Genomic DNA, 139,515 nt, shown 5'->3' on the forward strand with positions numbered 1-139,515 from the left:
AACTGCTGTTCATCAAAGGAAGTTTCTGCGTTTCAGTTTCCAAAATCAAGCCTACCAGTTCAAGGTTCTACCTTTCGGCCTTTCCCTTGCTCTCTGCATCTTCATAAGGTGTCTCTGGATGAAAGGCATGCGTGTCCTGCCATATCTGGATGACTGGCTGCTTTGTGCACGCACAAGACAGCAGACCATGCAAGACTCCAAACTGCTTTTGAGGCACGTGCAGAAGTTGGGTTTCCTGTGAACGAGAAAAAGAGCTGTCTGATTCCAGCACAGACCACTACGTTCATAGGAATGACTCTGAACTCCCGTCTGACGTCTGCCTCCCTGTCTCAGGGATGTGTGACAAACATTCTGCAACTCTTGGCTGTGTGTGTTTGTTCCCCAGAATGAAGAAATAAAGTGACTTGATTCTGGTGTACACAAATTTGTGTGTTAAGACAAAGCATATTCATTTTATGTATTGTAAGTATATTTTGTGAATGTTAATTAGAATTAAAATTTGTTTTTGTTTTTTTTGATTCAGTCAACTATAACAACATATATATATAGTTCACAGTTGCATCTCATTGCATAAATTGTTAATACTTTTCATTTTTATGACTTTTTGTTCTTACCCCCTTCTTGTTTGTACCCCCCCCTCGGTTTGCAGGATAGGTGGCGAGTTAGATCTAAGACAAAAACGACTTCTCTACAGGAAAACCTGCTTCAGTTCATTTTAGCACGTAAATAAAAGGACGGAACAGGAAAAGTGCTTTGAACTTGCAATTATAAGTGAATATTTTATCGACACATCAGGCTTCCTTTGAATTCACGACAAACACCGCTTGATTAAGACAAGACATTTAGTAAATGCTACGTGTTTTACAGTAAATAATACGCATTTATTGTGCTTTTATAAGATCAAAAAGTCAGAGTCGGATGTTCATTACAGAGAGAAACCATGATCTAATGGTGTAAAAGCACATGTTAGTTTAAGAGCAGAGTAACTTCTACAGACACACTGACCCTACATAAACACCGTTATAAACCTCTTCTCTGTGGTGAACTGTGAATATAAGGAGATCACAAACAGCTCGGATACAGAGCTCCACAAATAAACCACAGAGAGAGCACCAACATACACCTGGTTTACATTATAACTAAACAAACAGAAACAGTCTATCTTTAACAGTAGAGAGAGGGGTGCACCGTTCCCGGAGGTACTGCAATACCGGGTCGATGCGTGGAGTGGACGGAGCAAGCCCCTATTCCATCTCCCTGCTCCAAAAATCAATTTAATATATGGTCCCCGGGTAGGGGACGTATCAGATATTAAACTGATAAGAACAGATACTACACTTGATCTTAGCCAAAAGGCCGAGAAGCGATACCGAGAACAGCCAACAACAAACGGTGCCATTCTACAGAACTGTAAACCCGAGGACGGTTAATATTCTCGCTTAATATTCTATAATAAACCAGTAGAAATCATGCTGAACATATTCATACTAAAATTAGCGGAGAAAATAGTGATTTAAGCGGCATTTAACAATGAACCAAAAGGGAAACGATAAAGAACGCGCGCGCGCACACACACACAGTCCTATCAGATGCGAGCACACACAATCCTCCACACTACAAACTCACAATTTAGTCAGAAAGTAAGTTTCCAAGACAACCATTTAAACTGGATTAAAATCCTTCGATTGCAGCAACCAACACATTACAAATAATATGTAGGGATTTTAAAAAGATTTAAGAAAATTTACATGAGTTTAACAATACTGCCTCTCAGCGGTCAAATTTGGTATTGCAGGGGAGAAAATGTATACCTACAACTTGACCCTCAAATTGCCTACAACTTTGTACAACATTTTTAAAAAGTATTTCTTTGCTAGAAGAAGATAAATTACTGGCAAACTTTTTAATACATGCAATATAAATATACAGTAAGAGGTCAGAATCACCAAACATGTACTAAATACAATTTTAAGCAGAAATACTGATTTATAGTTATTACCTAAAAACACGTTTTATCGTGGTACTGAGGAGGAATATTTTTTTCCAGATAAACTCTCTCAACTATTCTAAGACATGGACAACATTTTCATCAGTCCTAAATTGACTAAAACTGAAAAGAAGCTCGTCTTTATAACTGCGCCACTCATCCGCCATTTTCACTCAGCCCTTCAGAGAGGCCTAATTATATACAAAGCTCTGCTTACCTTAATGTCATTTACTCTGGACACACAATATTTCCCAACAAAATGCATTCAAGTGACACTTTGTGTTTTTAAATAAATAAATAAAACCTTTTTGTTCTTGTTTATCTTACACACACTGTCACGGGTATCTAACGGACAGTCTTGAGCCAGCAATCCAAACTCATGTGACGGTATAAAATTTCCAAACAAACTAATTTTAAACGCGTTTCAAATCATGAAAACAATTATAACACATTAAAGAAATGAGCTTTAATTACTCCAAGTACTTGTCCGGTTAGGTGAAATGTAGGAAAATGTAATCTTTTACCGAAAATTGCAATCACCTGCAGCTGCAAAATCAGCAGTCAGATCTGCAGCAGCGCCACCTAGAGGTCTGATTCAAAAGAGCGGGGCAAAAATAAAGCGTCATCACATGGCCATACTGTGTTATTATTGACGATATAAGATTGTTTTGAATCGTTATTACAAATTAATACACATACTTACAACCCCTGACGGTCCTAGAATACCCCTGTCCCGAACACTTTAACGTTTTCCATTGCTGTAATTTACTCAGATAGTTGTTAACTAGCTGATTAAGTGAATCAGGTGAAGTGGGAGCAGAGAAAACACTAAACTGGGTATAGTTCTGGACCTGTGTTGGGATCCTAGAAGATAATGAATTTGTTCCTATAGTCTGTCTCTCTGTCTGTTCTCTGCAAATGAATGTGTTAAATAGTTTCCTGCAGCAAATATATCTTTTAAAACAATATACTGATAACATATCACGGTGTGTATGAAGAGACCGACACATCATGTACCTGCTAATGCTTGAGCTAATATTGCCAATAAAGCAATAACAATGCTAAACAATTAACTTATTTTTGCAATACTGTGTAACTGTAGCATTTGTAACTAAATACACATCTTTTATTGCCAAAGACACACATTACTCACACTTACAAAATGTAAATTGAACCAGAATCACAGTTCATATTTCTCATAATTAGACAGTAAGTAACTGACAAATATTACAATAGAAAAATGAAATCCATAAAGAGTCGGATCAGCATTAATTCCCAAAACAGGAATGAAACTACAGTGAAACGAACAGAATCAAAGAGCCTTTTCTAACGGCATGTGCAGCACAACAGAACATAACTTATCGCCTTTTACAAGTCTCAAAAGAAGCCATCATTTTCAGGTCAAGAGGTGAAAAACTTCTGCACTAAAGAAATATCGTCAACAGATCATCAATTTGTTATATTCCCAAAGGGCCTATGGGATAATTTGGTAAAACTAAATTTAGTGTGCTCATCATTCAGAAGTATTTTTAAGATTTAAGATTTAAGTAAGATTTTGTTCAGTTAGGGAGAATTATATTTTACTGCTCACCATTTTATAGGTTTGGTTTATGAGTTTCTGCAAACCGATTTTCATTTAGCAATCTCATTATGTTGGCTTGAAAAAGCCGTTCAGTTTTGCTTTATCAGATTATTACTATTATAAATAAACAGGTGGGACCTTGGACACTACTTTATTTGTTTGCTTGTTACATTTACCACTTAACCATTCGACTGCCTGCTAAACCGGGTTTCTTCAGGCACCACCATGCTGTACATAATGAATTTCCAACATAGAATTACTTATCGGTTTTTCAGTAAACAGACACTTCTTAAAGAGGCTTCTTCCCCCATCATAGTCTTTATATCTTGGCTCAACTGTTTGGTGTTGGCCCTGCTTTTTTTAGTTTCTGGACACCATGTAATAAGAAAACAGTCAGCATTAAAGCTCATCATCATCAGGCTGCTGCTGTTGTTTTAAAAGTGTATTTCAGTAGGCTATAGCTTTGTTTATTGATTTAATATTTTCAACTATCTAACTGAGTATCAAACGTTGTGCTTTTTTGTGAAATGTCCGACACGTCTTTCTTTAGCTGTGTGCTTTCACGGTCACGTGACCTGAATACATAAACAGTCATAATGGTGATCAGACAGGATATTCAAATAATGAGCTTGTTTCTTTTTAGGTGTACGTGTTTGTTATTGTTTTATATTGAAACTACACATCTACAAGAACACAGTTGCATCTCATTGTGTAAACTGTCAATACTTTCAATTTTATGACTTTTTATTCTTAATTACTTTCAATAGTTGAATTAAGTTTAATTAAGGTTGATGGCAGACAATGAAATAAATTTATTATTAAAATATAAATCCCAATCTATCTTTCTATATATTATAGAGTTTACACATTTATTTATATATTATTTTATTTTTATATATAGAATATATTATATTACATTTTTTTAATTTTTATTTTATACTTTTATATTATATTTACTGTTTATATTTATATTATATATACATGTATATACACACACACACGCATATGCATAGCCGATAACTATTGGTTTTTCACAATTATTTTGTCTTTGATTTCTACGTTTAATTTTACCTATTTTTCTCTCTATATTTTTAACTATATCCCTTTATTTTTCATTTCCACACACTAATTTTTACTCTTTTCTTTCTTTAATGTAGGACAGTCGTAAAAAGCATTTCACTACATGTCATACTGTGTATGATTTCGTATGTGATGAATAAAATTTCAATTTGAATTTGATCATGATACAAGATCCCAGACTTAGACAAAGGAGACTAAGCATTCCGCTTAGTATTGCAGCTTTCAAACCAGCTTAAAACAAACCTGCTTGTTTGCAACAGCTACCACACACAACCACTGGGAAACCACTAGCATCGCATTTTACATTAATGAATTAGTAATTTCTATGTAGTAAATTCAGGATGTTTTCAAAATCTGGTAAGCATCATTGTCCTTTCGCAGCATGACCGGCTGTATCTTATTCATAATGAAATCAAATGTGCTTCTTCTGCATGTGGCAGTGCAATGTTACAACATTAAGAAACTCAGCAGAACCTGCACAGGTTCAGCAAACACAACAAAATTGTATCTAACTTTAGTACAGTGGATATCAGGGGAGAGCGCGAACGCAGTCCCCCACTACCAGAAATTATGCAGTCGAGATTCCCACGTTTGGGGAATTCGCACGGGTCAGCACAACCGGAGTGCAAAGGCTGAGCCTCGCCCTGGGTGAACCACCGTCTTGATCATGGTATCTCCCCTGCCAGGTAAGTATGAATTGCAGAGCCCTCGGCTAGAGACTGCACCACCAAACACACCCTTCACCATCATGGTGAGGAACCTAACACTAATCATTACACAATAATCTGAGACTAAAACACTGCAGTTTACACGTGCTGCAAAAAAATAAAGTCAGTAGAGAAGAAAGAGTGCACTTTTACAGTCAGCAATAAGAGGGAGCAGAAACACTGAATTTTAAGAAGACTGTTTTAAAGAGTGTTTTAAAGCCTGCCTACCATTAACCCCGCCCCTTCGCTTTGCACTCCCACAGCTTGCTAATCAGTTTTAGCCAAAACAAAACAACTCTACAAGAAATCTTGATTCCGTTCGTTGATCTATAACTAGTACTGTAAAAGGTTGTTTTCTATTAAAGAAACTTAAAACATTTATTACTCATAGGTCAATGGAAGACAAGAAATTTCTTCACCTTCTTGATCATGGTATCTCCCCTGCCAGGTAAGTATGAATTGCAGATCCCTCGGCTAGCGACTGCACTACCCTTTACCATCATGGTGAGGAACCTAACACTAATCATTACACAAACATCTGAGACTAAAACACTGCAGTCTACACGTGCTGCTAAAAATAAAACTACATTTATTACATATAAAACAGTGTGATCGACCATTTTCTAAGCAACTAAACAGTACAATAACCCCACCCCCACGGCTTGCAGCTCAGAGACAATGTTTCTCCAGGACCCTGGTGTTACATAAGAGAACGTAACATATAGCTACAGAACCGAAACACCACCACAGAGCTAAGAACAAAGTCTGTCTGAACTACAGAGCTACATGTTAAATGTTAAGCCACTGTTGAAAACTTTGATTTGAGATTGTTCAGTTAGGGAGAATTATATTTTACTGCTCACCATTTTATAGGTTTGGTTTATGAGTTTGTCGTTTCTGCAAACCGATTTGCATTTAGCAATCTCATTATGTTGGCTTGAAAAAGCCGTTCAGTTTTGCTTTATCAGATTATTACTATTATAAATAAACAGGTGGGACCTTGTACACTACTTTGTTTGCTTGTTACATTTAACACTTAACCATTCGACTGCCTGCTAAACCGAGTTTCTTCAGGCACTACCATGCTGTACATAATGAATTCCCAATGTAGAATTACTTATCGGTTTTTCAGTAAACAGACACAGTTCTTATTGCATATTGCAGTGCTCCAGTCTTCCCAGTATTGTAGCTTTCAAACTAGCTGAAAGCAGCCCACAAACATGCTTGATTGCACCAGTTAATAGCCCACTGTGTCTTATTCCACATAAAACCAGGTGTGGTTCTTCTGCACGCTTTAACGCCATGTCAGAATAGAAACATACTCAGCAGAACCTGTACAGCTTCAGCAAATGCAATAACATTGTATCTAACTTTAGTACGCTGAATATCAGGGGAGAGCGCGAACGCAGTCCCCCACTACCAGAAATTATGCAGTCGAGATTCCCACATTTGGGGAATTCGCACGGGTCAGCACAGCCGGAGTGCAATGGCTGAGCCTCGCCCTGGGTGAACCACCTTCTTGATCATGGTATCTCCCCTGCCAGGTAAGTATGAATTGCAGAGCCCTCGGCTAGCGACTGCACCAACAAACACACCCTTTACCATCATGGCGAAGAACACAGAGCTAATCATTACACAAACATCTGAATCTAAAATGCTGCAGTCTATAAATGCTGCTAAAAATAAGGCTACATTTATTACATATAAAACAATGTGATGATTATTTTCTAAGCCACTAAACAGTACAATACTTCCCATGATGCATTGCTGCTGAATATGTAATGAGATCCACAGTGTTCAGGAAAATGCTTTTGTAACCAAAACACTTTACACTAAAAAGTAGTCAGTCCAGAAGAAAGGGCACAAAGCTATACTGCTACATATCACAAAGCTATATCAGCAGCAGGAAACAACTAAACTATTTTCAACAATTTTATTAAGGTTGTTTTACAGTTAGCCCCAACCCCCCCCCCTCCCCTCCCTCCCTCGGTTTGCAGGATAGTTGGCGAGTTAGATCTAAGACAAAAACGACTTCTCTACAGGAAAACCTGCTTCAGTTCATTTTAGCACGTAAATGAAAGGACAGAACAGGAAAAGTGCTTTGAACTTGCAATTATAAGTGACTCTAAAATCACAATATTTAAACAAAAGCAAGCAAGAAGTTTGTGTCCGACCGGTAATGTGATCCGGACACAACATTCCCGATAGATAGTTCCGGATGGATAGTTCCGTATGCCGTAAATGATCCGTTTGTTGTACCCAGGCTTACAAATGGAGTTTTAGATTACTAACTATAAATACTATAATTGATACTTTAGAATATTTTATCGACACATCAGGCATCCTTTGAATTCACGAGAAACACCGCTTGATGATTAAGACAAGACATTTAGTAAACGCTACGTGTTTTACAGAAAATAATACGCATTTATGGTGCTTTTATAAGATCAAAAAGTCAGAGTCGGATGTTCATTACAGAGAGAAACCATGATCTAATGGTGTAAAAGCACATGTTAGTTTAAGAGCAGAGTAACTTCTACAGACACACTGACCCTACATAAACACCGTTATAAACCTCTTCTCTGTGGTGAACTGTGAATATAAGGAGATCACAAACAGCTCGGATACAGAGCTCCACAAATAAACCACAGAGAGAGCACCAACATACACCTGGTTTACATTATAACTAAACAAACAGAAACAGTCTATCTTTAACAGTAGAGAGAGGGGTACACCGTTCCCGGAGGTACTGCAATACCGGGTCGATGCGTGGAGTGGACGGAGCAAGCCCCTATTCCATCTCCCTGCTCCAAAAATCAATTTAATATATGGTCCCCGGATAGGGGACGTATCAGATATTAAACTGATAAGAACAGATACTACACTTGATCTTAGCCAAAAGGCCGAGAAGCGATACCGAGAACAGCCAACAACAAACGGTGCCATTCTACAGAACTGTAAACCCGAGGACGGAAAATACCGTTCTCGCTTAATATTCTATAATAAACCAGTAGAAATCATGCTGAACATATTCATACTAAAATTAGCGGAGAAAATAGTGATTTAAGCGGCATTTAACAATGAAACAAAAGGGAAACGATAAAGAACGCGCGCGCACACACACACACACACAGTCCTATCAGATGCGAGCACACACAATCCTCCACACTACAAACTCACAATTTAGTCAGAAAGTAAGTTTCCAAGACAAACATTTAAACTGGATTAAAATCCTTCGATTGCAGCAACCAACACATTACAAATAATATGTAGGGATTTTAAAAAGATGTTCAAATTTACACGAGTTTAACAATACTGCCTCCCAGCGGTCAAATTTGGTATTGCAGGGGAAAAATGTATACCTACAACTTGACCCTCAAATTGCCTACAACTTTGTACAACTTTTTTAAAAAGTATTTCTTTGCTAGAAGAAGATAAATTACTGGCAAACTTTTTAATACATGCAATATAAATATACAGTAAGAGGTCAGAATCACCAAACATGTACTAAATACAATTTTAAGCAGAAATACTGATTTATATTTATTACCTAAAAACACGTTGTATCGTGGTACTGAGGAGGAATATTTTTTTCCAGATAAACTCTCTCAACTATTCTAAGACATGGACAACATTTTCATCAGTCCTAAATTGACTAAAACTGAAAAGAAGCTCGTCTTTATAACTGCGCCACTCATCCGCGATTTTCACTCAGCCCTTCAGAGAGGCCTAATTATATATAAAGCTCTGCTTACCTTAATGTCATTTACTCTGGACACACAATATTTCCCAACAAAATGCATTCAAGTGACACTTTGTGTTTTTAAATAAATAAATAAAACCTTTTTGTTCTTGTTTATCTTACACACACTGTCACGGGTATCTAACGGACAGTCTTGAGCCAGCAATCCAAACTCATGTGACGGTATAAAATTTCCAAACAAACTAATTTTAAACGCGTTTCAAATCATGAAAACAATTATAACACATTAAAGAAATGAGCTTTGATTACTCCAAGTACTTGTCCGGTTAGGTGAAATGTAGGAAAATGTAATCTTTTACCGAAAATTGCAATCACCTGCAGCTGCAAAATCAGCAGTCGGATCTGCAGCAGCGCCACCTAGAGGTCTGATTCAAAAGAGCGGGGCAAAAATAAAGCGTCATCACATGGCCATACTGTGTTATTATTGACGATATAAGATTGTTTTAAATCGTTATTACAAATTAATACACATACTTACAACCCCTGACGGTCCTAGAATACCCCTGTCCTGAACACTTTAACGTTTTCCATTGCTGTAATTTACTCAGATAGTTGTTAACTAGCTGATTAAGTGAATCAGGTGAAGTGGGAGCAGAGAAAACACTAAACTGGGTATAGATCTGGACCTGTGTTGGGATCCTAGAAGATAATGAATTTGTTCCTATAGTCTGTCTCTCTGTCTGTTCTCTGCAAATGAATGTGTTAAATAGTTTCCTGCAGCAAATATATCTTTTAAAACAATATACTTTTAACATATCACGGCGTGCATGAAGAGACCGACACATCATGTACCTGCTAATGCTTGAGCTAATATTGCCAATAAAGCAATAACAATGCTAAACAATTAACTTATTTTTGCAATACTGTGTCAACTGTAGCATTTGTAACTAAATACACATCTTTTATTGCCAAAGACACACATTACTCACACTTACAAAATGTAAATTGAACCACAATCACAGTTTATATTTCTCATAATTAGACAGTAAGTAACTGACAAATATTACAATAGAAAAAAGAAATCCATAAAGAGTCGGATCAGCATTAATTCCCAAAACAGGAATGAAACTACAGTGAAACGAACAGAATCAAAGAGCCTTTTCTAACGGCATGTGCAGCACAACAGAACATAACCTATCGCCTTTTACAAGTCTCAAAAGAAGCCATCATTTTCAGGTCAAGAGGTGAAAAACTTCTGCACTAAAGAAATATCATCAACAGATCATCAATTTGTTATATTCCCAAAGGGCCTATGGGATAATTTGGCAAAACTAAATTTAGTGTGCTCATCATTCAGAAGTATAGAATATCTCAGTGTAACAATAGAAAAAAAAAAGTCTAAACTGCATTAAATATTGCTTGAATATCCTAAATTTAAAACTCTCATAACTTCAAGTTCATGTGTAGTGCAGCTACTGTAATTTGGCAGCATTGTGTCGAATGTGTGTATAACCAAGGGCTGCTGAGACAACTCAACCAACATAAGCCTGAGACAAAGATCGATGCAATGATCAAAAGGCAGGTGGTAACGTGTTAGTGTACAAACACTTTCAATCACTTGAATATAACAGTTGATTATCAGCCTATAGTTTACAAAACTGTAATTCATTTTACAGTTTTTGTGCTTGAATTGCATATCGTGTGACAACTCTTTCCTCTCATTTATTCCAGACACCACTAAACTAAACAGCAGCTACTATGTAGAAACCTTATATGTATCCTGATTTCATGCTAGGTGAGATTCTCCAAAAGCATGTAAACAGACCATTTTAATTACAATATAAACAACAAATTTATAACATATCAAAATGTGTCAAAAAAAAAGCAGGGGAAATAAGCAATTTGGGTCAAACTCTGAATCCAGTGTCCATCACTATACTGTATAATAATCTGAAGGAAAATGCATAAACCATAAATCTTTTATTTTCATAGATCTTCTGGGATGGAAATATTTACAAAGTGATCAGAAATTAACTACATTGTCAAACCAAATACCCCCACAGACAAAATCTCCTTTAAACTACAAGAACACCCAGTTGCCACCTCTGTGAACACGATTTCTTCATATATTTTGTTTAGCAACATCACCTTGTTGTTTTTAGAAAATTTCTTTTACCCAATCACATTAAACTTGTGCCCATCCTCTGAATATTTGAATAGACATTGGTCAGTTTCCAGATAAGAACATTACTGTCTAACCCTGCACTGAAATCAAATGTTCGAGTGACGAGTAAAAGGCACGTCCTTATTACGTCAGGAAGTGATTGGTTAAAATAAATTATTTTAGCAACAACAAAGGGAAAAAAACAGGAAATATCCTAGCTGAAGAAATCACATTCACCTGACCTCTGGGTTGTGCTCTTTTTGACATGGTCATAGCATTATTGGTATTGATGTGCTCTTAGTGGGGTTTTTAGCATGTGTGTAATCACAGCGATGTCTCCAGACTGTGCATGGGACTACCAGGAGTTTGAGGGCTGGCAGTCTTTGTTAAGTCCTTGTAGTGATGAAATGTTCTGCTGTTGGCAGAATTGTTGTTCTGGTTCGGTGAAGATATGCCAGAAGGAATGGCTGATGGTACAAAACTGCGTTTTGTTGGTCTGTCTTCTTCAGACTCAGTTTCATCAATTAGGGGGATGGCCAGATCGGAGTCTTCGATGCGGAACTCTGGGTGGCTCATGAAGTTGTGGATGGAGCTTCGCGATTCTGGAGTCTCCAAGCCTTCATAAGGGGACAATGCTTCCCGGAAGGCATTTACCACACGGATCTGTTTAAAAAAAAAAAAAAAGGTAAAAAAAATACAAGGATTTGGAAAGAAAGTCAAAGAAAGTAAAATTGGGAAAGAAAATCAAGCAATATGTCCCAATATGTTATTTTGTTTTATATGACACAGCTGTCACTTACTTGTGTCTGGATTCTGTTTAGGCCCCTGCACCAGAGGACCTGCCCTCTTCTTAGTTCCATCTCAGCGTGGTCGATCTCATCCAGGTCCTCCATCTCTTCCAGTTCCTCCTCTGGGATCTCCTCCTTCTGGGTACCATGGCCAGCAGTCTTCAGGAATTTCAGCCGACTTGTGGGAATGGTGGTTATCAGCTGTGAATTGTTAATACAAAGAATGAGGACCATAAAATCCACAAAAGAAACAAAGATACAGAGACAAGGTGTCTTTAGGCTCACCTGACCCCAGATAAGGCATCCAAAGCCAAGAAAGACACACCAAAGCCACTGTTCAATACTAAGTCCAACGCAGCTGAAGGGCTTTCCACCAAATTGTACAATCACAATCTGCAAAAGAGAGCGCTTGTGTATAAATTATTAGTGGAAGAATGAATTATGATGATAACACAACCCTATTATCACCTAATAGGGGACAGAAATGAGAAGGAAACATAAAGCCTAATCCCTACCCTAGCTGTGATCCAAAAAAATGATATTACTAGAATTCTGCTGTCTTACTTTACCTGGATAACAAATGTGCCAAAAACAATGAAACAGAAGATCAGGTTGTTGAAAATGCCATCAAACACATTCCTCTCGCCATGGATCTTGCGAGCATTGAACTCGTTGAAGAGTTGCATCATGACAAAGGTGTTAAAGACAATTGTGTAGTGTTCTGAAGGAGGGGCGTGTAAAGGAGCATTCCTGCCGCTGTCAATATCAAAGATCTTCTCACCTGTTTGGGGATAAATCATAAGCCAAACAATTATTTAGATTTACCAAAAGGAAGATTCACATTTTTGGCTTCAATTTTTTACTTCATGTTGCGGTTTTTGCACAAAGAGTTTACTTATTAATATACACTTTTCACACATGTAAAACGGCTGCTAACCGTTCAAAAATGCACTTCTTACCAGCAAACAACAGAATAAAGATGATAGTGAGTTGGTATACAGCATGACCCAAAATGTTTTTCATCATGGTTCTGGAGATGAGGGGCTTGTTGCGACCGTAGGGTTTCCTCAGCAGTAAAGCCTCAGTAGGTGGCTCAGTGGCTAGAGCCAGTGATGCAAATGTGTCCATGATCAGGTTCACCCACAACATCTGGACTGCTTTTAGTGGAGAGTCCTGTGGAGGGGGGAACTCTGTGAACTCTGCCATGTACATAAAATATCTCCAGTAGAGGAGGACTATTTTGAGGAAACACTGACCTGTGTGATACAGGCGCCAGTGAATGCCACGACTACAGCCACTACATTGACTGTCAGTTGAAATTGCAGGAACTTTGAGATGCTGTCATAGACATTTCGCCCCCACATGACAGCTTTCACAATGCTGGTGAAGTTGTCATCTGTCAAGATAATGTCTGAGGCCTCTTTGGCCACATCTGTTCCTGCAATGCCCTAAAGAAACATGACAAATCAACATGACAAATATCTAAGTTTTCATTGTGTCAAAATCCATCACAGAGTGTATTTTCTTTCTTTAATTATATATCGTGTTAATTCACATCCTATAAATAAAAAAAAATCATATGCATCATTTCTTTTTTTCCACTTTTTGCATTGTTTCACAAATAAAATTAACGTACATACCATTGCAAAGCCAACATCAGCTTTCTTCAAGGCAGGGCCGTCATTTGTCCCATCTCCTGTTACAGCTACTACTTGTCTTCGCTCTACAGCAGTACTATCAATTATACCTGAAATGGTAAAAATTACACAAGGATTAATACTGCTGGCTTGGGTATCCAGATCTATAAATAGGATACAACTTGCTAGTTCCAAAATCTTACCTTTTACTAGCGTATGCTTATCAGTCGGAGAGGATCTTGCTAGCACGCGTAGTTTAGGCCAAATTTTGTCAATACGCTCTTGTTCAATCTGAAATCACGACATATTTTATTAATCACTGCAGCATTTATTGGATAAATATCCAAAGTTCTTAGTGAAGCAGTAGCAGCTTATATTTTTTTCTTCTAATTTTACACATTGTTTATTTATACAAATTCATAAAAAATTATAGAATGTGGTGTAATCTTTTAATACATCTTGATTATAGATGCATCTACATTGTTGGTAACTTGCCTCTCCTAGTTCATTGCGTATTCGCCTGTTGAATTCTTTGCCCTCAAGGCACAGAAAATCATCTCCAGGATGAAGGATGCCACACTTATTGGCAATAGCGCGGGCAGTGTTAATGTTGTCCCCGGTGACCATACGCACTGTGATTCCTGCTCGCTGACATTTCTTAATGGCCTCAGGGACCTAAGACAGTACAAGCACCCACAAGTTAGAAGCTAACAATACAATATACATATAAATAGTAATAAGGAGTCATGTGGGTAAGACAGTTGGTTATTTTCAGTGTTTGAAATAAGATCATTTTCATCAGGTCCATTTAAAATTGTAGGACACCAACCTCAGGTCGAACAGGATCTTCAATGCCCACAACACAGATGCAGGTGAGGCTAGTGAGGATGTCAGCCTCATTGTCCCAGTCTGGTTCCCCCTCTGAGACAGGAAAGTCCCTGTAGGCCAGGCAGATTGTCCTCAAACCCTCTAAAGCCATGGGCTCAATCACATTATTCAGCATGTCGTCTCGATCTCTGGCCTTGAAGACCTTGGGCTCACCGCTAGCTGTTAAGATTTTACAACACCTGCAAACACAGAACAAATGCTAGGTGATGTGCTCATTATCCATACAGTATAAATTGGTTAGTTTACCATATCCCAATAGGTCAAAAGAGAGGTTAGGTTTCTAACAGAATCTTGAGTCAACAGTTTCAGAGCATCATAGAAACATTTCAAGTTGCCGTTTAAAAACATTTGTGGACTTATACAAGTCAATAAATAATGACATGTATAGAGCTACACTATATGTCCAAAGGTTTGTACTAATATGGAAAACATAGACTTCTGCAGATGCTATCACACCCAGATGTTGTATAAACTGCAACACTGAATGTTTAGTTCAAATGGTCCATAGTACTGGCAAAACAATTACACTTGTTCTGAGTCCAAAATATCTCAAATGCAGACCTACTTCTTCAGAAGTATTTCAGAGGCTCCTTTGCTGAACATCCGGTAACTTCCATCAAAATTTTTCAGCACTGTGCTCATGGATTTTCTCACAGAGTTGAAGGTGTATACTTTGAAAAGCCTCTCTTCTGGATATTCTTTGCGGATGATTTGGTAGTCTCTACCCAAGTCAAGCGTAAACCCCAGCAAGGCACATTCAGTTTTGTTCCCCACCTGACGAGGCAGTCCACCTTCCTTCTCAGGTGGCTACAAATAAACAAATAAAGCAGAAATATAACCCATTACATACAGTAACCAATGTAACACTGAAGTTAAATACATTTGTATTAAGAGTAGATTTTATTCATCAGTACACAAAACAACAATATATCTTTTTACATTAAGCATTAATACTTTTCAAGATAACAAATGGAAAATAAGTCAGGTTACTGTACTAGTCATGATTTCTTACCATGATCTTAGTAGTGTATGCACAGTTAACGCTAATGCCAATGACCAGCAGATCCAAGATCTTGTCTTCAATGAGATCAGGTTCAGGCACCCTCCTATAGTGTCTGTCTCCCACATACATCTGCACCACAGTCATTCTGTTCATGGTTAATGTGCCCGTTTTATCTGAGCAGATGGCAGTGGCATTGCCCATTGTCTCACACGCATCCAAGTGTCTGACCAAGTTGTTATCTTTCATCATTTTCTGAAAGACCAAAATGAAGAGAATAGTTGCAGAGCACCGCAGCCAAATAAAGAGACAAGCATAGTAAATCATTTCAAGTTGGCATTCAAAAAGAATTAATTGGTGGACTTATATAAGTAAATGCATAACGGCATTGATAAAGCTACACTATCTAGTCAAAGGTTTGTGGACACCTGACCATCACACCCATATGTGAGATAACTGTTGCCACAAAATTTAAATCACACAATTGTATTGGATGTCTATGTGTGCTGTAGCATTAAAATTTCCCATTGGGATGAATTAGAACTGCACCAAAGGCCTTTTTTCCCCAAGATATCAGTGCATGAGGTCTAATGGAAATGCTTCCCAGTGGAGTGGAGGAACTACATCTGGAATGACATTTTCAGTAGCATGCGATTATTATAGGCAGATGTCCACAAACCTGTAGCTATATCTTAAGTGGAGGTGCTCCTTTAGATATATTGTTAACCCTTCTATACATTGTATGAACAAAGTTTATGTACATGCTCGTAGACTCATACTTTGACAGAATACGCTAATGAGATGGTAACAGCGAGAGGAAGTCCCTCAGGCACAGCAACGACCAATACAGTAACTCCAATGATGAAGAACTTGACAAAGAACTGGATGTAGACAGGGGTGCAGTCTTTAAGCCATGGAAGCCCTTGGATGCAGAAAGTGTCCACCAAAAAGAGCACCACCAAGATAATTACTGTGATGGCCGACATGAAAAGGCCTGGTGAGTAAAATACAACGTAAATTATTTTCATGCAGCTGTTCAGAAGCGAATGTAAAATACAATGATCTTCCAATATCAGCAAATAAACATATAACTTAAATATTAACACACCACTTTACATCAATTCTGACCTGCTTTTCCAATTTGCACGGCTAGTTTGGTAAGCTTCCCTTGAAGTACAGATTTTTCTTTCTTTGGCAGACTGGATTTCTTTTTCTCCTCAACCATTCTCCCATCCTCACTGCTGAAAAGCTGGCCTTCAGCACTTACTCCATCTTTATCTGCACAGCCAATACCAGCAGCAGTGAGAACATCAGTACACGTACCAAGTGCGTCAAACATTGGATTATTTTTGTCAGTCAAAGCCTGAGGAGATGCCATCTTCGCCTTGATTGCACCTAGTGCTACATACTGCACATAACTGAAGTCAGTTCACATGTCACCTTCAATAGGGTTATTTCATCATCAAGCTTATATCTGTAACATGACATATTTACATACATTACATGCATATTTTGCATTGTATGTAGTATTTTAATAACCCTTATATATTATGCTTATGAAAAATCACACCAGACCATCACATCAGATATACTGTATATAATGTAATGCTTAACACTCTTTAATCCTTCACAAGGGATTACTCTAACCTGGCCAAGGTATATGACAATAATTCAGTTCAGTAGTTCTGAGTACATGCAACTACATTTGACAAATTCACACCTTACCAGTTATGCAGTTATTGCAAACAATCAATTACAATGCAAAATGATAACAAGATCAACACATATTTTCTAACATATTTACTCTGTATGTGTGTGCCTGTGCACTATATGTAGGATGAAAAAGCAGTGTTGTAGCATCAGTAAGCTCTTTGTTACTATCACTATAAAAAAGGTAAATTACATGTGGTCAGTGGAGCACTATATGTCTAGGGCAAACAGTACTAACAATCAGAGTAACATAATGACATCAGATGATTCGTGAAGCCATAAAGTCTTACCGTTGTATTTTTCCGATACATCTTGCTGTTTGTCTGTTGGGAAAATGCACATTTACGTGAGATATTAAATGCGACACCAGATTTTGTCAAATGATTTGTGTAGGTTTTGTGCATTGTGTGGTATCATAGTTATAAATTATTTTAGGCCACACTCAAGAACAGCAAATGGACATAAGCTGCTTAGTGCCATTTGTGTGTGGACACATACAGGGAAAAACTGTTCCCTCTGATCATCTTGTGTGACTTCTGTTGTGGGTGAAAGCTGTCATTAAGGATCACACAAAAACATTTTGAAGACCACTGTGAGTGAGTTACACTAGCTCACAAAGTTTGTGGACACCTTACCATCACCATATGTGGAAATTTGCCAAACTGTTGCCACTTCACTGGAACTAAGTGGTCTAGTACAAACATTTTCCAGCATGACCGAAATCAAAGTGAGGTCCATAAAGACATGGCTTGCCAAGGTTGGACTGGAAGAACTTGAGTGGCCTGCACAGGCATCGACCTCAACCCCACTGAACACCTCTGGGATGAAATGCTTACTGCACACCAGACCTTCTCATCCAGCATCAGAGCCTGAACTTGCTAATGTTCTTGAGGCTGAATGGGCAAATCCCCACAGACATGCTCCAAAGCCTTCCCATAAGAGTGTTATTATACGAGTATTATAATAGCAAAGAGGGATAAATATGGAATTGGAATGACTGCAATGGTCAGGTGTCCACAGATGTTTGGTCATATACTGTAGTGTATTTATCTGTGGTTATATATTACTTACAGTATTAACAAACCAAAGTCAAACTGTCCCCTGGAAGGGCAAGTGAATGGAGTCACATGCAGTGTAAGTAAGTAGTTGATAAACCAAATGAACTTTTTAACTAAGCACACAGGACAATAGGTATTCACCCTTGACCATGCAGTACGTACACAGTAAGTCATTTTACTTATTTGCACATTTGACGTAGACAAGTGAATATTTCATGTCTAATATCTTAGCAGCCTACTTAATAAATGTCTAAAGTCTTACGTTTTTGGTCCTTCTTTTCTTTTCTCTCCTTCTTTTTCCTATCTTTTTCTTTCTTCTTTTCCTCCTTCTTCTTTTTCTTCCTCTCCTTTTCTTCTTTTTCATCCTCTCCTTCATCATCTCCTGCACCGAGGAGGGTGAAGATGATACCAGTCTGAGAATTCAAGCCCACTGCGGTGACCAACATCCTTCCCGATCCTTCCATAACATGAGTGCCTGAAGGAATAAGATAGCGGTTACAGAACATTAAAGAAAGATAGCATGTATTAATTGGTTTTGAACATTTTCCTCCAAGTTATCAGATAGTGAGTGATAAAGCATCTACATATATTCTGAGATTCATGTACATCTGATGTGAATCAGCCTTTTATTTAGGTATGTACTATTAAAGTAGTAATGCATTTCCAGTTGTACTGCTGACGCATGTGCAATTTTGTAATTGAACAAATTTTCTTTCCTCTGTCTGAAGAAAATGGCTAAATTCTAATGATTCAAAACCTGAGAGTAGAATGGGATCTTTGTCCAGTGTCTTTCTCACATGGTCCGACTCTCCAGTGAGAGAGCTTTCGTCAATTTTTAGATCATTTCCTTGGATTAGAATGCCGTCAGCAGGAAGGAGGTCACCTGAAGCCACACAGCAGAAGCCAGATGGTCAGGCCTCAGACAAAACATACAGAAGCTTTACTTAACAAACCAAAATATAAGCTTTCAATCAGCCAAAACAGAAGGAGGGGAAAGAGAGGCTAGACAAACTTACATAAAGCAAACGTCACGGAGGCACAATACTGAGATATAAAGAAACATTTTACCGTATTTTACTTGAGCGATGTCTCCGACGACAATCTCAACCACAGGAATCTGAATGACTTGGCCTCCTCTTATCACTGTGAACTTTTGCTCTTGTTCGATGCGATTCTGCAAGCCGCGAAACTGCTTTTCTTTGCTCCAGTCATTAAAGGCAGTGACGAGAACCACGCAGACGACGGATAAAAGGATGGCAGCACCCTCTATCCATCCTGTATCTGCTTCAGTGTCATCCTCCACTCCTCCTGCAGCTCTTCCACAGTCTACCACAGACAACACAGTTAGCCCGGGGCAAAGCCGCGGAGCATGCAAACTGCTATTTACTGAGTAACAATGTACTTCTATGCCAAAGCACATGAAAATGCACAGATTTTCACAAGAGTGTCTAAAATGTAAGGGGACTTGACTATAATTTAAGAATAAACTTCATTCAGATGTTTTCAGGCAATACAGTTTTACAAAATGTTTTGTTAGTCTTGTCTTTCAGTCTGTAATGTGAGGCAATATCTTTAAAGCAGCCTAACAGAATAGTGATATAGCCTAAATTAAACCTCAAATTTGTACAGGTGGTTAATGCAATGATATAGTTCTGATGTGTTTAAAATGCCTAAAGCCCTCACTTTCTCTTTCAGCATCTGGAGGTCTATAGAAGGAAAGGCCTAAGGATATCATGGCTGCAACTTCCAAAATAATCAGTGTCACATCCTGCAGTGCTTCCCACACCAACTGAAGGAATGTTTTGGGCTTTTTCGGAGGTATGAAATTTTTTCCAAATTCTTCTTTTCTTCTTGCAAGATCGTCAGCATCTAAACTCAGCCCTAGAAATGAATAGGGGAAAAAAAGACATTCTGTAACATAATTTACAAAAATGCACCATAAAACCACATTGGATTAATGCAGTGACAACAATTTGGATGCAAGCTGAATAATAGTACAATTATGATCATTTTCAACTGTATTTAACCCCAAACTAAACAGTGAGTGCACAGAAAAGATCAGATACTGAATTTTATAGAATAACTGAAATGATAACATGATAACCCAATAACCCAATGATAACATGATAACATGAAAAATAAGTGAAGCATAACAAAACATAGTCCCATCTAGTCTAGTCATCTATTCACTATTTCATAAGCACAGATTATTTTCTTCAATTTTTACATTAAAAAAGCAAGAAATGAAAAAAAAAAACATTTATTACAGAGCCAGAACCATATTAGATCAGATTACAGAGAAAGAAAACTGAGGAGCTCATATTTTCGCCTATATTATGCCACACGATAAAACTTACTCGGTTTAACATACAGGCATTTAAAATGTGCAGCAGATAAATTTTTTTTAGAATTTTTTAAAAACTTTAACAGGACAAATACAGCCATACATAAAAAGCTAGAACACCATGTGCATTGTTATTTTTCTTCTCACATTTTTAAAATACTTCAACGCCCCTGTACTTTCACATAAAATGCCGACAAGGACAAAAGCAAAAGAGTAGAAGAGTGTAACAGTCTGGGAGATTAGTTAGAAACGGAGCACTGAGGATTTTGCTATGTGGTTTACGCTGAGTGGGATTACATGCAGAAAATCGATCTGCTCCCACCTGTCACTAGCATGCTATGGCACAAAGCAGGACAATGTGCCAGCTCACAGGATAAACACCAATGTTGCCGTCACAATGCCTACTCAGAATAAAGGGCAATTATCATGCGCAAAATAAGAATAATTGAAATATGGAGTCGATTTCTTTTTGAAAAATACAGCACATATCAAAGACAAACCTTTCGAATAACGTGGTTAGATTCCGATCATATTTTTATATATGCATGAGCAATTTTAGCTTTAAAGTACATGGTTCAAAGGGTTACCCGTGGTGTCCACTGTTCACTGGCCCTGAGCAAATCATCAAAATGTCAGCAGCAACATTTCCAACATAGTGACAGATCTGGGTTAACAATTCACATGTCACAGCAGCAACAAAATCAACAAGAGTGTGTGTCACATATGGAGCTGAATTAACAAACCGCTCTAGTACTCTCAATTTAAAGGCGAGAGTGCATAAGTGAATTAAAACCAAATATTCTGCTTTTGTCTTACTTATAGTTTCTACAAAGCACCTGACAATACACTATCTTTTATTTCTAGAAGTGTTTTTTTTTCATCCAGCAATGGCAGCAGTAAACGAGTTAGCCGAGCAGTTCTTCCATGTGCCATTTGTTTAACCACCACACATCACTAAGCAAGTATAAATTATTACTAAATTAATCTGGCCTGAAATAACAGACATGGGTTGAACATGGCAGATATCAGTAGATCATAGGTAGTATAGGAGTCCCTACATCAGATTTTACAAAGTATGTGAAAGCAAATATTTACAGTAATTTAAAAGTACACTTATTGAGTTAGGAAAGACTTATTACGTTTAACGGCTTTCTAATTTAATCAGCGATAAGCAGAAAACCACAAGTGAATTCTCCATATTAAACATGATAAGCTCGCTGCAAAATTTTTGTACGCCATCCAGAAACAGTGCAGAGGTATAAAAGGTCTCCCTCAGCTGCTCAAGTATCGGATCCATCAGAGATCATGGAACATGTGACCTAAACCTCCTACTGTAATGACTATATAAACAGCAGCGAAGCAACAACCACACCTGAATTACTGAACACAAAAATAGCTCATATTGAATTACCATCTGTGGGTGACGATTTTAACCTGGAGCAGATTCCTTGGACGTCCCCATAACACTCTTGGATTCTCTGTAATCCTTCGGTTCCTCTGAGTTCCATGAGCGACCGAAGCTCTTGAAGCGTGCAGCCAAAATCAGCATCATGGTTGGCATCTGCCTTGTACTTGGAACCACGGCGAGAGTTTCGGGCCATGTCTCATCTGAAGCACACCAAGCAAGTATTCAGCGGTAAAACCCAGAATTACCCATAAACCACTAATGACTCAGGAGAGCAGAAAACAAGTTCCCAAAACTGAAAGCATATAAACAGCTATGTCCATTCGATGCAACTGTGTATGCTTTCTCATCTTGGATTAATAAGGGCCAGTGAAGATACAAGCTGTTTAGATCCACACTGCGCTACATCTGAAAGAGAGGAAAAGAACCATTATGAAAATCAGGACTATTTCAGAGCTCTGGCTCAGATCTAACAAAGGTCTAAACTAAAAGATCTGCAAGATCTAAACTCAGTGTCATTTTAAATTCTACTACACAGCCACTAGAACTCAAATAATAACATCTGACAGCTGGTAAACTTCCTTGAGCACCAGTCAGGTCACAGTTCTTCTGTCATAAATGCCAAATCAGATGACACTACGATTAATCAATGAGGGAATCATACCAATAGTATGTCTCCTATCTTTATGGAAGACATGAACAAGTGTGTGAAGTGACAGTTGTTTTTTTCCGGCAGTGCTTCGGAGGCAAGATCTGCCGGGACCGTTTAAGAAGGAAGGGATAAATTTAGTTCTGTTACATAAAACAAGACAACCAGCTATAGGCAATATATGCAAAATGGATTCACAAGTCCTACTTTAAACTAAGCAAAAGTCACAGACCTCTATGTGTTGCGATACATTAATAGGTGAACAAATGTGATGTGGAGAGAAGATTATGATCCACACAATTATATAATAGTGCTGAGGTTAAGAAGGACACTACTGATACAGAACTTCACCTACATCTCATCACAGCATTCACACATTTTGCTCTTAACTATAAAAAAAAAAAACTATATGATCCACGCTCACTAGATTTACCTGGAATTTTGGACATGTATTATGCAGTCAAACCTGATTAGGCCTCTTTAAAGAAAATGGTACACTGTACACGTTGTACTCACATAGTAGCTTCAAATCCATTCCTGAAGCAACGACGAGGAAAGATTACAGCTAAGCTGTGAGCAGCTCCCAACACCTCTGAAGACAAGCCTTTGTTGCTAAAAGCTGACTTATTAGCACTTCTCATGAGAACCGTGAAACACCATAAATACACCCAAGATATATTCCATTCCTTTAATGAAAATCAGTTGACCTTCAGTATGCTGTTGTGAGAGGCACAGTGTTCATCATAGGAAGAGGATCGCTAAATGATTACCTCAGGAAAGCCTCTTGGTTAATCTAATTAGTCAATCTGTGGCTGTAGAGAGTTGCAGAACTACAGTGAACACCGCAGGGGAGTTGCAGAGTATATTATGGAATACATAATGTATACTCTTATACTCGCATGCAGACACTTGGTCATAGTCGGTTGTTCATTTGCTCATGGATGAGTTACACTGGAGTAGCCAGGCAACTGCTTACAGCACATGAGTTTCCACTCCTTGCACAATTTGTTTTGCTTGAGGTATTACTAAGAAGTGTGATTGGACATTTTGTAATATATATTAAAGGCTACTGATTACAGAGAAAATGTAATCGATAGAAATATCAATGACTTAATGAATTAAATTAAGAGCTATTTAGAAGATAGCAATAAAATTTTATTATTAAATCTATAGGAAAATCTAAAATAAAAATGATTAGAGACATTATAATAATTTTAGGCAGAAACATCTTAATACAAAAAAAAATCAATATTTTCTTAGACCAATATATTAAATGTTTACAGATTTTGAATAGATTCAAGCTTTTTTCCTTGAATAATATCAGTATGACATCTTTCCATGACATCATTCCTGCGAACACTCTGAATGTTCACTTGCTCAAAGCAAATAATCAAAATGTCAGAAGTGGCAAAATTTACACCGAAGTGACAGCTCTGGGTTAACAAATGTCCTGTATATCACAACAGTGGAATATCAAAATGAACGCATCTCTGGAGGGTTAGAATGAACAAAATGAGTTCGAGGGCACTTCAAGGGCAAGAGGGCATAAACTAATGAAGTGACCAGTGATGGTGATTAGTAAAATCATGAGTTGCCTAAATGTGAACTGAAACCATTTTAATGAACAGGCCCAAGAATGCAAGTGATACAAATACAAAATCATATGACCCATACAGTATGTAATATATTTTCATTTTGCTGACTCAGAAAACAAGACCGGAAAGGACATTCGTGGAGCCATACTGTCTGAAGATAAAAATAACAGTATGTCTGAAGCTTAGAAGGTCAAGACGCATATCACTTCATATTTCTCATATACAAAGCATGACCAGTAGCTCTGTCATCTTAAAGACGTAGCTTAGACCCAAATAACCACGATAATGCCTATTTAACAACAAAAATCATTACATCGACACAAAAGACATTTTTGTGATATTGTTAAACTATAGTTGATTAATCTCTAGATGAAACCGACAGATCAGTCACATCGAGTTATATGTTAATATGTTTGGTGAATTTCAAAATAAGACAAACTATTAAACTCGCAGATGTGGTTCAGCAGTTGCTATATCAAAATGCCACTTCCTAACATACAAGTAATTCTTTGTATTTGGTATCTGCTGCAGGCTAGTTTAAAATTTCACATATGTCTAGAATAAAGTGTAATTGGATATAGTTTGAACACATTTACATAGAAAACTCCCTAGTGTGAAAATCTTCTCTTACAGTTCTCATATGTCCTGAAAGTGTCTGTTAATTAAGCACTGGTGACAAACATCTTCACCTCAATTAGCCAAAGTAAGAGATACATGAGAAAATGAACCATAATCTGCAGAATCTATGGGATCTAACAGATCAAATGAATATTAAAAGGAATTAACAAATATGCAGGACTTCAGATATAATCGACAGCTAAAAACATGACACTACAGGCAAAAATGTTTTCCTCACGTCAATTATTTTTCAAATAAATCACAACTATAACATGAATTTTCTTTTAAAATTGTAAGACAAATAAGAACTCAAAAAAAAAAAATTGACAGAAAACTATTTATTTATTTATTTTCATTTGTTCTAGTATTCAGGGTTTTGTTTCTATATTCCAAAACAAAAATTGATGTTTGTAGATGACCTGCATTCATGAAATATTACATATTTATTCTTAATCCTAATAAAAAAGAATTTTGCTGTAATCCTGTTTTTCATGATTTTGGCTAAAAATATTTTTAATTGAACAAGAAATAGTTAAATGTTCTTAAAGAAATTTTAAGAACAAAAAAAAAAAAACCTGTTTTCCAACAAGCTTATTTTTGTAAAGGGTTTGTAGTCTGTAGCTTGTAATTTTCTTTGAAAGCATCTTCCCTATGAAAGAAAAATTAAAATATCAATAAAGACTAAATTAATTACTTTTATTAAACAAGCAAAACCTCTGTCTCTGGTGCGAAAATAAATGCTCCAATACAAATATATACTTCAGTAATCAACTAGCAAAGACTGATTGTGTTTATTATTATTTTTTTATGTTGTGTTTGTTGTTTCTAGAATTACATATGAGGGGCCCTTATATGTACAAAGCAAAAATACAGACTATCTAGAGCTTTTTTTTTTCAATCCTGATTTTGCTGACAAACAAATAGATGACAGTAAGTTGTTTCCATCTACAGTTTTCATGTGGTCATACAAAAAAGGCTTAAAACTGTCCTCTGTGCGGAAAAAAAATATATATCATTGCGTTCGTCTCCATGCCATTTCTAATGTGCCTGTTATAATAATGTGTAAACTTCAGGAAATAATGACGGGGATAATGATATAAATATAAATGTCTGCCTGGATATAGACTAGCTACTTTAAGCTGAGAACAGGTGCGCCATCAAATCAGGATACCTGGTTAAAGCTGGTGTAAATCGCCACTCTCTGATATGTTAACAGCAGCTGCATCCAGCACTTCAATACAAACTACAAAGGACGTTTTTTCTTTCTTTTCTCCAGCCTGGATCTAACCAAGACCTGAACTTAAAATGGTAGATTAAGCAATACGATCTGAATATATTTAACTGTGCAAATCAAGCTGTATTTATAAGACTGATAATTATCATTTATATACATATATATGCATAGGACAAACAGGATGCACACACCGGTTTTTTTTACAGTCGGACAGTCATGACTGAATAGTATTAATGCCTTTATATGGCAGAACAAAAGGTTTTAACGATGCCTGTTTGTCCTTTTTTTTAAACTAGTCTCCAAACAACGAGGTTTGTACTTACTTTTAGCAGGAAGAGTCTGTCACATCTCATCACTTGCCGACCTAGTGATTCCTACAACTCTGGATCTGGATAAGCCCCGCCCACCGCTCTCTGCTCCTCCAGTGCTTACGTCATGAGGAATCGTGCTAGTGATTCTGATTGGCTGGCATGCTCGGTCCAGGTACAGGTGTCACCCGCAGCTACAGCTAATTGCACCACACAAAATCACCTAGAGAATGATAGCAAAGAGTTTGCAAGCTAGTTAACGTCAGCCGTGCTAAAATCTTTCACCGACAAGCCCATCTCTTTAATTTTGATGACAAGCATTTATAATTTATACATTTATAATTCTTATAATATAGACTTACTGTAATACCAATAAACAATAAGCTAATTTTCCCAAAGCCTCTGCTTTCTTTCATGCTTAGGGATCCTACTGTGTGTGTGTGTGTGTGTTTTAACTGTGTGCTAATAAGAGAAATGGAGCAAAGCAAAGGACTGTTTGTATTTTGTGGTGGAAAAAAACTAAAATAGGGTTACTGTATGTTAACTGCCAACTGAGAAGGAGGGTAATAATATTAGTTATAAAAGAAGAAAACAAATATTTTTTGCCCAGTCTGTGATCCACCATCAGATGGATCAATACTAACCTACCTGACAGAATATTAATCTCATTTTCTTGTCATTCCTGGAAGACATTGCTTATTATACTGAAATGCAAAGAGGAAACTGAGGGATGACACACACAGCTCCAAAGCCTTTTCAGTTGGGAGCTTGTGGGCTATAAAAGGAAATGTGGTGAATCATAATCACAGGACTGTTTGTTTAGGATTGCTGATATCAAAGTTCATGTCTGGTCTAACATAGCATGGTAATCCCAAAATCTTCTTATGTGCACGTCATACAATACAACTGAGCCTAGGGTTTTCCATGCATAGAGAATAAGAGCTAATTATTTGTGTCTCTTATTTATTGTGTCTCTTATTTAATATAGATTAATAAAAATTAATCTATATTATTTTCAAACAGCAACCCAATATGACTTCTATATGATTACCTAGAGACCTATATGATTTCTTTACAATATTCCTTTTTTGATTTACAGCATTTTATACAGCATCTATTTCTCTGTCCAGTCTGGATTCTTAAAATGGAAGCGCATTTTCACATTTCCAAAATCATATTCTTTTTATTCATAGTGCACAATATAAACAAGTCTTTACTTTTCTGTTTGTGTATTCTGTGCTCATAAGAGCCACATTAGAGTGGCACACTTTGTACCTGTGCATGAGTTCATGATTGGGTGTGAAAGCTGAAGCTGATGTGGCACTCCACCGCTGTCCTCTGTCACACACTGGCACGCAACATACTTAACTCTACTGCTCTGTCTTAGGGATGGTAGAGAGCATGACCTCGCTTAAACAGGATTAGCTATAAATAGTGCTGCCGATCTGCTCGGCAGCAGTGTGGCTGCAGCTCATCTGATGACTCTGATCCTGGCTCTGTGAGCTACGGGGGCTAAAGGCTTTGCTCACCTACACCTTCAGAGCCATGAGGCAGTTCTGCACTCAATCACCCTCCAATGCTTTAACAAATAACAAACCAAAAAATTGGGAATTAGACAAATTTTGTATAAATAACTGATGAAGAGATCTACGCTAGGGAACAGTGTGTAATTTTACTAAAACTTTGACACTCTGTCTTTTATTCTTTTTTCACTTCAGTTATTCTCACACTTGTACTCCCACAGCTCCCTTTTGGAAAGGATGAACAAGGACAAGTGACTTCTCAGATTCAGACATCACCCTCCCATAGCTGCTCACCATGGTGACGACGAGTGATGTCAAGCCACAGTGACGCCCATGCCTAGGTGTTTTTGCACCCTGGTAAAAACCATATGGTGTCAAATGCTTTCATTCACAGGATGTACTCAGATTACAGACTTAGTAAAGACAAAAAAAAAAAAAAACATAAAACACATGAAACATACATGAGAGGATTACTAATATAACTCCATACACCTGCACAGAAAAAGATTACTTTACACAGATACTATAACACTGAAGCAGTATTCAATACATGTACTTAGTACTAGATACTGCTCTTAATGGACTGTCATAAAGGTTTCTCTGACTGACATGCATTTTCATTCAGTAAATCATGAGATTATGATCAATTCTAACCAACCTATTACACTGCAGAATCATTAATTACTAAATGCTCAGCCAGACTAGCATTCCAAGTAAGTTTAACAGTGCTCATAGCTTTCTCATTTACTAGTAGCACATTCAATCAGTCGTGGTGACACAATGATACTGGGACACATGAGTTTCTATAGATAATGGATTTAGTTTAACAGAGCACTAAGAGCTTCAGATGTTGTTCTATTAAACTAAGTATGTCCATTATAAAACTATTCTTGGCAAACATCCCTACTATCAATAAGACAAACATACACATGGAACATTAAGTCAGACACACATACAGTATTCATATAGACATAAAATAACCTCTATTCTTTTCCGTGGATTCAAACAACTGAAGTAGTCTGATGACTGAAAAGGAAAATTGCATCGATATGTCTGACACCAAAAATGTGTCATTTCAATTCAAAATACTCTATAAACCAAACTCAAACAGATCCCAGAATTAACCAAAGAAAACTACTAGAAAAACTACTCTACTAGAAAAATACTAGAAATATTTATTTTTGTTAACATACCAGACTATTATATCCTTCTACTGTAAATGCAAATAGCCTGTTACTTGTCATATGGCCCAGAGAATAGCTTATTTACTGTATATGTGTGCATATGTACAATCACAATAAATCTGAATTAAATTACATATCTACAGACTTTCCTTAAAAACACCAGCACACTAGAAATCAAGTCATGCTCGTGACTTTTTTCTAAACTCAAGTAAAAGTTTATCCACTCTATTATTTATGGCAGGGTAGATGCACATGATAAGGTCAAGTGGCTTAATTAGTTTGACCCAAACTGTTGGTGAACATAATAGGTAGCAGCCTAAACCCAAGTTAAACAGAAAATCCGGATTTAATTCATGTGCTGTCATGTAGAGACCAAAAAAACATGTAAAGCATTTTGGCACTGCTTTCTGTAGTAAGAAGATATGAAAGATATAGTCATATTATTATAGGTTCAGGATTTCTTTTGTACAACTGTAAAGTTTAATAAGAAACTGTGTCTGGTTGTTAAGGACAGTATAGACCTTAATGAAAGCCAATATTAATGTAATAGTATTGTTGTTCTAGTGGTATAAGACATGTTCTTGTTAACCCTATACGGTACACTATACAGCCAGTGGTTTGACCATCACCCACCAAATGTGCTTATGAACATCTTATGAACGTGTGTTTTGAACATCTCATTTCAGACTTAGTCACCTCTTTGTTGTTATAATAATGTCCACTCTTCTGGGAAGTCTTTCACATAGATTTTTGAGAGTAGCTATGACCAATAAGGGCAGTCACTGATGTTGGACAAGAAGGTCTGGTGCACAGTCAGCATTCCAAATCATCCTAAAGGTGTTCATTTGGGCTGAGGTCAGGACTCTCAAGTGCAGGACACTCAAGTTCATCCACGTCTTCATGGACGTTCCTTAACATGCTGCCGGAACATGTTAGGGCTAGGCCTCTTAGAGTAGGTTAATCTATTAAATAAAAATACTTATGCAAAACTACAAGGCAACACTTGAACACAACAAAATAACACAATTTAACTGTATTTCTGCAAAAAAAAAATCCAATCACACTAAGGTTATTGTTAAAAGATGATGACATATTCGCCTTGCATCTTGCTGTGGGTGCATTAGTCAGTGTGTGTGTGTGTGTGTGTGTGTGTGTGTGTCTTTAATAAATACTAGAATGACCAGAATCAATTCATCCGGGGTCCATTACGAGGTTGTGGCTAATTTTTTAATTAACTGTAAAAAAAAAATCTGTACTATTATCCTATACTTACTTTATTATAATTTATTGTTAGAAGCCTGTTTGCGTTTTTAACTTCCTGGATGCAGGACGAGTTATTTTTCCACCGCTTATAACCTATTAAACGAAAGTTTTGTAGAAGGAAGACATGATATCATTTAAAAATATTTAATCTATTGTCATTTACGGGGTTAAAACCCGAAATCGCAGAAAGAGAGAGAGAGAATGAGGACACACTTAGTGGATATGTGTGAGTCTCCCACGTCTGCTCCCTGCTAAGGGTGGAGTATGCTAGGGCACTTGCTCTGCTGGAGGCGGAGTTAGGGACGGCGCCATTTTGTTATACGGAAAGAAAAGCGCGCCGAAGGACACTTCTTTTCAAGAGCCCTAGCTCTAGTCTTCTTATCTGTAGAATTAAATATTCTAGGATAAGGAATGGCCAGCTCTGAATTTACATATAAACGTAAGTGGACATCAATCGTGTTGCATTAATTTGATATATTTCAGTTGTTAGCTCAACAACACCGGCAGTATATGAGTAATCTAGCCTAGCTAACTAGCCTATTTCTTTTGTCCTGTTTAGTGACCGATGAGGACATAAAAAATCTGATACGGCTGCGGACCACAAACGCACTGCTGTTTACCAGGAAAAGAAATGCAGCCAAGGCAGCCTGGAGGTAATTTAAACGATATTAATCAGCAGCTGTGATTACTGCAATTAATGTTCAATAAAGGTGATTGTTTGTTTTTTATTCCCTCCAGCGCAATTATTAGGGAGTTGGGTTTGGACGACAAGGTAACAGTGGAGCAGATTGCCAAGAAATGGGAAAACCTAAAGCTAAAATACAAGGTTGGTCCACTGCAATTTTAAAATGATTGCTACTGTTTTAAAAGAATGGCCGTGTCACGTGACAAAACAAATAGTCAAATTTTCCACCTCTCATTATTTCAAGGAAATAAAATATCCTCCTCCTGGAATGGAGGCAGTCGCAAGATCCTCACAGTGGAGATGGTTTAAACTCCTGGATGAAGCATTAAAGGATGAGTTTTCTCCTGACGACAGCTTTCACTCAATGACATCATCGGCAGGCGACGATGACTGTGGCCCACAGACCAGCAAGAGGATATGCCAGGTGAAAGTAGGAAGTGATGTATTAGAGCTTCTGGTGGATGATGACAGTATAACACGGGTCGGAGACTCAGGACCGACCGTGCTGAGCCAGGAGAGGCTGCTGGGAGAGGAGAACCCGACAATGCTGTCAGGCCTGGACAGCGAGCGGGCCAGATTAGCCCAAGAGCGACAGCTTCTCGAAAAGGAGCTTGAAGAGCTGGATAGAGAAAGACTGGTATTAGAGAGAGAGAAGGATCTGGCTGATCGTGAGAAGCTGGCGCTCCAGAGAGACCGGGCGCAGTTGGAGAAGGACAGGGCGGCCGTAGACAGAGACAGAGCGTCGCTGGAACAGGACAGAGCCCGTCTGGAGAAAGACAGGGCAGCGTTAGAGAGGGACAAGGCGGCACTTTTGAGAGACCGAGAGACTCTGAAAACCGAGAACCAAGGCAAAAACTCTACCGACTGCAGTCTAGACACTCCTCATGAGAAAAACAGAGAGAAATTAATTCTCCTGTTTGAGAGATTGATTGAAAAGTTTTGAGATTACAGCTGATCTGGTGTTATCAGAGGTTAAAGTGGTTTTTTTTTTTTCCAGTTTATTTCCAATTTTGTTCAAAAAACCTTTTTCTACCTAAGCAGATTTATAAATGTTCCAAATCTTTTTTGGGTTGATCTCTAAAGCAAATATCACTATTATTCCACTATGAAATAACAATCAAGCAGCAGTGATTTACAACTTTTTTTTTTTTTTTGGAGAAGTGGCCTACTGTAACATATCCGATATGACTTACCATCATGTTTGCATTGTGTTGCTACTTGTAAATTTCATTCCAGGGAAATTAACTGTTTATAAAATCTGACTCTGTCAGATTATTTACATGTATATGAATGAAAATATTACTTGCTGATTGTTTGCTTTTTTGATCCTTTGTTAAGGACAAATATCAGAAGCTTTATTGTAAATATAAAAGAAATTACAGTGTTTGGAATAAATCAGTTGTATGTTCTTAAAATCTCAGTTTCATCCTGATTGCGGACAATATCCAGCGTGCTTCAAAAATCCCATAATACCTTGTAATAGTTTAATGTTTAAATAATGAGAAATCAACGGCTTCATTGTGGGAGGTTCAGGAATAAAATGCTATTTATTGGTTTCCATAAATAGCAAAAATATGTTTAGATAATGCACTTTCTGATTTGGTCAGTTGGATTATGTTCATAAAATATATCTGTATTGAGTGAAATAATTTTTATAAGTAAAGCAGAGCCTGGTTATTTGACACCCTTAGTTTAGAAAGTGCAATCAGATTTATTAAAGTTTGAAATGGTCTTCGTATTAACGTCACACATTTTTAACAGTTTTTAGGCATTTCATTTACCACTGTTGCTGTGCACTCCGGCGTTATGGAGACGGAATTGACGCACAGACTCGCAGATAGTGAGCTAACTAACTCTATTTCTCTAGACAGGGTGGCTTTATATTGGAACAGAGCATGGAAAAATATAGAGCAGTGCTGGAGAGGGACAGTGCAACGAGATAAAGACTGATTCATTGCTATGATTCTTGGCAGAAACAGCACATGAACCATTGATACAGAGCACACTGACACAAACCTCACACACAGGAAGGATAGAAAAAGATTAATATTCTTATATTCTTATATTATAAAATATCTGAACGGTGGGTTTTGAGTCAGTTTGGATCTGATCACATAAACTTTTGAACTTACAGTGTAGTGTTTAAATGCTTTATTTTTATTCATTCACATCCATGAGAAAATAGGATTAAAAGTAATTAAAATCAGTAAATTATGCAGAAAATGCCCCTTTCAAATATTCTATTTTTTTCTAAGCATTTTGCAATTAGGGACTGTATTAGAAAAAAAAGGAAATGAATATGTGTACTCTCAAGACCTCTTGACAAAAAAAAAAGGTCTGGAAATTACTGTACTCTACACTGACCTTTACTCTACCATTAAATCACTGATATGTGAAAGACAAATGTCAAGGAATAAAAGAGAATATAAATTAATGTGTTAAAATGTATGTAACATTTTGTTCTATAAGAAATATAAATAATATTAATGTAAATGTAAAAGAAAAACAGCATTAGTGAAGACAGATTTACATAAACCAATAGGTAATACTAATAATAAATAAATAACCTTTTTTCATTTAAAAAAAGATTTCCCAGATTACTAGATATATGATAATGTGTCTGTTCAGTTAATACGCTATGTTGCCAAAAGTTTTGGGACTCATCTCCAAATCATTGAATTCAGGTGTTGTTTTTCAGGGGTTGAGCTTGGCCCCATAGATCCAGTGAAAGGAACTCTTAATGCTTCAACATACCAAGACATTTAGGACAATTTCATGCTCCCAACTTTGTAGGAACAGTTTAGGGATAACCCCTTCCTGTTCCAACATGACTGCATACCGGTGCACAAAGCAAGGTCCATAAAGACATGGATGAGGGAGTTTGGTGTGGAGGAACTTGACTGGTCTGCAGAGTTCTGACCTCAACCCGATAGAACACCTTTGGGATGAATTAGAGCGGAGACTGCGAGCCAGACCAAAACTGGGTTGTCTGCCTTTAAATGCACATGAATGTAATATGGAAATGGTCTGCCCTTTGCAGCTTTAACAGCTTCAACTCTTCTGGGAAGGCTTTCCACAAGGTTTAGGAGTGTGTTTATGGGACCATTCCTCTAGAAGCGCATTTGTGAGGTCAGGCACTGATGCTGGACGAGAAGGCCTGGCTCGCAGTCTCCGCTCTAATTCATCCCAAATGTATTCTATGGGGTTGCCTTTAACCCCAAAACCTTTGGCAATATAGTGTATATGACCATGCTTAAAAAGAGTGTATGTGTCTTGTGTTTTATATATTTTAAAAAATATGTGTATCAGGTGAATGTAGACAAGTAAATGGTGTTATATTGGTTTGAGCTCAGTTCAGACTTTCACTTTCTCACATATTAAACATGAAATATAAGCTCACCTTAGTGTTACCATGTTCAGTGGCATTAGTATTTCAGTAAAAAAAAAAAGCTTTAAGTATTTCTGCATAATGGGAGTTATGATAGGTATATGCATTTAATAACATGCATTTCATAACATTTAATTCAAATATATAAACAACAACAACATCAATAATAATAATAATAGTGGTTAGCACGTTGGCCTCACACCTCCAGTGTCCTGGGTTCGAGTCTCGCTCCCGTCCACTGTGTGTGTGGAGTTTGCATGTTCTCCCCGTGGTGGGTTTCCTCCGGGTGCTCCGGTTTCCTCCCAAGACATGCTTCTAGGTTGATTGGAGTCTCTAATTGCCCGTAGTGTGTAAATGAGTGTGGGTTGGCACTCTGTACAGGGTGTATCCTGGCACTCTCTACAGGATCTATCCTGCATTGATGCCATATGACGCCTGAGATAGGCACAGGCTCCTCGTGACCCGATGATAGTTCGGATAAGCGGTACAGACAATAATAATAATAATAATAATAATAATAATAATAATATGTACCAAGCGAAAGTTTAAATGTTTTAGGTAATATATGCGCATTAATGGTCGGATGCAAGTTCGGAGCGAAAGCCCCGCCCACTCGGTGCGCCTAGAGGGCGTCCCAGAATGCAGAGCGCGAGACATGGACCAAAATGGTGAGTGTTAAGCTGCCTGAGTAAACCGACTGTGATTTAATCTCCTGTGAGTGTGAAATGTTTTTAATGTCCACTCTTTAAACCTGTTATTACTGACTGATAGAGTCCCTCTGAAGATGACAGGCTTTTGTTTTGATTCGGTACTTTATATATTAGATGTACATCTCGTTTAGAAGAGCGTCACACTTAGAGCTCCAGCTAACTGTCTCGCGAGCTAATGGAAATGTTGTTGTTGTTGTTGTTGTTGTTGTTGTTGACGTTGTTGACAAGTACACTAATTAGAAACGTATCTGGAATGTTCCAGACAGCTGGGATTTCTGATATGTGTGATGATTGTAGCTTGAATAGAAATCTGTTGAATAACTGGGCTAGCCTCGTATTCCGTTCATCAACATTTTGTCTGAATCACGTAGTAAACCTAACGGATATGTAAATATATATTTAGTCTCTAAAACGAAGATTACTCGAAGGAGGTGTAGATTCATTTATGCATAAAATAATTATTCATAAAAATGCATATATCTGGTTCACATCAGAAGGACTAGGCTTTCAACAAACACTTGGCAACCTGTTGGATTAAAAAAATAGACTCCACTATATTGGCAAAAGTTTTGGGACACCCTTCCAAATCATTGAATTCAGGGGTTGGGCTCGGCCCCTTAATACCAGTGAAAGGAACTCTTAATGTTTCAGCATACCAAGACATTTCGGACAATTTCATGCTCCCAACTTTGTGAGAACAGTTTGGGGATGACCCCTTCCTGTTCCAACATGACTGCACACCAGTGCACAAAGCAAGGTCCATAAAGACATGGATGAGCGATTTTGGTGTGGAGGAACTTGACTGGCCTGCACAACCTGATAGAACACCATTGGGATGAATTAGAGCGGAGACTGTGAGCCAGGCCAAAACTGCGTTGTCTGCCTTTACATGCACATGGAGTTGGCCCACCCTTTGCAGCTAGAACAGCTTCAACTCTTCTGGGAAGGCTTTCCACAAGGTTTAGGAGTGTGTTTATGGGAATTTTTGACCATTCCACTAGAAGCACAATTGTGAGGTCAGGCACTGATGCTGGACGAGAAAGGTCTCAATCTCCGCTCTAATTCATCCCAAAGGTGTTCTATCAGGTTGAGGTCAGGACTCTGTGAAGTTCCTCCACACCAGACTCTCTCATCCATGTCTTTATGGACCTTGCTTTGTGTACTGGTGTGCAGTCATGTTGGAACAGGAAGGGGTCATCCCCAAACTGTTCCCACAAAGTTGGGACCATGAAATTGTCCAATAAGGGGCCAAGCCCAACCCCTGAAAAACAAGGAACAAGGAATTTAGCCAGACTTGGTTAAATATGCTGGATAACCTGTTTTGTGGAATACTTGCCTGATTTTTAAGTGTTTATCCATATGTGTAGTAGACAATGACCTTCAAGGAACTGATGGTTCAGGGGCTCTCGGAGGGCCAGATGTTCGCCGCAGGATCCCCATCAAGTTACTGTCCAAGCAGACTATCAGAAGCAAGCCTCCTGTCCGGCCACAGCTGCCCTCCGCCAGATTGCCCTCCACTGGACAAAGTGACGAAGGTGAGCGTTATTTATGCATAAGAATGAATAAACATTAATAAAACTGATTTGGTTGTTGGAGGGAATCATAGAATTCCTGGGTGTTTCATACTGGATGGTTTAAGCGAAAGCAATATTTTTCCCTTAAATGGAGAATAAAAGTTTTCCATTTAGGTAATATATCTAGTACAAATAATATAAAAGTCTCGATTATAAATTCTTCTGCTTTTAGAAACATTTACCTGTAAGCAGGAAGAGAGGTTTGAGTGCAAAGCTGGAGATGCTTTTGGGAAACAGCGGCGATTCCCGCACCCATATTTCTGGGACTATAAGGTAATGGGTTTAGCCAAAAAAATGTACAAGATAGTTCTACTTTTGTTGCTTTTAGATTGAAAAGTGTGTTGTCAGGTTTATAGAGCTGTTTCTTTTTTACAGCTCAACCTGGTTGGAGAGAAAGATGACACTCCAGTGCACTTCTGTGACAGATGCGGCCTGCCCATAAAGATATATGGACGAATGGTAAGAACGCTCTTCAGTGTTGACTGGACAACCAATATTTATATTTATAGACATTCAAACTGTTTGATTAAATATCATCTCAGACTCGAACTGACAACACAAACATTTTCTCTTTTCTTGCATTTTCTCTCATTGTTTCCTTCAATTGTAATAATTTCACATCAAATGAATATGTGCAAAATAATTGTCATATGAAACAAATAATGCAGAGTTATTTCTTCATTTACTTTAGCAAGGCCTTTAATTAGCATTTTCTTCTTATGAGTGTCTGCCACAATATTCCAGCTTCATTAAAATTCGTTCAACCTGTGATTTCCCATATAGTTCCTCATCATATACCTGATCCAGTTTCCTTTAATCAAATAACTGTCTCATTTAAACTCTGTCCCTTTTATTTGTATTTTTACAGTCCAGTACAATTACAAGAACTCAGGGCAAACCGATATTGTACAGATCTCACAAGCATGTCATTTAAATTGTTTTGTTATGTGTTTTCTCTCTAATTTTTAAACAGATTCCCTGTAAACACGTGTTCTGCTATGACTGTGCAGTTCTCTTTGAGAAGAAAAGTGATAAGACCTGTCCCGGGTAAGTTCATTTACAGATTCTACAAATCTACTGGCTAGTTTTCTAAACAAGCTTGCGGCCATTGATAGATTGTGAGCTGGAGGAATCCTTGTATCTTGGGCCGCATGGTGATGTCTTCACCTCAGTATTTAAATCAAGAGTATTTATCATCATGATTATTCAGCCAATTAGTATTTAGTCATAATTAACATAATTTACAGTGTGCATTATCAGGCCTATATTCCCTGAGATGTATATATCACTGATAAGTGAGAAAAGCTAATAGCTTCTGTGTTTGTGGTGACACTACTACCTGACTGATTAATTCATTTTTATATCCTCAATATCACAGTCAATTAAACAGGTCATAATTAATTATAATGTAATGTAAATATATCTTTGATCTCCATGTCTGTGACAAACACTGCTAATATGATCATATATTTTTCTCTTGTGGAGTTTATGCTGTTCTGCTGTTTATGTTGTTTAAATTGCTGATTAGGGAGTTTGTGTTAAAGTATTGCAAAATACGATTACAATTTAAGTGTAAGATTTATGTACTGCATGATTGTGTGCTGCCTCCACTTCCTATACTAAATTCTAAGTTCAGTTTGTCCCTGTATAGCTGCACCGACCCAGTCCAGCGCATTGAGCAGTGCCAACGTGGATCCCTCTACATGTGCAGCATCGTGCAGGGCTGCAAGCGTACCTACCTCTCACAGCGGGACCTACAGGCCCACATCAACCACCGGCACATGAGAGCAGGCAAACCTGGAGCCTCACGGGGCGAACTTACACACCCAACCCCAGCTCTGACTCCAACCTTGACCTCAGACCCACCAGACCGTTTCCGCCTGCCTCCGCCCCCTCACCTACCCAAGTCCCACCCCATGATCCCACCACCTCTGCAAGGTCACGACTCCTTTGGCCAGCCTCCCGCTGCATCACCCTCTCCCTCTGATCTAGGGCCCTCATCCCGAGCCCTGCCGCCGGAGACATTCCGCATAGCAACTGTGACCACGCGCAAACACAGCAACCTCATCACCGTGCCCATCCAGGATGACTCAAGCAACTCCATTCAATCTCCACGTGAACCCCTTCCACAGACTCCCCCAGGTCTGCCCCCTCATCACCACCCAGGCCAACCAGTGGTGTCTCACCCTCACCACATCATGCCTCCACATCAGCAACAACATTACGGGCCTCCACCTCCACCACCACCTCCACTCAGTCACCCCATGCAGGCCACTGGGGCTCCTCACATGGTGTACAACCAGGCACCCCCAATGTCCAGCGCACCACCTCCCATCACCCCTCCACCCGGACATATAATAAGCCAGATGCCCCCATTCCTGAATCACCCATTGTCTGCTGCTCTCCCTCAGCATGGTGCCCTGCCTGTTAGTGCCCCACCACCTCATCACTTTAACCCTAACTCTATGGCCCAGGACCAGGGCACCCTGAGTCCTCCTTTTAACCAGCCTGGAGCCCTTAGCCCAGGCTTGTGGCCTGCACCGCGTGTCCCTCACCCTCCTCGCATGCAGGGGCCTCCTCAGGGCCAGATGCCTGGACACCACCCAGAACAAGCCCGATATAGACCATATTACCAATAGCAACTGGCCAGCATCCAGTAGATCAGACTCAGTATTAACATGATCATCAAGAAGTGAAGTATTTTCAAGATAACTGGTTGAACTGTGCATACACTCTGTGATGATGACATGATTCATGTGATGTTTTGTATTCTTGTTAGGTATTTAATGGTTTAACCGATCTGGATTCAAGTACATGTTACTGTATGTTTGATGGCTGAAAAATAGAAACAATGCAGTCAGAAGCCATTTTATATCTTTGTTTGAACACTATTCATAACCCGATAAAACTTTAATCTTGTACCCATTGACTGCAATAAATGACACAAATGAAATGCTTCTTTTTCCTCCTACATTTTATTGTTGTTTTTATTTACTAGTTAATCCAGTTGTGGCATGTTAAAAATGTACAAACACATGGACAAAAAAAATGCCTTGCAATGTAATGTTTGCACCTTCTTAAGCACAAACAATTTCTGGGAACAAAATGTTACCTGACTGTGGTCACTCTGAGCCACCCTACTATATATTAAAAGATCTATTATGTTGATGCAGATCATGAGAAGCTAGACTTTTCTGACCTCGTGATGAGATTAACGGATGTATTTTAGTAGGAAGAATGCTAATCTGTTGATGGTCATGCTGTACAGAACGGGGGACCTACACATCAGCCGGCTCACTCATTGCGTGTATGTGATTTGTCCACACGGGGGCGCTGTTCACATGTTTTTGAGTGTCCGAAAAGTAGCACACTGTACAGTGGTGGTTTCTTACAAGATCCGCGGTGGAAAACACTATTAACTATATTAAAGTTGTTATATAATTGTTGTAAATCATTTTAATTTATTTACTGTAGTACTAAGCCCAAATGACTCACTTTGTTTGGTACAATCCCAATTTCAATCGTTTCAAAAATGCTGATAAAACACTAATTGGCTCATGAAAGGAGAAGCCCTAGTGTATTGTGTCCTTTAATTTATATGTATGAGACATGCAATAATAATAATAATAATAATAATAATTATTATTATTATTATTATTGTTGTTGTTATGGGATTTCTAAAAAGTTTGAATGGCAGTGATATAAATGTAGTACACACACTAATAAAGTGGAATATTTCAGAATTTAGAAATTATATAACAAAATTTACAATATGTTTCTCGTTAATATATTCTAGCAGGGTAATCAGATTTTAAATGTATGCAATCTATAGGCGACCTTCATTATGAATCACTTTGCCGATTCGACTCTTATGAACGATTCGGCGTTTGATTCATCCAATTCGGATCTACTTTATTCAGACATTTACACATTTACAGCCTCGTGCAAGCACATTGTTGATAGAGTATATATGGTTTTTTTTTTTATTTATAATAAGTCATTTTAATTTATTCTAGAAATAGTAGCTTATAGGACATTTAGCGTACAATGGAGAATGTATACTTTTTAAATGCAAACTGCATTTAAATGCATATTCGAAGGTTATACGGTATGGTGAAAAAGAAATGAACAACATTTAGCAATTATTTGCAAAAGTGCAACAAATAAAAAAAAAACACTTAGATTAATTCTTTCGTGTGAACCGATTCATCTGACTCACTTAAAAGAGTCGTTTAAGAAGAAAGCAACGACTCGTTCACGAATCATCCATCACTAACGGCAGCATGGTGCAATCCGCCGGCGACTTGTGGAGTACATCTAGCTATTTATGTATAATATTTAACCAGTGCAGGATTGATCGCTTAACTAGTTTGGATTAAGATATGAGCCATGGAAGAACTGATTAAATGGATTTGGTTTGGGCTACTTATTCGCGTCCCGTTGTATGGATGCTTTGATCTACACATTTCGGAGTCTCTTCACCCCGGAGCAGCGCTGGTGAACGCCTCTCTCGGACCAGGATGGATTTACAAAATAGACAGGAGTTTAACGCCGAAATCACTCGGACACTGTGTGAAGGTCGGGAGAGGAGATGGAGTTGTAACTCTCACCCGTAAAGTTCACTGTTCGCTCTTCGCCAGACGCGCAGTCCCGCTGTTCCTAAGAGTCACATCATTAACGTCGGAAAACTTCGTGTTGATTCATTTCGACACGTTTGTCCACGGTCAGAACTGCTACATTAAATACAGAAGGAAAGGTCCGAAGCGTAAACCGGACGCATATATTTATCTACATTCTGTAAATGGCGAGTGCTTGAACTCGGACGCATTGCCCACGGTTATACATGAACATTTACCGAAGTTTACGCGACACGCGCAAACGCTTCGAGTTACCTGCGAGGAGCAAGAGAGGAAGGAGACAAACACTGGGAATACAGACTTGACCACTGAGCGCTGTCTGCATCGTGATGCCAGATTTCTCTGCACCGTGCCAAGTTCACGGGAAACTGTGCTAGTTTTGGGAGTAACATTGCACTTTGGCATGCAGGGGCGTTACACTCTGGGATTCAGTGGAACTGACTACCCAAGACCCCAAGGGGAAAGGGTCAGGAATGAAAAAATAACATTTTCAAAAGGTGGCAGGAAAGTCCACCAAGAATTCATTAACAATGGGTACAGAACTTTATTGAACATGCCTGAGCATTGGTCAGGGGACCCATGGGCGCGACGTAAAAAACGAAACACCAACTCAGCTCCCCAGTTTCAGCTGCCCAATTACCAGGTTTCCATACCTGAGAATGAGCCATCCGGAACCCGAGTAATTACACTCAAAGCCTTTGACTCGGATGACGGAGATGCAGGAATACTAGAATATGACATGGAAGCTCTGTTTGACAGCAGATCTAACGATTACTTTCAAATCAATCCAGAGACAGGTGGCATTACAACTCTGCAGTCTTTAGACAGGGAAGTTAAAGACACCCATGTGTTTAAAGTCATGGCAACAGACAAAGGGACCCCAAAGAGGACAGCAACAGCTTATCTCACAATCACGGTCAGTGACACAAATGACCACAGGCCAGTGTTCGAGCAGACTGAGTATAGGGTTAGCATCCGAGAAAATGTCGAAGTGGGATTTGAAGTGATGACGATCCGAGCTACAGATGGAGATGCTCCCTCCAATGCCAATATGATATATAAGATTGTGAATGTGAATGAAGCTAACGTGAACGAGGTCTTTGAAATCGATCCAAGGAATGGGTTGGTAAAAACCAGGATTCGTCCAGACAGAGAGGTCCACTCTCACTATCAGCTCATAGTGGAGGCCAATGACCAAGGAAGAGATCCTGAGCCACGCAGTGCTACAGCCACTGTACATATCACAGTGGAGGATGAGAATGACAATTTTCCTCAGTTCAGTGAGAAAAGATATGTTATCCAAGTTCTTGAGACTGTGGCTGTCAACTCTGAAGTAGCTCAGGTCAAGGCCACAGACAAAGATGCTGGAAATAATGCTAAAGTGCATTACAGTATAATCAGCGGGAATGTAAAGGGACAGTTCTACATTCATTCCCCCACAGGCGTCATTGATGTCATTAATCCTCTTGATTATGAGATGATCAGGGAGTATAATTTGCGGATAAAAGCTCAAGATGGTGGTCGGCCACCTCTCATTAACAGCACGGGTATGGTTGTTGTACAGGTCGTGGATGTGAATGATAATGCTCCGATGTTTGTCAGCACACCTTTTCAAGCTTCAGTGTTGGAGAATGTTCCCATTGGTTACTCTGTGATACACATACAAGCTATCGATGCAGATTCAGGGAACAATGCTCATTTGGAGTACCAACTCACAGACACATCACCTAGCTTTCCCTTTATCATAAACAACAGTACAGGGTGGATTACAGTCAGTATGGAGCTGGACAGAGAGACCACTGAGTTTTTTAATTTTGGTGTGGAGGCAAGGGATCATGGAGTTCCTGTGATGTCATCTTCAGCCAGTGTGAGTGTAACAGTGTTAGACGTGAATGATAATGTTCCCACCTTCACACAGAAGTTGTATAATCTGAAGATTAATGAGGATGCTCCGGTGGGGGCCAGTGTGCTCACAGTCACAGCCATTGACAGAGATGTGAACAGTGTGGTAACCTACCAAATATCTAGTGGGAACACGCGGAATCGGTTTGCCATCACCAGTCAGAGTGGTGGTGGGCTCATTACTTTAGCCCTGCCGCTGGACTACAAACAGGAACGGCAATATATTCTCCTTGTAACGGCTTCAGACGGTACACGCTTTGACACGGCACAGATTTTCATCAATGTTACCGATGCCAACACTCATCGGCCTGTGTTTCAGAGTGCCAATTACCAAGTGTTGCTGAGTGAGGATAGGCCTGTGGGTTCCACTGTTGTGGTTATCAGTGCTACAGATGAAGACACTGGTGAGAATGCACGCATTACTTATGTGATGGAGGACAACGTGCCTCAGTTTAAAATCGACCCTGACACTGGTGCCATTACGACTCAGATCGAGATTGACTATGAAGATCAAGCCTCATACACTCTGGCTATCATCGCTCAAGACAATGGAATTCCTCAGAAGTCTGACACCACCTATGTGGAGATCATAGTGCTTGATGCCAATGACAATGCACCCCAGTTCCTGAGAGCTATCTACCAAGGCACTGTGTTCGAAGATGCACCTGTATACACAAGTGTACTTCAGGTGTCCGCATCTGACAGAGATTCAGGTTCAAATGGCAGGGTGAGCTTTACATTTCAGGGAGGGGATGATGGTGATGGTGATTTCTTTATTGAGCCATACTCAGGGATTATCAGAACAGCCAGGAAGCTGGATAGGGAAAATGTAGCCACCTACAACCTCAAGGCTTTTGCAGTGGACAAAGGAGTGCCCCCTCTGAAAGCAGCAGTTGATATACAAGTCTCAGTGCAAGACATTAACGACAATGCCCCTGTGTTTGAAAAGGATGAGTTGTATATCTACGTGGAGGAGAACAGTTCTGTGGGTTCCACTCTGGCACGTGTCAGTGCCACAGATCCTGATGAGGGAACAAATGCTCAAATCCTATATCAGATTGTCGAGGGTAATGTTCCAGAAATCTTCCAGCTGGACATCTTTAATGGGGATTTAATTGCTCTCACTGATCTGGACTATGAGACCAAGATGGAGTACTTGATTGTAGTTCAGGCCACGTCTGCTCCACTGGTCAGCAGGGCCATTGTACACATTCGCCTTGTCGATGTTAATGACAACTATCCCATTCTGCAGGATTTTGAGATCATATTTAACAACTACATCACCAATAAATCCAACAGCTTCCCTGCAGGTGTCATTGGGAAGGTTCCTGCACATGATCCTGACGTGTCTGATAAGCTTCTCTTCACCTTTGTAGAGGGAAATGAGCTCAATTTGTTGATTCTAAACCAAGACACAGGAGAGCTGAAGCTGAGCAAAGACTTGGACAATAACAGACCCCTGGAGGCTGCTATGAGAGTGACTGTGTCAGGTAAAAATTTTCTATATTTATCATATAATGCCTCTGATTGTATATAAAAGGGCCACATTTGTATGAATCAATCTCACTCATTTCCATGTAATTTAAGTGATAAGAGCAATTCTATCCTAAACAACTGGGTCAAATACTCTACCTATCTGTTAAGAACAACAGCTAAAGCACACAGACATAAAATATATGCACTTAATATTTAGGGTGTATTAAACTGTATCAATTCCACATTGCCATCCTTAAAGAAAGAAAGTCCATCCTGAGTTACTTGTTTATTAATTTTTTACAAAATAATTCATATGTGATCTTCAGTGATGTCCAAGGTTTATTTTGCATTGAAGGGTAGTTTTTCTTTTTAACTTCTTTCATCCAGATGTTGGTCTGTTTTCACTTTCACTTGGATTCCTACATTACCCAGAAAACAAAAGTTTCAAACATTAAACGTCAATACTAATATTGCCATCAACGACATTGTTAATCAGTGTAACAATCAGGAACCAGGAATTAAAATACAAAAACTGTATTAACATTGCTATGACAGATGCTTTCAATGGCATAACATACAAAATCAGACCTACTTCCGCACAGCTTTTTCTTGGAGAAATGTTACAGCTTGCTGACTTGACACTCTGGGAGCTCAGGACTGAGCTTTCATTTGATATTTAGCATTTATGCAACAAATTATTATTATAGGTTAATTTGCCGATTGTTTTGTTGACAATCACGTATACAGTTACATTATCTTTTTGTATCCAGGGATCCCATTAGCTGTAAAAATGGACCTTTGCGCAGCCCATATTTATTCTATGAACTATTCATATATTAGACTCACTATTCAATATATTCAGACTTGTCTGGTGGCTTGATCTCCTTTAACTCTATGGTTTCTTTTAGAGCCATACGGCTTGTTGAAGCGAGTGTCAGTGGTTCCAGGCAAATGTGTGTTGGACATGGCCCTTATTTGATTTGAGGAAATTATCCAGTGTCTGTAAAAGTGCTTAGTACAAATCGGCAAAAAGGTTTACTGGTATAGGCGCGTGTTCTGGAGAAAGAGAACACAAGCAGATGGAGACAGCTCTCGGTATTGATTCTAGTCCTTATGTTTAAAGTACCACATTAACTGTTGCACATTAAAGTTGCTGCAACAAGGAAACCACATTTCATTAATACACTCCATAATAACTTTTTACAATACCATATCACACCTATTTTATAATACCAATAATAATTTGTCAAAAACCTATTTAAGAATAAGGACTGAAATTACTTCCACAGTATCTATTGGCTTTTATCAATGATTTGCAGTTTTTACCTTTATAACGTATTTAATTTCTTGTTGATGCTGAGCTGAGTGTGTGTTAAAGAAGTGTCAACGCTTATTATATCCCCTGAGATTAGAAAACGTTGCTGTAAAATAGATTGTTAGGATAGGATGTCTTTGGGATTTTCATTTTCTCCATGTCTACTTTAGAGAGATTTCTAAGGAGTGCTCTAAAAGCCGATGAGAAACAAACAGAAGAGAATAAGAAAAATGGGTAGCGCTCATTAACGTGCTGCACTGGATGTAGATGGAGTGTCTGATCTCTGATCTTTTACCTGATATGGGCTTCACTTCTCACAGTCTTTAATACTGTTTCGGATTACTGACAGTATCCTCAGAATTGTGCCATAGGAACATGTCATAGGAATTCCAGTGGTGCCTTTTTAACACTAGGAATATGGATTTTTGGGTTTCCTCTGGGGTTTCTGGTTTCCTTTCACAGTCCAAAAACATGCATTTAGGTGGATTGCTAACGTAAAATCAGCCCGATGGGTGAACATGTGTATGACCTCCAATGGACCCGGCATCCTATCCAGGAGAATTCCTGTTTAACATTCAGTGTTCCTGTGACAGACACTGCATCGACTGTAGCCCTGACCAGGATGTAGATTGAATGATTTTGTGTCCCTTCATTCAATCAGTTTATTTCTGTCTTATACTTACCAGCTTATACATACAATAATTCTAATACCTGTCGTTTATGCTTAGAGCTGTATACCAGGCATGCAAGTGAGGAGAGATGACTTCAAAAATCCGAAGTACTTCTGTGTTTTGTCGACTTCAGCGACAGTTTGTATTCACACTAAAGCTTTGATCTGCTGGATATAGTTTGAATTATACTCAAGTCTTTTCTTCCTTATCTGGAGGGCTTTTGATGTATTTCACTCATCAGGTCTGTCTCTAAAGGAAGACAGGTTCTGAACTGCTTCATTTTTTGCTAATGTAAAAACATGTGTCCTCAGGCCTTCAGCTATGTTTTTTGTTTTGTTTTTTTATCCTAATTTCCTGCTAAAGATTATCTTATTGACTGAATCATCTGCACATGGATTGTTATTGTTTGTTGGCAGTTGCTGTGGAAATTCTAACCGAATCATATTTGCTAAATATTTCAGAATGAAACCATCTCTTTCTGTTAGCATCAGGCCAGTTTATTTATTCCATCATCCTCTAATTGCTCACCATTCGGGCCTTAGTTAAACAAGCTGATCCTCTGTCTGACGTCTGCAGAACCAGAGCATCTTCCGTGGCTGTTCTGCCGTCTTCAGAGGAAGGTCCAAGAAGGAGAATCTGAGAAGTTTTGGCTCTCATTTGCTGTTGGCATGGAGACCGGGAGCTTTGTGAGGCTCTCAGGCATTCTGGGGGTCTTGAGCATGGGCCCCTTTTGTGAAGAATGAGAAGGAGGGGGTTGTGATAGGAACAAGAGGAGGTTTCTTGCACAAGGAGAGGGGGGGTAGCCATTGTCCCCATGCAGATTTCTGTCTCTCAAGACAAAGCTGTTTGTGTGTTGAGAACTTGAAGAAAGGGAGTTTGTTGAATGAGGCGAGTGTTTCTATCTCACTTGCTGTCTCAGAGATTAAACTGTTATCAGGAGCTCATCCTCCCAATACCAGATAGCCTTTATCCTCACATGTGCACATTTGGCTAGGGCATGCATTGATACACACTGACTAAAAAAGAGACATCCACAAGATTTTATTTTGTGTGCAAGACTGGACTGCAGTTGAATTCAAACGACAAAGTGTGGTCCTGACTGCAGTGGTGGATTGCTATTGTTCTGTCAGAGCTGCACTTTAATGCAGCTTAGTTGCCCTTGTGGTCAATGGCTATGCTTCATTCTCACATGAAATACAAATGGTTGCCATTGGATACCATGTAATATTTGAAGAGTTCAGAAAGGGACTTCTCTCAAGACCGCACCAGTGCAAAGGCCAACGAGTAATATATTTTTTGTTATTAAAGCCTCAACTCCACATTCTACCACTAGACCATTAAACAGAAGGAAGCAAGTGGTGCATTTAAGGAATTGATGTTTATAAATTGCAAAACATACTTAGGAAAATGTGCAAGTTATTTCCAATGCACATGGCAGTAATTATTTAAAAGAAAAAAACTCAACAAATTTTATGCTCTAGACTCTGTGTGTGTGTGTGTGTGCACTTGATCTGGTGTGTGTGATTTGGTAACAGCAGTAAAGTTATGAGGTTTAATTCCATGTTAATTTCTACACAAGTTTTTCTAGTAAAATCATGATTGTTCTTAAGGTTATATAAAGCTGTTTTCGAGTGTTACAGAACCGCTTACAACAGACACAATGACGCTTTTAGAAAAGTGTTGCACTCCTCAGGCTAAGGAGGGAATTTGTCTTTATGTGCTGCAATGCTTTTTTTGGCTCGGGATAATGATTTGGCTTCTGAGTTGTTTTTAATTCCTGAGATGCATCCTCTTGGAATTGTGTTCTGCATTGCAACCAGGATTACTGGATCATTGAAAGGCATCATTTAAAGATTGTGGAACTGAAACTTAGTTAGGTGGGGCCCTTAAGCTTATGCTCATGCTTAGCCATGTTTTTAACACCTTATACTTCAATAAAGTAGAAATATTCTCTTGAATTGGATGATTAGAATCCTATTTCTTTGAGCCATTTTTCTTTCTAATGAAAAAACTGACTTTCCTTAGGCATGTGTTGTAACAAATCTCAACTCAGGAGGTCCGGTAGACAACTTTTCCTTTCTGGTCACCGCTCATAAACACTAATATATCTGATCATATTTCACACCTATTTAACTCCAACTCATCATCCCATCTTTGAACACTGGGTTTACAGCAGTCCCTATAAACACAGAAATTCCCATAAACAGTACTACTTATTGCTGCTAAGGCAGAAATTTGTGGCATGCCGCTGCTCCTCTTGCATGCTGTGCAAGAAACAGGCCTGCCACTGCTGACGTTAACAAGATCCATAACAGATTCACGAGGACAGTCTGGAAAGGCACAGCCTCCATTACAAAGCACTTAGAGTGTGCACTCTGTGGAAAGCACTTTTGTTCATTAAGTTTTTTCTGAGTGCACCTTTACTGCATTCCACAGAAGTCATGCTGAGGAGAAGTGTGGGGTTTTTAATATGTCTGAAAAATGAATGAAGCCTGTATGTTGAGGAGACACATTAGGAGAGGAATAGAACTGACAGGCTTTCAGTACATAATGAAACAAAGCAAATGTCTGAAATGGGACAGACTTGATGTGGATAACAATATTTGGACTTTTTGGGATGTTCAGGCATTCAACTTTTAGACATTTTTTATATGGGAATATTCTACTGCAGAAATATGCTTTACTAGGAATTTTTAAGGAAGCTTATCTGGTTATTCGTCTTGGCCGCTCTTCAGACTTTCTGGCCCGTCCCAAGTTTTGACTGCTTGTTTCAAATTTGGTGTTACATTTTTGACAGCTTTTCTAGCAGCGTGTAATCTTGGTTCCCACTCATAGCTGTGCTCATTGTATTATGAAGGGCAGTTGGCACAGCACCAAACATATTTAGGTCAGGCTTCAGTGATGATCATGCCGTGAAAGAAGGGTATGTGCTGGCAGCAGTTGACTGTTTTTAAATGGCAGCCGTCATCTTGGCTTTTCAGTTAACTTCCCACCAGGACGTGGAATCAGAATTTTTAACTGTTTAAAATCACTTACAACAAATCATGCTAGTGTGTGTGTGTGTGTGTTGGAGGTTTGGCTTGAGGGGGTGCAAGAAAAGATAGATCTTTCTACTCAATGCTCATCAGCCGAAATGCCATAAAGGAAGCCTGTCATTAATATTCATTAAGTTTTATATTGTTTAACAGTGTTAAGAGACATTCCAGGATGCAGTTCTGATTCTTGTCTTTTTCCCTTTTATTTCTCATAGTTCATAGTGACTGGAATGAGGCTTGATTAAAATTCATTGCGGATACAGAGGGTGTGCGGGGCACTTGTCTTGCTCTGTGTGCTTTATAGTGTGTAGCGTGGGTGTGTTTCAAAGTATAGAATGCTCTAAGGGGATGGTTTGTCTAATACATTGCAGAAAAACTAACTGTGGTGTATAATGGAGTTAACTTAAATGGACAATCTTGGCAATTGTTTTCAAGGCAGATATATTTTTTTCTTGGTTCCTCGCTAACTGAGGCATGTAATGCAGAAATAAGCCAGATATGAATGGTACAGAAAGTTACTGCAAGAAAGATGAACATCTTATGTTACTTATTGCATTTTTGCAAACATTTCATTTCAGTTGAGATACACAGTGGAGAGCACTGACTACTTTAATGAAAGACTTGAAGTAATTTCATTTACTCTTGTATAGTGATCCATGACAGAGCCACTACAATATAGAGAAGCGAAAGATGAGGTCATAAAAGAAAAAATCTAGCTTACTTTAAATATGACAGATAATCACATAAGAAACATAATAAATAGGTATTTCCAAAGAGAAACGGAGCCATGTAATGGTAGTAGGTAGTCTTATTTGTTGTATAACACATTCAAAATATGACAGTGCTATACCTATATAAATATATAGTATATTTAAATACAGTATATATATATATATATATATATATATATATATATATATATATATATAGTATATATAGTATATATAAATATACCTAGCTAGGTAGATTTTTTACCTGAGACTGAAAAAGCAATAAACTTGTCACCAGGGTTTATTCTTTTGTGATAGATGAAAGTTTTCTTTCCTTATCACTTTTTCAGATCTCTTATATTATTTGTACGTCGTTTTATGTAGTTGGTTTTTATTTTCTGATGGCATGGACAGTTACAAAAAAAGAAGTGCAGGCTCTCTGATTTTATTAAACACAATGTTGCTGACAAGCCAAAGGGCTGGGCAGTACTCAGAAACTTGATGCAGGATAATTGCCAGGTAAATGCAAACAGTCATAAAGCAGACAGGACTGAATTAGTAACGTGAAGCAGGCTGTGGTCAAAACATAAATATAGCCAGACAACACATTGGAATCAGAACAGTCTCATGCTGGAGACGGGGTTATTTAAAGGTTCGTCTTTCTGAAATTCAGAGGAGAAAATACTTGTCTTAGGTCTCTGTTTTAAGTTTTCTCCGTTTTAGTCTTGAATATAAATAAACGTTATTGTTCTCCAAACGGCTATTTTTATGCACTACGTTTGACTAGCAGGTCCTGTAGGTGCAGTATCGCTGATGATTGATTACCCTATGGTTATATAATCTACTGCATGAAGAATCCTGGGTATTGATAGATACACTGATGGATGCAAATTTAATAAAGACAAAAAAACTTGTAAATTCTGCTCAAATCCTGGCTAAAGAGTAGCCTCTTACATAGTCTTTGCCTCAGACTTCATGCCCATGAACCGTTGGCTAAATGCCTGATGTATGTAACTCAAAGATTGGAAACACTTCGGGAGTTTCAAAGTCGGCATCTGATGGGTTGGTTTTTACTGGATTTTTATGGAGATTTGTGTCATGTGTTTTAATGATCCACCTGGAAACAAAGCTGTCCAGGTGTTCTACTTCCCTCAGGAAGCTGTTGTGTTTATTGCTTTGGCAAATAACGTGAAGTCCATGGTACAGACTCATTAATTTGAACTTTCTGTGGTTGTATGCCAGTCCTTTTTTTTTGTAGGGACATCAACTTTACATTTCCACGCTCCTAAACATGACGCTGAACAGATTGTGATTGGTTGCTTTACCTGTCAGCCAGACGCCCTCTTAGGTGGACCTTGGCCGATAAATGCTGCTATTGGATCCAGAGCTTCTGCAATCAGGTCCAGCTACATGAGACTATCTCTTACATACAGTAACATGACAACATTCCTTTAGGACACTGGGTTGTATATACAAGGATTTCACATTACCTCTAGCATGATGGCTTGGGAATTATATGAGTTGTATTTTATAGCATTAGGGTGTTTTAAAGCTGTAGTTGTTTTGACATTAGTGACATACAAATTAATGGCATTCTCAGCATCACACAGAACAGCCTCTGAACTAGAGAAGTGCCAAGAGCACACTCGTGTTTAATATGTGTACACGGCATTTTGCTTTACTGCCTACTGGAAAGAAAAATAGAGGAATTTAAAGGCCGTCAGCACTTATCCTGGAATGTCTCTATAAGAAATGTCATGTCTTCATAAATTTTTACATCACCTAACTGCAAGAGATTTGAATAAAGAAATTTATTTGTGAGCCTTCTATCATCGAAATGTGATTATAAATTTTGTGCTCTGGTGTATTGCAGTGGATCATTTGGGGTTTTCGCTGTGCAATTAGCTGATATCTGACCCCAGGATATCTCTGTCCATGTCAATAAAATCTGCTTGTGCACCATTCATTTTCTTGCTATTGGCAAGTGGATGGGGGCAAAGGAAGAGAGAGAGAGTGAGAGAGAGAGCGAGAGAGAGAGAGAGAGAGAGAGAAACCCACTTTGCTCAGTGCAGTACAGAATGATGGACTTTATGAAGAATGGACTTTAATGCACAAGCCATTAAAAACAAACACATTGTAAATGCAGTGCAAACAAATTAGCACTTACTTTAGTGCTCTGTAACAGAGATCCATTTTTGCTGATGTTGCAGTTAAGCTGCAGACACCACAGTGGCTGTGATTTGTGCCATTTGGATGTTTTTCTAATGACAAAATCATCTCTGTGCCTTGGTGCTGTAGAAAATGCTAGAATTTTCACACCATTTTTCCAAAATTTTGCATAGCCAGTCTACCTACTACCATGTTTTTGGGAGTTTGGGGGAAAAAACAAAAGAGAGAAACCCACATAGACATTTGAAGAACGTGCTCCACAAACACAAAACTCCACAAAGACCAAGTTCAGGCTTGAACCAGGGACCCTGCAGTGCACCAGAGTGTCATCCCTTTGCTTCTCTTTCAAAGAAAACCTAAATGTATTTAACGTAAAATATTAAGTAAATAAACGGGACTAAAAGTGGAAAATATTTCTGTTACTGTGTATTCTGATAAAATAATGTTTCTTATGAGTTCTGGTGTGTCTGTGTGTGTGTGAGCTTAGGGTGAAAATATGTGGGGTTTTTTTCTATACCTCTGCAGCTGTCTGAGCTGACAATATGTGAGAGGACAGCATGATAGAGTGGAAATGTCTCCTCATTGTCTCTCAATTATAACTCACTCCATTCAGAGTCGTGGAGCCCTTTTAAACAGGGACAAACTGGAGGGATGAAAGAATACACTAGACCTGAACAAAGCCTTTACAACAGGCACACAATAGAGGACAAGTGTTGCGGTGCTGTTAGTTGATGTAACACAGGGCTCTTACGCTCTCATGGGTTAATGGACATGCTGAAGTGCTGCTTGAAGATTTACTGTTGCTGGATTCTGTTTCATCTTCGATTAAGAGCATCGGATGGGATTTTGCAGCAGTTTTTAAAACAGCAGATTCCGTATAGCTTGCTGACGATATGAACTCCACATTCTACATTGTATGTGTTTCGTCAGATTTTATGCTATGATTTATACTTTCCAACCCAAAATAATTAGTCATACTATTTAGTTAGCGATAAAATACTTTTTGCGGTAAGAGGTACTTTCAGCTGCTAATAATGATTCTAGCAGGAAACCATTTAGCATTATATAGTGCAAGAGTTCAATAATATGAAACAGGTGGAGAAGTGGTAGCTTATTATGGTTTATTATCTTAGTAGTTATACTGATCGGCACTACTGATTGGAAGGTTGTGAATTTGAAACTCAGGTCCACCAAGGTCCACCAAGCTGCCACTGCTGGGCCACTGAGCAAGGCCCTTATACCTCAACTGCACAGTTGTATAAAATGAGATAAAAATTTAAGTTGCTCTGGATAAGGGCTGCTAAATAATGTAAATGTTATCTCATTTTTGTTGCTGGATGAAAATGAAAAGCACAAAATTTTCAAAGCATAAATACTTTATAACTATGTTAACTGATATTTGTATCTGCTGTATATAATATTAGTTATTAGCAGCCATTATTTTGCCATATTTATATTATAACATGGTAATTTTACGTTTCTCCACAAAGTATGCAGTCATTTCATGCAGAATTGTGTGTTTCTTTCTTTGTTCTCAGACGGTCTCCATCACGTCTCTGCTGTGTGCACTCTCCGTGTTGCCATCATCACGGATGACATGTTGACGAACAGTATCACGGTGCGACTGGAGAACATGTCACAGGAACGCTTCCTGTCACCGCTGCTCAGCCTGTTTGCTGAGAGCGTAGCTGCCGTGCTGTCCACCAGCCGCGATGGCGTGTTCGTTTTCAACGTCCAGAACGACACGGATGTGGACACGAGTGTCCTCAATGTCACGTTCTCAGCGCTGCTACCTGGTGGCACTCCTGGACGCTTCTACCCCACAGAGGATCTCCAGGAGCAGCTGTACCTGAACCGCACACTGCTGACGCTCATTTCTTCACAGCACGTCCTCCCCTTCGACGACAACATCTGCCTGCGTGAACCCTGTCAGAATTACATGAAATGTGTGTCAGTGCTGAAGTTTGACAGTTCAGCTCCCTTTGTGGCCTCAAACACGGTCCTCTTCAGACCCATCCACCCTGTAAATGGCCTGCGTTGCCGCTGTCCAGATGGTTTTACCGGTGATTACTGTGAGACAGAGATAGACCTGTGCTACTCTGCACCGTGCAAAAACAACGGGAGGTGCCGTAGCCGTGAAGGGGGATACACCTGTGAGTGCCCTGAGGATTTTACAGGTGAGTGCTCTAGTTTTTTTTTTTTTTTTAACTAACTTCCTCTTACCTGTATTACGCCCTGAAGTTCTGACCTGGGATCAGTGTCTGACATGCAAACAGAGTTACATAGATAAAAAGATAGAGTTGATTGTCATGCTTGTTTCGCTATGTAACGACTTTGCGTAACAGATTCTGTGCATTGCTTGGATAAACCATTTAAAGTTGTAGCAACAACGGATTATTATTTGCTAACAGTGAGTGCAGCTGATTTTTCAACACTCTCTGTCAGAGCCTTGTTACGTCTGATAATGTAGAAACGTGACCCACCAGGATCTTGCCTATTAGACTAAATGTTTCTAGAGAATTCTTTGGCATGCCTTTAACATGAGCAGTGGAGATTCCTTTCTGGATCATTCACCCACTTTGACAACTATGTTGTCCATGGATTCAGATTTCACGTCCATGCTAAAGAACAGTGAGGCCGTGTTCCTCTTATAGCCGGTGGTCATATTCTGAGGTGTTGACAGTGGCTTCTGTAGTTCCTGCACTGCGTTTCTCTCATTACTGTGTAATATATCCCTGTAATTCCTCTGCAACGAGGGATTATCTAACAGGCATTTGGGTCATTACATCCCTGGAACTTGCCGTGTGCATCCTAACACATATTTGCTCAAGGCCCAAATCTTGTCAGCGTGAGGTGGCAGGTGCACAATAACAAGTCTACTGAGCCGGGCCTGCATCTGTAATACAGGATCACAGGATGAACACTGTGTAATAGATCCCTCAGTCCAATTAGAATTTGTCCCTGAACTCATTCATCTGCTAACACGTTGATGCAGTTCACTGAGGTTTAAGATAGATGGCTTTAGATACAGCAATGCCATTTAATAACAATGTAAATATACTGAACAGTAAGCTTGATTGACACTTACATATGTACATAACCAGTAAGACTCAGATTCAGGGACTCAGTTGAGCTTCAAAATAATATCCTTTAAGCCTCATCATATTATATCTTTATTTACCACAAAACATTTCATTGATTCAAATCCTGACAATGCCACAGCCATCTGGGGTTGGAGTCCCAAGACGACAAAACTGGCCACCTTCTCCTGGGGTGAAGAATGGCTTAATCTCCCCTGGGGATCAGTAACCAATTATTAGCATCTGTGAGCTCCTGTATGTGGAAGAGGGCAGATAGCTATTTCCTCTGAATGTGTTTCACCACCACAGCATGAACAGCATTTCAAAACAATGTTGCAGCTGACTTCACGTGTCATATAGGCAGTTAGTCTTCATCATCCCCACATGGCAGGTGACCAAATTCATCTCTAGTGGAGCCACATCAAACCATGAAAGATTTCTCATGGTGCACCTGGATTTTCTTTAACATAGTCCCATACACAGCATTCATGTAGAAAATAACAAAAGCCAAAAGAATTCTCATTCATTCATAAGAGAACAAAAACTGCAAATGATGTCATCTTCCTCCATTAGCGAGCTGTCATCACTTCATCAAAGATCTCAATTTCCAGAATGGTGGTGTTATAGCCTGACAGGTGTCCTCCAGACCACCAGGCTGTTCCCATTATCACTCTGCCTTTGGGCTACAGGCTGGTGGTGTTGTGTTTGAATAAGAGCAGAGGTTTGCCTGGGTCACTGGACGCAGTGTTGACTGTGTTGTGTGGACAGAGGGAGGGAAGGAAAACATGGCGTTGATTCAGGGTGTACTCATGTGCCTGTAAAAAAGATTTCTCCGTTTTATTTAGTGTCACAGGGCTATTTGTTTTTCATTCTTTAATTTGTGAGGGCCTGTATGAACAAACAAATGCCAGTATAAAGATGGCTTACTTGCTGATTTATAGCATCCGTTCCAGTTATCTGCCAAGCCCATCATTATTTATGTGGAAATATGATACCTCGTTGCGTGTGTCTTTTTGGCTTCAACTCAGAAGTCAAGTTGTGTCATCTCACTTCATGCTGTATGTCTGTTCCAGGTGAGAATTGTGAGGTGAGCACTCGCTCGGGCCGCTGCGTGACAGGGGTGTGTAAGAATGGAGGTCGTTGTGTGGACCTGCTGGTTGGGGGGTTTATGTGCCAGTGTCCCGAAGGAGAGTTCGAGAAGCCTTACTGTCAAATCAGCACACGAAGCTTTCCTGGGAACGCATTCGTCACCTTCAGGGGCCTGAGGCAAAGGTTTCACTTCACGCTGTCCTTCATGTGAGTACCTCTGGCACATTGGGTAGCCAGCTGTCTATACATGTTCTCAGTCCTTGTCATTCCTTGTGGCAATAATTTGACAAGTTGGTGCTGTTCAGTGATAGAATAAGTCAGTAATCTATCATTAAATTCTCATTATTACAAGGGCTAGTCAAATGAAAACCTTTAATGTGCAACATATATTAGAGAAACAGTACATTAAATTTAGTAAAAATGTACCAATTGTCCAATTTTAAACCTTATACCCTTTTGTGACACCTATTTTTGTTTCAGCTTTATTTGACTAAACCATCAAACAATCCTGGTCTTATGAAACTATGAAATTGTGGCTGGGTTGTATAGCATGTGGGCAATTATTATACTATTGTACATTACTACAACTATTATACATACACAAAGGAACACACACTCACTGAAAGAGATATTTATGTTTCCTATTTATTTTAAGTAAAGCATTTCAAGTAAGTATAATCACTTGATATATCGGTGAATGATGAATCTACAGGGCTAGAAAGAAATATACCATAAATTCCTATGTACAAACAATCATGGAGGTCACAGAGTGGTGCTACTCTGTGGTTCCACTAAAGTATAAATGAATCCATTGAAGCCATGAAAAAGAATCCATTCAAGCCAGGAAAGGAAATTTAGGAAATGAAGCCACTTTACTGCATGGATATAGAAACCTGGAGGGGCTAATAAACTTTTACAGAGTAGTAACACAATTGTTTTAATATTCCAACAGCCAATGCACATTAAATTTCAAATAATTCCAATAAATTCAAATAATTTATATCCTGAATTTATATATTTCTGAAAAGCTGCTTTGTGACAATCAATATCTACTGAATAATTTAATTGAACTGAATATTTAACTTTTCATGTTGAAAGCTCTGGTCATATTTCCCCCACGTGACTCTAATGAATCATGTGTGAAGTGAATTCAAAAGTAGTGTTTATGATTCCCATGCTGGATTGCTGCTGCAGCAGAATGAGCTTCTGAGGGTTCCTCAGGTATAAATTCACATTAAAAATTCACTTTAATCAGATCTCCATGGCTAACGTGCAAACAGGAAGTAGTGTGTGGTGCGGATCTTTGTTCCTGCTTCCTGTGAGTGTGCCCTTGTGCCAGGTGTTATCTGACATCTCTGTCTATCGCCTCCCATGTGACCTGCAAAACTGGCACAAGTTGCCAAACACCTGGAGGTCAGCTTTCCCCCTAGTGACTTCTCCATCAGTTACCTCGTCACTACAACAATTAGCGCACGCTTTGTTCGCACGTTTTATCTCCCTGTTACTTCCTGTTTCGTCTTCCGGTTCTGATCTTTCCCTATCCTTGTTTTATGTCAGTGAATAATGCATGATCCTGTTTGTACTGTTTATAAAACTGATCCTGGTCTTTTATCATACCAGTAAAAACATATTCTAGTCACAGTTACCCTGACAGACTAGTATGATTTATATAAAACGTTCCATATCTGATAGTTAAATCCCAATCGTATTGGCCATACGTTGAACATATATACATTTTTGCTCCACAGGTTTGCCACTAGAGAGAGAAATGCGCTGTTACTCTACAACGGAAGGTTTAACGAAAAGCACGACTTTATCGCTGTGGAGATTGTGGACGAGCAAATCCAAGTCACATACTCTGCTGGTGAGTTTATGCATGTGTGTGCGTGTGTATGGTTATGTATTGATGCATTTCAAACTAATCCATTAATACTATCTAGTCATAGCATGTCGTTTTACATATGTTAAGAGAAAGATAGACAAAGTCCTTCAGGTTTATTGAATATAGAAAAGTGGAACTGAAGAGGTATTACACAAACGAAGGAATTGTGTAATACTAAACATGCTAATAATGTGTAGTAATATATCATATACATTTGAGTTCATTCTAATAGAAATAAAAGTAAATATGAACAGAGAATTTTATAGTATGCAATATTCAGTGAACAACCACATAATACTTTTTTTGTGTTTATGTAAGGTAGAAAGAATGTGATTGGATGAGGAGAAAGAAAAAAAATGTTAGCCAGTCGAATATTTAGCTATTACAGCATTTTAGTTTAAAGGTTTTTCTAATGGGGTTTGTGTATAAAAGGGAACCATAAGGAAAATATCTGCTTAATTAAAGATACAGATTATAAAATAGCATCAAATAATAATAATTCTAACACATAAGTGAGCTGATTTCTAAATATGTTCTAATGATTGAGTTCATTGGATTGAATCCAAACTTTAAGTGCACATAACTGTCCAGAGTGTGAGAGAGAAGTACTTTCTCTTGTTTTTTTTCTCCTCACATAGACTAAGTGTGTGTGGAGGCATTCTGCCAAAGGAAGCAGCTGGCCAAAGAGCACAGAAACACACATCCTCTATCTACCTGTTTCTTTTGTTTTTCCAACCCATTCACTCCAGCCCTCCTGGGTGGCACATAGCTAACATGCCTCCTGATCTTCGTCCTGTCTCTTTAATTTTTGGATTTGTTTCCAAAGGATAAAGATCAGTGGAATGTATCACCCTACTGTCCTTGAGTGCAAGAAGGTGAATGTCCGAGAGTTCAGGGTCAGCTGTGGACAGTAGTGGACAGCAAAGGCAATGAAAGGCATTTCCTCAAACATTAACATCTCACAGTCTAGGAATGAAGGAATTTTCAATAACAATTTTATTTTGGTATGATGGTATAACGATAAACTCATCTTAGGTCTAAGGTCAAGTCCTTTCTCTGTAACCATTGCTCTACATAATGAAATGGGATAGGTGGTAAACAATTGCCAACAGACTTTACAGTGTCTGGATGAGACATTCGTTAAGTTTTTTTCTCATGGGAGGTCCAGGATTTTCATTATGTCCTCAGTAATGATTTACTTATTTCCTCCACTGAACTGGAAGAGCTCCATCAATATCACTACACTCCCTGAGTGCAAGGTGCTCTTTTTTTTGGCTTGGCTAGCATGATATTTTTAGGAGCTTAACAGACTTTCCTGTGATTAATATATTTACAGCAACAACTCTCATTGATATTGGTGTTGGGTTTAGTCCAACAATAAAAGCTTTATGTTAAAAATCAGTTTTGCACATACTTATAAGGGTTCAGCAGTGTGTGTGTGTATTTTGCTTTTTGTAAGCTGTCTTGTCTTTCATGCTTTCTGCCTGCAGGAGAGAGTAAGACCACAGTGGCACCGCTGATACCTGCTGGACTGAGCGATGGACAGTGGCACACGGTGTGGCTGCATTACTACAATAAGGTAAAGCAAATTCTGTTAAAAATATTCCTTTTCATTTTCACTGAAGTATTCCAATTTTATATATTTATATATGTTTATTATTGCTTAGCAAATGATTGATGAAGTTTTGTTTGAAAACACATATGGATCACCTGGCCTTAAATATAACTTATTCAGGGTTATTAGATTTAGTTTTTTGGTAAGATATCTGAATTAAATATTAGAAATTGTTATCTAAGTGTCATCTAATCCATTCCTGGAGCATGCTTTGTGTGTGAGTGAGTGTGTGCGTGCATAAGTGTGTATGCATGCGTGTGTGTGTGTCTGTAGGCCTGTAGGGAGGATTCCACTGATTTGTGCTACACTACAGGTATGCTAAAACTATCCCATTTAGGAAATTAAACTATAATAAATGTGATTAATTTACCCAGATTCAGTAAGACTAGAGTAATGTCCTCAAAAGTTTTTTCCCTGATAAGGGCACAAACTACTGCTTTCTGTATTAGTCAGATTTTTACAGAAACACCAGGAAACCCAGCCAACAGCACACCAGCCACAATCCAATCTAGAGGTTAGGAAAGTATGCATAAGCATCATGTTGTGGGTTTTTTTTTTTTTGACAGCTGTTACCTGTTATTTCCTTTTATGGAAGAACCTTATAAGATCTAGCTTGTTTTCTATTCTTTGATGCTTCTTCTGCCATAAGACCCTCTTGTTACACATCCAGAAATGTAATAACATTGACATGCATTGACACTTAGTGAAATACCTCATGGGTCATGTTTCATTGCTGTGAGCTATTGGAAAAGCTTTAGTTACAGCAGGGTCTTGTTTTTCATTTTTAGAAGTAGAGACCGATTAGTTATGTCAGGGTGCTTAAAATAATAATAATAATAATAATAATAATAATAATTATTATTATTATTATTATTATTATTATTATTATTATTATTATTATTATTATTATTATTATTACTACTACTACTACTGCTACTACTACTGATACTGTCATTTAGTTAAGACACAGCTGGTTAATGTCTTCACTGCAAAAAAAATCTTTTGGCAAGTAGATAAATAAAGGAAATTATGTAACATTTCCACTATATTATATAACACTCCATTAAGCCTATTTCAAGTTTTAGTGTTAGTGATAAATCTCAAACATGAATAAGGTTAAAGAAGTACTGAACTGTATTAAATTAAAAGTGACATTAGGAATGAAGAAGTTTGTAAGAATACAATATGTAGTTGTCTGAATCTCTCTTAGCATTGGGTGTTAAATAAAGTAGCATGGATAAAATGGTGGGATTTTGTGATCTGGTGTGAGATTAATTAATAGAGTTTTATTAACTTACATATCTGGGACAGTTCTCATTAATTACACAATGAGTAAACCTAGCTAAAAATAAACCCAAAGGCTTACTTATTTAGATGTTAAAAGATATATATGTCCTATGAACACAATTTGTAAAAAGAGAGCCATTATCTGTAGTCTGAAGGCAAGTCTTCTCTATTAGGAGCGCAAATCATGACCTTCCCTTTAACCCTCATTTCCTTATAACACATATGCAGTTATAATCCTGAATTAATTCAGACAAAAGCGACCCCCCGCTCAGTTAATCCGAGCACAATGAGGTGCTAAGGGTCTCTTAAAGAGCCAGACGGCCAGACTTCATTTGTCACACTTGTATATAAAGCAACGCACAGCTGTTATTCACACAATGCTAGTAAAGGATGTAGTATTTGTGTGCTTAATTGAGAAAAGCTGTCTACTCTGTTCTGTACTTAGGGTCTCGCTTTACCATGTGGTAATATAACAGGAAGGAAAATTTATTTATTTATTAAATTACTAAATCAAAGTGTATAAATTGCAGTTTTCAACTCAGTTCTTGTCCTGAAGTGATCTTTTTTACCTAACAAGGCTCACATATTAGACATTAATATTCATGGATAATAAATGCACATTTAAATCTAGAAAACAGACGCTATCTGGGAACAGCTTAGTGCTGTATTTAATGTTCTTCTATCCTTATTTTATATTGTTGGCATAATTGCTAATCCTCATGCACTACTATCTCTGGAAATGCCTGTGAATGTAAAAATAATTCTTCATGTCTATGCCTATCCTATCATTTTTTAAACCTGAGTTTTGAGTTCTGCATTGAATACATACAGTTTAGTTTGTTTTTTTTATTTGATATTATTGTTTTCAGACAGTGAACTGAAAACACTGTACCAAAATGTAATTAATTAATTAATTTTTTTTTTTTTTAACATATAATACACAATTAGAGTTAGTGGTTATTAAGGAGAAAAAGATGTCACCTAGAATATAATGCAAGATATAATGAGAACACTAAATAAAGCCATTATTTGTACTATTAAAGTTGCCAAATAACTGTTCAATTCACTAGCTACGAGCACATTTACTATATAAATTAATGGATAATGTGCTTGGACATTGTTTTACTAACCAGAAAATAGTTTCTCTGGCTGTCTGACTTGGGTTAATTTTTCTTTCAGAAAGGAACCTGAGGATGTGCAGGGTTGATAAATAAGAGCACACGCTCATCAGTGAGATTGTCCAGTGTATGGAGCTCCATATAAAACATTTAGAGTCTTAGTAAAAGTTATAAATATTTGAGCCGTAACTAGTTGCAGCTTCAGTTTGCGTTCTGAAGTAAATCCCAGCTTAAAGCACTAAGAATGTTCAGCATGTAAGCAGAATAATAGCTATTTTGTTGTATCATCTGTTTCCAGTTTTATAGTTCAAACAGTTCTCCTATGTGCTTCTCCAGATCACACACACACATGCACACACACACAAATTACAGTGATGGTTGTTAGCAGGATGGAGTGTCTGGATTTTGATTAGTTGGACTCTGTCCATGGTGCATGCATCAGAGTGCAGGAATGCTCTCAATCACTGTGTTTCCTTTGACCCGTGAGCCTGGGTTGTTTACCCCTCTCTGTGCTTTTTTGTCTTTTCATTCAGCAGCACTGATATCAGGCGAAAAATCTTCAGCACAGGCTCTCCTACGGCAGATAAAGGAATTTGGGGTTCTTGAGCTAGAACAGCCGTGTATAATCTTTTAGAGAAGCTTCTTTCAAGGCGACTGTGTTTTACTCTGGAGGGAAAACAGGCTTATGAAAACTTAAGTGGCATTAAAGAATGGCTATGACTTATTCACAAAATGCTGACAGAAAAACTTTAAGCAGGACCATGTTAGATTTTTATCTATGTACCAGGGTTTGCAACTGTGTCTGTCTCAGCTATCACTTTTTTGTTTGACGGAGAACAGAACCAGAGCAAGCAGCCATGCAGGGTTTGTTTCTTATCTTTAGGAACTGCAGTCTACATGCCACCCATTCCTGTGGAGTTTATACTTATACAATGCATTATTGATTCAAGGCAACACTTACATCTATGTTTATGGAGGAATGAACCCAATAACTGTGTACAAAGAGCAGTAGTGCTCTACATGTGAATTCAGGAGACAGTGAATTTCTTGAGGTAATGTATGTGATGGTTTGTCAAAAAAGGGGCCTGTTCCTAAGAATGTCTTTAGACCTTTTTCCTACTATGTTGTCATACTTAGTCAAAGTGTCTAAACTGTGCCTGTGTGGAATCAGGACGTCTTCCAGTCCTCGGTTGGTCGATTTGACATTCGCCATCATTCTTCTGTTGTGACAGCTGTACCATCAGTTTCTCATTATGGTTAAGAGCTGATCTAATGTGGTGAAAACACTTAGAGGGCTTAGCATGCCTGGATGAGCGTTTAACGATCAAGTTTCACTCACTGGCTAAAAGTGATAGTGAAACCACATCCTGAAGGCCATACTGTCAGGAGAAGGTTGACAGGCAGAAAGACAGAAAGCAAAGGATTTAGTATGCGATGTCCAATACGTGGAGTGGTTTGTACTTTATCGAGAGCACTGAGTGACATGTTTTTATTATTTAAGGCCTTATTTAAGCTCAGCCACTTTATATATACGTCTATTAAGAGGAGAAAACACGAGAGTCTCCATATATTTTACCGAAAACTGACACATGTTTAGTCCTTAATACCTGTTTAGGAGCATTGCAGTGCTAGTTTGAATAGATGGCGGTTTGTTTCATGTGTATAAAATAGGGCCCGCTTGTTATGTTGTGTGACAGCGTCTACTCAAATATCCTGTGAAATCATGTGTTTAATCATAAGAATCCAATCACACTGGGGATGTCTGGGTTTTTTTTTTATATCGGGAAGCTGATACTACTAGAATACATCTAAATTACTGCTTTACGAGCCAGGTTTAAAGGTGTGTTGCGTGAGGACTGTGGAGTAGGCTTTGTTATTAGTTTATAATAGAAGAACCTTCAATAGACTGCCTTTGCAGGTGTGATGAATTATTTTTTTGCTGTGCAAAGAAGCATAAGTAAATGCCACATTTTACATGCAGCGATTTAACTTTAACCATTTATCGATCACAAACAGGAAAAACTATGCATACAGCCATATTAACCTGATGTCACATCTAGGTTAATCACATAGATCTGTTAAAAATCTGTAAAATATGTTTTTATAGTTTAAAATAAGGAAATTTACTTTTTTTGTAGTACAGATGAGCTCTATTTTAAATGATTTGTCCAGCTTACTATATAGTGTGAGGGGCAGGTTGGAGATCAGAAAGACCAAAAATGTATTTTATTATTAATATTTCTGAATTAAAATTCAAGAAACACAACAGACAGCGCGATGGAGTGCGATGGGAAGAGCACCACAGGAGAAGCTGATATTGTAAACTGCAAACTTTCCAACTCAAAACATTCTTCTGTCACAGCGAAGTGTATAAAATACAAAAACGGTCTGCTTATTTATATCTGGACAGCCACGGCTTAACTTGTTAAAACAGAGTCTGTGCCCTCAGGTGGAGCTTTGTGAGTGAGGTTTGGCGCCTGTCAGCTTGAGCTATTAGTGCATGGGCTTGTCACTGAACTAAAGACAACAACGCTTCACCAAACATAGAAGGTCCTTTCCATAATCCAATTTAATCACACTCTCTACTGAAAGTATAATTTTACGATCACGTTATGTTGTTTAGAGAAATTCTGGTGCTCTGATTTTAGCTAGCTTAGACTAACTTTGGTAGTGAAGATTCTGGGCATTTATCATGAGTTTAGAAATCCCCTCAGAAGCCACATGTATTAGCTAATTTGCTTCATCTGTGAGACTAAGAAATCCTTTAGTCTTAGTCTTAATCCTTAGTCTTAGTCTTAATCCTTAGTCTTATCATTGAACATTATGAACAGAAATATGAAATATGTCCTTAGAAATTCTGTTAAGATTAGCTCGTTTTAGCTATGCTATCTTGTTATGTTTGCGTGATTTCTCTTTGGTCCATTTACAATTTAATTAGCACATATCACACATCAGCTGACGTGAATTAAATTAAGAAAGTTAAATACTGCCAAAGCAAAAGAAGCAGGAAAAAGACAAGCTGGCTAGAGTTACTGTATAATAATGCGAGAGTTTGCTGCACTAATCAAGTCAGCAGAGAACTGTCTGACATTGAATGGCATATACTTTGTCTGGTGTTTCATTTTCGCCAGTGTTTTACTGGATTAATCCAATTAAACGTTGTGGAGTTGTGGGCTCGGCTCCAGCGCCTGGCAAACAGACACCTCACGCTATGTCTGAAAGATTAGAACTACACAGTAGCTGCATCTCTTTTATGGTCATGCTGTTATGTAATAGTGGGCCACGGAAAAGACAACATGAAGTGATATGCATTATAAAGTCAGGTTTTTATAGTCTTTCTGGGCTACTCACACAAAAATTTACTGTTGGTTTTTTTTTTCAGCCTCACATTGGACGCACTGGCCTCCCTCATGGTCCATCTGAGGAGAAAGTTGTAGTGGTTGCTGTGGACGATTGCGATGTGGCCATGGCTGTACGCTTCGGTGCTCAGATCGGGAACTACACGTGTGCAGCCCAGGGCACACAGACAGGCCAGAAGAAGTGAGTCTGAGCCAGTTATTCTTCCTGGTTGTCTTTAATATCATGGGTTGTTGCAATAGAAACAAACATAACCCAGAATCTTTATACTGTATATATTATATTCAAATAACCCATACTACCCTTATACATTCACAGACAGGTATAAATACTCACTGAACAGGACAGTATAGAAATAAGAGCCGAGTAAGGCAGGTTAACTGAATACAGGTGTTGAATAGCTCATCATTATAGGAGATTAGAGCACATTCCCATACTCTGCTTTCACTCTCGTCTCTCTCTCTGCTCTGTTCTCTTCGAATCTTGTTTTGTTCTTATGCCAAAACTGTCTCATAGGCTTTACAATGCAAACACACTTGTAGCTCATCTGGCTGGTATTTACCTCTGTTTAACAATCTTATCTCTGTTTAACTTAGAGACCACAGGCCTTAAACTCTTCAGGTGAGGTAATCGCTTTGAAATGGAAGGTCATGTACTCTTAATGAGGAGCCACCCAAAGATTTTAAGCTTAGTAAACATCAAACTCTATCAATCTTGTTCTAATTTACAGGTTATTTCTTATTTCTTAAAAGTATTGCAAAAAGTTGAAATGTTCCATCTGCATTGTAAAAAGTTTTGCTCAACTATTTGTAAAATGATATGAAGTGTGTATTTGTTACATATTATTTGTCACATCTTCTGGAAGAGGTCCTTTGGAAGATTGGGACCTTATGTGTCATGTGTTTGTGCAGATCTCTGGACCTCACAGGCCCTTTGCTCCTGGGTGGAGTTCCTGACCTCCCTGAGGATTTCCCAGTAAGAAACCGAGATTTTGTGGGCTGCATAAAGAACCTCACCATCGACAGCAAACTCATTGACATGGCCGGCTTCATTGCTAACAACGGCACTGCTGCAGGTTAGATATTCTACACACACATTGAATACTCCACCACACCATCTTCTGTAGGAAGTAGGGAAGGTCTTTGGTTCATTCAGACTTTGTGAACTCAGTCCATTCCTTTCGCAGGTTGTCTGGCAAAGAGTAATTTCTGCAGCATCAGTGTGTGTCACAATGGAGGGCTGTGTGTGAACAAGTGGAACACATACTCATGTAAATGTCCGCTGGGTTATGGAGGAAAGAACTGTGAACAAGGTAGGAGAACCTCTCTTTAGCAGGCAATGCACACACACACATACCCACACATAATTAAGGACATACACAGAAACACGGAGGTTGCGGTTAAGATTTAATGACAGTAGGAGCTAACTTGTCTCACAGACGTTCTGCAAGGTTATAGAAAGTTTTATATATGAAGTTTATGTAACAGTAAACTGATAGAAAGTGTGATGTGTCATTCATTAACAAATTCATAATCATACTGTATATGGCAAATTACTGTGCTATAAGGGCAATAATACAGGAAAGCAGGAAAACACATAGAAGGCCCCACTTCAATTAGTTCAGGCTTTAGAGAAAAACTCTTGAGTGCCAGGTCAATCCATTTGTCACTGGCTCTGTGCCAACCCTTAGCACCTTCACCACCATGGATGCAGGTATGCCACGTGCAGTGTGACATGCTGGATGTGATGAATTGTGCACTTAGTCTTCAAGCAGGAAATGTGATCATAAGTGGCTTAACATTTTCAGAGGGCTTAGTCTGTCCTAATTCTTTGAGATCCCACTGCTGGATTCAGTATGCTTATGCCACTCATTATACAGCAAGGCTGTTTAAAGTCTCCACACAGATACACAGTAGGCTAAGACTCCCAGCAGTCTGAAAGCGGAAAACCATATGTTAATTAACAGTTAATTAACATTAATAGTCATTAAACTCTTTCACATGAGATTTTTCGATTGTTTTCTTATGGGTTAAAGTGAAACTTTTATTAAAACTCTTCTGTTTTAGGGTTCCACCTAGAACCATTAATGGCTCCCCAGGAAGTGTTCAGTATGCTTGATGGTCCATTGAGTGCTGTTAGCTACTCGAGCCTCACAGCTAAAGTGTACAACTAAAGAACAGCCATGTTTTAGAACAAGTGGCTAGGATTTTATTGTTGTTGCTATTTTCTTACAATCAATAATTTGATGCAACAAGAGAGATTTTCATACATAGAAGCTATGACTTTTATTGCCATGTTTTTTCCCCAGTATTTTTGACTGTGGAGAAAAACTCTACAATCGCAAATGCGTCACAAATGGAAACTTTCAGACATTTCCTGACACAGGATTTCACCATATAATCCACTATACATATTTTGTTGAATTGTTGATCATGTTTTATTAACAGTAAGCCTTATGTTATGGGGCATATCCACCATGCAAGTCCGTGTGTTTAAGCTGTTACTATAGGAAAGATAACATATTAAAATTAGTGTATTTAACACCATCATGACACTACATCTTTGACACTATGTTAGAGCCAGAACTACTATGAGAGTCATCCTGTAACCAATATGTATCAGTGCCAGGTCTTTCTGAAAGAAAGTTTGTTAGCATTGAGCCTCACTGCTGTAAGTCCAGCTCATCTGGAATTGCCATGCTGAACTAAAATTTTTGCCTCCAGCAATCAGCAAGTAAGAATGCTGTATGGTCCTCATTAGGAGGCTCCCTCCTGGTTGACTGGAAAATATTTGACCACACACAAACATTTGGGACTGTTTTTAGCTTAAAAAGAAAAGCTTTTAAAAAAATAGCATGAAATGCCTTCTTTTCTGCTGCAGGTATGTTTACTTTCCCACAGCGATCAAAGGAAACGTGTCTGCTTAAAAATAATTGAGTAGGATTATTGCTCTAAGTTTAGAGCTTTGTTCTGTTGTAATGCTGAATATGCTTTTCTCTCTTCAGTGATGCTCTTACCGTTGCACTTTGATGGTTATGCCCTGGCTTCATGGAGCGACCCTGACATCACTATAACGATCCCGTGGTACATCGGCTTGATGTTTCGTACCCGTAAAAGTGCTGGCACTCTGCTCCAGGCCAGCGCTGGGGAGCTGTCTAAATTCAGCTTACTGGTGTGTATATGCACACTCAATTCAATACTGATCACCAGAACACAGTCACAGACTGCTGAAATGAAGCATTTCACACTCGACTGATGCGAACCAGTAAAACTATTTCAGTTCATTTTGACAAGAGTGAACGCTCCACAAATTCTGTAAATTCTGAGGAAATTATGTAGTAATGCATCATATTATCTGTGAATTGTATGACATCTGAGTTATGTGATTTATTTGTAGTTTAACGCCACGGTATTATTTTTAAAAGGACACAACCTCTCAGGAGCATCTGTGACAATCAAGAAACAATTTGTAAGAAATAACACAAAGTTATACAAAAATAATGCATGGAAGGATGGTGTGATATGACCAAAACAAAACAAAAGTGATTATGTTTATATAACAGCATGGTTAAACCTGTGAACTTTAATCGTTACAAACAGTTGTTCACTCCCAAGCCTTTCTTGAATTCTTACGAAACTACACAACTTCTAGAGAAAATTCTCCATCACGGCAACTCTATCATGTGAGGACTTTTTCAAAACCCTGACACCTCATGACTGCTAGTGTTATGGTTAGATAAACATTTCACTGTGTAATGCAGTCTACAATGTTTTGTTGAACATCACATTTTATTAACAATTAGCAATAGATTATGTGGCACATCTGCCATACAAGTCCCTGTGTATCAAATAACACCTATGTGCACTAACAAGTCAGAGTGTGTATGTAAATCATTGCGATCATTGCATCAGTGAACTTTGGTGTGAAAAGGCCAAAAGATAATTTGGTTTTTTGAATTAGGACAAAACTAGAGGTTTTTATGGACAAAAAATAATAAAATGGTGTGTTCTCTCTGTGTTTTTGTCTTGCAGGTCAGTAACAGGCATGTGCGTTTCCAGGTGTTCGTAGGCGCACGACGTGTGGCCCTCCTGGATTTTTCACAGGTACGGGTCAACGATGGTGAGTGGCATCACATCCTGGTGGAACTGAAGAGCGGAAAAGATGGGAAGGATATTAAATACATGGCTCTGGTCTCTCTGGACTACGGAATGTTCCAGGTGTGCATCAGCGTATCATCCGTCTCCACCTCACCTCACCGCCTATTAATCTGGTCTCATGGGTAACATATAGATGAAAGATTTTAAATAAAATTAAAAACAGAGAGGGGAGAAGGTTTATCTACATTGCTCACTCATGTATATCCAGATCTGGGAGTTTGTGTGATATTTATTGGAGTTTTTCTGGGTGTTTTGCCTTGATGTGTAGAGGACAGTTGAAATTGGAAATGAGTTGCCAGGACTGAAGCTGAAGAGCCTGTATGTTGGAGGTCTGATGAAAAATGACGGCTCTGTGCTAAATGGATTTAATGGCTGCATGCAGGTGACTTCCGTCTTGAACACACACACACACACACATAGACATATATTGAAAAGCATGCTCATATGACGGTTCATAAAGAATATATTATTCTAATAAAAATAAGCACCCTTGTATTTAAATGATTTAAATGATTCTTAATCAGATATTATGCACATACACATATAATCACATACATGCACGCTCATTGATCTGTTATTACGTACTTAGGGTGTACGGATGGGAGAGACCACCTCCAATACTGGGAACATTAACATGCAGCAGGCTCTAAGGGTGCGGGTGAAGGACGGATGCAATGTACCCGACACGTGCGCGTCCATTGTGTGTCCCACACACAGCCGCTGCGTAGACAACTGGGCCTCACATTCCTGTGTTTGTGAGCCAGGTAAGATTCATGTGAGGTCTTGATCTCATTACTGCACATTATGTTTCAGCTCAGCGTTTGGAGAAAGGTTAGCATGAATCTCTGTCCTGCATTCTATTCATGTGCACAATAGCACATAATTAACTACTACTAAAAGCTGAGGTTCGTTCGGCTGAAGGAATTAGGAGGGGGGAAAAAATCAGATTAACGCCATTCAGAGAATGCTGTTAGTGTATCATATTACGTTCCAAACAGAGTGTGGCTGCATGAGCAACACACAGGTGTTTGAACATGTGTGTGTGTGTACTCATGTGTGAAATGTGTCTGCTTTGGGGCTGTATGGCAGGTTACATTGGGAGTGACTGTGTGGACGTGTGCTTGCTGAACCCGTGTGAACACACATCCAGCTGTGTGCGCAGGCCTCATGGTTACACATGTGAATGTGGACACAACTACTACGGGCAATACTGCCAGCACAGGTAGCTTTCATTTCCCCAGGTCTTCTCCACACATCTTCATCTTAAATCTGACCTCCTCAGTATCCTGACACTACATGGCCTGCACTGAAATGATCAGAAACCTGAAATTTCTTCATCACATCCTAGGTTCTACTGGTTCTGGGGCAAGGTCTAGTTGAGACAACAAGAGCTGCAACTGCAGCATGATGATAGAAAAAAAAGTGTAGCATTTTATTTTACCATTTAACAACACCAGAGTGAAGTCCAGAAGGCATGCTGGGATTAATGCTGCTTCTTTGTCTGATTGATCATAATGAAGGCTTTTGAAATTTCAAAGAAAATAGCAAGATGAAAAATACACACCGTGATTAAAAAATCTACATTATGATGAAATAGATCATTAGCACATTAAATAGCACATGTTGATGTAGCTAAGTGGTTAAGGTGATGGATTATTTATTGGAAAGTTCGAATCCCAGGTCCACCAAGCTGCCTCTGCTGGGCCCCTGAGCAAGGCCCTTAACCCTAATTGCTCAGTTGTATAAATGAGATAATTGTACGTCGCTCTGGTTAATTGCCAGAAATGTAACGTAAATTAAAATAACTTGTAAAATTGCACTCCATGTTTGTAATAAATAAAAATAACATTGTTTAGACTGGTAGAGCTTTGGAAAACTTAACTGTTTATACCCAAATGCAGGGTTGCACTTAACTGCACAAACATGATACTAACAGCCAATTATTGTAAATGATATAGTTTTATTTAGTCTGTTATTTAAGCAATGGTGTCAATCATTTGGTGATATACATAACCAGTCAGCAGCAAACGATGCTGAAACGATGAAGATTGTAATTGTTGGCAATTTGCTGTGGTATATCGAAGGATTAAAACACTTTGGGACTCATAGTTATAGGAAGATAATCGTCAAAGGTGTGGTGCCACATTACTGTATTTACATGTCATTGTGCTTTAAATCTAGATCAGACTTAAAGCTGCGTAACTACATAATATGACTCTAGAGATCTTCTCCAGTTTTAATTGTTTAATGGCTTTAATACCTTGTTAAAAAACCCAGCTTAAACTTTGCGTCAAGTTTTATTGACATGACTTAAGAATTTCCTCATTACTCGGATTGTCGAGTGGTTTTTGACATCTTCAAAAGCAAACACACATGTTGTTTGGTGTTGTGCCTTTGAGGCTCAAACGTGAAAAGCTAGCGCTAAGCCCACTTCTGCCTCTCCCACTGGCATGTGAAAGAAAATTCTTTAAGCATCTCTGGTCTCTGCTGGAAGTGTTGACTCTTTGGCCGTCTGTTGTTTGTTTGACGGATTTCAGCAGTTAATGTTTCCTGTGTCTCTCCCGGTATCTGTTTCCGTCACACACACGTGCACACAGAGGAAACCAGCCGTGTCCTCGCGGATGGTGGGGTTACCCAAACTGTGGCCCATGCAACTGTGATGTGCACAAAGGCTTTAAAAGAGACTGCAACAAGACGACGGGTGTGTGCAGCTGCAAGGTACAAACAACAAGCTCCTGTATATTCAAGCCCTAGCTTATTAATCACTCATGTAAACTTGTGCATACTGAGAAATTCTTGCCGTGAATATAGCGCAGTCTTATTGACCTTAGAATTTTAAGATTGAGACAGACTCAGTGGAGATGTGTGAAGGTCAAAACTTAAAGCAAGAGATTTTATTAAAACAGTCTAGCATGATATGCTAAAGTGAAGTCCAGAGCAAAGCGTCAAAACTATGCGATCAAACACTAACTAGATGACAGAGCAAAAGAGGAAAAGTAATGATGGTTGAGAACTTTGTCAAGCTCTGTTTCAAGTCTCATGTTGTTTTCCTGAAATGTTGCCACAGGCATTGCTTTGAGAATTGGTCTAGTTTTGGTGGCCTGTTTTTAAGTTGTCTATATTTTCAATATCAGAGTCACATGCTAATCATGCTAAATTAAAGAGAATAATAATAAAAGATTTCTTTGCTAACATACAGTGTTTATAGTTCATGTCTAGGCTACAATTAAACCGTAACACACTTTCAAGTACAAATTTGTTTATTAATCTTCAGGATCAGTCTTTGCTATGCACATTTGTTTGCTTTAACCTCTTAAACACAAGGCCTATTATTCAATTTATTTTATTTAGATGTATTTATTTTGATGCATATTACTTACTATAAATTGTTTAGTAGCTACCAGGAAAAAATGTTGAGGTAAATAAATGTTGTAATTTGTTGTGTGTGTGTGTGTGTCAGGATAATTACTACAGGCTAGAAGGAAGTGACATCTGTTCCCCGTGCGAGTGTTTCCACCTGGGATCTAACTCTCGTACCTGTGACCCTGTGAACGGACAGTGTCCCTGTAAAATTGGGGTTGTTGGACGTCAGTGTAACCGCTGTGACAACCCCTTTGCCGAGGTGACCTCCAGCGGCTGTGTGGGTATGTAACCTGTAACTCATTAAAGTCTCAAGCTGATTGGATAGGGTGACCTTCACATCAGTTATACATATTATCTAAATGCTTAGTGCTGGAAATGCAATGCAACCTAAAAGCACACTTTAGATTAGTGTTGCTCTAAACATAGCTGTGGGTTTTGTTGCTTTTTAATGAGGATAATAAATACTTCATGACTCCAGAAGCCTCATTAGTGAAACTGAAGCACAAACGTTTCAATCTCTCTCTCTCTCGCTCTTTGTTTCTCTAACACTTAACACACTCTCTCAGTGGTTTATGACAGTTGCCCTAAGACCTTTGAAGCAGGCATCTGGTGGCCAAGGACTACGTTTGGTGGCCCTGCAGCAACAAACTGTCCCAAAGGATCTAGCGGTAAGTTAATGAACCCATCACCTCACCTTATTCCTTATGTAATTACTGTCTATATAACCTTAACTAATGTAAGAAGTCGAATGTTATGATGCTATACCATTGTAATACTACAAATTTAAACCAAACTAAGCCGTAGTTATTATGAAGTCATACAGAATGAGTTTCTGTAAGGTTTCATTTATTAATTTGTTCACATGTCCACACCATGTGCTGATCTTCCTCCATATGATTTCTGTAGGCACAGCTATTCGCCACTGCAGTGATATGGAGGGCTGGTTTCCTCCAGAGCTCTTCAACTGCACCTCGCCTACCTTCACCAAGCTTAGGAAAGAAGTGAGTGTTCCTTATGATTCAAATATTTGTTTTTGTGATTATCCAGGTCAAGGAACATTTGTTTATTTTGTTCTTATATACAGTATTATGAGCTACTCTCTTTTTTAAATGACTCAATATTTTATATATATTTTTAATGAAATGTAGCTCACTAAATGCGTTCTGTTGCTTCAGAGTGAGGAGCTTCACTCCAACTTGTCGAGACTGGATGTGGAGAAATCTACAAGCCTGGTGGCCATGTTACGCAGTGCCACAGAGAGCACAGAGCGGCTGTACGGGAGTGACGTGAGAACAGCGTACCAGCTGATGAGCAGCATCCTGCAGCGTGAAAGTCTACAGCAGGGGTTCGATTTGTCTGCCACACATCATTCCAGCTTTAATGAGGTATAGCACAGAAAAGTAGCTAAAACTGACTACAGATTAATAAAGAGTCAAAGGCCTGAGTAAATAAGCAGAAAATAACTTATAAGAGAGAGTGGGTATATGCTTCAGTTCTACAAAAACAATTACAGGCCTGATTAAAAGTATAAACATTATTTTTCATGCCAGTAATAATATGGACTGAGCTTATTATCTTACTACAGTATGGCTTGTGATCATTTTAGGACATGGTAAAAACAGGTAGTGCTATTCTGGACCCGGTCAATAAAGGTCACTGGGAGCAGATCCAGCACTCAGACGGAGGATGTGCTGACCTGCTGCATCATTTTGAAGAGTACTCAAACACTTTGATCCAGAATATGAGGAAGACCTACCTGAAACCCTTCACCATCGTCACAGACAACATGAGTGAGTTTCTGCAACAAATCCCACCTTCAGGCATATTAAAGTGTCACACACTGTCTTTGCCAGTGGTATGAGTTCAAATATTATTATATATTGGCTGACTGGAATAAAAAGGGATAGAAATGAAATGATGGTGCTCGATTTTTTACAAAAGTTCTTCATCTTCTGGACAGTTTTTGCGATGGACTTTCTGGATTCCTCCTCCATGAGCCAAGCCAAGCTCCCTCGCTTTCACGAGATAAAGGAGATTTATTCCGAAGAGCTGGAGTCCTCTGTGATTTTCCCTGACTCATTTATGAGGGCAGCAGGAAGCCGAGGTAGATGTTACAGCCACATGAACAACTTTCTCATGTCTCCCGTTATAAGACCTTTATCGTTTGAGTGTTACTGATTTGAAAGATTTTAAACTCTCATTAATGACAATTAACAACTGCGCTTCACACTCTGTGATAGGTAGGTTTTCTTGTCCGTGTTTGTCTGTGGTGGGCTGCTATAAGGTTGAAAAATGCTTTCAAGTTAATCTCCTGAGCAACATTTGCATGATTAGTGTTAAATACTCACCAGAGAATTTATATTACAATGTTTTCTTTTTAATACACAGATATTGCTACCACTGAAACTCCTGTACAGAGTGATTCTTCCATTCCACATGTTGGTCCTGAAGGAACAGAAGCTCCCTCTCTCGTTGCTCTTGGGCAACCAGCTAAGAAACGCAGACATGCTGAGGTTGCAGAGTCTCCGAGTGTTGCATTGGTCATCATCTACAGATCTTTAGGCCAGCTTCTACCTGAGAACTATGACCTGGACCGGCGCACTTTCAGGTGTAGTGGTGTGATGCATAACCAGCCTGGCGCCAATTATTTTCCTATTACAGCACCGAACAGCAGTTTAATTAATTAACATTTTTATTTATTAAATAACTACAATATGTAACAAATTTTTACTTTTTTCTTGTTCCTGGGAAATAAGTGTTATTTCCCCATTCTTTGAAACCCAAGTAAAGAGAAAAAACCCGTCTTAGCCATGAAAGTTTGGGTTAGTTTTGGGCAGTTTCTTTTAGTATAATGGGCTTATTTTGAGGTTTTCGTTCTCTTAAAAGCCCAAACCCAAACTTCAATGGCTATTTTTTATCATTTTTCATCAAGAGTAATTGGAAAATGTCATTCACTACCCAGGAACAAAAATCGTGTTACATAGTGCTATCATTATACAGTTGCTTTTAATGTGTTGGAACATTCAAGTTTTAAAACAGCTATAAAAATTGTTCCCTCACAAGACTTTAGATATCTAAGTGAATCTTCCAACAATGGGAAAGTTTCCGAAGTAAGTAATTCAGTAAGCATAAAGGAAAGAGAAGAGCTGTGTTGTTCTGGTGGCTCAGAATGTCAGTGCAGCATATGATTAGATTTTAACAATAGTCCATTTTTTCTTTTAATTTGTCGGCTGTTTCTTTGAATCTGTATGTTGTTTTATTTTTTTTAAAGCCCTTATTTAATTTGTACTTTGCTTATGCCTCTGATATCTCCAGACTGCCCACTCGTCCAGTTATAAACAGCCCTGTAGTGAGTGTGGTAGCTCACCAGGAGGGAGAGAGCGTCTCTCCTGTACTACACACACCCATCACACTGATGTTCAGACTGCTGGAGACACAGGAGAGGACTAAACCTGTGTGTGTTTTCTGGAACCACTCTATCTCGTGAGTCTTCGCTGTTCTAGTAGCTGTCTCGATGTGTCTATCCCTGTCTCTCTGATCTGGTTGAATTAAAAAAATACTTGGTAATCTTTATTTATAGCATAATCTTCATAATAAGGTCACAGAGTGGTTTACTATAGTATATTAAAGTAAAACAAATATTAAAAATATCAGAAGAATATTGCTGGTTAATAATAATCAAAGCTATTTGTTCAGGTTTGGTCAGATGTAATGAGATGTCTTTTTAACAATAACAATCCAGAGTGGTCTGGAGATTGGTTGTCCAGTCTTAGCAGCACTCATTAATATAACAAAGCAGACCCAGAGAACACATGCAAGTTTTTTATTTATCAGTGCTTCTGATCTTCTCAGGATGGGCCGCTCAGGATCATGGTCCTCTAAAGGCTGTGAACTGGTCTTTAGGAACACCACACACATCAGCTGCCAGTGTAACCACATGACCAGCTTTGCTGTCCTCATGGATATCTCCAAAAGAGAGGTACGCAAGAGATGTTTAGGACTTTGTGTATGGAGCCAAATATATACAACAATTTAAAGGATAAGATTCCCTATACTGTATTTTCCTAATAGAACCCTTATGTTTTCTAGCATGGAGATGTCTTGCCCCTGAAGGTGGTGACCTACACTACTGTCTCCGCCTCCCTGGTGGCCCTCCTTGTCACCTTCCTGCTATTGGCCATTCTGCGTAAACTGCGCTCCAACCTGCACAGCATCCACAAAAACCTGGTGGCAGCCATCTTCCTCTCTGAGCTCATCTTCCTCACTGGCATCAATCAAACTGACAGCCCTGTAAGTGATCAAATACAATCCTTGGAATACCAGATTTATTATTTGACTGGAAAATTTCTGGGTTGTGTGTGTGTTCATGTATGTGTGTGTTTGCGTGTGTGTGTGTGTGTGTGTGTGTGTATCTTGATGGGTTGGATGGAATTTAAGGAGTTTTTCATTCTGGTCTTTAATAGTTTTATTTAAATATGTATTATTATTTAAATGTTAAAAATTTGAATTGTAGTTTTTTCATCACCTTAATATAATTTTTCAGTCAGCATTTGACTGTAAGTTTCTGTATATCTGTATTGTTTTCATCCATTTCTTGCCACATTAGAAAATATAAAACATTAGAAATTTAAGGTGTTTTATTTAAAGTAATAACCTTCTTCCTTGCTTCAGTACATTTACTTTCTGTACTTTTTAGACATTTCTCTCATACACTTACTGAATCTAGCCATGGGGGTCACAGTCCAGTGACTTCTGTGCCGGTCCAAAGCCCGGATAAATAGAGAGGGTTGCATCAAGAAGGGCATCCGGCGTAAAACATTGCCAAATTTAATCATGCGAAATAAGATTACAGGGTGAAGAGGTGAAGAAGGTACAGGAGTTTAAGTACTTGGGGTCAACAGTCCAGAGTAATGGAGAGTGTGGGAAAGAGGTAAAGAAGTGAGTGCAGGCAGGTTGGAGTGGGTGGAGAAAGGTGTTGGGAGTTCTGTATGATCGAAAAATATCGGGGAAGGTGTACAAGACAGCGGTGAGACCGGCCATGCTGTATGGTTTAGAGACAGTGTCACTGAGGAAGAGACAGGAGTCAGAGCTGCAGGTAGCAGAGCTGAAGTTGTTGAGGTTCTCTTTGGGAGCGACACGGTTGGACAGGATTAGGAACGAGTACATCAGAGGGACAGCTCATGTTGGACGTTTGGGGGACAAAGTTAGGGAGGCCAGATTAAGATGGTTTGGACATGTTCAGAGGAGGGAGAGTGAGTATATTGGTAGGAGAATGTTGGACATGAGGATATGAAGCTAGTGTTGAGGATGCAGAAGATAGATGGAGAGAGATGATTCGCTGTGGTGACCCCTGAAGGGAAAAGCCGAAAGAAGAAGTCTCTCATACACTTACTGCTATTCTGCTTGAGTTTTAATTTCAGAACACTGCATAAAATCTAAAAACATTTAACATTTAGATAACACTTCACAAGCCTCTCTGCTTTTAAATTTTGCGTCTGTTGCTTAGTTCAGATAAAATTTTCATCAGTGCCACACAGCCGGTGAAAGAGCAATATAATGGAATTTTTGTTATTACAAGCAAATGTACTGGATGATTTGTTATGGAACAGTGTGCTGATTCACTTGTCTTGTATGTCTAGTTTGTGTGTACAGTGGTGGCCATTCTGCTGCACTATTCCTATATGTGTACATTCGCCTGGATGTTTGTGGAGGGGCTGCACATTTACCGCATGCTGACAGAGATGCGCAATGTCAACCATGGCCAAATGAGATTCTACTACGCCATTGGCTGGGGCTTTCCTGCCATCATCACAGGTGAGGCAGATATCAGTGCAGACGTAGAATCTTATTCTCATACTCTTAGATATATATATATGTGTAAAATTGTTAAAAATAATCAAGACACCCTCAAATGCACTATTAATGTTTTTCTCTCTGTTTCTCTCTCTGTCTTTCACTTTTTCTGTTACTCTTCATTTCTCTTGCCCTTTCTTCATCCTCCCTCCCCCCTTCTTCCCCTCTCTTCCCTTTGTTCTCTTTTCCCTCTCTTTTTCTCTTTCTCTCTCCCTTCTCGGTCTCTCTGTCTTTGTCTCTCTAACGTTCCCTCTTACTAAGGTCTGGCTGTTGGATTGGATCCTCAGGGTTATGGGAATCCAGACTTCTGCTGGCTTTCTGTTCATGACACTCTGATCTGGAGCATCACAGGACCCATCGCTTTTGTAGTGCTGGTTAGTGTGTGTGTGGGTGTGTGTGAGAGAGAGAGAGAGAGTGAGAGAGAGAGAGATTCAGTAAGTCTTTCTGTCTCTTTCATTTATGCAATGAAAATCCAGTTAGTTGAAGAAAAATACCCTGAAACTTTCAGTGTAAGGAGTCTCACTTAAATTCACTGATTGGATTTAGATCTTATAAATGGCTGCTGCAAATTTATATACATATTAAATATTATACAGATTAATTTATATATACATTGCAGTTAGACACAATAATTTAGTAAAACGTTTGTGTGTTAATGACGTGAATGAAAGCAGTGCAAAGGAAATCTATACATTTGCACAAATAAGTCTACTTTTTAAATCTGGACCAAAGAAATGCTGCCCTATAAAAGGGAAAGAGTCTGTTGTAGCTGAAATGTAGTGCCCAAAGTGACTTACTGGAAGATTTAGTTGTTTACTCATCATTCTGTCATTTCAGTTCATTGTGGGCATTTCTAAATATAAATCAACTGTGCTGTGAATGCACTTTATATGTGACTAAAAAAAAATCAGTTTTCCCAAAACATTTATAATTCGTGCCTGAAATTTTTTGTTCCGTTTTTTTTTTCTTTTAACAAAAACACTCACACACACCTTTATTGAAAGTTTAATAAACAAGGCCCATTAATGGAAATTAATACCCTTTTGTTTTCAGATAAACATTGTAATATTTGGGCTGGCAGCGAAGGCTTCTTGTGGACAGAGACGTCAGAGTGAGACTTCAGGAGCGATGTAAGAGCTGTATTTTTATCAGTGCAGTGGTTTTCTGGCTAAAATACACTTTCTGTATCTCACCTGCATTAATCAAACGTTATCCTGTTTCAATTGCCTGGACTTACAAATTCTTTATAGCTCTATATGTCTTGTTATCCATTGCATTTTTGTAGCTCTGCTCTGCGTATGGCCATCCTGCTGCTGCTGCTCATCAGTGCCACCTGGCTGCTCTGCCTGATGGCTGTGAACAGTGATGTGCTCACCTTCCACTACCTGTTCGCCATCCTCAGCTGCCTGCAGGTAATATACAGTATGACACTATACCTCCTGAGGTCTGGTATAGAGAACATGCTTGGCAGGTTAATCCAGTTATTTGCCTTGAGTTTCACATAACTGTAGATTTTTCTTTTTATTCTGTATAGAAAGATGACAAGGCTTGGTCGTGTCTGTAGTACTTAGCAGCCATACTGAAACAATGTTATAGATAGTTTTCTTGTAAGTTTAGCTGTTTTGAATCATGCATGCTTAAATTGTGTAAGTGATGTCAGGATGTCAGAGCTGGCCATCTATTGCTTACGCTTGCTTCTCCTTGCAGGGTATTTGTATATTTTTCTTTCACTGTATACTCAACAAAGATGTGAGGACGAACCTGAAGACTGTCTTTGGTGTGAAGAAGTTACCAACGGAGGAGTCCACCACCACCCATACCACTATGCTCACTGTAAGTGGGATCAAGAGTCGGCTCTAGATCACCTGTTGTGCACAGAGCTCCACTTATGTGGCTCCAATTATTACAGAGAACCCTGATCATTTGATTTCTGTCCAGCGCTCTTTCAACGGAAACGTATACACAGAGGACGGCTGTCTGTACCGTACTCCGTTCGGAGAGTCCACAGTGTCCCTGCAGAACTCAGCCCGATCAGGCAAAAGCCACGGGAGCAGCTACATCGGCTACACACACAGGTAGTGCCTTCTCTCCTCACTTATGGATGGGTATGTCTCTGAAGCAAACATTGCAGAAAGATTTAAAAAAAAAATGCAATGTCCTTGAGTGCTTATTCACGGATACTGAAACTGTAATAGCAAATTAATTGGTAAAATATGAAAGTGGATATGTTACTACAAATGGACTCAAGGCTAATAAATGAGATATTTAGCCTCCAGCTGTAACCGCTGTCTCAGTACAAACTCCCAGTGTGTTTTTCAAATTGTGTTTGTGTAGCAAATAATGTTGAAATCAGTCAATATCAATATCACAGTTCAAGTAGGACCACCAGTATATTTTTAGGACGTTATGTCAAGCAAATGAATATGGATGTATGTATTTCTACTTTTGACCTGTGTGATCTTTAGGGGAGAGCAGAAGTACAGTAGTTCCAAGAGCAGCAGAAAATCCCAGTGTGGTGGAGACTCTTCTTTAAGCTTCAAAAAGAGCAAAAGAAGAGAAGGTATGGAAAAAAGTCTTATTTGCTCTTTGTCAATTGCTCCATTGCATAATTTCTTTTGAGCTTGAGACAACTTTGTATAGTACAATAATTCACTATTTTTTTACTGTAGTTGTATTATGGTTCATAATAATGGTCATTATAATCATCATAATCTGAACCATGGATCAAGTTACTCCATCAGTGTTTCATTAAACAAATCAGGATATTTGTATTATTCCCATTAATGATGCTGTTATAGAGACTCAACTTTCACCACTGTGTTGTGTTATGTGTATTTCCACATACTGCCCAGACTCTGATTCAGACAGTGAACAATCAGTGGATGAGCACAACAGCTTGTATGCTTCATCCCACTCATCGGATAGTGAAGAAGAGAAGAAGAGACCCAAGCCTAAGTGGAATAATGAGAGGAGTCCAGTGCACAGCACTCCTAACGGTACTGCTTATGTTCAGTCAGAAACAATTCAATCAGGAGTTACTGACACTTCCACACACTTAGCCCTGGGTTTCACACAGACACAGGATGGTAAAAGCACTACTTAACTAATCATGCACTATTTGGATTACCATGTTTCCATTTTTAAGAATTTTATTTGAGGTTTTATGTTATGTGCTGCCATCTAATGTAAGTCAGGTAAACCATACATGTACTAAAATATTATCTGTGCTCGTGAGTCCTTTTTCTGGAAAAACACCCAACATTTCCAGACTTTTTATAAAAATTATGTTCCTGATTTTGCTTAATAATATTAATAATACAGTTTGTGTATTTTTTATATCTGTTAAATGCAGCTGAGTTACAATCTGTTTCTTTTCCAACAAGGACGCTGTATACCCAGTGTTCTGAGCACATACAGTATACTGTGGGACTTAATTAACAAAAATGTTAATTATTATGGGTAAATACATGCTCATGAAAACAACAAAATTTTGCAAATTTCAAATGAAATAAAAAACAAAATTCACATGAAAGAATCTGACCACTCTGACCATATACTGTGCTTGGTACAGTGTTGTGGATGCTTTGTAATTAGTAATTTGTTCTATTTGTAATTAGTTCACTGTTCTCCGTAATTTTTGTAGTTGATGCTGTGTTAAATCATGTGAAGCCCTGCTGGTCAGTAGAGCACCCCATAGCCAATGAGAGAGAGGGGACTGGTGGCTCGGATAAACTGAGAGTGCAGACCAAAGCCACTGTGGAGCTCCAGCAGTCCAATAAGCTCAGTCCAAATGGAGATCTTTCGCCAAGCGATGGCCCTCCCAGCCAACCAAGCAGCACCCAGCTGCCCAGAAAAGGTCAGACACACACACATACACACATGGTGGCTTCGGGTACTTCAGAAAAACAAAATTATTATTGATTTCGAATAAAAGGGTCTGGCGAAAGAGAGCCTAGTAGGAGTGTGTAATAGAAATTTGAGCTGTTCCTTTGTTCCTGCCTCTCCCATTTACATTTGCTGGATATTTTCTCCTAATTTAGAAAATATTAGATGCATAATAAAATAATAAGTTTTTATAGTTGCAAATAGTGCTTCAGTAGATTATGTTCAGGTTACATGTGCATTTCCTGTGGTGTCCTGTTTTCTTCCCCAAATGTTAGGCTAAAAATGTTTTATTATGTTTTATAAATGTTTGATTTAAAAAATATGAAAGCCTTAATATACAGAAATCACACATTACATGAATGACACAAAAAATACAATGTATGTTCTAATGTTTGTGGACACCAGATGAATACAGCCATGTGCATGTTGAGCATCCCATTCTAGATTTAGTCCATTTTTTGGACTAAATATAGTCTCATGTAATAAGCTAGATTTTGTAGTATGGCTGTTGGTATTTGGCCATTCAGCCACAAGAGCATTAGAAAGGTCATTTACTTTTATGCCAAATGAGGATGCAGAGGTTGAATAAGAGGTTGAATAAGATTGATGACCCCTGTTCTAGACAACTGTGTGTTTTCTACTTTGTGATAACAGTTTGGGAAAGGCTGACATATGGGTGTAATGGTCAGGTGTCCACACATTTTTGGCCATATGGTGTGTGAATGATAGGTGGTACACTGGGAAGCATACCAACCTCACAGCTTGATCTTGAGCTCAGGTGCCTCAGTCAAGGTTTCTGCCTTTTCAGGTTCACAGGCCTGGCACAGGTCTCCTTTCCTACATCTTAAAAAGGTCTCTAATCAACATTTTTTTCTCTTCTTTCTCCACCATCCATCATTTCCATTTCCTTCTCTTCCACTTTAGGCATTTTAAAGAACAAAATCACATATCCTCCTCCACTGACCGACAAGAACCTAAAGAACCGTTTACGGGAGAAGCTGGGGGACTACAACTCCCCCACCATTTCATATAAGAGTCCCTCAATAGGGTCAAATGAAGGCCTACGCTGTGGCACTAAGACTGACGGTGTCATTATTGAAGCTTCAACTCTTCCAGTCACCAACACACTAAACATGGTCACAATGGAGCCCAGCACAAGTCCCGTGTTTGTGGAGGAAGGCACAGACTCAGAGTCAGTAATGCCATTAACTCTCAATTTTTGATGTTGGTAACTTTGATGTTTTGTTTTGGACAGAATAAGCCTTTCTGGAGCAAAGTGCCATAGCCATCCACTGGCAGAGTACAATAGAGTATAACTGGTCCTGCTGTCTGGAAGGAAAGGATAGCAATACTCTGTCCCTTTTCCAGCAGGTGTCTGTGAGCTTATGTATATGTATGAGGGCATAGCATCTCCTCCAAATGCCTTCAGCTATCCTATGAGCAGCAGAACTGCATGTCTCATGCTAGCCCTCATCCTCCATGGTTGTTAGCTGTCATGTGACAGAGGAGAACTGGATAGTGGGTGAAAATTGGCAAAGGACCAGAAAAATGTTTTTAAAAATCCTTTTTAAATGGATCAAACATGAATGACGTGAAATATCATTTTAAGACACACTGATGTATTACTGTCAGTTTGGTTAGGGCAATAGTGGAAATATAATGTTAAGAAAATGTTAAGAGCATGAAACAAAAATATGAGTTTAGTCTATGTGACTCTTGTTATGTATTTACACTCCCACCTGTGCACACCAACCTGCCTTCAGAATGCAGTGGGAAGTGGTTTAGTGCATTCTTCTTACTAATTTACTCTGTATATTTGGTGTTTTATATTGTAAGACATGTCTACATTTGATGCTTTAGATGTGCCTGTCAGTACGGCTTACCTGACTCTACCTCTCTTTCTCTTTCTGTCTTAGTGCAAGCAATGAAACCTCAATCTGAAGCTGAAATGTAGCTGTTCTGGACGCTCATCCAAAGGATGGCTACCAGCTGCAGATCACTATGCTCCTATGGAGAACAGTATTGCTCCAGAACTTTTTTCTATTTGCAAGAGAAAAAGGGAAGAAACTGGAAAATGTTATTTTTAACCAAGCTGCATCTGGGAACTACAGACCCTAACATACCACTCAGATCTGACCAGGATATGTTATAATGATGTTGGGATGAATGTTTTGGAATCAACAACCCAGCGTAGTATTGTCCATACTTGCTCTAGGCCTGGACTGCCATAATTACATAATCAAAAAAACTCCTTTCACAGACTTAATCAGTCTATAAAATGTAGTATGTACAGAATGTATTTTGCATTGCTGTTTATAGGATTTGTATAATTGGTTGTAATTTTTTTCCCCTGTAAGAATTTGTCAATATTGAATGTTTACTTTTGTTTGCTGTTATTGAACATTGTGACCATCTAAATGACTGTGGACTGTTCCAGTGTTCACCTGAGTTTTAGTCAAATGAAGGAGTCCAGCACTGGTTCAAACATACTGTGATGCTCTAAAGAACAAATCCAAACCATACAGTGTTTTAAGTAGAATTTGTAGAGCATGCCTTAATTGTAATGTTTAAGAGAAACGTGCAGTCCTTCGATTCATTTTCATATAGGATTTTTGGGCTCTGCAAAACAAAAATGATAAATAACCTCTCTTCCTTCATTAACTGCTTCAGGGAGCATTTTATGTTTGTTCATCTCCTTCTTTGCTTTTGGTTGCTGTGGATGTAATGCCAAAATGAAACTGCGAATCAGTTCAAGGCGAAGCCACATGAAAGAGAAATTAACTTATTTTTTCTCCAATTCCAACAGTGTTTCATTTTTTCTTTTATTTTTGTTGTTGATTTTGGGTAAATTATGGGCCAAACATTATTAGTAGAATGGAGGAGAATATAACGTGACATAAAACTTGTTAGAACTGTAACAGGGGACGTGACTAAGGAAATTATGAAAAAGGACTGTTCTCTGGTTTACTCTGTTCTTGAAACAGTTTCCTTTGGTTTGTAATAAGCGTATTCTCAGTTTTAATTCAATTTGCTTATAGGCAGTCAGACACTGGATACAGATGTGAAAGTTGTAAATTCATGTTTGCACTGAAATCATAGACTGTAAATAAACATCAGGAAATGTTTTTATAGAAATGATCGGGTTTTCTGTCTTCACCAGAGATGCTGAGTTTTGAATACTACAAAATTTTTACTATCAATATTTGGCACATTTACACTACCACATTCAATACTGCAGGATTTCTAATTTATTATGAATTAAGTATGTCTACCTTTAAGTCTAATTAGTAATTGATAAAGTAAACCTTGTGTGTTCGCAGCTGCTGACTCTATTCCAGCTGTTTCTGTGTTCAGTCTTAATGATAACATACGACTTTTGGGAAGAAAAATTTGACAGGATCAATGCCAATGAAGTAAATAAATACACCGACCAGGGATAACATCTGCCTAATATTCTGTTGGTCCCCCTTTTGCTACCAAAACAGCCCTGACCCGTCATGCACTGTGTATTCTGACACCTTTCTATCAGAACCAGCATTAACTTCTTCAGCAATTCTTCGAGCAACAGTAACTCGTCTGTTGGATCGGATCACACGGTCCAGCCTTCACTCCACACGTGCATCAATGAGCCTTGACCCTGACTCCTGTTCACCACTAGCCATCACAATTTGGCCCTTGTCAAACTCGCTCAAATCCTTACACTTGCCCATTTTTCCACCTTCTAACACATCAACTTTGAGGACAAAATGTTCACTTGCTGCCTAATATATCCCACCCACTAACAGGTGCCATGATGAGGAGATCATCAGTGTTATTCACATCACCTCTCACTGCTCATAATGTTGTCTGATCGGTGTACATAACTGTTATTTCCAGCCATGTCAATATCTTTGCCGCTAGATGGCGCTCATGTCGTTTGCAGGTAAATCTGTAGACAAGATCTAATTTCTCCCTCATGCTGTGAGGGAACCTGCGTCATGTGTACACTGTTTCCACGGGGACTAGAACAAGAGCTTTATATTTCGTTTGTAATTAAAGTACTGTCGTGTTAAAGAATATATCAGCTGGTGTTTTGTACTAAAGATGATATCTTCAGTGAGTGTTGTGCCTTAGTGCCAGTAGTAGCCGCTAAAAACCTGTTTGTCTGTGATAATTTGTTGCAAAGTTGTGGTGTAGCTACTAAGGTCTAATAATATTTTATCGTTACTTTGTAAACTCTTATAAACAAGCAATGTGACACTCGATGTTTGAAGCTCTTCTTCCGTGATATTATTCACTATAACATTCCCTGTGTTTTAGAAGGGCTCTGTATTTCGGAGTTTCAAAAGCTCATGTGCAATTTCATGTGCAATAATCCATCATTTGTGCAATAGTAATTATGGGCGTTTCGTACACATTAGATACTTCACCAGTATCTTTCATGCACAATACAATTTCACCATTATCTTTCATGCACAATACAATTTCACCATTATCTTTCATGCACAATACAATTTCACCATTATCTTTCATGCACAATACAATTTCACCATTATCTTTCATGCACAATACAATTTCACCATTATCTTTCATGTACAATACAATTTCACCATTATCTTTCATGCACAATACTTCACCATTATCTTTCATGCACAATACAATTTCACCATTATCTTTCATGCACAATACTTCACCATTATCTTTCATGTACAATACAATTTCAATTATCTTTCATGCACAATACAATTTCACCATTATCTTTCATGTACAATACAATTTCACCATTATCTTTCATGCACAATACAATTCTTCACCATTATCTTTCATGCACAATACTTCACCATTATCTTTCATGCACAATACTTCACCATTATCTTTCATGCACAATACTTCACCATTATCTTTCATGCACAATACTTCACCATTATCTTTCATGCACAATACAACTTCACCATTATCTTTCATGCACAATACTTCACCATTATCACTTATAAAAATGATCACCAATTTAAAAACCCTTGTGTGCAATATTTCAGTTCTACACTATTATTTGTATACTAGTATTTGTTTATTCTACTTTTCGGGTTATATTTACTTGTTTCTGCTTGAATAGAGCATATACTTCTTTCTTTCTCTCTTCAATTTTTTGTTAGAGCAAATGTAACATGGCAAAGATTAATAGAGTTCTTCGAATCTTGATACCTTTAAGGGAACCTTTCCGCCTCGCTGATGTCACTTCCGGTGACGTTATCGCTTCAGCAATCAGCAACAGACTGAAACCGACCATCAACGGGCCTTGACTAGAGGGGATGTAGCCTTTCCTCATGTATATTCCTGTCAAAGCGGAAGCCTGCATTTTTCTATGGGGACTGCTTTTTGATAGATTTGGTGTTTGTAGTTAACGCTAAGCGTGCAGAAGGCGGATTTCCCGGACGAGTTGGTGACGGAAGGAGACAAAGCTCGGATATTCCTGCCGTTCTTGTTGATGCAACTTTGTTACAGGTTCCGTGCAGGGTGAGTGAGAAACACTGTATCTCTTCTAGTCGGGTCTCTCATCCCGGTGTTGATGTCTGGCTGACCACAAAGCTTTGCATTTGTCTTGTTTGACCTCTACACTTCAGTATTCTGTTTCTTCAGATCCGTGCATGCTTATAGGTACAACGCTTCCTGTTGCATTTAACCTGATTCCCCCGTGCATTGCTTCAGCCTCGAGCAGAATAACTGTCAGGGCGCATACATTATAATAGTTTTCGTGGGTTATGCCCACGTAAACTAGTCTAAACCAGAAATAGGGACAATGAATGAAATGCCTAAGCCATGTCCTATGATCTGTTATCGACATATTATCATACCTTACCTACCCTAGCCTGTTGAATATTTTTGGAATTTAAGAAAGGTATTTCAGGTTGCGTCGTGGTCGCGTGCATCCAGATGTTCTCTCACGTTCAAGCATAACGCGTCTGTGACGGTCGTACAAGTTTTCCACTGCCGCCTCTAACATCTGTATCACACCGCCAGGAGAACAAAGAAGTGTTGGTGAGAAGCAGCGCCTGCATACAGTCTATAGTGTAGGATACAGTGATCCCATCTCACATCTCGCCATCATAGAAAATTTATACTGCACACTTTTACTGAAATCATTTATCTAGATTGCTGAGGGGGAAAAAATTGCATTAAACGTGATTTTAGAAATGTGAGAAACTGAGTGAGTCTCATGACCCCGCCCATTCTTCATATCGAGGCACCTGTACTGTAAAGGCGCAATGGGTACCGCTATAATAATAATAATTATAATAACAATAATACGGTAAAACAGTATGTACGCTTATTATTATTATTATTATTATTATTATTATTATTATTATTATCAAGAACAGCCAGAACAACAACAATAATCAGAAAGATTATATTTCTTATCTTTATTATCGAATCATTATTATTGGTAATAAATAATAATAATAATAATAATAATAATAATAATAATAATACGGTAAAACAGTACGTACACTTATTATTATTATTATTATTTATTACCAATAATAATGATGCGATAATAAAGATAAGAAGTATAATCTTTCTGATTATTGTTGTTGTTCGGGCTGTTCTTGATTGTATAGTTTATTTATTTTGATTTATTTTTCCTAATACATGCATACAGTCTTGCGTCTCGCACCAGTACGATAATGATGGTGACTGATTATTTTGAGCAAAATGAATCAAAAACTGATTTGTAGTTTCGATGTCCAGGTTGTGCGTGTGACCTGACGTAAAGTATTACACATTATTATTGGACATTTCCCGTCATCTTTAATTTGATGTCATACATAAAGACATTGCAGACAAGCTGTTAACAAGCCTTGCATATTATTCATGTATTTTTGTGACTACCTCTGAGATTTTGTTCTTAAAAATGAAGCATTATTGTAGGCTGCAGTGTTTGAATAGAATGAAACAGAATTATTAAACAAACTGCACATTACTGTGGTACCATGCTGCAGGAACACGCCAAGACCATGACCGAGGGTGACGATTGAGGAATAGTCTTCTGTGTCATTCACATGCATCGGATTTTGCCTGAAGATGCAGAACTTAAAAGACAACCATCTCTTCCCCTGATCCAGAAACACTGGTGCCATGTTATTAACGTGAGAGGGTTTGTCACAAATGCCACTCTTCACCTTAGGCTCATTGAATGATAGTATCATGCTGTCAAACAGCTGAACTACTTCATTTTTCACATCTAGATGCCATTTCCAAATGCAGGGTATGTTATTCTCTACAGTACACACAGTCAATAGTCTAATTATACATAGCTCATTCCTCATATAGTCAGGGATCAATATACAAACCAAGGCTCAAAATAAATGAAAATAAACAATAAATGCCACTTTTAAACACACACACACACACACATTTTGAAATCTCTTTCTCAAGAAAAAATATGTTTAGATAGAAATTAAACATTCGGTATGGTATCACTTGATTGCACTATTACTAATTAATAATAAGGCACATTATTAAAGAAGCAAGGAATCAATACACAGTCAATAATGATAAATCTATAAGAATGACCACAAAGTAGAAAAAGTATATTTAATATTGAATAACATCATTTTAATGGCTTTACTGAATATAATATAAAATGTAAAAAAAAAATGTAATAAGAAAATAATTAAAGAAAAAAATTAAGATATAGAGTGATATATAGCTGCCTGTTACAGCTGGAGCGCATTCCTTGATTTGCTTTTATAAAGTCTGATATGCAAATAATGAGAATTTTTGGGACAGACTAGTGTTTGTCAGGTGTTGTCATTATTTCTCATAATGCTCCAATTGACTACATCAAGACTTACAATAAGTAAATGTTAGTTGGTGTAACATGTAATGTCATATAGATGAAAATGCGGACATGCAGCATAAAATGATACAGGATGTATGAATCAGTGTGACGTCAATCATTGTCGATTACATGATAACAAATGGTAATAGATGTAGGTAGGTTTGTCATGAAGAATGGACTTTGAGACCCAAACCTTTTTTTGGACTCCTCAGTGGTTTGGCAGTGTAACTGATTTATAACAAGAGTATAAACTGGAAGCTTTTATTGCCATTTTATATATCAGTAGTAATTGCTTTCACAAGAGCACATCAATAAATTACAGCTCTGCCTGTAAAACACAACATACTGTTCACACCAACAGTCATTGTAATATAAGGCGTTATAGAACATGTTTCCAGTTCAGGTACATGATATAAATTCATAGCAGAGAATCATTCTCACAGCCTGGAACGTGGCAATGAGTGCTTTGTTAGTGATTTATAAAAGGTGGGCCGAGATTGTATTTCCAGATGCTGATGAGATTTTAAAAGCCCATGAATTGGTCTAATAATCCAGCAGTGTGTTGTCTAGTATTCTTAATTACTGGTCTGAAGTTTTAGACTGTTCAGGCTGAAGTTACATGGTGTGACACTTTTCTCTTGGCAGGTCATGTCTGAGTGACATTCATCAATAATCCATGGGAACTCAACACTCTGTTCATTTCCATGTGAGAAAACGGCTCCCTGAGTAAAGAACGGGCTGTTCTCATAAATTCTGTGTGGAAGAATGCCCAACTCTATCTTGTTATTTTTACACGCCCTTATTTGCACCAAAATCCAATGAGCTGGAAAACGTCTCCTAAAATTGTCTTAAGCCAGGTCACATAGTCCAAGCAACTTGAATAAACCAGTCCACCACAATCAAAGCTGTACTGTTTAATTTGGGTCTGGAAGGAAAACACAGAGGGTTGTACTGCCATCCTAAAACAATTTACTCATTTCTACACTTCCTTATTGCGTGGATCTGTGGGTGGGTCAGTGGGTGAGGAGGTAGGCAGGGATGTAGGTGGGCAGGTGGATGGATGGAGAGATGGAGGGAGAGAAGGGGAGTACTTTATTGATCCCTGAGGGAAATTGTTTTGTCACAACACTAGGCACATCAAATCACAAGGACATACATCAAAGTACAATAAACACAAGGCAGTAAGTAATTACATGACATAATAAGTAATAAAGAATATGTAAAATAAGCAAAGGTTCGATATATATAATATGCCATTGTATTGCCTATATAATACCATAGCGCCGAGCTAAGATTAAATTATTAATGTTGTAGTTATATAAATGTGTTAAATACATGTGACTTGTGTGCGAGCCAGGTTAGGCTGCTCTGGATGTCCAATATCTCAAGATTTTTCTATATTGAACGCTGGCTTCTAAACAAATGGGAATGCCTCTTTTTTTTTCATTCAGGAAAAACTCGTTCCAAGAGCAGATCGTTGCTGGATGAGGAGGCTGGTACTCTGTGGGTTCACTCGTTATCATGAGAAGCACGTGCTTCTGCTCGAGGTAGAAAAGGGGAGCAGAGCTGGAGCTTTGGAGCGTCTGTACTCAGGCCCACACGCTTTGTTCTCAGGCTGGGTTTTTTTGGCTCTGAGGTCAAACCTGTGCTGAATACTGAGTTGGCACACCACACTCAGTTTTCTGCTCAGTGTGGGTTTCTGGCTTCTAGATGAGTTTCAAGGTTTTTCTATTTTCTATCCTGCAGCACTTGTGCTGCCTCAGTCATTATTATCAGCCCTGAAACACCTTTTGCTTATGGTCCAGATCAGAGCAAAACTGTGTGATTGTGTGATTTGTGTTGCAGCTTTTCCAGAGTGTGTTGAAACGTGGAAAATTCCTCGACTGCTTTAGTGACCTTAATGCTGAATTTTGTATTTTGTATTCAGGGGTTCTCGGATACATTCCAGAGCAAAGCCATGGTATAATATGCTGATAGGACAACACACAATCACCTGTGTCAAATGTGCTGTGTTACATGTCCAAATACTCATTCTTTTTACTTAGTCTGTGTTAATACACTTAACTAGCTAGCTAGTTCACCATACTTTATATATTATAGTAACTACCACTTTTTAGCCTGCTCACTTTTGTGTTAATACACTTAACTAGCTAACTAGTTCACCATAACTACCCCCTTTTTAACCTGTTCAGTAACCAAAATATGGGACTGGAGAGCACACTAGTTTTTTTCTGTTTTGGTAAGCTAGCTAATCGATTTATTTGTTCATCCCTTCCAGTGTGAACTAAACCTTGTTGCTTTCCCTGTTTAAGTAAATTTTATTAATGTAATCTAACTATTCACTCACAAAACCCCCCAAAATTGTAAGTTTATAACTATTATTAACTTAGTATTGTTTTCCCTAGTTTTGTTTGTTGTTTCTAGTTAGGTTTAGTTAGATTTAAATCTGTAGGTTTAAATTACATTCAATAGTTGGCTATTGTATTGTTGAAATAATTATAATGAATTATAGTTAATGGTGAGCTCCAAGAAAAAAGCTCTATATGGGTGTATGTTTCAGACCCCACTGTGAGAACTATAGCTCCAGCGAATGCTTTTTTTGTTGTCTTATTTGGAGAACCGGAAAGCCTTTTTGCATAATTCATGAAGCTGCATTTATTAATCCGGCCAGGGGGTTTACATGGTATTAAGCAAAAGGTTTTCTCTCATTCAGGCTGACTCATTCAAAAAGAGGAAGCATGGCTTCTATTTCACGTGGCTGTAAGTTAGTAATGTTACTCTGGCTGTTAGAAACCCAGCCCATGTCTCTGTCACTCTCTCTCTCTCTCTCTCTCTCTCTCTCTCTAATACAAATTGTCCCACAAACTGACAGTTTCCCCTCCAGTTCAGAGATTTTCTTCTCCTTTTCAAAAGCTCTCATTATAATAGTGAGGCTGTCAGTAAGCCCTGAATTCCTTCTGTGCTCTCTGCCAATAGAGCATGTCTTTGTCACACTTTGCTAATGAGCTTTTTATTCACTGAGAATTTTTTTTCCCAGACAGGGTTGGTATTTTTATCCTCTCTTCACGTGTCTGTCCTTGTCTGATTAGATGTTAGACAGGTTTAGAGGATACAAAATAGAGTAAATACCATGCATGGTAATTAACACTTAATCATAATGATGACCTAAATGGAAACTTTCATTTGACTCTGCATGTTGTTTTGTTTTATACTTTTTTTTTTTGCCTATTTTTCACAATCCCTGGAATCACATTCTTGCACAACAAATGAATAGCTGCCAAATGCTTTGTTTTCAACAAGTATGATTGACGGGTTAGATTTTCTCTATTGTAAATCTAACAGAATGTAAGAAACTAGTATGAATTAATAATTAAGGAACTGAATAATCAGTTGAATATTGTTTCCATATTTTACTCACAACAACACATTTAGCAAACAGTAAATATGCACTAGGAATTTAAGTTCTTTGGAATGTAACTTGCACACTGATCATATCTAGTTGATTAAAATAGAATACTTCATTCAGTCAGTTACGACCTTTGGATGACGTAAACTGATGTAATGGAAAACAAACTCCTCCATGTTTAACCCTAAAAGCTCATTTGAGGCCGCTAAAATATATAATTCTTCTGAGCTGACCTTATGAACACTGATGGAGAGGGTTTTTTTGTTTCTATGTTTGATCTGTTGCTGTTTAAGTAACCAACATGCCATAATAACAGCTCTTTTCTTTCTTTCTTTCTTTCTTTCTTTCTTTCTTTCTTTCTTTCTTTCTTTCTTTCTTTCTTTCTTTCTTTCTTTCTTTCTTTCTTTCTTTCTTTCTTTCTTTCTTTCTTTCTTTCTTTCTTTCTTTCTTCCTTTTTCATACATGATGCCATTCTCTCTGCATCCTTGCCTACACCCTTCAGTTGCAGTCATAAATGTCTTATTATTTGTTGTGTTCCTGGATCAGTATTGTTTATTCTCCCTTTTATTTGTCCCTGCAGAGTTGCCATCCACCATGCTAAGATAAAGGCGCAGAAACGTGTTCTGAAGATGCTAAAGCGACTGGACAAGATAAGGTTCAGAGGACAGAAGCGCGATGAGTTCTTGGACATTGCGGAGTCGCCCAACGCCTCGGACAGTGAATGCAACGATGATCTCCTGATGAAACCTCCAGCGTCCGTTAAAGATGGAGAGGAAGTCCGAGACCCTGTGAGTCAGAGTAATTTGCTTTCAGCATAATAGGAATACAGGTTCACTGTGCACTGTGGTGATTAACCTGCTCTTCCTGAATTGCTGACAGCTGTTGAGGTTGAATCACATCATATTGGGTTTGATTATTGGAAAATGTAAGTGCTTGTGCTTTTCTTCATGTAGTAATAAGGTCTCTTTTAATATTGAATTATGGTAATATTGAATTAGTTTTAAATAGATTAGATTTTTTTTTTTTGCTTGAATGGCTTTCTTTGACCTGGAATATAAACTGTAGAGATTTCCAATTACAATCCTTGAAACTGCACACAGTGTATTCTATCTACGATCGTTCTAGTGTAGATTGTCATTGACCAAACTGTTAATGTACAGTAAATACATTGGAAAACATCTGGGTTTAATCTGCCACGTCTGTTAAATGCAGTGGTGCCAACATGTGGAGTCTGTAGTCATATCGTTTATGTGTTTTGACTCCCTGCCTTGTCAGGGTCATGGCCATGTAATAACTTCACTCTTCATCATTATCGGCTAAAGCAGTTAACAGACCAAACGGTGATGAATTTATCCTATCGTAAAAGCTAGCTCGCTGGAAGGAAACGACGTTAAAGATGTGAATTTATGGTTGCTCTTGGCTCTACACGGACTTCATCTAGGTGAGCTGTGAATTAGCAAACCTCTGCCAGTGGAAAGCAGAGGATCTTGTTTGTTTGCAGCTTTGCATCATTAAACAGGGATAATGTGCTGTGTGTCACAATTTATTATTTTATTTCATCGCTTCTTTTTTATTATTGAGCTATTCGGTATTGATTTTTGGGCCAGCAAACTATTTCATTTCTTTTCCTTTCATGTCTGTAATGAAAGTGCCAAGACCATTTTTGCTTATTAAATTCTATAATAACATATTTTATTATTATTTATAAATGCTTTTTGTAAATCCTTGCATTATATCTTTTGTTCATTTAGTCATTTAGGTTTTTTGATTTGAACCATATATTAAGGTTTATTTTTCTCTCAGACTCCTAGGATTTACTAGTTAGCCATGTTGGTGCATTTGCAAGTTACTGACAAATCATACTAGACACTCTAGGGAATGCTAGACTGTAATATCAGGAACTTTAGCTTTCGAAATCTGGGATGTTTTAGTGATCTGACAGTGGGCTCTTATAGTTAACTCTGATATATGAAGGTTTGCAATTATTATTTTTATTATTATTTTTATATTATTACATTTACAGCATTTGGCAGATGCTCTTATCCAGGGTGACTTACATTTGTCTCATTTATACAAGTACAATTAGTTAAAGGCCTTGCTCAGAGGCCCAGCAGTGGTCCTGGGATTCGAACTCGCAGCCTTCTGGTCAGTACTCCAACGCCTTAATTAATAAAAAAAGAACAGCTCGGTCACTTATTCTGTACATGTCCTTGTAGTCATGTAGTTATTGCACTACATATTCTGTTTTTAGAAAAAATATACACGGCACACTAGAAATACGTTGCAGATGAACTAAAATAAATGAAATTTCCACGCCTCATAATGATATTCAGAAAGGTGTGTCTCTGCAGTTAGTGTTAATGTCCATTGTGCATCTAAGTGAACAGATATGAATAAGAGAAATATGTTGAAATCCAACATTCAGCTGTAAAAAGAAAGCAGACAGACTCGACTCCACCCAGGGCAGCTGTCAGGTTGCTGAACAGGCTCAACAGAAAAACACGCAGGTTCCTTGAAGATTTCAGAGACTTCCAGCTCACTCTTGGAGCTTTGCTTCATGTCAAATCAAATGGCATTAACACTTAAAATGACAAAATAGCAGACAAGATGCATGTTTGAGGCAGTGCTTTTGTGTATAGTGCTTCTTCCTGTCGCTGGAATTTCAGGTGCACTTCTGTTACTATTGTAGGGTAAGAGATTAATCTGATGTTTGTATATTATATTTTATTTTGGATTTTGTAGTGTATAATTTTTCAATCTATTCTTATATTAGCATTTTCTGCTTAAATGCTGCTGGTGAAATTGTGTTTGTTCCTTATTTGTACTGTTTAAAGTGTATAAAATGCAGTTACTTGGAACAGATTTAGGCGCAGTCCTCCACCTAAAACCTGCTCTGCCTTGCCTTGTCTCAACAAGCTTGTGAATAACGTCTGCACTGGCTGCAGTTGGAGTGTGTACAATTTACATAGAGACTTTGATTGTTGACTTCTGTCTGCTCTGTTCCTGGCTTTGGGGTTCTTCCAGGAAGATGGAGGTTTAATGTCCTGTGCAGGCTAGAGTAATGGGAGCTGGACACGACACCGCTGATTTACTGAGCTGTTAATGGGAATAACTCACTAATTTCTAGACAATTTTAACCTGTGATGGTACCTGGGCAGCAGTGATGTCATTCTGCTATTAATATTGAGCTGTTTTATGTGCACATGTGCCCTGTAGTATTATAGTTCAGTCTTGATAAATGCACTAGCCTTCTAGGTCAACCTCTTGAAAACGTGCTTTGCAAACACACTGATACTTTTTAATGTTTTCTCATGTAGCCTGGGGATTAACCTTGGGTCCTACACCTGCTGCTTTTCCAAATAAAGTATTTGTATGTGCAAACTTCTACCCTATTAATGTTTCGTAAACAATCGATAACCGTGTTATAGCTCTTCTAGTACTTTGCAGGGCACTGGCACTGCTTCCGGCAATATAATTGGATCAGCCATTAGTAACTTCTAAATCACCTGATGAAATATTGGCAATTCTATTGGACTTTGCACATTTCATGGATCTCCCAGATCTCAACACACTCTGAAAGCTATGGATTACTTTACAAATTCCACAGTGACAGCCCAAACTATTACAATATTCCATGAGGCAAAGGTTCAGTTGAATGTAAAGTTGTAATAGAACAGTACATTGTCAACATGAGGAAGATGTATTTGTCTTTTGTTGTGTAGATTGAAGAGGTATAAAGAATGAGCTACAGAGGTTGAATAGAGAGTTTTAACTGTTGTTATGTACACTCCCACAGCTTTGAGAAACACAGTGGTAATAGCTAAACCTCTGTGTAATGTCCCCTGTAAGGGACATTATGTTTAGTTTGTATGTAGAGTCTGGTGCCTGTGGTATATAACTTTGACTTTCTATTCTGTTGTGTGTCCAGGCTGGTTCAGGGTCCATCGCCATGGCTGCTGTTATCCAGGACTACCAGAGGACAGAGGCGGACAGGCTCAATGAGGTCAAGGGTCACCTTGAGATCGCCTTACTGGAGAAGCATTTCCTTCGTAAGTACTGCTCCGGCATTACTGCAGATCCTCCACTGGGGTGGTTGCCTCATATTGTGACTTATCAGTTCACTGACTATGTTCCTTTTCCACTCCAAACCTGCGATAATCAGATAGTAATTACAAAGACTTCAGTGACCTCAAGGATAAATGTCAATGTGCAAAAATGTTCCAAGATGTCATTTCAGCCATTCCTGCAGAACTGTAAAGTGTTGTGCTCATAAACATTGAGGTCATCAGAGCTGCTGTCCTCTAGTCTGCATGTGTCCCTTTTTTTGTGGGGGTAATTTTGTTGTTTGTTTCCTCTACCAGTCTAATCTTGCTGAGCTGAGCAGGCGTTTTTCACAGGTTTAAAGTGTTGTGTGACCTCTACCACTGTCCCATTAACGGGAAAAACAGAGATGAGATCAAAGACCAGCCCTTTACTAGTTAAAAATCAATACAGACACACACACACAATTAAGCATAGGTTACTGATCGCTGTTGTTATCTAATTACAATTCACTGTTTTTCTTTAGATTTATTTAAAATCCGATTAAAAACATGAAAGTATCTCCTACAGCACATGACCTTTTAATCGGTTATACTGTATGATGCCTTGTCATACATCAGAGGTATCAGGAGGCAGATGGTTCTAATTTTAGACCATGTGTGTGTGTCTGTGTGTGTATGTGTGTGTGTGGCTCATGGGTACTGTTGTACAGAAAAGCAACAAAGGCTAATCGAGGACTTTCATGTTGCTGTCTGTAAATCTAGGTAAGATTTATTAATAGGCAGTTGCATAACACAAAAATGACGGGAATGGACGAGTCTTTGATTCTTTGACCTCAAAGCTACGGATAATACTATCTGCGGAAAGACCTTTTCTAGAATTATGATGCGGTTGCTGTGCAGCTGACCTTTGTTTCAGACATGCAGTGCTGATAATGGGGTGATGTAAATAAAAAAGACTGTAGTTAGACCGGGAAGAAGAGTGAAGTAGGCTTGTGGGACATCAGATGCAGCCTTGCTAAAGAATATATTAGGTTACAGCTAGATGATTATGAGCTGAATTGTTACTGATACTGTCAGTAGATTTATTGATATTATTTCTGAGAATTCAGTATCTCTGATAGTTTGATTGCAGTCATATATCTTATGCTCCCTTCTTGGCTGCCAGTAACCAAGCAGAACAAGAGTGAATGGAAAGTAATGGAAATATTTTTTTTTTTTTTGTTGTTTGTATTGAATGTAGTCAGATATTTACTTCCATGTGTAAGTGCTCTTATGCAAAAACAAACAAAGTGCTCCAACAATTTTCCCCCTAATTTTCATCACAAGTACTATCAGGGTATATATTTTTTTTAATTTAACCTTTAATTTTGATTTAACCTCGTGTTGGAACTTTTTAATTTTTTCTAATGCAAAATAATCAGTGAAATTATTATTTACTTTAAAACTATGCTTGACATGGGGTTTAGGGTTATAATTTAGATGTTGACTTTACAATTTTCTCAACAAAATAATTTTTTTGCTCAACAAAAAAAATTATTTTATGTTTTACACATTCTTAAAAAGACTAGCTTGTTGTACATATAAATTAAATCTTTTAAACTTTTATTTGTTAAATGTATTGTTTGTATTTGTTTTTTTTAATAATCTATTTTTAGATTTATTTTTATTCTCATAATAAAAATAAATATATTTATAAAAATATTAAATATATTTAATATTTTTAATCCATTGCTTAAAGCACTATACAAGCAAACTTTCATTTAAATAAATTTTAACAATAAGATTAGCACTTTTTATTAATGCCTTTATAAGATTAGATTCTGCTTGTGGTTCATGAAGAGTCTGGACCATCAGTTATACATTCAAACAATAATTTTTATTATCATTATATTTTAGCTTCAAGACTGCATCTCTACATAGACAGATGGGTGACAAATTAAAGGAAAAACGAATGGCTTGGTTGTGCTGCGATGATTTGGGTCCACTTGTCACCTCAGACGAAAGCATCACTGCGGATCAATACAAATTTCTTCTGTCTGACCAGCTTTATCCTTTTAAACATTTCTTATCCTGAGTTCCGGGATGAAAGTGTCCTCATATACAGGGATGACTTAGACAGTGTGCTTCATCGCCATTATCAAAAATATATATAGGACGGATCATCTGTACAGTAAATTGCCAGAGACTTGCCAGTATCAGTGACAAGCCACATTAAAGCCATACTTATGCTGGCTTCACCTTGCTTACCTCGCTCTCTTTTTGGTCTTAACTTATCTGCAGTTCTTACATATTTCTTTCCCCGTTGAGATTAGAAACAGATCGACAGGACTGATTTATTTATAGACGGGTATTTATCCTTCCTGTGAATTTCCAGACTTGAATCTATGACCATGCACGTTGTTTTCTGCCTAACATCTGACCACTTTATCTTGCTTCTTTTTCCCTTTCAGCTCATCTGTAGTATTTAGTCTCCATGGAGAGGAAACTCTCTGTGGAGAAGTGGAAAGACAGGATCTGTTTCTGCCTCATATGTGAAAATTACTTGTGGTTAAAAATCCTTATTTATACGGAAGGGTTTTAGGAGAACTGGCACTGAATTCCCACAGCTAGTTGTAACATGATCTTTGATGTACTTTGCAGGCATGAATGAACACAGCACAGTGCATGTCGTCTCTGTTTTAGAAAGGCTTTTGTCCAAGTCCTGTGATCGCAACAGCAATTGGGCCATTCATTAGCATTTTTTTGATACCAGTACTGGTATGTAATTGTACAGAATGGACCTTGTTTACAGTGCTGTGGTTATTAATGTGGACACACAAATGGTCACATTTCAGAAACTGTCGGTAAGATTGTGTGTGAACAAGTGAACAGTGAATGCAGTGTCCCTGCATGCACAAGTAATTCAAGCAAACATTTCGAAAAGTGAGAAAGAAGTGGCTCTTCACCAGGATAAGGTAGATTTTACGAGGCAGCATGAAAGTTTGCAACCAGTATTTCTGGCTACTCGAAAACCGTTGGCTGTAAACAGCTAAAACATGGGGCTATACCCTCTCGATTTAAACTGTTATATCAAACATCTGTTGTACATCTGCCATGTGAAGGACCTGCTCCTGCTGCAGGCCATGATTGTGCAGCTGTTCCACCTCCAGATGAGTTCTAAAGTAAATACGCCACACGCATGCCTTTTTATTGTTGCTAACAATGGTGAGCTAGCTTATTAGTGCTTCTTTATCAACATCATTTTGGATTTTTTTTAGCTAGCTGGACAAGTGTGAAAAATGTACCTAGCTATTTACTGCTTACGTTAATATGGAGTGTACTGTTGACGTTAATGAGCTGTGAATCTCACTAGCGTTCACTACGGATATGACGACTCGAGAAAGGTCTGTGGGTTGTTTACAGCAGGGCCTGCAGTAGTGACAGGTTGTTTTAACTGTCATGGGAGCAAGTGGGACAAGTCCTGACTTGACAAATCAGCCTCGGTTAATGAGAACGGAACAAAGCCAGTTATCTTTTTTTGTGCTTTAAAATTCTGTCTTTGCACAAGTCAGTCACTTTAACTGATAATGATAATGACAGAAGTCACTGTTCTTTCGATATGTTGTCAAAACCTTCAACAGACACAATCTTTGCTGATAACCTGAACCTGTTCAGCACAAATGAGCCAAAATACAACACATGTTTTGTCTGTACTTTCTACAACTTTACTGCACTATAAAACTGGACTTTACCTTTAGCAGGTAATTAAAAACACGAGTCGTAATGTAGTCAAAGAGCAGCAAAGGTGTAGAGAGGTATACACAGAGTCAGGTTTAATCCATCATTACACAAAGAATGTTTACAGAAAGGGTGGTACAGTACAGTAACTAAGGGTCAGCATGCTTGGACAACAAATAGCACACAACTAAAAAAAAAAAAAAACTGTGCGACTTTGTTGTAATTACCTGCGAAATAATTACATCTGAGTGCACCGAAGAAGACAAAGACACAATGTCTGAGCTGAATTTGGTTGCTCTGTGCCAAATAAATAAAAGATAATTGAGTGCTCGGAAAAGTGACTGTGAATGCAAGAACAGTACTTTTAATTAAAGTGAGTTAGTTTGGGGTTTTGTCCTAATATATTAAAGTCACTGAAAGTAAATGAGCTTTGAGTAAAGCTTTTGTGGGGGCTTTTGTGTAGTCTATTTTATGCTTCCACCTCCAGTTGGTGGATTACGTTTTCAGATTGTCCATCCATCCATCCACCCATCTATAGTCTTTGCACTCATCCAAAATTCTTGTTAGCTGATATCTCAAGCTTGAAAGTTTGTACAATTTACATGGAATAGTCACAATAACCAGCAGCAGAACCTCTTTAGTAGCTTCCTTCGTACTTAAAATACATATTTTAAGGGAATTTCAGCCTATTAATTAATAGCACAAAAGCCTCAGCTTGTCTGCAGTGCACATATCCCCACAGATACTATTTGCGTCAGGTACGATTTCCTTTTCATTTTGAGAATAGTCATTTTTCATTCTAACCTCCAGATCCAGTGCATCATTAGTGATACTGTGATCAGTAGAATTTCTATACTTCTCCTAGTACTAAGAAAAGAAAAGAAAATCTGTTTACTCAAAACACACATACAAAAGTAGGCTAAGGACACATATTGATTTCCATTAGTGATCAACTTCAGTAACCTCTTAATCCCGGTTAGAGGCACAGAGGAACTGGAGTCTATTCCAAGGACGGTGGGGGTAGACTGTCTATCGCAAGGCATCGTGCACACACACACATACACAAATTCATTAGGGGCATTTTTGTTTAGCAAGTAGTTTTGGGGTGGGGAAAAAACAGAACCTGAAAGAAGCTCAAATGGGGATGTGAAGAACATGCAAAACTCCACACAGACAGTAAGCCGAGTTCAAGATTGAACCAGAGACCCTGGAGCTGACAGCAACTGTCAAAAGAAGAAGTCTTTATTGTTGCCAGACATACATTACAGCACAGTGGAATTCTTTTCTTCGCTTTGGAAGATAGGGTTAGAGTGCTGGGGCAGCTGGTGTAAGGAGGGTCACGGGTTTTACTTAACCGACCAGCAGTGGCAGCTTGGTGGTGTTGAGATTTGAACCCCAACCTTCTGCTCCAGAACCCAGAGCCTTAACTATCTGATCCATCACTGCCTCCAACTTCTACACTTCCATGCCACTCTAACAATAAGGTTCTCAGTTCTCAAGAGACAGACCTTTTTTTTTTTTCTTCCAATTTTAACCAAAGACTTTCTTGGTCCAGTCTACTGCTGCAGGTTTGTCCTATCAAATATGCAAATGGTTGGTGTGTGTGCATGTTTCCATTCCAATCAAACAGGAACCACACCTGATTCCACCATTTTAATTTGTTGATCTTGGCTTTCAGTAGAGTCAGGTGTGGCGTCTTCTTGGCTGGAATGAAAACCTGCACCAGTACTAGCCAGACGTCCTTGTACTAGGGAAATAAATACGTTAGTTCATGTTACTTTTCAAAAAGGATTTGTAGTAGTAATTCTCAATCACATAAAAGTAGTGAGTGATTTCTGAATGGATGAAGCACACAGTTTTACAGCAGAATTTACAGATCTAAATTTAAAGTTTTCCTGAACGTTTTCTACGATTAGTATTTTTATTGATTCAAAAAGTGCTCATAGACTTCTGTTTAGAATCAGCAGGATCTCTGTAATTTTCTCAGTATAAGGAAACCTCAAAATAATTGCCTATCCATATCACACTCACGCTACAGATACTATCAATAAAGATTAAGTACTGGAGTGTTCCTTTAAGCATTTCCTCCAGCACGAGTCTCCAGCCCAGACCAGCCCAGATTCATGGGTGGCTGAAGTCCAGACTTCTCTTTGGCACTTGGTTTGGCTGTTGAGTTAAAAGTGCAAAGTAAGTTATTGATGTATTCCTGCAGCCTCACTCAAAACAAAAGAATCTAACGTGATATTCCACCAGAAACTCACACACGTTGCTGACCTGCTCAATATTTACAAGCTGTTACTGATTCGAGCTTGTGTGACAGGTCGTATCATAGTGCTGACACTTGTGCCTGCTGTGGTAATGGTTCCCTGTCCCAAGAAACACAAGCCTATAAGGTTAAATGTGAGTCTGGCAGGAATACAGATTAACAGGCAAGACGGCGCACATACAGCACTTCTGCCAAATTACTGAAATAGTTTTAAAATGAGTAACATGTATATAAGCATGGTTTAAATTGTATATAGTAACTTAGAGGTCTTGCATGTATAATTCCATAAGGATGTACCAAAATCTGCTGGCAAATGCAGGAATTGCTGTCATCTGCACAAGTCGCTGTGGTACGGTGGCACTCCCCTAGACGCAGAACTGGCGGCAAACACCTGCAAAGCACATGCCTCAGAGTCTTAATCGGAAAGGCATGTTGTAACATGACGCTCATGTTTGAGACTGTAGTTCGATTGCAGCTTCAATATGGGCAGGGAAGGGTTGGGTGTTTGATCTGGTCTGATGAAGGCTTAAAGTTAGTTGTACTTTAATCCAGAGGGTCCTGCTTGTCTCCAAAGGAACAATTTAGTGTTTATTTGATCTAAAACAAAGATTCCCTTCATGAACACACAATAATTAACTAATGCGTTGAATCATTGGTGAGTAAGCAGCGTCACTGTGGCAATAACTCAGATTGCAGATTCATCCTGAACCTGGCATGCGGGTGGAAATCTTTTGTTAAATGCATATTATAAGCAATCGCGTCGAAATTATTTAGCTTTAGCCGCAGTAAATTTGCTTTATTCCAGTTTATGTGCACGTATTTATAAGAACACTGCAAGTCAAAAGGAAATGCTTACTTAACTGCAACTATTTATCAGTGTAGCTTTATACAAAAGTCAGGTTATTCTACCTGGAACCCTTAGAACTCAGCAGTGCTTTTTATATAGGAAAGGGATTTCTGGATGTTTTGTTAGAAATGCTGCGGTATGATGGCTAAATTCTTTTTAACGTTACATAAGCAAATGTAAAAGGCAGGATAGTCACAGAATGATCCTACAGCCAATCAGAGCTATACAAAGCAATGTCAGATGTAGTTTAGATGAATACAGACATACAGAGGGCAAACACAAGGATTTTCACTATGATTTTGTTTCAGATTGTGAACTACATTGCTTTTCATTTATATGTTTTAATGATGGCTGGTCATAACTAATAATCAAGTGTCTCCCACCATTCTTTATCTCACCTTACCTTTCGGAGTCTTTATGACCCTAGTGGCACTTCTAGAGGCTAAACCAGGGCTGCATTATAGATAAGGATGTTTTTGTGTTCCAGGCGACTGAGTGTGAAACTGAGTCCATGTGAATTTTTTTTTCTTGATGATATGATGAGTGTTTGTAATGAAAATTGAAGCTTGATTGCTTGTCATTATCCTAAATGCAGCCCAGAGAGTTCAATGCCACGATGAAGTCTGTTACTGGAGATTTGGAGGGACAGTTTTGTGTTTCTGTACATTTTGTGTAACACCAGAAAGAAAAGTCCACGTAGACCTATAGACCATTTTCACTTTATTAGCATAATCATAGCTCCTAAAAGGTGCCAGGAACTCCCTCATCTGTTCCCAGCTACAGCCTCACCGTACTGTGCTCTTTTATCTCCTTCAGAGGAAGAGTTGAGGAAGCTCCGAGAGGAGATGAACGTTGAGACACTGAAGCAGGAGCTTGAGAAAGAGAGATTGAAACGACTCGACCTTGAACAGAAAATGAATGAAATCCTAAAAACCAGGTATGAGGAAAAAGAATTTGTTTCTTCTGTTCATGCTTTCAGACTGTTCAGTGTTTTAACAGTTAAGATATATCTTCTGCTAAATATTTGTATTGCTCTCAGACCAGAGGATTCCCCGCCTCCTCCTTCCAAACCTCACGGTCCTGCTGTCAATGGAACAGGTGAGCTGTGAAGCATTGTAATCTAACATGGCTTTTTTTTGGCAAATAACCTACACATAGACAGCGACATTTACATATGTGCTTGCGTATCTGATGGACAGAGCTGCTACTTTTCATTAGCCTCATGAATACACAATGTTTTTAATATATGATCTAATTTCTATGACTATATTTCATCATTGTGCTAAATGTTAATGAAATTAATTATCCTTCTGATTATTTTACTTGGTGATTGACCAACGTAAGAACAAGTCAAAAAACATTATTATTTAGCATTACTTAGGGTAAGATCATTCACATTAGAGTGGTTTAAGGAATAAAACACTCACGGTGCACGCTGTATTAGGACACTAATCAATGACAGGCTGGTGTAATGCAGCCCAAAGTAAAGAATAAGGTACTGTTATACCCCCAAAGTGCATTATTTTCCTGCAAGGGGTTTCTTCCACTTTTACAACAGCAAGTTGTTTTCATTTCATTATTTAATTTTATAAACCTCACGTCATGTTAGATTAATGTTGTGTTATTTTCTTGAGACATGTTACTTCCTGTTCTTCATTTTTATTTTATTTATAAACAAAATACAAGTTAGCAAGAAACATGACTTTTCTAGCTGTTACAAAGCGCTGACACTGGAGACTTCCGCAATTCTAAATAAATATTTCACAGAAATCTTCAACATGTCAAACTCCACTACACTTTTGTTGTTAAAAAAATATTTTATTTTTATGAGGATCCTCATCCATACCGATCCTTCTTCAAGTTGTTGCTATAGAAACACCAGCATATCAGACTGAGGACACTAATATAAACCTGTAATTTAAATTACAGCCATCAGAGCTGCTGTTATTAAAAATTAATCAACAGCTTCAGACCAAATCTCAACACCACTGTGGTATTAATTAAGGGAGAAACCAAAAACTGAAAAGTGCTTTCCTGCTTTGTGACAGGAGAAAAGCAGAAGGAATCCATGAGCTCGAAGCTATGGAAGTGGCTGTATGAGCGCCTTGGTGTGTACATAGAGGACTTTCGCTTCCAGCCTGAGGAGAACATGGTGGAGACGGAAGAGCCACTCAGTGCGAAAAGGTGAAGAAAACCTGTCATTCTCATCCTTTTTCTCAGCCTAGAGAGACCGTCAATACAGCAGGACAGCTTGGTGGTGATAAAAAGCTTTTTGCACCTTTTTTTTTGGATCTAAGACTGATGGGGTTTTTTTTTTTTGACATGGCGTTTCTCACAGTCCCCACAATTTTGGATGATTAAATCACTCAGTGTGATGAAGAGAGTGATTATCTTTCCCTGATGGAAAACATATCCATGTGGTTATCTGTGTGCACTGTGATCTTTCTGAAAGCAGTTTACCTTGTAGCACAGCTTTGTGGTTAGACTGATAGCATTCACTCGAGAAAAGCAGTTGCTTTTGTGCTGTGTTATTTCACCGAGATTGAAGGTTGATGAATTGCAGGACTGTCGTTTGTCCGGTTTTTTTTTTTTATTATTTATTCGAGAGACCATTCAGTGCTCGGTGGCTGTTGTAAATAAGTAACTGTGGCCTTCTGCTCTTGTTACAGATTAACTGAAAATATGAGGCGACTCAGTAAGTATTGTTGTGAGAATACCAGCTGTAGCAGTAAATTTCTGCTAGTTTTTCCTCAGGGCTGGAACTTGGGTGATTTGATTACTATAGTATTTTTTTCTCCAGTTCTGATTCATTTTATTTTTCTGTGCTTGTAAATGTGTTCCCAGAGCGAGGAGCTAAGCCTGTCACTAACTTCATGAGGAACCTTTCTGCCTTATCCAGCTGGCACTCTGTCTACACATCAGGCATCGCCTTCATTGTGAGCACACAGTCGTTTATATACAGCAAAAAAAAACAGCTGCTCTCATCACTGATAAGACAAACCAGAAAAATCCTATCAATCCATTGAATATTATCTTGCTAAAGTGTTGTGAGTATAGCATATTTGATTCGTTCTGAGCTAATTTCAACATTTTATGAAGATATAGATAGATAGATAGATAGATAGATAGATAGATAGATAGATAGATAGATAGATAGATAGATAGATGGATAGATGGATAGATAGATAGATTGATAGTGTCGGAACTCAGAGCCCCCTCTGAGTGGACATATCACAGGGTGGAATTTTAAATTGTGTCTACTTCTATTATTTCCATAATCTTATCCAATGAACTCAATAAACTGTCAAATACTTAGCCAAAATAACGGAGATCTCAGTCAGCAGATGAGAAGAAGCAGCTTTCTTTATTCAAAGATGCAGTCAATCACATGCATTTCTGAAGAGAGCAGCTGGTCTAAAAACCCCAAAAAAATCCCTTCTTCTTATACCTCAGGCGCCCAATGGCACCTCCTTTTCCAAATTTAAATATTTCCAGCAATTTCACATTATATTCAATGTATGGCTACTTTAATCCCACCTTCCTTAATTTACATACTTACTATATTTTCTTATTTGTCCCGATACCGCCCCTTAATTAAAACATCCTCCCGTTGGTGACATCAATGTTCCTTCTCTCAATGAAGGGCACGCTTCCTTCATTTGACTGCAACCTTTCGGGTACATGATGTTTACAACAATGTGCATGTACCTGCCTCGATGTTTACAACGATGTGCACATACCTGACGTACCTTGATGTTTTCGATGTTTTAGATTTAGATTAGTGTTTCCATTTCTTAGTAAACCCTGCTTCTATTTCTAAGTTTAAATGTGCTTCAATTTGTTGGTAAACCCTCTATGTCTGGGTCTAAATGTGCTTCTCTTTTACCTATTAAACGATGCTGAAGCTGATAAGATGCTGTTATGTCTAGCGTGTCTGTCTTCTCTCACCTGGGTGACTATTCTGGGCTCTGAAAATCCCCTTACTTTCAAACTTCTCATCACCAAAAAATCCCTCTATTTCACCCTTCTCAGCACTAGCTCTGCATGATTATTATAAAAGTTATACATTTGCATTCATCAAAAGCTCAAAAGCCTGATATTATAAAGGATATATATTTGATATATTTGCACTACTCCAAAGCTAACTACTAATCAGTAGCTAAATATTTGGATAGATATTTGATAGGTATTTGATGGAAAACCACTACTTCTAGGCAGAGCATTGCCATTTTAAATCTAGGCTAATGTATGATATCTATGTAATTTCTCCGACAATAGATAGATAGAACTTTATTGTCATTGCAAAGTACAGGTACATAGCAACAAAATGCCATTTAGCATCTACCAGAAGTGCAAATAGTAGAAATTGTGATAAATTTATGATAAATACGTACAATTATAAATAAGGCTCTGTCAGTATGTGCATAGAGAGGTATGGGCAAGTTGTTTTTACAGCATATAAAGTGTAAAGAAAAGAGTAATTATATATAATTTTTTTATAAATATATTGCAATCCTACCCAAGTCTGGGAAGCATAATCTTCATAATCAAGGGATCATGTTTTTGTAAACATGACATTGTAATTTACTTTAGTTCTGAGATCTGTTATACTGTATATCACAATAACTCGGAACTCTAAAGCAAGAATAAATTCCAGCTAAAATAGTACAATTGTAATAATAATTTGATATAAGTATTTTTTAATTCTGAGTAACTGGTCTGTGTCATGTATGTAGACATTATAACGAATAAAAATGTCTTCCTGGTCCAATAAATAAATACAGTAGTACACCTTAGAGCACTGTGCCTAAAGTTGAACCATACTGTATATTAGTTACATTAGTTATATCTGTTATTATAGAGGTTATTTTCTTTTTCATCTACAGATCTATATGTATGCTGTGTGGCATGGCTGGGCAATTCCTATGTTTCTCTTCCTAGCTATTCTCCGTCTGTCATTAAATTACCTCATAGCGAAGTAAGTCCAGTACATTTCCATTTCATGTCTATTTAGTTTCATTAAACACGTTCATGTGTGTAAATGGATCTTATTCTGATTTTAAAGACCGACACATGTGTTTTAATTAGTTTAACGTACATAACTTTATTTTGAACAGCTCTTAGCCTGCTTATAACCTAATGCAGATAGACATAAAAACGTCATCTCGATGGATTTTTAATTAAGTTTTATGCATAAAGCTATCATTTTTATTTTTTTAAGTACAGCATTAATATGTTTATGTGTCTGAATTATGGTATCGAAAAAAGCTTTTGGAAAATATGTTAATATATAATAACATGATAATACTACACCAAATCAGCACAGGTTTATTTTTGCTTTTTATAATTTTGCTTTTTTGCCTTCTTTCTGCAAAGATGTGGATGAATAAGGAGCAAATTAAATAAATAAATAATCAGCAGTCCAAAGATGTTTAAAAACTGTGCAATTTCCTCACACAGTGAATGCCACTCTAATTGTTGAATGGAGAAATGGTCAGAAAAGTCAGATTAATTCAGATTATAATCAGATACCAGCTGTTAAAATGTTAGAATAAAAAAAGTTTAAATGGATAATTAAAATGCTTCTAATTGGAATGCATACAGAAGTTTAGGAAAGTTTGTAGCCTTCAGAACTATAGCAGAAATTGTCAAAGTATTACCATGTGAAGGTTGTTTCTTTACAGGCCACTAAACATTTCGTTTTAAAGCATATTCAATGCAAATTAAAGCTGTGTTATTGTTCCAGAGGCTGGAGGATACAGTGGAGTATTGTGCCTGAGGTGTCTGAGCCAGTGGTAAATATGAACACAGATTTCTTAGTGCTGTTGCTAATAATAAGACATTTAGGTCTTAACATTATAAACAAAGTTAGTTCTTAGATTATTTTTACTTCAACAGAAGAACGAATTGGAAATCTCTCTCTACATATAAAGCGTCTCTTCTTTTTCCCCCACAGGAACCTCCGAAAGAAGACTTGACTGTCTCGGAGAAGTTCCAGTTAGTTCTAGATGTGGCACAAAAAGCGCAGGTAAATTAGGCGAAGATGCTACAGTAGAAAATGGAGCTGCCGTTGAACAGGGCAGTCGAGTAACATTGTAAGTGTTGGGAGCTCTCTTTTCACAATCTGTCTTTTCACAGAACCTCTTTGGAAAGATGTCGGACGTCCTGGAGAAAATCAAAAAGTTAGTACTCTTAAAAATGTACAATATTTTCCATAGTTCACTCTATAGTATGTGCCAGAATACCCAAGAGATTATGTTTTTGCTATTGGTATTTTTTATGCTGAAATACATGAATACACACAGTATGTCTCTACGTTGATTTTCTAGCCTGTTCATGTGGGTGCAGCCTGAAATCACTCAGAAGTTGTACATTGGTCTGTGGGTGGCATTCATTACTTCCTGCCTGCTACCATACAAACTCTTAGGCTTCATAATCGGTAAGACATACATATCATGGCACTGTTTTACTGTTTTACTGTCTCTGTATCATGTTTACACCTGCAATATTCCTATCAATAGGGCTCTATGCTGGAATCAAGTTCTTCATCATTGACTTCATCTTCAAGAGCTGCCCCAAGCTTAGGGATAAATATGACACGCCATACATTGTATGGAAAAACCTGCCCACTGACCCACAGCTGAAGGAACGTAACAGCGGCAACATCAGCAGACGGGTGAGTGTCACGAGTTCATCCAGATCTGATTTAGAGTGTGATAGAGAGATACAGCCAGTGTTTTTCCTTTTTCTTTTCTTTTCTTTTCTTTTCTTTTCTTTTTAAATTTAATTGTCTGTCATACATCTGTTTTGTTTTTCTTTCTCAGCTGTCTGGCTTTGAAAAGGTAGGGACTTAGTGGCATTTGGGTTCACAGCAGTACCTGTGTTTGCCACCACTGTGTGTGTGTGTGTGTGTGTGTATGGGGGGGTGGGGGGGGTGGATAACGTTTCTAAGCAGAACCCACATTTCTACTGGCAAATGGATCAAAAACTTACAATTTACTCTATGGAAAACAAAAACACTAGATCTGAGTGGTGTTTCTTCGAAAGTCTTTAAATCATGAGAGACATGTTTTGACATTGGCAGTTCCATAAAATAAACAGCTAACAGATAAAAGGAAAAAAGACACAGAATAACCAGATTTTTATAAGATTTTGTGAATATGTAAATTACACAAGATAAGGATGAAAACCTTCCCCCTGGAAACTCAGTGCTGCAATTCTCTGTAAATCTCCTTTATTTGCATATTGAACACTGATAGGTTCTTGTATTTCATGAGGCTATAACCTGTCAAACGTCCAATACCTCACTTTTTCATATACGACATTTTGACCTTCACATAAGCATTTAGTCATGAAAGCATATTTTTTTTAATAAATAAATAAAAATTCAGGGTCATCTTAAAATTGATGTCTTTTGATCCACAGCCTTTAGAGTGCTACTAGTTTCTACCTGTGATTTTTCTCTTGTGTGTGTGTGTGTGTGTGTGTGTGTGTGTGTAGAGAGAGATTATAAGTGAATAGTATGCTATAGTACTCAGTAGCGCAGACTACGACATCAGAACAGCCAAGCTGTGAACCACTGTAATTATCAGTTTATGATGTATATTTAGATCTGCATTGCTCATGACATCCTTGGCTTTTCTCTTGTCATTGTTTGGCAGTTCTTGCATTCTTTATAATGCATTAGGTAAGTCATTTACATGACTGTCATGTGTCATGTGATCAGAATTTCTAACTGTTTGCCGTGACAAATGTTTTTAAGATCCTTTTGCAAGTCGATGGTTGGTTTCTGTTTAGATTATTGTATCGTTCTGGTGTTAACTACAATTCATGTCCATTAGGTCAATATCCATATAATAGAAGTTTTTACTGTCAAGAAACCTTGTGTTTTAACATGTTAGTCGAGTTGAGCTCTTTAAGTAAGTCAGTACATGTGTGATCCATGCCTTAATGCTTTGCCTTCACGTAGTGATGTCTGACAGCAGAGAAACAAATCGACTCCTTTGGACTCCTGGACTGTTTTGATGAAGATGTGTCCTGTGTTTCAATGTCAGTCAGGTGTTTGTATTTTTTCAGGAAATGATCAGATGACTGATCCTGCATCAGCACAGAGATGCTCTAATAGTCCTGCTCCTCACTGCATCTCTAAGGTTGCTGCTTTATTAACTGATGTGTCTCATCCATGCAGCAGATCCAGCCTGTGGTCGCACGTGGAAGCCTAGTGGCCGGAGTGCCATGTGGTGTTGGGCGTGATGAGGAGAGTGGGCGTGCATACAGCACCAAGAGAGGTCCTTTCCATGAAGTCTTCAATTTGCCTGAGAATGAGCGCCCCCTACCAGGTAGAGAGAAACATTTAAAGCTAATTTTATAAGGGGATGTGCTATAAGCTGAAGCCGTTGCCCTTAAACAGCAGATATTTAATTTAAATGGTTGATTTCTCAGGATGCTGATTGTATTTGGTTGTAGTTTTATCCTCTTGTATGGCAATAACATGTTCTTTGTGTCCTGTTCAGTGTGTGAGCACGGTTGGCGCTGCTGCTTAATCAACAGGGACAGGAAAATGCCTACTGACTACATACGAAATGGCTACCTCTACGTGACAGAAAAGTACGTCCTTACCTTTCCTTGCACACACCACTACTATTGCTTATAAATTAATATTAACCCTCACTCTGCGTTGATATAATGCAGTAATAATTATATCATTACTGCAATAATGCAGTAAAGCTTCATACAACAATGGTTTCATGTAAAAAATATGCCACTAGGTGGACTTGTCACTTGTCATTATCATCATATTTCTATTCCAATTAATCACCTGCTTACTGAATAGTTTGGCTCCTATTCGAACCGGCCAGAAGAAAACACCTATGATTACATATCTCTCAGCTGAAACATTCAGCACCATTCAGTCTTATGCCAATAATAAATTCACCAAAGAAGCTTTAGCTCATAGTAACAAGGTAGTTATAAAAATATTTTAACAGGGGCTTTAAAGTTTACTATTCTAAAGATTACAGTGTTTTCTCTTGTCCTTTAGTCACTTATGCTTTGAGAGCTCCAGCTCCCGTTCTGCATCCTCAAAGAAGAATAAAGTCATCAGACTCCAAGACATTACAGACATTCAGAAGGTACAGATGAACCTTAGCTCAATGATTTTTACTGTTCTGTGATTTCTTTCTGGTTATGGGAAGATCATTTCTACCTATTTGATTTGCTTTTTTTTTGTATGGTAACAGTATAAGGTTTTGTCAGTATTGCCCGGATCTGGGATGGGAATCTCAATAGCCACACCTTCTACACAAAAGGTGAGAAGCCTTGGGTTTATAATTCATAAGTTCAGTCCGACCAGGTTTTATTTCCACCCCAGTGTGTCTGTGCTTGTGTATCCGTGCTCATTTTCCCCTCTATGATCCTCCAGCCTCTTGTGTTTGGTGCCATGATTCACCGAGACGAAGCCTTTGAGGCCATCATCACCCAGTACACGAAGATCATCGGTGCCACTCCCCCTGTCACAGTGACAAACCTGGAAACGTAGAACACGTGCTGAAGAGTTTTACAAATTTAACAAGGAGACTTCAGCTGAGGTGCAGCTTCTTCCACTTCTTCTTCTTCTTCTTCTTCTTCTTCTCCTCCTCGAAGAGGTACAGGGATACAGAGAAAGATAATAATAAAAAAAAAAAAAGGAATCCATGTCCCTTTGGATGCCTGTGCTGCGTTTTTAGAAAAGTGTTTTAAACATGGCTCCTTTGTGATGAGACGTTTGCACCAGTGTTTTTTTTTTTGTGTGTATCTCCTTTGGGAATTCACTGAGTACCACTGAAATGCTATTACAGAGCAGGAGCTGGTTCTCCTGACAGTTTCATGTATCGATCCTAGTCTTGTGTGTCATTTTTGTGTCTTCTATATAATTCTCCTCATCTGACTTTTAATCCTGGAGCGAGTTCTCCGTACTGTTTATGAGACTATTCTCATCTGTGTTTCTCGGTGTTCTGTCAGACAACTTTTAAGCCCCCCTCTTTTTTCTTTTGAGCTTTTTTTTCTATTGCCTCCAGCCTTGCACATGGAGACACACTGCAGTTTGTGGTGCTGAGATATAGGGAATGCCACGTAGCTGCTGCTGCCCCTTCAGAAGTGCTCAAAAAACATATACCATGGCCTTTTGTTTTAAACCTTGATGCTGCAAGCTTGGGTTTTACTTTTAAAATTTATGCTGGAAACTACGATTACAACAGAGAATCCCCTGTTTAGAAATATTATCCACACCACTCCCGAACAGGAATATTTTGTGGCAAATCAGAAATCTGATTAATGTGAGGGGAAAAAAAAAACATTACACAGTGGGGGACAGTAAGCATCCAGCATGGATACTTATCTTGACTGCCCTGCAGCTACAAACCACTTAATCATATATTTTAATTTAAATACAGTTCATCAATAAAAGAAGCCTGCATCACTAGAATTTGTTCTTTACTCACATGCCACAGAGAAATGCAGAAGGTGGGATTTTGGGATGGTGTGGATCCAAATATTAAATTTCGACTCATATATGTCCCATGAAAAGGACAAGTTAAAAAAAAATTAGGCTTGAAATCCCACTCTAATCTGATTTCTTTTCACTGCTGTGGTGTACAGAGCTGTATGGGGATGAAAATTCCCCGCTATAAGGCTGCATGTTAACCTTGTCTCCTCCCTGCAATCTCTCATCACATAAAAGACGTCCTGGAAAAGCCTTCACTCTTATAAATGTACCAATGTATAAGGAGCTCACCTAGCTTACTGTTGTGAAAATGTGTGTGCCACATACTGTAAAGTGATCTCTATTGCTGTAGTCGCTGTGGGAATACTTTACAATTCGTCCCACCATACGATCTCTGCCCCCATTCCCATGCAGCTCTCTCTAGCGTGTAACTGATGCACCTTAACGGCTCATCTTCAGATAGGGTTGGGAATGATGGGGTTAACCTTTTTGAGTAATCAGTGTTTCTTCCGAATCATGCTTTTTTTTATTCATTCTATACGCTCATACAATAAGCACAACCACACCATGAAGTCTTATCATGAACTGAATGTGTAAGAGGTGTGAAAGGATGTCCTGTTCTCGCATATTCCTGTCTGCTGTGTGTGTAACCAAACTTGAACTATTACATGCTCCTTGCTGCAGCTATGCTTCCCTTAAACCCTTTGCACAAACAACCGAACCTTTCGCCTAGATGTATAGGCCATATAAAGGAATACTCCAGATATACTCCAGCTAACCATCTATCCATTGTGTCTGTACGCTGTTTCACCCAGAAATCCTGGGTTTTGTTTTTTTTTTTCTTTTACATTTTATAATGGTTGTCTAAAGGCAGTCAATAAATTGTCAGTAAATTTTTGCACGACTATGTGAGCACAAAACATTCTTTAAGATTACAACAGCAGTTCATAGGTCCAAATCTACAGTATCCAGGTAAATCAAGGTGGAAAACTTCGTTATAATCTGCAAATCAATAGAGTCTTATCAAATTCTGTAGACTTTAAGTTTTATCCAGCTTTTGAATTGTGTAACAATACATTAAAGTCGATTTAGTGACGCTCTCAGGTGATCCTCTGTTTTATACTATAAGCCACACTACTATAGTAGTAACACATTGCCACAGATTATTCCATCTGAAAAAATAGTTCCATGTCAAGTGTAAATAATCCATTAAACCTTAGTTTACAAAAATCTTTGCCTATAGAATTTGTCATTGAGTTGAGTATAAACATTTACTGACTGCACTTAGACTTCTATAATATGTGATTTTTCATGTATAATAAAATGACAGAGAATTGTCTTGGTTGTAGTAGTTGCCGAAAGCTGCTACAGGCACAGTAAAAAGATTATATATTACATTTTTGTTTTATGTAATTAATTTTATGATCTTATTTTTATAATTTGTGCATCCCAATCCATTTCACGCTAGCCTCTTCACAGTGTAGTAGGTACTTTTCTGCCATCTGTCTCATTACTTGTTAAACCATTACGAATCCAAACATGCCCCCCCCCTTTTATCCAGAAACAATTTTATTATGCCAGTCTATTGTTAAGGGGAAAAACTCCTCATGTCGATATCACTTACTAAGCCTATGTACTCAACTAGCCACATGATTCTGTGCTAACCAGCACTTTATACAAGTAGCATTTGTGTATACGTGTGTGTGTGTGTGTGTGTGTTGTTTCTGTTCCTACTGCTATTCTGTTCCTACTGCACATTATTCTTGTTAATTAGCTGTCCGTGTCTCACTTTGTGCTTTCACTCGTTTTCCTCGCCGTCTTGTTAAACGGAGTCACCACTGATTTAACTCTAAATGTTCAGTGCTGTGACTAAGAGTTTCGGGTTCTCACCGAGTGTAAAATGCAATCGGCTAATACAACATTGAATCGTTTACAGTTTTCATTTGAGCCTTGAAGCTCCGAGTAATTAATGTAGCTCACAAGTAATCATAGGAATCGTAAGACCTCAGCGAAGATCCAGACTGCACATTAGAGAAGAAGCACAGAATCTCCTGGAAACGATTTGCCAAATATTATGTCTGTATTACTGTTTGTTGTTTGCTATGCCCTTTACCTGCTCTGTCTACAGAGTTACATAATTGTCTTGGCCTAGTTTGAACCCTGGAGAGGTCCAGGGGCATGAGAATGGGCCCCACAGTTTTTGTGGTAAATGTCTGTGGTACTTTAAGGTACTGAGGGTTTAAATTGAGTATGTAAAATCAGCTGATATGTTAAAGAGGCTCTGTTTTTTAGTTGGTCTTCTGTCTTGTTTTTCATCGTTCAGCATACCCAAGCAGGAAAGCAGATATTAGGGACCTTCTCTTTCACCCCTTTTTGCCGGACATTTAAAAGAAAATGTTTCGTCTGATTTGGTTGTCTGTGTTTATATGGTTAGCCAAAGACTAACAGTGTTTTGTTTAGTTTTTTTTTTGGGTTGTTTTGTTTTTAACTTTTTAGTGGAACCCATGAGAAGAAAGAAACCCATGTATAGAACACAGTAAATCATTAGCCTCAGATTAATTCATCGATGCCGTTTTTAAAACTTTGTGCGCATGCCGATGGTTATTTTCTTTTGTTTGGTTACTCAATCAGTCAGTAAGCTGTAGAGCTGCCCTGTGAAGGTTTCACACACACACACACAAAAGAAGAAAAAAAACAGAAAATTATGTTAAACAAGCCTCTGAACAGTTTTTAAAGAAGTTGTCTAATAAAATTGTGTTGTACCTTTTTTCTATTTAAGTAAAATAATTTAACATATATACTGTCTTGTTTTTTTTTTTTTTTACTCCAAGTGCTTTTAATTATTCAATTCATCAAAGTATAAACCAACCACCAGACAGGCCAGTTACCTGTCTAAAAAAAAAAATCCCCATGTGGATATCACCTACTGATGGCTGTCCGTGAGCTAACCAGCACTTTATTCAATGACAGCAGCATTTTTGTGTGTATTTGTGTGTTCAGGATCTGGAATTCTTTTCTTTTACCTGCATAGATATTCTCATCACACTAGAGGGCATCATTGCAATACGATTAGATGAGTAATTGCGATGTAAATGTTCTTTAAATGCTAAAATATACTTATTGCATACGTTTAACATATTCATATGCAGCAGAATTTGTTTGAGAGACTTGGAGATAAGTCTTTTTAGGGCTTTGAAAGTCTTACAAAATGTAGTCTTACTAAATACTAAATTTAGTAATTGTACTGACATACTTATTAATAAAATGATTTATAATGTACAACAATCTTCATTGTTTATGAACTGAATATAAAAACTAACTCACTGAATATGATAACTATCTCAAATGGAAATATAACTGAAAACACTGATTCATAAAAATAGGAATTTAATACATACAGCTATTGATTAAAAGTAATGTGCAAAACTTTGCTTACAAATTCTGTGTAAAATGTATTGATGATTATATATATATATGAAGGTGCAGAAGCAGGTTTGAATCACCACAGTAGCCATAACAACTTGTTCACTTTGGAGTGGACATTTATAGAAACTGTAGTTCCCAGCAGTGCAGCTGGAGGATCCTGCCCCAGATACAGTTACAACTGGCCTGAAGTGTAGTGTAGCTGGCCTCTGAGGCTATGACATGTGTACACACACACACACACACACACACACACACATCAGCCTTAGGTGTGAAAAGCCATAGCTCAACGTTAGTGTATGTCTGCAGCTCCATGGACGTCTAGCCTGATTGCAAATTGGAGAAGTCCCTAAAAATTAAAAGATAGAGTAAAATAATTCATAGTGTGTACAAATATATAGGTGCCAAATTTGTTTGTGTTGGGTCACTTAATGGACAGTTATCACAATGGCCAATCTTCATTTTGGACCAAAATGAAGGCTTTAAACTTACAGCTTGTGCATTTGGTTGAGATTTGGAAAGTGCATTGCCATAATTCCACACTATGTTAGCCAAATACATTAGCAAGCATGGGCCATTATTTCTCATCAGGTAATACTGAGAAATGTCTCTAAAATGTTTGAATGTTTTTGCATAATGCTATGATTTTTAGTAAAAGTGTAACATCTCTAATGTATAATCAATACAATTCCTAGTGAATTTATGAACAGGATCCAGAGAGGAGTATATTTATAATAACTAATCTCTGGTGTTTGTGTGGCTCTTGACTTCAGCCTGATGGCAGCTGTGAGACAGTCAGCCAAGAATTTGTGCTTTAATCCTAAAGCAGGAAGAAAAGCAGCCATTGTATTATTAATATGCTAATTGGGTACATATAGGGTCATGTATTTAGCTTTCAAAAAAATTACCCTGGTTGGATTACTAATCAGAAGGTTGTGAGTTCAAATCCCAGGATCGTCAATCTAATTGTAAGTCATTCTGTATAACTGCCCTTATTACATCAATGTAAATGTAAGCAATTCACCCGCTGGTCCATTTCAGGTCTTCATCAGCACATTTTCAATTAGCTAATCCACTTACTGGCATTTTCTGAGGTAGGAGGAAACCAAAGAACCCGAAAGAATCCCAGGCAGACATGGGGAGTACATGTGGATCTCTCCACACAGTAACCCAAGCTCAGGTTTGAACTGAGGACCCTGGCACTGTGAGGCAGCAATGCTACCCGGTCTAGGTTGAGTCTAGAACCATTTCTAACCCCTAGACCTCTACAATCCAATATTTCTTCATGAGAAAGTGTACTGTTATGATCAGTGAAATGCTGAACGTTTGCTGAAGAAACAAATTATTTAATGACACACCTCACTACCTTTTGCTTGGACACAAGAAAGCTGTTGCTTCTCAGAACCATGAAAAAAATAAACCACTGATATAACCCGTCCATGTCCATGTTAAACAAGATGTCCTGTGACGTGTCTGTGCAGATTTTCCACCACTGATGGCTGAGTGTATCTACTAAAAAAGGCCAAGGCTTAATCAAGAAGTGTAATCATAATCCGGAAAGAAGCAGTGGCCGAGTGGTGTGTGCGAGAGATATTCAGAGGAGTCCAGCCTTCCGGATATCCAAGCTTAGGTTTCAACCCCTTGCTCCATGCCTTGCTTACCTATCAGCAAAAACATGTCCATCAACTCAGATGTCAGCATGCTAAAACTGGTGGCAATCAAATGCCTGGAACTGGCACGCTGCCTTGTGTCTGTATCAGTTTTCTTGGGAGGGTGCCTTGATCTGCAACACCTTTGAAGAAATTGATCTGTGCAAGATCTCAAGGTATGAGCCTGCTGAGCTGTAACAGCAGGTGCTCAGAGGTTTGCTCAATGGGAATAAACATTTCTGTAAGTGAAATTTTGTCACTTGCCTCAGACAAGTACTGTTCTTCGATACGATGCACGCACTTCGAGTAAACATACTTCCCAGAGATACAGGTTAATGGGTGTTTAGCACCTGTTAACAGGAAAGAAAAACTGCTTCTGTTTACATCTTATCACATCAACTGATCCCGCTGAAGTGAAGCTTTAATTCTGTATGTGACCCTCTAGCCAAACCAAACCAAGATCCTGTATATGACTGGCATGGTGACAGAAAGCTCCGGAAGCTGATGGCTGCTAGGATTATACCTGCTAAAATCATCCATACTTTAATTAACACCCATGCCTCCACACATATATTTTGTTGCCAATTTCACCAAGCAATGTATTCTGTTTTATGAATGAACACGACCCTGGCTGCCCCTGTTTATGTATATTAACTTTACACACTCACAGGAGGCGACAGTGACACAAGCCGGGGCTTGTGAGCTCATGGACTAAATGCAGAACAAGCTACAATTCAAACTCATTCAGGCTAGATTTAGATGCAGATCTACTGTACCATGAGGCCTGGGTTCAGAAACACAAGGTGCATAGCATCATGCCGGGCATCCAGGATGGAATGTAAGTGCCAGTAGGTTACCACAAGTGAAGTTACGCTAACAATACCGTGCTGAAACTCGGGAGGAGAATTTTTTTGTCAATTCATCTTTCCTAGGGGGTTGACATTTGCCCACTATGTGTGTTGAAGGGCATGGAAGTATCATGTTTCTACAGGGGTGTCCTTCATCTGCATGGGTGAGGCTACTGTGCTCTATTAAGAAGGGATATTGCCCACTGTCAGGGTTTTATACTTCTGGGAATCCCTGACATCCCTTCCCTGGCAAAGCACTATTTCCTGTTGGCAGAGCCAAAATCTAATAATTGCTGTCTAGTTCTATTAACGGATATAAAATGCATGTCCTATTTGTCTTCCAGTTTTAATTGCTCCATGTCTTGGTATAGTAGATCAGACTATGAGGGCTTCACATTTACACCTGCCCACCAGCTAAACGAGTGTAAAATAGAGTTATTTATTATTTATTTGGGCAACATCTGCAAAACATTATCACTTATGTTGTGGCAGCTATAAACAGCCAATCCCTCACTAGCCTCCTCTGAAATGAATGAAGATGAAAAAGAAGAAAGGAAGTGAAGACAATTTCACCAGATACACCAATAACATTAATGTAAAATGAATCATGGAGACCTAGAAGGGTGTCTTCTAGGGTAAACGTATAATAAATTATTTGGCCATAATATGTCCTAAATGTCAGTTATTTATTTCATATTTATAAAACTGCACTTGTGCCTATGGTCGAGTCACATTGGTTCATTCTCCATATATTATAATTATTATTATTATTAATATTGTTATATATACTAATGTGATTATTTTTTTCTGTGAGTATTGTCAGAACAAAATGATATGAAATATGAAATGAATCATCTGATCGGAATTAAAGCAAACGCTCACGAAACACTGTGACCTCAGGTGAAATCTAACCTGTGACATAGCACCTGATAAAAATATTCTCACAAAAAGGTCTAGCAGCAGAAAATCATGCAGGTATTTCTACTAATGTGATGAGTGGTGACCCCCTTCCCCCTGATGTAGACAGTCTGTCACTGAACACAGCAAGGTCACAAATTATCAGCAGGAAGCACATGTATGTCACTTGATGCTGGAGCCTAAACTAGGATCCAGAGTATCTACATCTACGGAAGGGTCTCGGGGTGTGGTTCAGAGATTTGTCCTCTTCTCTTCAGTAAACAAGAGACAGACCTCAAATGAATCCCAACATAATTTTGCTTAACACTGTGTTATTATTGCTATTAAATAGTTTACCATTTCTAGTAGAAATATTCCTCAAGAATGTTTTGCGCATGTACAGCAAACACAATGAGATATGAAAATAAATGCATAAAGCTTCACATACACGCAAAAAAAACAGCGTGGTGACTCTTTATCTATTTCATTCACTGATTATCTTTATAATGTATTGTAGTGTCATTGAATTTTTAGCATGATTATCCAAGTGTGCTCTCTCCAACCCTGCAACTTGTTCCTCGTGTTCATAGCTGGAAAACCAGTGCCCATAACTGCTGGGAGTGTTATTTTGGCTTCCTTAACAACTTGTCCTCAAATGGTGCTCAGATGCCACTCAAGCTTGAAGTTTCCATTGCCTTGGTTTTTACGAGGACCTCATGTTCATTGCTTCAGTGTATAAGAGCGAAATTGGTCTCAATATGTTCTCTGCATGTTTCATCCTTTTTTATTATGCATATCAGATGTTGGGTTGATCGTAAAATAGATTACATTTCTTGGAATGTTACTTAGGATACCTAGGAACATTGCTTATACAATCAATATCAGGGAAAACATCTAAGATAAATGCCAATAGTGCATGGCCCGGTTAGTAATGCTCGGCCGTTCTTACAGCTTCATCTGGCTCACATACTGTCTGGAATGATGAGAATTAACTCACCCATATCTCACTGGCAGAACACAGCCACAACTTTGCCTTGATGGGTTTGCATCTCAGAGGTTAATTAGCAAAAATGTTAAACAAGTGTTCCTTAAATTTGGTCCATTCTTGGCACAGATTTCAAAAGCCACTAAACACTTTCAGTATGGTTGCTTACAACCGAGCTACTTTTAGTTCACTATACACTTGTGCTTGCCCTAAGTGTGCCTAGACCCTAAGATTATTAGCATGGAATCTTCTGGGTACATGAGCTGCAGCTGGACACATAGTTGGCCCCAGATTCTTGTATAAGAACATTAAAAAACAAAGTAAAGATGTAGTGATGATGCCAATATTTGTTATATATTATTCCTCAGTGCTTATAAATGCACCTTCTACACTATCCAGGACTACTATGTTTCTTATGTACTGTAAAGCTGCTTTGAGACAATGTTCATTGTTAAAAGTGCTATAGAAATAAAATTAAAATGAATTGAATAGTCACTCATCAGCTCTGGACTTCAAGAGCACGTGAACATCAAGGCAAAATGCTGCAAATGTAAATTAGTACGTCATTCTCACTGTGGTGATTTCTCAATCTTAAGCATTTTGGATAATAATAATAATAGTAATCAACCTATTATTATTATTATTATTATTATTATTGTTGTTGTTATTATTATTATTATTATTATTATTATTATTGTCAACCTATTAATCAAGCTAAACTGCACTTACCAGAACAGTTTCAGCTTGAGACCCTCATCTCATTGCTCTCTGCTGATCATCTTGACCTATTAAACCATTAAAGATCCAAGGTGGTAAGAATGGACTTCTATTAACCAAAATGTGTACCGATTACACTACTCTTAGACTATGTAACATTGCATCTGGCAGGGTTCAAGTAAGTTGTTTGGATAAGCTGGTTCTGCAGCACTTTTACTGCTAATAAAAAACAACTGCATGATTTAGACACCTGCGTCCGCTGTAAATGACTGTGGTATCTGTACCTAATTAAATATCTGTAAATAATTAAATGTAAATGTAGAACAAAAGAAAGTCATAGAAAGCAGTCTGTTGTTGATTTTGATAATAAAATACCATAAACACCTTTATTTTTCTTCCCCCCAAATGCAATTTTAATATCCCTCTTATCAATCTTATTTATTTATTACTTTACTCCAATTATATACATTTTTCTGGTTTTCATTTACAAAAATAAAACCTGCTTTTCTATGAAAGTGTCCCAGAACTGCAACAGATCGAAAACACTGTTAGAATCCATAACATTACAGTAACATTTTATTAATGTTATAAGTTTCTGTCTTGGGTAGTCTTGTCTGAACACTTGGATTCTAAATCATTGCTCAGTGACATGAGCATTTGTTTTCCTGAAGAGCACGGCACCGGCCAGGAGTCAGTTTGCCAATCATAGTCAGGGTGGGCTTTGCTGTTTAAAGAGCTCGAGATGACCGACCCGTCAGTATTGCCACGTGTGCGCGCGGTCTGGTTAAGTCACACACACCCAGCAGTACGGGGAAGTTTTCGATACTTTTTAAGCATTCGTCAACGCGGAACCTGCAGAAATCAGTCACTTTATTACCACACGAGTTTGTGCCATAAATCGTCAGGCTGGATTTGCCCGACCCTAGAAACTGGTGGAGCGGGAGAAAATCGTGGAGGAGCGAGAAGCGGTACGCCCGAGGGGGCAACATGGCGGTGGATTCGGCTGAGCCCGTGCACACGTCTCCCTCTGTCCGGCTCCAGGGCGACGCGGATGTGACCGAGCGGGACGGCAGTGACCGGGTGTTCATCAACGTGTCGGGGCTGCGCTTCGAGACGCAGCTCAAGACGCTCTCCCGCTTCCCGGACACACTGCTGGGTGACCCGCACAAACGCACCCGTTTTTTTGACCCACTCCGGAACGAGTACTTCTTCGACCGGAACCGGCCCAGTTTCGACGCCATCCTGTACTACTACCAGTCCGGTGGGAGGCTCCGCCGACCCCTGAACGTACCGGTAGATATTTTCATGGAGGAGATAAAGTTTTATGAAATCGACGAGACCGTGGTACAGAGCTTCATCGACGATGAAGGGCTTAGCAAAGAGGAGGAGCGCCCGATGCCCACCAACGAGTTCCAGCGGCAGGTCTGGCTCCTGTTCGAGTATCCCGACAGCTCGCGAGCAGCCAGATTAATCGCCATTGTGTCAGTGATGGTCATCTTAGTTTCAATCGTCATTTTCTGTTTGGAGACGTTACCAGAATTCAGAGGCACAGGCGATGGGCTGAATAGACACGCAACATTTAACGAGACGACTGAAGAACTCTGGACTGGCAACCCGTTCACTGACCCGTTCTTCCTGCTCGAGACGCTGTGCATCGCGTGGTTTTCCTTCGAGATGTTCATGAGGTTCATATCGTGTCCGAGCAAGTCCGCTTTCTACAAAGACATCATGAACACTATCGATATCGTAGCAATCGTGCCGTACTTCATAACCCTTGGTTTGGAGCTTTCAGAGTACCGAGGGAACGCGCAGCAAGCCGCATCCTTGACCGTGCTCCGAGTGGTGCGCCTCGTGCGCGTCTTCCGCATTTTCAAACTCTCGCGGCATTCCAAAGGACTACAGATCCTGGGCCGGACACTGCACGCCAGCATGCGCGAGCTGGGATTGCTCATCTTTTTCCTCGTCATTGGCATCGTCCTGTTCTCCAGCGCGGTCTTCTTCGCTGAGGTGGACGACTCCGAGTCGAGCTTCACCAGCATCCCGGAGTCGTTCTGGTGGGCTGTAGTTACCATGACTACAGTGGGATACGGGGACATGAGTCCCGTCACGGTCGGTGGTAAAATCGTAGGTTCGATGTGTGCGGTGGCCGGTGTGCTCACTATTGCCCTGCCCGTACCTGTCATCGTGTCCAACTTTAGCTATTTCTATCACCGGGAAAACAACGAGGAGGATCACAAAACGTACACGCACGTGACCTGCGGCCGACCGGTGGCCTCTTTTGATGAAAACAGCGTACATAAAGGCGGATTCACCCTCATTAAATCAGAGTGCTCGGAAAATAAAAAAGATGACGATAATTTCTCCATATATTGTAATTTTAATTTTGATGAATACACAGGGAAGCTGACAGATGTGTGAGCTCCACCAAAAAACCCACAAACCACCAAATATCAAGCATATCAAGAGTGGCATTAGAGCTGTGGTCCTCAAAGTGGGATCTGGGTTCCCCAGGGCTCTATATAGGTTTGTAAACCTATATATATAGGTTTGTAATTTTGGTTATTCATAATGATAAAAAAAAATATATAGACAGTCCACCTACTTATAAATCCAGCTTGATACAATTAGAACATTTATTGGAAAAACATTTCTTCAATATTGAAAAAGCTGGAAAATAATTTAGCACCAGGCAAATATGGACTACCAGTTTCGATCAGCTCAGCCTGTGTTTTGGCAACTTGTAGCCGGTCCAAACGGGATGTTTCAGCAGAGAAGGTTATTATGCATTTATTATTAAGTTTTTATAGTTATTAGCCTATTTGACTGGTCCCTTGAATTAAATGAGGTTAATAAAAACCTCAGTAACTCAAAAACAAGTAGGCCTATAAATGTTGTCAACTTGGACATAATGTGTTCTGTGGGTGGAAAAGGTCAGGAATAAAACTCTATGACTCCAATAAATAGCCAAAACATTTCATACACATTAAAATAATGAACGTAATATTTGAATAGCTGGATTACGTTCCTGAAATAAATCTGGACTGGACTGGGTTCCTGGAATTGATTTTACAGGTTAAAGACGGCCTAAAGTAAATAACATTCATCTGAAAAAAAATTAAGAACCCTCTCAGGAAAAGGTACTATTCAATTCCTTGGTGTATGTACTATGGTCTAGTGGTATGTTCAAGCATACAGTATAATATTTATACTTAGTAAGGTGTGCCTTTGAAGCTTTACTTTAAAGCTATTAAGGCACATTTATTCTCCTTAAATGATTTTTTTAAAAAGCACTTCCGCATTGCCAGGCAAAAGATAAATATTAAAGAAACAAAAGCTGCCTTTAAGGCTAGAGACAAGAAAAGCAATAGTTAAGCACATTATTTTCCGAGACTATACTTTTTTGAATAATTGGATTTTATTCATGAAATATATATGTGCAAATTGTTGTAAAAATCCATCTGCACATATATAGTTGAAAGAGTCCTTGGTTTGCATTAGAGGGCTGATTTATAGAGGCCAGTCTAAGGTTAAAATAATGAATGTTACTGAATTCGAGAACAAAGTAGTCCTATAAAAAATCCTGGCTTCCTTGGTAAAAACACCTTCCCATCAAACTCATGTGTGAAGCCAGTGTTACAAGAAATCTATGTGAACTCCACGAACAGGAGTGAGAAATCAGCAGTTTCCATGATAAAACTTTTTTTTTTTTTATGTTTATGTGAAATGAGTGAGTTAAAACATTTGCTTTATATAGAGATATAAAGGGGATATTGTAAATATATATGTAGGTTGTTACATTAAGGGCATTGTTTATATGTTTCTTAATACTTATACTTACTGGATAGTTTATAAGGAACACCAGTATACCTGCTTAATCAGGCAAATATCCAATCAGTTGAAGGCTGTGTTGTGCATTTCTGAAACTGTTATTCTTTTGGCATTTTTACATACATCAGTCTACAGTTTACACAGAATGGCATGAAAAGCAAAAACACACAGTGTGTGGCATCCAGTAAGACTTATTGATAAGAGAATTTTGAGTAGAATGGCAAAGCTAACAGGAAGGTTATGGAAACACTCTACAATCATTGCAACGAAAAATGTATCTCAGAACAAACCCTGTGAAGATGTCACATCAGATTTCACTCCCATCAGCCCAGAAATCAGGAAACTGGACACAAATTCACCTAAACAGGACAGTGAAAGATTACAAAAATGAAAAAAGTGTGAAAAAGAAGAGAAGTAATGCTATGCAGCATGAATGTGCAGCTGACACATCTGTAATCTACGTAGTGAAGAACTGGGGCTGTTCTGGGCGCAAACAGTGTTAATAGTATTAATATGGTGTTCCTAATAAAGTGACTGGGTAACATGTAGTGTGAAATAGTCAAAAAGTTTCCAGAGGATTGTAAGTACATTATCTGGCGCCCTCTTGTGTTCTCACACGAGCGCTGCAGGATTTCTGGTGCGCTCTTATTTATTATTTCTCTTGAGTGAATTAACAAATGTAGCGAGCTTTGTTAGTAATTTTAGTCTATTTGCTGGATAGAAGAGATCAAATTAAGACCATCTGAATCTTTTTGTGTCTCTCATCTGAGAACTAAGAGACTAAACAGCACAGTTTGTCTACTCAGGGCTGTTTTTTTTTACTTAAACACTGAACCTGTAAAATAATGTATAGCTAATTTGTGTATTTGTAGATGATTTTCTTCATTCTTCATTTTCATGCCAGTAAAGCTTCTAAAAGTGTTAGCAATTACAAATAATTTGCCCTTAATAAATTTTTACATTCATATAAGAATTATTATTATTATTATTAATAATAATAATAATAATAATAATAATAATAATAATAATAATAATAATAATAATAATATAAACACACAATTCAAATGTTATAATTTGTGTAAAAAATATCAGGTTAACTGTACTGAGCTGCATTACAATGAGGCTTGTGCACTTTCTGTTTTATTTTTGATAAATAAATGTATTTTTGATAAAAAAAAAAAAATTGTGCCAACATTGAATTCTTTTCCTCATTATTTTCAGCTTCACAGACTGGCAGAAGTATGAAATTGTCAATTTCATGTCTGTGACTATTCTAGACAATAGTGATAAAGCTACAGTCTAAGAGATTGTGATACTTCAAGGTTCGTCTCAGTGGTTTATTTACTTTAGTTTTTAGGGTTTCTAATGCCTACTAATTTGAAAACACTCAGATAGGGATACACTCTATTGTAGGCTTCTACATAGAAGGATAAAAATAATAGTATTACCCAGCCTTAACCTACTCAATCAGATTGATATAAAACCAAATGAATGTAAGTATTCCCAGTGTTTTATCATAAGATCCTTTAAAGAATCTAAGAATGAATAATGCTCTCCTCACCAAAAATGTGAAACCATTTTATTAATGTTGTACGTCAGGTGAGATCAACGGCGCTGTCATAGATATATGGCTGAGTAGCCCTGCAAAGTGAAAGGACGAAAGGAGAGGAAGTGATTGGGATGCAAAGTGCAGAGTGGAAAAAGCCTGCCTATTTCTTATTTATGACATTCAGCAGTTAAGCGCTCACTCCCACTGCTGCTGACCAAACAGCATCTCATGGTGAAAACTGAAAGCCTTAACAGCTGAAAGATCGACATTGTTATGTTCCATGGTGTCAACAAACTATTATCTCTTACTTACACTTATGCTTTTATCTAATATTTAGGAGCCACAAATGTTCTCTGACTGGTATAGGGTTAAGTAGTTTGCATGTAATTTAATGAGTAAAAGTGTTATACTACTTGAATGGATATCTAAAATTCAATAATAACTGCACTTTGTACTATAACTACCTGTACAAGCAAAAGTGTTCGTTCAATACATTTGTTTATATTGTTTATATTTTTATATTGCTTGAACAAGCAAACGTGGACCGGAAACATAACGCTTCTGGTGAATTTAATGAAAAAAATCTAACACTAGCATAAATATGCTTAGTATTAATGTATAAATTAAGTATAATAATGTTAGTGTGTCATAAGTAGTAGTAGTAGGACGAGGAGTAGTAGTAGTAGTAGTAGTAGTAGTAGTAGTAGTAGTAGTAGAATCCTTTCTCCATCATCAGTGTATACATTGTACATCATAGCAGAAATTAAAATTGCCTTAATTAAAGTCTATTGCAAAGTTGACTAAGTTCACAGTATAACATTGTAAGTGGTGCAGCGTAATTAAAGTGTATCCAAAGTCAGCACAAATTTCTCAGTACACACTTAGAGTGTGCTATAACATTTTAATTTTGTGGCAGCTCAGTTGCACAGTTGCTATTGGGAGATAGGGCTTGTGATTCATTTTTTACTTTTAATTGTACATTTGTTTTACACTCAGCAAGAGGTTCGAAAATTACAAACTGTTCCTTTAAAAAAAAATCCAGGGAAAAATAACACAGACACTGCTTAAAAATAAACAACCACGGGGCCACATCTCTACCCAATGCTGGCGATGTACTACATTAGGCCTTCATTAGGTTAATTGGTGTGTATATAGCTGTATGTAACTCATGTGATCTGTGGAAGGTGTTACTCTTGTAAACATCATGCAGTGAATCACATCTAGCTCTCCATGTCTAGTTGCTGGTATTTTGAACAGTTCTCATGAGTAGGAGGAACTGCAGATAAACTCTGCAGTCAGTACTGTTGTGTCATTGTGTGTGGTCATTTACTTTGCACAGAGGCACGAATCATATGAATCATATATAACCTCTGGGATTAAAAACTGGTCTGGTTTAAAAACACTGGTCAAACAGGGTCTAATGATATCGCATAGTCTTTGGAGATGTAGCTGCTTAATCTCAAGTATGCCATATCCTTCAACTGCTGGACATTCTGAGCAAAGTTAAGGTCCTGTGATATCCTGTTCACCAGAGGGGAAGATAACACTTCATCATTTGCCCTGTGCATTGCCTTACGTCACTGACCCGTTGTCCCAGAGTTGGAAGTGTCCCATAGGTGGCGTGATATACTATTTAGAAACTATGATCCTATGCGGTTTAAATCTAGCCGTATGCTCTCGTGGTGTGTTTGTGGCGGAGCGCTCGCGCCGCGGCAGCCTGCGTTATAGAGCCGGTCTGCATTGCGTCGAACTCCCTCCCCCCACCCTCGCGCTCCTCGCTTCCCCATGTGCACCGCTATATACTGCCTAGTATTAAGGAGTTACTCTCTATCCCCTCATTGATCCCTCACCTACACCCCCCTTTAAGCACTCTTCTACCTCCATTCCCCCTTGCTCGCGCGGACAGAGAAAGCAGACCTCTCGTCTACACGGAAGAGGTGAAATTTCTGCTGATTCAGTGATGTCTGGAAATGGCATGAGCTTTGCGTTTGCCCACCCCCCACCCCCTCTCCATTTCTCCTCTCCTCTCCATCCACCCACCCACCCAACTTTAATGCATCCCCCCACCCTTCCTCCGAGCTGCAGCAGTAGACTCTCTCCTGCGGTATAAACCTTATTCACGCGCCGAGGTGCTGCCGCACGAGCACCGCACCGCACCGCGAGGAAGGGAGGCTGCGGCTTCCCGGCTTCTGTTTTTATTTCGTTTTAGCACTTTATTTTCCATTTGCTAGCTCTGCGTCGAAATCTCCCCTGTGTTGTATCGTGTGTGCATTTGTTTTGTTTTGTTTTTTTAAAAAAAGCACCCGTTTATTTTCAATAAATAGGACTTTAGCGGTTGCGACTTAAGATGGTCAGGTGTCCTATGGCCAAGGATAAAACAACTGCAGTTTCCGAGGACTGTCAGCATACGAAAAAACATGTGAAGTGTTAATGAATGAACCCAAGACGGAAGAAGATCTTTACTAATAGATGACAAGAGGCATTTCAACCTTTTCCAATATCGACAAGAGGTAAGCACCAGTACCTGGTGGATATGAAGATCGTCTGCTTTACTTTGCATTGCTTCTCATTATTTACTTCCAGAAAGTACAGTCTGGGCTTTTTGTTTTGGAGTGAGATCTAGTGATCCAGAAGTAGCCTAGCTTGTATGTGAGCTAAGAGTAAAAGTGACATGGTCATGTCAGATCTTTTTCACTTGGAGCAGAGTAGTGGTTGGGAATGTACACATTTAATGCAAGAAACATTTAATTGATGCACAGCAAATAAGCAGATACACTGATAGACAGCTAGAGAGATACATGGGAAGATTGATAAATAATTAAATAAATAGTGTGGAAATTGCTGAGCTGGCAAATATCTCCACTGTTCGATCCATTTTTTCTCTGACTGGGTGGCAGAGGCAGCAGTAGCGGATGCAGTGGAAAGGAGCGATGGTGGAGTCAGCGGGAGCTGCAGTGGGTCCACACTGAGGAAAACCAGTCTAGCTCATAGCTGCACAACTGAGCCAGCTCTGTGGGCACAAAATCAAAGCAGGACAGGGAAAGTGAGCTGAGGAGAAATTCAGGACAAGAACTACATGTCTGTTCCATTACACTAACCGCAGTCCCACATCTCCTGCAGTGCTTCGACTTGGACTTGCAGGATGACCGTAGTGGCCGGAGATAACATGGATGAAACATCAGCTGTCCCGGGGCATCCGCAGGACACATATTCCCCTGACCACGATGACCATGAATGCTGTGAAAGGGTGGTCATCAACATTGCTGGGCTGCGCTTTGAAACACAACTCAAAACACTCGCTCAGTTTCCAGAGACACTGCTTGGGAACCCAAAGAAGAGAATGCGTTATTTTGATCCTTTGAGAAACGAGTATTTCTTTGACCGGAACCGTCCCAGTTTTGATGCAATCCTCTACTACTATCAGTCTGGGGGACGGTTGAGGAGGCCAGTAAATGTCCCATTGGATATGTTCTCGGAAGAAATTAAGTTCTATGAACTTGGAGCTGAGGCAATGGAGAAGTTCCGTGAGGATGAGGGATTCATCCGAGAAGAGGAAAGACCCCTGCCCGAACGGGAGTTCCAGCGCCAGATCTGGCTTCTGTTTGAGCACCCTGAGAGCTCAGGGCCAGCCAGAGGAATTGCCATAGTGTCTGTTATGGTCATTTTAATTTCTATTGTCATTTTCTGTTTAGAGACTTTGCCAGAACTGAAGGAGGACCCTGCAGGATCTATACAGACAATAGGGAACACCACCTTTTACTACAAACCAAACATCCTTACAGACCCCTTCTTCATTGTAGAGACCCTCTGCATAATCTGGTTCTCATTTGAACTTATAGTACGATTCCTTGCATGTCCCAGCAAGGCAGCCTTCTTTAAGAACATGATGAACACCATAGATGTAGTAGCTATCATCCCCTACTTCATTACACTGGGCACAGAGTTGGCAGAAGAATCAGAGGGTAAGGAGGGCAAGGGGGAACAGGCAACATCACTGGCCATTCTCAGGGTGATTCGTCTGGTCAGGGTGTTTAGGATCTTTAAGCTGTCCAGGCATTCCAAAGGACTGCAGATTTTAGGGCAGACCCTAAAAGCTAGTATGCGGGAACTTGGATTGCTTATCTTCTTCCTCTTCATTGGTGTCATCTTGTTTTCGAGTGCCGTGTACTTTGCAGAAGCTGAAGAGACAGAATCACACTTCAACAGTATCCCTGATGCGTTCTGGTGGGCTGTTGTATCAATGACTACAGTTGGCTATGGTGACATGGTCCCAGTCACTATAGGGGGCAAAATTGTAGGCTCTCTGTGTGCAATCGCTGGTGTGCTGACCATTGCCCTACCAGTGCCTGTCATCGTATCCAACTTCAACTACTTCTACCACAGGGAAACTGAGGGTGAGGAGCAAGCCCAACTCCTGAACGTGAGTAACCCCAACATCGCTTCTGACTCCGATTCCAGCCGCCGCAGTTCCTCAGTTGTCAGCAAGTCTGAGTACATGGAAATCGATGGAGACATGAACAACAGCATGGACAACTTCAGAGAGGCCAATCTTAGAACTGGCAACTGCACAATAGCTAGCCAAAATTGTGTTAACAAAAGTAAGCTGCTAACTGATGTTTAGAGTCCAGATATGTACCACAGGACTGCTTCCATTCAGTAGTCGAATACTTTATTAAACTCCCTAGTGCACTCCTGCATTACACCTATTATTCTCTTCTGCTGACGAAAGGAGAACAGACGAAAACATACAATATGCTCTTAGAATATGAGATAAATACATACATACATATATATATATATATATATATATATATATATATATATATATATATATATATATATATATATATATATATATATATATATGAATAAATATAGAGATAGTTAGCTAGTTTAATGAATTTATGACAGGGCAATGCACATAGGCTATGCATAGGAAAAACATCCCTCTCTAGAATGTATAGGAACACTTCAACAAAAGGCCATGGAGAGGACTCTGGATCACTGTTCTGAGCTGGCAGTGAAGTGATGTTGAAACATTATGCATGGATTACAGATTACATATCAGCAACTTGCACAGTGCATCCAAAACAAAAACAAAAAAAAAAGCATAAAATTACTCAGTTCCACAAGGACAAGCCAAGCCATCTGCAGTGTTTGGCCTATATTTGGTCCTCCCTACAGTACTCCAGACCTACTGACCAGCAAAGCACCTTATACGAGCAAAACTGATCTCCTGCTGGGATGCTGTGGGGGAAAAAAATCATCTCCTCATGGACATCCGCAATGCTGCTATTCTCCAGCAGAAGCTGTAATAGATATCACCAAGTGATTTGATGCCATGCCCTTTAGATGCAAGACAGCACAATGACGGGAAAAATAGCTTATTAATAAGCATGTTTAGACTCATTTTGATATCAGCATGTGTGAGATGTTACCTCATTCTATATGATATCTTTTTATTTTTTCCTTGCCATTTAGTCCCTATAGTTCGTTTCCATGAAAAGTGCACTGGTTTGATATGATTTGAAATGCTTCTCATTTAAGCATATCTTAAGGACTGAATGTTTAAACTTAAGGGAAACAGGATCTTGATGGGATCATAGCATGTTAAAATAACTTGCATTATGGCCTATTCAAACTAAGGTACTGTGTATCCTAGTATATTTAATGCATGACAGCAGTATTATACAGCTTGTTGCTATTTAGACACTCCTCGAGGGTGTTTTTGTTACTATCAGGGAAACTACGGACTTTGTGTCCTGAAATTTTCTGAAATGTGACAAAAAAAAAAAACAACTTAGGCAAGCCCCAGCACAGGGATGCAAACTTTCTAATCTAAAAAGTAGTCAAAGAAACAGAGAAAACAAAACAAATAATACTACAAAATTGCATATACTCATACTAAGTACCTGTTAAAATCAATATAACTTAAATAATGCTGTGCATGGGCCTTTAGTCAAAAGAAGAAAAAAAAATCACAGCGAGCAAAATCTGATTCATGCTTCCATTTTTTTGCAGCCAAAATTTTTTAATGTCTAGGATTTCGTTCAGTAGGATGCAACAGAAAATACGGCAGAATTATTTTTTATTAGTTTATAGTGCCTTTTGACCCTCGCAACAACAGGATAGGTGAAAGTGCCTCAGTACGACAGGTTTCATGGAATTAGGGCAGCCCCCTGCCACTGTTGAGGATGAGCACTAGTGTGTGTATGTGTGGTACACAAAAAAAAAACAAAATAAAAAAAACCATAGGTACAAAATCCAACTAATGACACATGGTTGTCAGGCACAACTTAACAGTTTCTGTTGTCATGCACTTAAGGCCCTGCCTGCATAATTAAAATTGGGCCACGTTTGAAGGGCAGGGAGGTGCGCAGGATTTCTTAGAGCTTAAAATCTGCCTTGCATTGTAGTTTTCACTTGTGATGTGCCATAATGAGTCTACCTCAGTGAGGTGATCACTGTGGGTCCTGCCATTGAGCGAAAGAGCTCCTTGGTGTCGAACCTGTCCATGTGGCAAAATATGGCCAGTGATACTCCAACAAAGGCCAGTGATACTCCAGTAAATACAATTTTGGAGTTCCCCAACAAATAGCCTTTAGAGAAGCACTTAAAAACAAATACAACAATGCAACCACTCCCTGACCCTCTTCGCTACGCACAATCAAAACCCAATCATTCTTGTTTTACATCTTCATTCAGTTCTTATCCTTAGAGCTATATGAGAAGAAAGATCTGCAGCCTGGCCTGCAAAGTATAACGTACAGAGCCGTGTCTTAAACTACAGGGTTAAAATTTGAATCAGGTTAAAACCTTTAAACCTGGGATCTGATATATGTCTTCCATGTGCTATTAATAAAATCGAAGGATCCCAGATTATCCGTCATTAGACTAGGTTAAATGGGAAGGTTACTGTATGTAGAAAAAGGATAACTCTAAGTCGGGCAATACCATGTTAATTCAAACAATATTATACGTAAATAATAAATAATAACTTAAATATAGATAGTACTTGAAACGTTGAGGCTTCTCAGCACCCCTCGGTATCTTATATATCCATGGACATTAAAGCAAAAAAAAAAAAAAAAAAGGTTTTAGGCTAACTGACGAAGGGTCTGTTAACCAACCATATTAACATGTAAGCTTAGAAAGCCTTTTAATGTTACATAGGATATTAATAGGGCAAAGCTACAAACAGTTAGCATGTTGAAATGTACGCGTTAGAGGGAATCGGCTAACAGTGGTACATCAAAAGCGATTGAGCCATATGGTGCTATGCAGATATTAAACACCAACATACACTATGACAGCAATAGAGATTAGAGCTCCATATTACATGTTACTATTTACAACGGGTCTCTTAGGAATGCAACGTTTAAGGGCTGTGGGAATTTTAGCTGTTAAAGGCTAGATGTTTTTTGTTTTATTTTTTTAAAGTTATGACCAGGATGCAAGAGAAAATGTTGCAATACCAGTTTCTGTTCCTATGCTAGGTATAGCAATTTCTAATGTTGACGAAAAGAGCTTTTATTCTGGGACAGGAAGGTTAAACGAATAGCTGCTATTCACTGTTTGTTAGGTTTTGTGCTGTTGTGCTGTTTGTGTATTTCTTGTAATTGTTGACCTAAATTCTCTGGTTAGGTTCAGAGCCCAACAACAACAACAAAAAAAAAAATAGGACATTTTGTTTGGAGTGATACTGCTCAGTGTGTAATCCAGAGTAAAAGGCACTGTGTTTTATTTCTTTATTTAAGAAAAAGTGAACTAACTTCTTGAGATTTTTCTACAGAGTGAAAAATGACACACCATCCTGTAAGTGCAGTTTCTCTTAATGCTCTAAAAAGAATTCCTGTACAGCAGGGTGTCAGATTCTGGACTTTAGTCATAGAGATTTGCGTTTTTCCTTCTTTTAACACACCGCATTCGGACCATGAGGGCTTTTATAATTTGCGTACAGTTGAACAGATGCTTTCAACACGACCGCTTAACTCTGGAGTCTGACACTCCTGCTATAAAGCCAAAGTAACGGCGTAGTCGATAGGCAGTACGTGACTATTCAGAGGACATATATTTAGAGGACGGGGTATAGATATGATTCGTTTCTTCACCTGTGTGGCCTCATGTTGCTATTAACTATTTGAGCTGTGTGGCAATATGATTTAGTGGGAAAAACGTAGAAGACTTGTCCATCTGGAAAGCCATGACTGGGAAGATTATAGCCACTATTATCTCTACCACCAAATGGAATTGTAAAATGGCATTAGCATCCAAAATGTACTGTCAGCTCTTTTCTTTTTTATTACTTCGTCGACATCATGCAAGCATACCAAACTCCAATCCCATTTTGAAATTGTACTGTAAAGATACATATCCCAAATGCAACGGTTCGCCAAAAAAATGCATGAGTCTATGACTGCATGAGCTTAAGCCTTTCAAAACGGATCGACTATATTCTAGTTGCACCATATTTAAAGCCCTTGCTCTGGTGTACACCCAAGCCTGTCTCAGTCTTATACTTTCCATTTCGGGGAATTCTTTTCTGTTCACATTTAATCCAGTCAGACATGTGTTTTCTCACATAGTACACAGATTATCGTGTGAGGATATATGCTGAGGAACGAGGCTACAGATTTTTACGTTAGCCGTGCGCTCGATCGGAAATTGCCGGAATTAAGCTCAAAACACCTCGAGAAGTCACTTTTGATCTTAACAGCTAAACAAATGATGGTTCAAGTTCCATGTTTGTCCCATTTAAAACAATCTCATGCTTGTTCCTTGTAACACTCATGTAGTTGTTTTTTTGGGGGGGGGATTTTTATTTTTATTTTCTAATTTTCTTAATAAGGATTGCGCTACAATGCTTTTATTTGTCAGATGCTGACAAAGGCATGGTCTGCGATCTATGCAAGGGTATTTTTTGTTTCTTCCTGTCATTTATAATTTAACCATATATTTAAATCAATAAATTTTTAAGGATCAGTTCTCTGGTTTATGTGTATTAATCATTATTATTCTCACAGTGCAGGACGCGTATTGTGTCTTGGTTTCGAATGTTGAAGGACAGTGGAGAAGCTAGCTTGAACGTGACTACCCTGTTATAGTGAAGTCACCTTTTGTCCTTAGTAAAAATTTTTGCCTTACTCATGGGTAATTAGAGTAGCAGAATACAGCAATCTAAGAGGAAATAACAAACGAAATGAGCAAAAAAAGGAAAGAAGACATGTCTGTGTGGGCATAGTCCTAAAGAATGGATGTATGCACCCTTGAAAGTCCTCTTACTGTTCTATTTTATTCAAAATTGCAGTATCATAATATACTACAGTATAGCTAGTATACTATAATATGCTAACAAATGTGAGTATTATAATATATATACACTAGGTACTAATATATTATAATATATTATTGCATTCTTATAATTAATTACAAAATAATTTCATACAGACATATAGAGTCTCTATAGCATGTGTTTGCGTCTTATGAACCGTGTTATAAATGTTGTATGATGTTATCAATTTAGCTCCATTTGTCTTTCCTCATGCAAATGTTTTTTTTTTCCCCATTTGTTTTGCTCCCAAAATTCACATCCAGGCAGTGTTCAACAGACAAGCAATATTTTAATTCACCATATAAAGACGAGTGCAAAACTTTGC

General features: G+C 38.4%; 7 protein-coding genes and 4 non-coding genes across 21 annotated transcripts; 6 read left to right on the plus strand and 5 right to left on the minus strand.

The window, feature by feature from the left end:
- Positions 1-1,177: 1,177 nt before the first annotated feature.
- Positions 1,178-1,368, minus strand: LOC131358579 (U2 spliceosomal RNA). The gene has a single exon (XR_009205528.1). It is a non-coding gene; the product is annotated as a U2 spliceosomal RNA (small nuclear RNA).
- A 3,811-nt stretch (positions 1,369-5,179) lies between these two features.
- LOC131358547 (U1 spliceosomal RNA) lies at positions 5,180-5,343 on the minus strand. Its single transcript, XR_009205498.1, has one exon. It is a non-coding gene; the product is annotated as a U1 spliceosomal RNA (small nuclear RNA).
- A 1,401-nt stretch (positions 5,344-6,744) lies between these two features.
- Positions 6,745-6,908, minus strand: LOC131358526 (U1 spliceosomal RNA). Its single transcript, XR_009205477.1, has one exon. It is a non-coding gene; the product is annotated as a U1 spliceosomal RNA (small nuclear RNA).
- A 1,172-nt stretch (positions 6,909-8,080) lies between these two features.
- Positions 8,081-8,271, minus strand: LOC131358582 (U2 spliceosomal RNA). Its single transcript, XR_009205531.1, has one exon. It is a non-coding gene; the product is annotated as a U2 spliceosomal RNA (small nuclear RNA).
- Positions 8,272-10,063: 1,792 nt separating this feature from the next.
- On the minus strand, positions 10,064-26,530 carry atp2b1b (ATPase plasma membrane Ca2+ transporting 1b). 2 transcript variants are annotated; one of them, XM_058396270.1, is made up of 21 exons: positions 26,473-26,530; positions 22,060-22,461; positions 19,988-20,185; positions 19,373-19,630; positions 19,062-19,187; positions 18,567-18,779; positions 17,537-17,569; positions 16,665-16,814; positions 16,316-16,530; positions 15,549-15,791; positions 15,102-15,343; positions 14,478-14,715; positions 14,144-14,323; positions 13,852-13,939; positions 13,652-13,758; positions 13,268-13,459; positions 12,971-13,184; positions 12,581-12,792; positions 12,297-12,404; positions 12,024-12,212; positions 10,064-11,886 (listed from the first exon to the last, which is right to left on the minus strand). In XM_058396270.1, the coding sequence occupies exons 2-21, from the start codon at positions 22,247-22,249 to the stop codon at positions 11,548-11,550; spliced, it is 3,735 nt and encodes a 1,244-aa protein (XP_058252253.1). In that variant the 5' UTR covers positions 22,250-22,461; positions 26,473-26,530; the 3' UTR covers positions 10,064-11,547. The 2 variants fall into 2 exon arrangements, with proteins under 2 accessions (XP_058252253.1, XP_058252254.1); XM_058396271.1 differs by lacking the exon at positions 26,473-26,530 and adding an exon at positions 23,219-23,450.
- Positions 26,531-30,706: 4,176 nt separating this feature from the next.
- On the plus strand, positions 30,707-32,518 carry zgc:171459 (uncharacterized protein LOC562056 homolog). The gene is made up of 4 exons (XM_058396268.1): positions 30,707-30,866; positions 30,987-31,080; positions 31,166-31,253; positions 31,357-32,518. The coding sequence occupies exons 1-4, from the start codon at positions 30,839-30,841 to the stop codon at positions 32,053-32,055; spliced, it is 909 nt and encodes a 302-aa protein (XP_058252251.1). The 5' UTR covers positions 30,707-30,838; the 3' UTR covers positions 32,056-32,518.
- A 2,550-nt stretch (positions 32,519-35,068) lies between these two features.
- Positions 35,069-39,737, plus strand: LOC131357818 (E3 ubiquitin-protein ligase Hakai). 3 transcript variants are annotated; one of them, XM_058397145.1, is made up of 6 exons: positions 35,069-35,168; positions 36,578-36,745; positions 36,957-37,057; positions 37,160-37,243; positions 37,758-37,831; positions 38,421-39,737. In XM_058397145.1, the coding sequence occupies exons 1-6, from the start codon at positions 35,084-35,086 to the stop codon at positions 39,421-39,423; spliced, it is 1,515 nt and encodes a 504-aa protein (XP_058253128.1). In that variant the 5' UTR covers positions 35,069-35,083; the 3' UTR covers positions 39,424-39,737. The 3 variants fall into 3 exon arrangements, with proteins under 3 accessions (XP_058253128.1, XP_058253130.1, XP_058253129.1); XM_058397147.1 differs by having other exon boundaries at positions 38,436-39,737; XM_058397146.1 differs by having other exon boundaries at positions 36,581-36,745.
- A 1,309-nt stretch (positions 39,738-41,046) lies between these two features.
- Positions 41,047-86,700, plus strand: celsr1b (cadherin EGF LAG seven-pass G-type receptor 1b). Its single transcript, XM_058397144.1, has 35 exons — positions 41,047-44,813; positions 54,238-54,876; positions 56,853-57,075; positions 58,617-58,732; positions 60,241-60,329; positions 66,153-66,310; positions 67,039-67,202; positions 67,314-67,439; positions 69,132-69,298; positions 70,159-70,344; positions 70,553-70,666; positions 70,874-71,048; positions 71,374-71,506; positions 72,882-73,002; positions 73,745-73,928; positions 74,214-74,315; positions 74,554-74,648; positions 74,823-75,032; positions 75,254-75,437; positions 75,608-75,751; positions 76,036-76,255; positions 76,963-77,130; positions 77,500-77,626; positions 77,737-77,937; positions 79,287-79,461; positions 79,762-79,874; positions 80,554-80,630; positions 80,786-80,912; positions 81,208-81,333; positions 81,439-81,575; positions 81,966-82,060; positions 82,353-82,496; positions 83,144-83,356; positions 84,310-84,577; positions 85,302-86,700. Exons 1-35 carry the CDS (start codon positions 41,174-41,176, stop codon positions 85,324-85,326), a joined length of 9,186 nt encoding a protein of 3,061 aa, XP_058253127.1. The 5' UTR covers positions 41,047-41,173; the 3' UTR covers positions 85,327-86,700.
- A 1,912-nt stretch (positions 86,701-88,612) lies between these two features.
- Positions 88,613-118,759, plus strand: gramd4b (GRAM domain containing 4b). 7 transcript variants are annotated; one of them, XM_058397054.1, is made up of 20 exons: positions 88,613-88,878; positions 90,363-90,509; positions 95,191-95,398; positions 98,539-98,659; positions 106,300-106,420; positions 106,523-106,581; positions 107,532-107,667; positions 108,153-108,178; positions 108,328-108,419; positions 110,370-110,461; positions 111,230-111,278; positions 111,440-111,511; positions 111,622-111,665; positions 111,813-111,922; positions 112,005-112,159; positions 113,672-113,822; positions 113,997-114,090; positions 114,524-114,614; positions 114,723-114,791; positions 114,905-118,759. In XM_058397054.1, exons 2-20 carry the CDS (start codon positions 90,499-90,501, stop codon positions 115,019-115,021), a joined length of 1,818 nt encoding a protein of 605 aa, XP_058253037.1. In that variant the 5' UTR covers positions 88,613-88,878; positions 90,363-90,498; the 3' UTR covers positions 115,022-118,759. The 7 variants fall into 7 exon arrangements, with proteins under 7 accessions (XP_058253037.1, XP_058253033.1, XP_058253034.1 ...); XM_058397050.1 differs by lacking the exon at positions 90,363-90,509; XM_058397051.1 differs by lacking the exon at positions 90,363-90,509 and having other exon boundaries at positions 113,675-113,822.
- Positions 118,760-125,343: 6,584 nt separating this feature from the next.
- LOC131357494 (shaker-related potassium channel tsha2-like) lies at positions 125,344-129,235 on the plus strand. Its single transcript, XM_058396476.1, has one exon. It carries the CDS (start codon positions 125,470-125,472, stop codon positions 126,898-126,900), a length of 1,431 nt encoding a protein of 476 aa, XP_058252459.1. The 5' UTR covers positions 125,344-125,469; the 3' UTR covers positions 126,901-129,235.
- A 2,697-nt stretch (positions 129,236-131,932) lies between these two features.
- Positions 131,933-138,841, plus strand: LOC131357707 (potassium voltage-gated channel subfamily A member 1). Of its 2 annotated transcripts, none has more exons than XM_058396938.1 (2): positions 131,933-132,369; positions 132,757-138,841. In XM_058396938.1, exon 2 carries the CDS (start codon positions 133,002-133,004, stop codon positions 134,478-134,480), a length of 1,479 nt encoding a protein of 492 aa, XP_058252921.1. In that variant the 5' UTR covers positions 131,933-132,369; positions 132,757-133,001; the 3' UTR covers positions 134,481-138,841. The 2 variants fall into 2 exon arrangements, with proteins under 2 accessions (XP_058252921.1, XP_058252920.1); XM_058396937.1 differs by having other exon boundaries at positions 132,980-138,841.
- Positions 138,842-139,515: the final 674 nt, after the last annotated feature.

Source organism: Hemibagrus wyckioides, linkage group LG08 (genome assembly GCF_019097595.1).
Source record: "Hemibagrus wyckioides isolate EC202008001 linkage group LG08, SWU_Hwy_1.0, whole genome shotgun sequence".
NCBI classification, from domain to species: Eukaryota; Metazoa; Chordata; class Actinopteri; order Siluriformes; family Bagridae; genus Hemibagrus; species Hemibagrus wyckioides.

Coding starts and splice junctions, on each gene's coding strand:
- zgc:171459 (XM_058396268.1), top strand. CDS start 30,839: ATGGCCAGCTCTGAATTTACATATAAAC. Junction 31,081..31,165: donor GCAGCCAAGGCAGCCTGGAG/GTAATTTAAACG, acceptor TATTCCCTCCAG/CGCAATTATTAGGGAGTTGG. Junction 31,254..31,356: donor ACCTAAAGCTAAAATACAAG/GTTGGTCCACTG, acceptor CATTATTTCAAG/GAAATAAAATATCCTCCTCC.
- celsr1b (XM_058397144.1), top strand. CDS start 41,174: ATGGAAGAACTGATTAAATGGATTTGGTTTGGGCTACTTATTCGCGTC. Junction 80,913..81,207: donor CCATCCTCAGCTGCCTGCAG/GTAATATACAGT, acceptor TTCTCCTTGCAG/GGTATTTGTATATTTTTCTT. Junction 81,576..81,965: donor TACATCGGCTACACACACAG/GTAGTGCCTTCT, acceptor TGTGATCTTTAG/GGGAGAGCAGAAGTACAGTA.
- LOC131357818 (XM_058397145.1), top strand. CDS start 35,084: ATGCAAGTTCGGAGCGAAAGCCCCGCCCACTCGGTGCGCCTAGAGGGC. Junction 35,169..36,577: donor GCGAGACATGGACCAAAATG/GTGAGTGTTAAG, acceptor CCATATGTGTAG/TAGACAATGACCTTCAAGGA. Junction 36,746..36,956: donor CACTGGACAAAGTGACGAAG/GTGAGCGTTATT, acceptor TTCTGCTTTTAG/AAACATTTACCTGTAAGCAG.
- LOC131357494 (XM_058396476.1), top strand. CDS start 125,470: ATGGCGGTGGATTCGGCTGAGCCCGTGCACACGTCTCCCTCTGTCCGG.
- atp2b1b (XM_058396270.1), bottom strand. CDS start 22,249: ATGGCCCGAAACTCTCGCCGTGGTTCCAAGTACAAGGCAGATGCCAAC. Junction 17,570..18,566: donor AGAAAAGAAGGACCAAAAAC/GTAAGACTTTAG, acceptor TTTTCCCAACAG/ACAAACAGCAAGATGTATCG. Junction 11,887..12,023: donor TAAACAGAATCCAGACACAA/GTAAGTGACAGC, acceptor TTTTTTAAACAG/ATCCGTGTGGTAAATGCCTT.
- gramd4b (XM_058397050.1), top strand. CDS start 88,850: ATGCAACTTTGTTACAGGTTCCGTGCAGG. Junction 107,668..108,152: donor GAGCCACTCAGTGCGAAAAG/GTGAAGAAAACC, acceptor CTCTTGTTACAG/ATTAACTGAAAATATGAGGC. Junction 111,666..111,812: donor GTCCTGGAGAAAATCAAAAA/GTTAGTACTCTT, acceptor TTGATTTTCTAG/CCTGTTCATGTGGGTGCAGC.
- LOC131357707 (XM_058396937.1), top strand. CDS start 132,329: ATGACAAGAGGCATTTCAACCTTTTCCAATATCGACAAGAG. Junction 132,370..132,979: donor TTTTCCAATATCGACAAGAG/GTAAGCACCAGT, acceptor CATCTCCTGCAG/TGCTTCGACTTGGACTTGCA.